General features: G+C 39.7%; 2 protein-coding genes across 2 annotated transcripts in view; both read right to left on the minus strand.

The window, feature by feature from the left end:
* Positions 1 to 62,054: 62,054 nt before the first annotated feature.
* On the minus strand, positions 62,055 to 116,396 carry LOC104668605 (calcium-binding mitochondrial carrier protein SCaMC-1). The gene is made up of 10 exons (XM_010371356.2): positions 116,006 to 116,396; positions 101,108 to 101,234; positions 97,240 to 97,327; positions 84,227 to 84,338; positions 81,796 to 81,954; positions 79,299 to 79,451; positions 75,317 to 75,424; positions 70,601 to 70,768; positions 66,396 to 66,546; positions 62,055 to 64,189 (listed from the first exon to the last, which is right to left on the minus strand). Exons 1-10 carry the CDS (start codon positions 116,186 to 116,188, stop codon positions 64,005 to 64,007), a joined length of 1,434 nt encoding a protein of 477 aa, XP_010369658.1. The 5' UTR covers positions 116,189 to 116,396; the 3' UTR covers positions 62,055 to 64,004.
* Positions 116,397 to 138,607: 22,211 nt separating this feature from the next.
* Positions 138,608 to 141,141, minus strand: part of LOC104668607 (neuroblastoma breakpoint family member 4-like) — a 21,246-nt gene continuing 18,712 nt past the window's right edge. Inside the window, exon 15 of the mRNA XM_030936377.1 lies at positions 138,608 to 139,594. The gene's annotated coding sequence lies outside the window, so the exon portion shown is untranslated. The remainder of the gene's footprint in view (positions 139,595 to 141,141) is intronic.

A 141,141-nucleotide genomic window follows, 5' to 3' on the forward strand; every position in this document is an offset into this window, starting at 1 on the left:
CTGACTGGAATGCAGTGGCACAATCTCGGCTCACTGCAACCTTCGCCACCTGGTTTCAAGCAATTCTCCTGCCTCAACCTCCTGAGTAGCTGGGATTGCAGGTGGCTGCCACCACACCCAGCTAATTTTTGTATTTTTAGTAGACACAGGTTTCATCACATTGGCCAGGCTGGTCTTGAAGTCCTGACCTCAGGTGATCCACCTGCCTAGGCCTCTCAAAGTGCTGGAAGTGAGGGCATTTTATGCATTTATCACACAATTAGATTATCTTGTCATAGTCTGCATTTTTTCCTGGGATCTCTGACCTCCTGTTTTTTAAATTTGCATACATTAAGGCTTATTTTTTATGTTGTAAAGTCATATGGGTTTTGACAAATGCATAATATCATGTATACATTGTCACAGTATCATACAAGATAGTTTTACTGCCTTAAAACATCCCTATATTTCATGTGTTCATGCTTTCTCTCACCCCAAGTCCCTGACAAACCACTGATCTTTTTATTGTCTATATAGATTTGTCGTTTCCAGAACGTCATACAGTTGGAATGAGAAAGTAGTCTTTTTAGACTGGCATCTTTCACTTACCTATATGCATTTAAGATTCCTCCACGTCCTTTTATAGTTTGATAGCTAATTTATTTTTATTGCTAAATGATATTCCATTGTATGGATCTACCACAGTTTGGTTATCCATCCATCTATTAAAGGACATCTTGATTATTTCTAGGTTTTTACAACTATAAGTAAAGCTGCTATAAACATCTGCATGCAGGCTTGTGAATATAAAGCTTTCAACTCAATTGAGTAAATACCCAGGAGTATGATTGCTGAATAGTATGATAAGATTATGTTTAGCTTTGTAAGAAACTGCTTGTCTTCCAAAGTGGCTGTACCATTTTGCATTCCCATTAGCAATGAATAAGAGTTTCTGTTGCTCTGTATGCTTGCCAGCATTTAGTGTTATTGGGTTTGTTTTTTAAAAGATATTAGTCACTCTAATATATGTGTAGTGATATACCATTGTTTTAATTTGCAGTTCCCTGCAAATGATGCATGATGTTAGAGCATCTTTTTATGTACTTCTTTGCATATATCCACTTTGGTAGTGTCTGAAAATGTGTATTTTTTAACAATCTTTCTGAATGATTCTGATGAAGACCAAAATTAAAGGGTCATTATTCCAGACTCATCATTTGCCACTCATCTCAACTTAGCCAGTTGTCTCCAATTATTGCATCTTAGATACCAACAGGGACACTTTCCCCTTTACCTCACTTCACAGCTAAGCATTTTGGTCTTTAAATTTTCACCACTTACTCATAATGAGCAATCTATTTGAATAGGAGGGTGATCTATTCCCAAAGGCCTAAGAGGGAGGTAAACATGAAGATGCCTATGTCTGAGGATGGGCTAAAGTTTATACTTGCAGCTTATGGACTCACTAATTTTTACAACTTGATGAATTCTTACTCACCAAAGTTTGATTCTATGGGCCACGGTCATCTGGCCCACCTGTCCAGGGTCTCCCCAGGTGAGGATATAGGGTGCCATAATATTTGACTCATAATTCAGAACACATGATTTCTCTATGAAATTATAGGTATTTAATAAATGAGAATGCTTAAGTCCATTTGTAAACAGCATAGCACACAATTTAGAATAAGGCTTAAAACTCCAGTAGAAAACAAGTGGTTTCACTATAAACATCAATCGTTGGACATTGACCACTGATTCCAATGCTGTTTCTCTTTTTTCTTCTAAGAAGAAACTTTCTACTTTCTTTCATGCTTCAGATGTTTGAAATCTCAGGGCCTGTGCAACCCACAACTTCCTGGAGACATCACTTCCTACACTGTTCTCAGGAGCTTCAGAGCATTTTATTGTTTTAATAAAGAAGGGGTCCTTTACCTTCTTAACTCTCCTGATCACAAAACCAGGTGCTCTTATATGTACCCAGGTCCTTCTGGAGGGGATTAGTAGTTCTCTTTGACTCATATTTCCTGTTTACTCTCTTTGAAAGTTCAGAACAATCTTCATCATCATCACCTGGTTATACTATGTATACCTAAACATCTGCAGGTATCATTAACTGCCTTTTTCCTGCCCCCTAAAAAGACAGGGAGGGTTTGTATCCTTGCCAAGCAAGTTCCAACTCTCTCAGTTACCATCTCCCATGTTTGGCAGCTCTGGGGAGCTGTGATAATTTTCACATTAATTCCCTAAAATCACCTAGTAATTAGCCTTCCTCTAAAACCACCTCTGGGTTGTTGTTTTTATTGCAGATTTTGACCAGTAATTCCTTAAAATCTGTTTCTAACCCCTCCAAACTTTTAAATAGGCTTACAATAGAAACATTCTGTGTGATTATAATGTAGTTTCTTCACAAGGTCTTAAAGAATCCAGCAAAGGAAAGCAAGGTTATACCTACTGCTTTTCCCTAAGGAAGATAACCCATCTTCTTTCTTTTTTGTCATAGGCCTTGGTTTATGTGCAAATCCATTTGAATGGGGACTATATTTATCTATATGCTCCATATTATGTATTCAGTTTGGGCTCACTGTGAGAAACATATATATACCTGTCAATTTATGACAATTGGTTATTCTTGGCTGCAATGCTGATTTAAGTGATGACCTTCCTCAAGTCTCATAGATTGCTCATCTTGTAAAAATACTAGCCTACTTAAATAGAAACACTGTGGGGATTAATCTATAGGTTGCTCTGAAAGTGTCAAGGTCTATAAACATTATTAATGTGTTAAATTATAAATATACATGTTGAAATAAGCAAGTCCTTGATTTTAAACTCCAAAAGAATGCTAGCTTGAATAGTTTAATGTTGTTACCCCAGTGTAACACTAGATTTTTTAAAATCTAAGACTACATTTTGCCCAAGACTATGGCCAATACACACCAAATTGGTTTTTTGTTAGTTTGTTTTAATTACCTTTAATATTCACCTTAAAGAATATTCCAGAATCCAATACTAGGCAATCTTAAAGATCATCATACTTTTACCCAGAGTGGGGTTGTAATTTTATAGCCACTTAAAAATCTCTTCATTCAACCTCCCATTAAACTCTAGAATAGCATTCTACTTCATATGAACACCCTTTCAAGTGTGTAGTGAAAGCTAATTGTTAGAAATGTCTTTCTGTAAACTGAGATGAATTCCATCGAATTCCTAATCTCTGGTCTGTGTTCTAGAGCTAAATCTTATCACTCTTCTCCATGACAGCCTTTTAACTATTTGATGACAGTCGTCAGAGCCACATGAGCATTATTTTTTCTCACAGCCCCCACCTCCTTTTTTCATCCTTAATTTGAGATGGTTTCCTGAACTCAATCTTCATCCTGTTTGCCCTCTCAAGACAGGCTCCAATTTCTCATGGTACCTTTCAAGCATGGTGTGGAGGACTGATGACAGAACTCTAGAAGTAGCCTCCGAGTGGGAACTAACGCTGGGGCCCACCTCCCTTCCTGTCCCCCTCCCACCTGCACAGGCACCCAGCTGTAGGCAATGATAAGATGCTCTGCTTCTGGGTCCTGCTTCATTTCCTGCCTGCCAGTCAAGGGCTTCAGCTGCAGACAATCAGAACTGTTCAGCTCCTGGGGCCCCACTGTACATCCTGCCCCCTAAATCCCTGGGTGCCAAAGGTAGGTGCCAGTCAGCACCCACCCCCTCACCCCCAGCAACTGGAGGCCCATGTCAGCTTCTGTGTAAAAATGTCCTTATGCCCAAGGCATAAGTTCACCAGTAGTTCACCATCCTGACTGCACATTAGAAATCCCTGCGGACCTTTTAAAAATATCAATACTGCTATACTACCCACAGATTCTGATAGAATTGGGCTGCTGTAGGACCCAGGCATGATACTTTCGAAAAGCTCCCAGGGCGTTCTAATGGACAGTCAGGGTTAAAATCCAGTGAGGAAACCAGGATTCTTCCCGAGGCTATGAAAATGTTTTATCTCCCTGCCCAACTTATCACCGAGTCAGTGGTGATTCCTCAGTCATCCAGGTCATTACCGTAGGCACTTAATATCAAACGTTGAATGAATAAGTAGCCTCTTGTTCCTTTGAGACCCACACCCTCTGAGAATGATAACCTCTCTGCTCCTTCAACCTTGTCATTTGACAATTTCTTGTCAATTCTCTCATATTCATCATGAACTTTCGCTTGCCATCTTTCTCCTCCATCTTTTCATCACCTGCTTGGGGACCAGCACCCACACAGACTGTGTTTCCACATCCTGGCCTCCACTTCCTTGATCTCAAGTGACCTTCATCGCCACCCCACCACAGACACCTACACCCAAGACCACACTCATACTTTGTCATCATTCAGAACATCTTCCCCTCTTAAATATTAAATCCCACTGTTCCATTCTAACCATTCTCTGTCAAGTTCTCACTCTTCTTTTTACTCCTATCTCAAATCAGTCTTTTTTACCCCCTGGCCAAGCTTTAAGAAAGAGTGCTTTATCACTCTCCAATACCCATTTTGCTGTCTGCCACCCACTCCCCAACTCACTTTACTCTGTCTTCTCACCTCAACTTGTCACCAAAACTCCTTCTAGGGATACTTCTAAGTCTTCATTTACAGGAATGCTTTACAGCATTTAGTGCTCAATATAGTCACTAGTCACTCTTTCTTTCTTGAAACCATGTCTTCACTCAGTTCCTGGAGCCACACTCTCCTTGCTCACCTATCATCACCAATCTTACTGATCATTACCTTTCAGTGTCCTCTGTAGGCTTCTCTTCTTCCACCAGACTCCTAAATGTTGCTGGTCCCTAAGGCTCCAGTGTGGTCCCTTAATGACATTTAAATTTTTAAAAACCATGCCCATAGCTTCAAATACTGCTTTTAACAGACAACTCCCCCAAATAAATATAGCCCAGACCTCTCTCCTGATGTACGAATTGAATTTCAGTTCACCAACTATCTCCAAAAGAATATCCCACAGTTCTTCTCAAATCTAGTATATTCAAAACTGAACTCATCATCTTCTCTGATAGGAATTCTAAATTCAAAAGGGTCTGCAAAGTCTATCTGGTTCAATTTTTATCCTACAGCTTCAAGAAGTCTCTAAGAACACAAGCATTGCTACATAAGAGCTATTGTGGTTCATTTAACTCAATATATTCCTGATGAGACTTTTTGGATTAATCTTCCTCCTGAATTCCCTATCTCAGCATACGACACCAACTTTACCCACTTGCCAAAGCAAAGATTTTGAGAGTCCTACTAATTTCATCTTTCTTTTAAGTCTACATCCAATCACCAAGTCCTATTACTTGTACCTCCTAAAAATCTCCTATTGTTCAAAAATATTTATTGAGCATATACTATCTTCCAGGTACTGTTCTAGACTCTGGACAGAGTGGTAAATAAGAAAGTCAAACCTTGCCCTCAAGATCTTCATATTCAATGTCAATCAGGGTTTGATCAAAAAAGCAGAACCACTCAGAGTGATAAGAGGTTTGGCATATGGATTTGACCTTATACAATTGTAGGAGCTGGTTAACAGGTTTATGTACAGCTGTTGCTTCTTCATTTGGTGCTGGCCTGAAGTCATCAGGGTAGGCAGTCAGGAAGGAAAGATGCACAGGAAGTAGGGGGGAGCAAGGACAAGCTGGAACCCAAGAGGACAAACTGGAATGAGTGTCAGTCTCTCATCACCTCCAAGCTTTCAATTTCAATGATGTGGGTGACCTGCCAAAGATGCTGGCACCCTTTGTCAGGAATCTAAACCCACGGCTGGCCCAGGAGTTGGACACACTGAAAGAGGAAAGCTGGCAGCAGTCACAGTAGCTGCAAGCCCAGCTGCTGCCTCATGCCAAGAAGGTGAGCCAGCAGATCCTGGACTACGCATGTGAGCGGCAGTAGCTCCTGACCCTAAGCTGACTTCCTGTGACAATGTGGCTGCTGCCTCACTTCCCCTTTCCCAATGCTAACCATAGCCATCCAGGGAAAGGAATTCTGGGATATCTGTTTTCAGTTAGCTAAGCTGACCCAGTGCAAAGCCACTCCTTGCATCGTCTGTCCCCTGAACCATGTGGCTCTACCTGCTGGTAATTGGTCCCACTCTAATCAATCTTTCCCAGTGTCTTCAGGAGTTGGTTCTAACATGCAACTCTGATCATGGTGCCGCCCATGATCAAATTCTCCACCATCTGTCCATCAACAACAGCATGAAATCTGAACTTCTTTGCTCAATGCATTAAAATTAGGTATATCTGTAAGAGACAGAAAACTCAAAATTAACAGTTGTTTAAACAAAACAGAAATTTTTCTCTCTTGGGTAGAAATCTGGGTAATGATTTATGGCTATAAAGTTTTTCATGGCTTCAGGAACCCAGGATCTTTCTATCCTGTTTTGTATAGCCAACACTAATTGCTTTCCAGAATTTAGATGGAAATGGGGACAAAGACAAAGATGAAAGAGAAAGAGAAAGAGAGAGAGAGCGATGCTGTCTTGCAGTCTGTCTTTAAGGGCAGACTCCCTGGAGCTGCTATGTGACACTTCCCTTTAAAGAATTTAGTCAGCTGGTCATGCCTACATTCAAGGGAGCTTGGGATATGTAGTGTTTAATCCAGGTAGCTTTGTGCCCAGCTAACATGTCTATCACCAATTGAAGAGGGGAGAAAACAAATAATGGGGACAATTAACTGTCTCTCCCACACATGACATATAAGATTCCTCATCTCCTCTTCCTGCCAACACCTCTAACCTCATTTCCTGCCCATCTATCTTTCGTGTTTTAATAGCAAAACTAGAATACTTGATGTTTCACCCTCCATAAACTAGTATAGTTTCCTGACTTTACACATGCTGTTTCCTTGTCTGGAATCCCCTCCTTCACTCACGTGCTGGGCAAACACCTACTTACCCTCCAAGAGCTCACTGGCTATTTGCCTCAGATGTTCCATCCCCCTACACACCTCCTGTCCTTGAACAAATACCTATTAAAATCATTACGTCATCCTGTGACAATTGTTTGTTGCCATGTCTCTCTCTGTTCTGTCTGAGCTTCTAGAGTGTAGGGACTGTCTTTTTAGCCCTGAATCTTAACATGTGGCCCAGTGTCCACTGCATAATACACAGGAAATGTTTGCAGAATGAAGATATACAGAGTACAACAGGATTGTACTTTAATCAGTCCATATGTTGTATTTCTATGAACGAAGTCTGAAGCCAGCCACAGGCTACTATGGCTGTGGAATTGCTACATATCCTTTTCTGTTTACTGAGACAGGATCAAGACAGAGGCTTCCTGACAGACAGAAGAGCTTGGAGAAGTAATTGCTTATTTATCTCTTAAACACAGTATTGAGGGCAAGCACAGATGGCTCCCTAATTCTCCCTATGCCTTCAGGGAAGAAGACAAAATGTCACAAGTCTAGAGCCAAAATACCATAGGATGCTTTAAGAAGGTTAAAAAAAATGGTCCCAGGTAATAACCTAAAAATCAAAATGACAAACATCTTTCATGGGTAAGACACAGAATTCTTCTTCAGGGTGCAATAATGGTGGGAAAATGACCCTATGTCCCCCGGTAAATCATTTCTAACCTCTCTATAGCATCTCCTCTGAAATAGGAGGGCCTTTGAGATACCACTCTGTCCCCACCCTCACCCCACCATATTTACTGTCCTTTGGAAAGGATATAAAATCTCTTCCTTTAGCCTACAAACACTCAGAGGATTAGGGAAAACCTTTCCTGGCAATTATTAGTATTAGAGCTGTCATTATGTTTTGCTGAAAAGGAAATATGAAAAATACATTTAATAAAAGACATTTTAAGAGAAAACAAAATCATGGTTTAGAAAACTGAACTGTCCTATCTAATGTGACATTCAGGGACTCAAAAGTAGAGTGTTCAAAGAATCCTAAGCCTTGATTGTGTTCTCTTATAGACCATTTAAGAGAACAGCCACAGGAGAACATCTTCTGACTTATTTTAGGTAACTATTGACAACCCTTTGCAAAGCCGCAGAGGCTGCTGGTGTTGGTGTAAACCAGAGTGCCCTTTTAACCAGTAAATTCCACTTGTAGGAAATTACCCTACAGAAATCATCACTGTACACAAAGCTGCTTACAATAAGATATTCACCTCATCATTATTCATGACAGTGGCAAAACTGGAAATAAATATCTCATAATAGAGAATCAGCAACATATACCATGCAGCTATGAAATGATGCCATAAAATATTTATTGTTACAAAAACATGTTCACGATGTTAAGGAAAAACATGAAAGTTTTAAAAGAGATGATTTAGTATGATCCAATTTTTATTTTTAAATGAATTATTACTATAGAATACAAAATGCTTTCCTGGACAAGTGCTGGCCCTGACTCAGGAGGCTGGTGGATTTGCAGGCCACTCACCATATGCCTATTTGCGTTTCATCTTGAGAATTACAGAGTCTCTAGCCACAGTGTTTATGTGCCCTAAATTAAGAAAGAGAGAAAGGACTTTTAGAAAATCCCAAATACTTGTGAGATTCAAAGTTTTGGTAAATTGTCTGAAGGATTGGGGTGAGAGAGTTGACCAAAAGGGTAGTGAGAATTCTGAAAGGAATTCCCCCTGTGGGGAGGAGGAATCAGGAGTAGTAGGTGGGTGTTGGCCTCAGGGTTAAGGATCAAAGGGAGCCTGGTTCTAGGTCAGGATGGGGGCCTCTCTCAGAACTCTCCCCAGCTCAGCTGTCCTGGAGACAGATTTGTATCAGAAGAGCTTTGGCCCTCGGGGGCCAGGGCCTATTTCTGCTAAGTTCAGAAAGTAAGTCAGAGAAGTACTGCCCCAGCAATGGTGGATGATGGAGCAAGTAATAGGGCCAGCAGGAGGTGGGGTCCAGCTGTCCAGATCCCTGAGGGGATGCCAGGGCCTCCGCAAAGCTGGCAGTGATACCAGCTTGTCCCAGTGGTCAGGACAAGGGCCACTTCGCCACTGTCACCAGACTCACTGGAGCACAAACAACCTTGCTTTCGAGAAAGAGCCATTCTCACCCTGTGAGAATGACATTTGAATCTCGGAATTAATAGGCAATCCCAACATTATTGTTCTGCAGCTTCAGAGCCAGCTATTCCCAGCTAGTGATAACCTCTCTGGGGAACTGGCTCCGTGACCAGTAGTGGCCTGAAGAAGGTGTCTGAGTTCCAACACTGCCTACAGATATAAAGATCAGGACAACTGTTAGGAATAAATGAGTGGCCTCTGTAATTCTCAGAAACACCAGTGGAAGAAGGAGGCTGGGAAAAGCTGGCCTTCCTGCTAATTTGGCTAAAGAGGTCTGGAAGTCATAAGTGTCAATGTAAGCATGGCCAAGTCTGAGGAAACCTGCCGATCTACACTAGTTATACTTGCATAGGGGATGGTGCAGGCGGAGGGGGAGAAACAGCAGGCAGCCTGTCCAGAATGATGATGAATCTTTGTCCAATACACACTTACCCCACAGACTACATACTATATCTAGAACAAGAATTATCTGATGTTTGGCCTGCACTGTTATTGTACAGAAAAAAGTATGGATGCTCTCAGAAATGGGTGCCAGTGAAAATGAAATTAAAGGGACATTACAAACTGCTTTGAAATTTTTACTTATAAGAGTTTCAAAAGAAACCAAAAGGCAAATTTAGCCTGGTATTCTGGAGGGCTTAGTTGTGACAAGCCACCATAATTCTGAAATCATCTTATGATAGTCCCCTGAGTCCGTTCCCTTGTAAGCATTGTGTGGACTGGGATTCCATGCCCAAGTCCAAATGCTTCCATCTACTTGGGGTATGGGAAGGCGGAATCTCCTGAAGGAGGGGTAGGGATAAGGAAGAGGTGGTTATGGCAGCAACTGCATGCCGGGATTGGGGACGGATGTGTAAGAGGTGGCTGCCAATGGAGTACATCCTCAGCCCATCTAAAGTACTTGCCCAATACTGCAGGTGAGAGGCTAGGGATTTCTGGATTTTTTTTTCTTATCCTTGTCCTGAGTGCAGATCCTGCCAAAAGACAGAAACTGCTTCCTCTCCTAAAGCTGTCACAACTGGAACACTTGGTTTAAATTGTGAAAACTTTCTATTTTGAAGTGTGGGAAAAGAAACTGAGGAAGAAGATCAAAGCAAGGAGTAACATTATGTTCTTCCTAAGTGTAATACAATCTGGGTCAGGGAAAAGGCATAAAATAGAGAGACAGGAAACTTCACCCTGAAAATAACACCATAGAAAGAGTACTCTGCTTAACGTTAACAGCTGATTAGAGCTGATGATTAAGTGTATCACCTCTGGGGTTGACCATGTGCTTTATTGTTCAAACCAGGATAACTTAGGCATGAAATGGAGTCCTACTAATTAATATTTACACCTGAATAATAGGCATAAAGCCAGGACTGTCCCAGACCAACCTAAAGGCATAGTCACCTAATCATCTCTAAATCCTATAGTTCATATGCTTCTTCTATCGGTTATGGCAGAAAAACAAGGCAAAATTTAGATGTAACATGAACTATGGCATTCTGAATAGATGCACCAAAATAGATCTGTGGAAAAAAAAGCCAGAAGGCCAGGATATTCCAGACTAAATGCTAGGAGGCCAGTTGTTTTCAGCGACTGTTTAAAGACATGGGTATTATCAAATGCATATAGGACCAACCAAGATAAAGAAAAGATGGCATTCTTCTGTCTTGTATGGGTCCAATTTAAAAGTATAGCCCCAGGGATCTTGGGGCCACTGTTTTATTTTAGAAATCAATGGTAAAATGATTAATGGCATAAATTGTATGAAAGTGCTAGTTTGTCTATATGACCTAATTTTATTTGGCAAGACCGTGGAGGATCATGAACATAAAATTGCTCTCCATTTGGGAGATACAGGCTTCCTGATACACCTTGACAAACACCAACCCTATTAGATCCTTAGTTCAAAAATGCGTAGGACAGGCAGAATTGCAGCAGGGGCAAAAATATCTCTGCCATTGTTGTCAGCCCTGTTCCATCAATGGCATCAATGGCATCAATATCCATCAATGGCAGAGGATCTAAAACCTTCTTCAAATTCAGGAGTCTGAACTGAAGTATTCAGGTGAGAACCATGGCACTATTGCAGAAAGGAAGACAAAAGGGACAACCTGAGGACGGAAAATCCTACAGGAACCCTGTCGCCCCAGCCCTCCTGGAAGCTCTGTGGGGAATATTTCTGAACATTCATTCACGTCCTTGGCAAACTCCTAAATCTGAGTTCACGAGCAGGCATCTGCTGACACATCTCCTTCAAGCTCTTTATTTTACACCCTAACCTAGCTCCAAAGGTTAGGAGTCATGCTCTGCCTTTGCCAACTATTCTATCCAAGATTGAAACTCAATACATTCATCAGAATTAAACTTCCTGCTGCCAAAGTACAAGTACACACAGCTGAGAGTCAACAATGTGTTTATGGAGTTCGTCTCTGGGTATGGACTGATAACAGGCCCTTAGGGTACAAACATATTATCAGCTTCGATGTAATATTTCTGGGAGATAGCAGAACACACCATAGGCAAAAGGTGAAAAAGCTGCTTTCACAAACACAAAGGGAAAATAGAGTCCTAAAATTGCTTTAGGACTCATCCAAGAGCATATTACACCAGTCAGTGAAGCAATTCTGTCTACTTCATCTTAGACAAGATGAACAGATGCCTTATCGAAGACAATGGCGCATGAGGGGCTTTGGCCCAACAAAGCATGGTCAGGAGTAGACCACCATCAGTGGGAGAGAGCTCCACAGCAGAGGGAAATACCTTCCCAGGACTTGCTGGTCAGCTGCAGCCTTTGCAGCACACAGCGCCTGTGAAGTTAGCTCCAGAGCAGCAGAAGAAAATGGCATATGGGATGAGATAGCTGAAGCTGCTGGGTTCCCAAGCACCTAGGAGAAATCCCAAGGGTTCCTGCAAACACATGTAAGCTTCTTTCAAATAAGCTGGCATTTCAGAAAGTGCTAGAAGGGTAGAATATTCTGCTGATGAGATTAGAAAAAACAGGTTCCACAAATAAGACACTGTTTTCTTTGTTTTTCCTCCAACTTGTGTGATTTTATGAATGATGTTTTTAGTTACAATTATATTCAACAAAAGAATTATTTTTGATTATAGTACTTGTTCTTTTATCTCCTATTGCCAAAACAAAGGCAGAATACCAAACAGTATGTGCACTGTTATTAAAATGATCTAAAAATATGCAAGCAGAAGGACAAAGAACACAACATAAAAGATATTATTTTTTTAAAACTTAGAGACAGCTGATATTTAAAACCAGTATTTATTGTCTTCATACATTTCTAGTCGTGATAATTCTTAGTCACTGATATTTCAGAATGTTTTATTCTGAAATATTTTTTCTTATATTTTAAAAAATTATTTTTGGTAGAGACAGGGTCTCACTATGTTGCCCAAGTTGGTCTCAAACTCCTGGACTCAAGCAATCCTCCTGCCTCAGTCTCCCAAAATACTGGGGTTACAGGCATGAGCCACTGTGGTCGGCTAATTCAGAAATACTTTATCAAAAGAATTTAGAAAGAAATAAGGTTATTTTTCTACCTAAAACAATGTCAGATTTGGCAAGTAATAATATGCTAATATCTCAGTGAGTCTCGCCTATTCTCCAAATGTTGCTAGTTTCAAATGTGTTAGGAAATAGGTTGTATATCTGAGTGGCAAAGTAACATTTCTTAGAGGAAGAGACACTTTTCTCTTTGAATGTCATCTGTTCAATATTGGCAGTTACAAAAGTATTATCCAGAAGTGGGTTGAAAAATGTGGCTCAGAGTCAGTCGGTTATTAAATGAAAAGGAAAAGCTACCGCTCTGGTCTCCTATCTCCTAGCCCAGCATCCTTACAAACCCTTCCACTGCCTTGAAGCACAGCTAAACCCTATGCTCTATGTATAATCTGAGAGCAGAAAGATGGTTATTGCAAAAGATGTATACATTCTTCATTGGACCATACCCAAACAATATTTAACGGTCAAATATTACAGAGGAAGTCTGGTACCTTTCACAATAAGAGATGTATAGAAATGAAACACATTCATTCACTCTTAGTAGACCAACTCAAATGAGAATTAATGGACAATTACGGATATCGGCCTACTGGGATATATGGGAAATCCTCCAGAGATGATGCAGTGGCAGGAAGATGTTCACAGAAAACACAGCTGTTTTCAATATTAGAAACCCAGTGCACTGACCTCATGAGAAACAACTTGCACCACTTCTTTTTTTTTTTTTTTTTCTGTAACAAATAGCAAGGCCCAAAGGTTGGGTCAACACATGGGATTCCAAGGAACTGTTTTACATCAGTGTAGGGTCTGGGCCTGATGACAAGAAGTCATTAAATGGATGTTGCACTTGGAAGTCTAGGATGTAAGCCAGCATGAGTCCCAATTCCCTTGCCAAATAGTACCACATGCTCCTTCCCTGATAGTATAGGTTGCTCTCTATCCTTTTGAATATGGGATTCAAGAGATTCCAAAAATTCAAGAACTTAGGACAAAATGTATTACCTGATCAATGAACTATATTTCATTGTATTCAACTCCTGTTACAAACATGTGACTTTAAGGAAATGAGAGAATATTCCTTAGGAAGAGAATACAAGACTGGAGTGAAAATCAAAGCTATTTTCAGAACAGTGGGTGGCAAAGCACCCCTCCTTTCATCAGGTAGATACGCAGTGATCCAAGGAAGCGGGCTGAGAGGATGGGAAAACCAAAATATTTTTACATTTATGTATAAATTAATCCCAAACCAAGTCTCCATCTAACTCCTCCTTCCCTTCCCATCCTTGCATCATATACCTACCGACAGAAAAAGAAACAGTGGAAGGAAGTTAAAATTAATCTTCACTGAACTCATACCAAGTACCAGAAATCCTAATAAGTGCTCATTCATGCATTCATTTACTAAAAATAAATTATGTTAAGCATATTCCAAATGTGAGGCTCTGTGTTAGATGCTAGGGATACAACCCTGAATAACTTATAATCACTGGCCTCTTCCCAAGACCCTTGGGAATGCTAACAGGCAAACACACAATTACAATACAGTTAAGGCTTACTTTCTTGGAGGTATACACAAAATATGGTGGGGACTTAGTGGACATAGTGCCTGAAGCTGCCCATGAGTAGTCAGGGAAGACTTCTCAAAGAAGGTAGAAATTGAGCTGATATTTAAAGAGTGACTATAAGTTTTACAGGAGTTGACAGTATTTATCAATATTTCTAAACTTAATCCTTATAATTCTGTGAAATACATGTTTATTGTCCCCATTCTTCAAGTGAGAGAACTGAGACTCAGAGATATTATCTAAGCTCACCCAAGAAGGTAGCAGAGCTGGGATTTGAAGCCATATTCATATGACTTCAAAGTCCACGTTACTTCTACCAGGGAAACTACCTCTTCTTGTTCAAAAATATGTTTTCAGGCCAAGCTTGGTGGCACACACCTGTAATCCCAGCTCCTTGGGAAGCTGAGGCAGGAGGATAACTTGAACCCAGGAAGTGGAGATTGCAGCGTGAGCCAAGATCACGCCACTGCACTCCAGCCTGGGCGACAAGGCAAAACTCTGTCTTAAAAAAAAAAAAAGAAAGAAAGAAAGAAAGAAAAAAGAAAAAAAAAATATATATATGTTTTCAATCATATGCCCTTGTTTTTTGTTTTTGTTTTTTCCTCTACAACTGCTATTAATGTTCATTGTAATCTAATTTTACTTTATACAGAATAGAGGAGTAGATGATCATGAGAAAATGTATTGTATGGTTTATCCACACTGTATATCCTAAAGATGACCCAGGACTCTCTATCAACCAAAGTAAGAAGGTCTTGAATGAAATATCCTATCTCACATAACAAAAAAATATCTGACGGTGTCAAGGAAAATTTTATTTGCTCCATTTCTCTACGTGGATACCCCATGTCTAGAAGTTGACTTCATATAACTATTGCCTAAAATCAACAAAAATGTAGGACATAAACTATAGCCAATTTCCCCACTTCCCAAAAAAGCAACTATTTAAATTTCCTCTTATATCGTAAGGTCAATAACATAAGATATTTAATATAACAAGTTAAAAAAAAAAAGAGGTAGTGGTGATATGCCTTCAGTTATCCCAACAATTGCTCACATAACTTCTACTTTGAGGTTTATGTTGCCTTCATATTATTTTCAAGTAACTTTTTCTAACCCCACATGTCTAAGATTTTTGTCAACTGATCAGGATCTTCTGTTTGTCACATGGATCAAGAACTACTCTAGTGACCTCTTAATTTGGAAAATGAAACTAACCAAACATGCTAGAGACAGGCATGGTCCTAAATTATCACACAACTCTTAGAATAATGAATATCAGGTCTTGATCACATGGGTGTTACTAAAATGCCTACCCAAGGATTACTTTAAAATGTTTTGGGCCGGGCGCGGTGGCTCAAGCCTGTAATCCCAGCACTTTGGGAGGCCGAGACGGGCGGATCACGAGGTCAGGAGATCGAGACCATCCTGGCTAACACAGTGAAACCCCGTCTCTACTAAAAAATACAAAAAACTAGCCGGGCGAGGTGGCGGGCGCCTGTAGTCCCAGCTACTCGGGAGGCTGAGGCAGGAGAATGGCGTAAACCCGGGAGGCGGAGCTTGCAGTGAGCTGAGATCCAGCCACTGCACTCCAGCCTGGGCGACAGAGCGAGACTCCGTCTCAGAAAAAAAAAAAAAAAAAAAAAAAAGTTTTACATTGATATGCATTTTCTTTGTGCTTAGTGTGAAAATTCAGTATGTAGAAAGTAAAAACAACCCTTTTCTATTCCTTTATCCAGGACAGCTAGCTACACGTTAAAGTGGGCAGCTAGAGGCAGGCATAGAGTGAGAAAGAAGAAACAGGTAGACTAATACTGGAATTTCCCCCATCTTCCTCCTCCTCCTCCTTCTCCTGCTCCTTTTTCTCCTCTTTTTTCTTCCTCTTCCTCCTTTTCCTCTTCCTCTTCCTCCTGCTCCTTCCTCCTCATCTATTAATCCCAGCAGTCGCATAAGTCAATATTGATGTCAACTTGTAGGGAGGTTTCCTGTAGTATGGTTTAGTATGTATGCCCACAAAACTTATCCCTCTTTAGGCTAATTTTAAGAATAATTTCTGACCTGAAAATACCTGCAGATACTCTGACTCCTCTTCCATGCCTGTCTCCACACAAATAAGAATCCTGGATTCCAAGCCCTTCCCCAAATACATGGAGAGAATACTGGCAAATGGTTACTTCCTCCAATTCACTCCATGCCTCTTGGCTACCTCAGGGGCCCATGATTCCATTTGAAATAGTGTTGCAATGACCAGCTAATCCTTCCCTTTAACAATCTGGGATACCAAAAGACATCTCATCGACAAAGACTGCTCTTTGCTAACATGAAGCCTGTATTACCCTTTCAATCTCAGCTGCTCATGCCAAACCCCTAGTCTAGTCTAGTCCAGTATAGATATAGTACAGTATCTATTGTATGGATATGCCTAGGATAGGATAGATAACCCACGACTCCCATCTCATTCTTAGGCATCCTCCACCAGCGATCAGTTCTCATACTCTAAGAGCACCTATACTCCATTGAGTCTTCTCCACATCCACCTACACACTTACGCTTTTCTCATTACCTTGTCATTTAATTCCCATACCTCATATTCCACAGAACATTTTTCTGTCTCTCAGCTGCAACGTCCCTACATTTCCCTTTCTACTATCTTCCCCAAACTTTTTCTTCCAGGATACATATGCCAGCTGTACTGCATTCTATCCTTCCCACTACTTGCTGCCTTTTACCATTGCCAGGGTCACCAACCCACCTTTTCATACTGAGAACTTTGGACTTTTGTCATCCTCGTGAATAAGGCTAACCTCCATGTGATCATATATTAGATTCAAAATTTATTAAGATTCTAGATGGTAAGAGCCTTCATTCACACTCTACTTCAACAACTCATTCATAAGAATAAGGATATTCTAAATGCACATTTGATTCAGAAGCTTTAGCAAAATAAAGTTCTTGGTCCTAGCCTACCTCTGTCCTATCTTTTCCAAGAACCACATGGGAGTACAAGATGACAGATCAATCAAGGAGTCAGGGCCTTGGCCCTAACAAAATCTTCCTTCTGTTAAACCATATAAATAAGTCCTTCAAGAAGAGGCTTTCCTCATACCAACATGATTTAAATAGTCATCAAAGTCCTGCTGGCTTTACTGCCCAATATTTCTTTAAAATTTTTCTTGTTCACTATCCCTACTTCCATACAGTCAATTTAAGACTTCATTATCTGTTTACCTACACTACTATAATAATCTCTTAATTTATGTCCTGCCTGCATTATGTCCCCTTAAATCTATTCTGCAGTTAGCTAGAATGGTGTATCTAAATTGTAAATCTGATCGTGTCACTTCCTTGCTTCAATGTTGGTATGGAAAACCTAACCCTCTCAAGATGAAAAAAGAATAATTGTAAAGATTAGCAGGAAAAAGTTACCATGACTTTCAAAGTATCACAATTGTCTATCAAGAAAATAGAATCAACTGATGAATTATTATAACTAATAAGAATAGTGACAATTTGGCCAGTTAAAAGCATAATATATAGAAATTGATAATTTTCTTATATACAAGTAGTAGCCAGATATAAAAAATAATGAAAGGGAGGTACTATTCACACTAGCAAAATAAATTACACAATATCAAGAAATAAATTTTAAAACAAATGTGCCTAACGTGCATGAGAAAATAAAAACACAAAACTTAGCTTAAAAAAAAAAAAAAAAGACCCAAAGAAATGAAGATTCAAGCCATACTCCTGGCTAGAGAGATCTGATACATAACAATATTAACTGTCCTCAAATTCATCTATAAACTTAATGTAGTTCCATCAAAACCCCAGTAGGATGGAAGGAGAAGGAATAGACAAAAGCTCAGTAGAACAAAATTTAGAGCCTACACACAGAGCTACAGATACATGGGGATTTAGTATATGAAAAAGTAAACATTCCAAGACAGTGGGACAGGAAAAAATAATCCAATGGGAAAGCAAGTAAATAAATATCACAAAATCCCCATCTCACATCACATACAAGAATTTATTCCAGATTGATTAAAAAAACAAACCTAAAAATAAATGACTACAAGAAAATATATAACATTTTATATGTGAGATGTGGAAGGGCCCTTTCAACAAAACATAAAACCCAAAAGTCATTAAATATATATATATAGAGAGAGAGATTTCACTATTTAACTAGAATTCTATATGGCAAAAGACACTATAAGCAAAGTTAAAAGGTAAAAGTACAAATTGGAAATAAAGATTTTCAACAAGTTTAACAAGCAAATAATTAATATCCCTAATATATAGGAGCTCTTGTAAATAATACGAAAAAATTTAAATTGAAAAAGGTACACAGTACATAAATAGGAAATTTATAAATAATTACGGTGAATAAATATTTGAAAAAACAATCATTCTCACTATATTAAGCAACATTATAATTGAATGTGAGTTTTGCCTTTATATTGGTAAATATTCTTAAAATATTGATAGTATCCTGGAGAAATTAGTAATCACACACTGTTGATAGGAAGACAAATTGATAATCTTTTTGAAGAGCAATTTGATTTTTCCTTTTAAAAAGTTCATATTTTACTTATATAAATTTATTTGTACTCCCACAACTACCCCCCAAAACACACATTTTAAAATCTTCTTTACAATATTATTTGTAACGGCAAAACTTGGAAGCCAGACCAATATTCATCAGTATGGAAGTGGTTAAATACACTTCAGGACACCCACATCATGGAACACCAGGCAGTTTTTCAAAAAGTAGAGCCATGTATTGTAATGCAGAAAGATACTCAAGAATTATTACTTAATTCAAAAAGAAAGCTGAAGAACAATGTATATGTAACATAACCCCATTGTGATAAAATTATAGTATGTACAGAAAGTAATTGGAGGAATGGGACCTGAAGTGTTGACAATAGTTATTCTGGAGTTGGATTTGGTGGAACTTATTTTGATATTATATTTTGCTAATATTTGGATATCACCTACCTATGTATTATATTTATAATCAGTGAAAAAACAATTGGCATCATGGCTTAGGAAATTCTTCATAATCTAGAAACTCTCTAGCTTCCTAATCATCTTCACTTCTACCTGCCTACCAATTTATTCTCTCGCCACATGGAATTATACGTTGATTCTCGTTTACAACTTGCATAGATTGCTTTGGCGATGCAGTGATGACCATCTCCCAGGTCATGAAGCCTCAGACACAAAAACACACCCAACTGTTATTCATCACTCCACACTCAGCTGAGCTATCTCCATCTCCAGAAAGCCTCCCTTACTCCCCAACTCCCCACTCTGGCTGGTTTAGATGCTCCTCATCAAAGCAATCCCAGCATATTTCTTTTCTTACATTCAATGCTGTATTGTAACTACCATTGAGTGTGTAAATCTCTCCCACTAGACTGGAGCCCCATGAAGGTTTATCTACACAGTGCTTGGGGCTCTGAGTTATAAACTTCATGAAGGCATAGGCCATGGCACCATTATTCACTGCTGCATCCCTGGTAACTCCCCAGTTATCTAGTAGACAGTAGGAAAACTGATGAATGAATGATAGATTATGAATCATCTTCCCACCTCGCTGCAACTTTGCAGTCATTTCTTTGGTGGACCTAATTCAATGCCCAACCCATATTTAAGAATTTGAGTTTCAAGAATTTATATCCTAGGCTTCATTCAGCAGAGACAAAAAAAACCAGATGCACAAAGATGTTCATAGCAATATTTTAAACAATAAGGAAGAAAAATATAGGTAATCCTACAACCAAAATGTCTGACTTTAGACATGGACCTCAATTAAATACACATTTATTAAATATCTACACTGTAGTAAGAGTAAACGAGATCTAATTTCAGTAACTGGCTGAATTGTGTCCTCCAAAAAGAGATGTTAAAGTCCTAACTCCCAGTACCTCAGAATGTGGCTTTACTCAGAACTAGGGAGGTTGCAGATGCAATTGGTTAAGATGAGATCACGCCGGAGTAGGGTGAACCCCTAATCTAATCTGACTGATGTTCTGATGAGAAGATAAGAGAGACACACAGGAAGAACACCATGGGATGATAGAGGAGATACTGGAGAGATGCAGGCACAAACCAAAGGACACCAAGAATTGACAGCCACAACCAGAAGCTAGGAAGAAGCAAGGAAGGATTCCCCTACACATTCCAGAGGGAGCGTGATTGCAGACTGATAGACTCCAGAGCTGCAGGACAATAATTTCTATTACTTTCAAGCCACCCAGTTTGTGGTACTTTTGATAGGACAGTCCTAGGAAATTAATACAGTCCCTAACTTCAGAAATTCATAGTCCAGTAAGAGACAAACATACAAACATGGAGTAATAAGACCAAAAAATAAAATCATGCATAACATTCAAGGGTAATACAGAGTAGTGGTTAACTCTACTGGGGATCCAGGTGCCGAGAATTTGGGTAAAACTTCACAGATAGAGCGATGATTTTGAGCATCCAGGATGGCTGCATGAAGACCATTGAACAAGGTGGGGGTGGAGGATGAGAAGATATTCTTCCAGCACAGGAACCAGCCTCTGAAAAGCCTGGAAGTTGTGAAAGGTACTTTGGGTCCAAGAACTGCAAATAAGTAATTCATTATTGCTGTAGGCAAGTGCAAGTGAGATGGGGTGAAAAAATTTTAACAATCCCACACCCCCACAAAGAAAATGCAAGAAGAAAGGACAAGATCCTATAGCACCTTATATACTGTGCCAAGGAAGCTGGGATTTATCCATTCCATCATAGGGAGCACTGACATTTTGAGGGGGGCAGCTTGCTCAGATTAGAAAGGTCACTCTATCGGTAGAGTGAAGAAGGAATCAGGACAAAATAGCAGGTGTTACAAGCCTGAGAGAAAGACAAACTGAGAGGCTGACTTCTTTTCTTCTATCCCTCATGACTCCCTTTCTTTCTACCCACACCCTCTATCTCTCCCCCACACCCAGTCCAGACTTCAAGTTTTAAGAAAAATGGAGATTAGTCATTCTTCTCTGTGACACCAGGTTATAATTAATACTAATTGGTATAAATGTGAGGAAAGACACAAAAGCAACATTTCACTCTGTTAAGAGTTTTATAATTATTGCAGCATTTCCCCAAATATATCCTCAGAGCACTTCTGTGGAGGGGAAAAAATGTTCCTTAACCAAATGCTTGGAAAACTCTGAGTTAAACAAAATAGAAAAATTCTGCCCCCAACCTGTGCTTTTTCAGAGCTCTTATTATGCTTATTTACACAGTGGCTCTTCAAGAGGATACAATTTTGTAAAACATTTCCCTAATGCATTTGACCTCAGAAACTTTTTCTGCAAACGGTCACTTTCCAAACTGGAGCACACTTTGGAAAACGTTGAGTTGAATTAGAATTTTCTAATGAAGCAGTGATGTCTCTCAACCCCTTTTCTGGAATGTTTAGTGAGAGATCAGCCCTCTCAAGAGTGATATGAGATTTCTCTATTGAGTGGGATAGATTAAACTACCTCTGAGGTCACTTTCAACTCAATATGCCATTACTCTGTGGCTATTGATGATTTCCTCATGCCTGCAATCTGATTGTTCTATCTTCAGTATTTCATTTTATTATTGATTTTTTAAAAGGGGGAGGAAGTTTTCCCATTAATTAAATGGTAAACATAACTGGGCAATAAGGATTGGATTTTTTTTTTCCCTCAACCTACATAAGGTCATTCACTCCCAGGATCAGACTACAAAGAGTTTTCTTAGTCTAGAAATGCAATCTTTGGCCCCACAGGGAGCTGCCCGCTCCAACACCACACTTAATTGTGTGGCTCCCTTTCAGACATGCACCTATGGGACTCACAGTACTTTATGCTATTCCTGATTTCTTCCAGAAATGAGAATCAAATATTTTCAAAGGAATGCTGTCACCGATGATGCTTGAAGGAATGGGGGGATGGTGACAAAGACAGTCATTGTGTAAGTTCATGCTGGGGGGCACACCTGTTGCCACTAGAGTAGCCAAGCAGATCTTTTATGGAGTGGACTCATTCAGAACTGAGGATGAGGGGCAGGAGGATGCAGAGGAAGAAAAATAATTCACGCCTGCTCTATGGCAAAAGAGGGGGAAAATACATAACATTTTCTGATCACTTGACAGTTTGTAAAGGATGTTTATGGAGATTGTGCCACTGCACTCCAGCCTGGGCGAAAGAGCAAGACTCTGTCTCAAGAAAAAAAAAGAATGTTTATTAATTTCTCATTTAATTTTTAAAGCAATCCTATTTGGTAGATAATATTCATCTCATTTTACAGATGGAGAGGTAAGTGGCTTACCCAAGGTCCTACAAATCAGTGTGAGAGTTGTCATTTGGACTGAAATCTTTTCATTACAATTCCAGTGCTCTTTCTACTATATTTTAATATCCCGATAAGACTTCTTGTATCAGGTTAAAGTTCACTGTATACAACAGGACACACTCTAGCTAATTTAAACTGAAAGATAGCCATTTCCAAGTATTAGGGTGTCTTACAAAATCCGGAATATGGGTGGATTGAAGACCTGAGTCACCAGAAACAACTCCCAACTCCAGAAGCATGCTGCCTCTGCAACAATCTCCAAAAACTTTCCCCTTCCAATGGAAGAAACTTGCCAAAGGAGTAGACCGCTGACCAAAGACCCCTGGTACTCCACCACAGTCCCTTTCTGCCCCAGAGATGCTGGGCAGAGTTCTACATCACTCAACTGCACCTGATGGGAAAAACCTACATTACAACCAGAACCCTTAGCCATAAGGGAGTGATAGAAATGTGGTTTTCAGCTTTCTACCCTCTGCTGTACAGGAAGGCATATTAAAAGGACATTAGGGTGGATGTGGAGGGGTATCTGCCATGCCATGCATAGATACAATACTTAGAGAAACATGTATTTTTTAAAAACAAACAAAATACAAAATAAAAGAGCTAACTGGGGTTCAACGACAAGTTATAAGCAACTTTGGAAAGCTCCTGGTGGTCCACTGACCCTACCAGTCATTAATACCCAGTTACATGTAGGATAAGTCTAAGTGAGGTTGGAAGACATAGAGTGTGCATCCTTCTACCTTCCCTTCCCAGTCCTGTGGCAGGCATTAGTAATCAATCACATCACTTTTGTGCTATACCTAGATCTGACCTCAGATTCCTTTTCAGGACAATGTACCCTGCAGGTAGGAACAGCAATCAGAATTGTGGTAAAATTGAAGTTGAAGTTGAAAATCATTCATTTAGAGACTTCATAACATCTGCCAGTCTCAGTTAGTTATTACCACAAAAATTATATTTAAAAAAACACAAAATTCAGTGGCTTAAAGCAACCCTCATTTGTTATTGTTAACACATCTACAAGTGGGCTGATCTAGACTAGGCGTGGCTGGGCAGCTGTGCTCCACATGTCTCTCATCCTCCTTGGACCAATAGGCTAATCCAGGCATGTCCTTCTCATGGTGATGGCAGAGGCACAAGAGGGCCTGTGGAAATGTACAAGGCCTCTTATGGCCTAGGTTTGGAATCAGTACACTGTCACTTCTACACACATGACGTTAACAAGAATAGATCACAAAGCTGAGCCCAAAGTCATGGAGTAGGGAAATATATTTCAGCCACAATGAAGCCATGGCAAGAGTATAGAAGCAGGGAGCAGCAAAGAACTGGATAATGCAATCCATTAATGCAATCTACCATAAGGCCCTCATGAAGGATCATTGTCAGCTCGTAATAAAATCTCTAATTTTCAGTGCTAACAACCTTGAAAAATTCTCCCTTATTTCGTAAGGCATTTACCCATGTCAGCTAAGAATATAGATCCACATAGAAGTGAACAATTGACCCTAGGAGCATTGAGGTGAGCATGAAATCCACTGGTTGTGGAACTGTTACCCTTGGGACTCTAAGCCAATACATAGAACTGTAGAAAGAGTGGTGGTTATATTAAAGTGGCTAAGATCATCATCCTAACTGAATTAATACAGGAACAGAAAACCAATACCACATGTTCTCACTTATAAGTGGGAGTTAAACATTGGGTACATATGGATATAAAGATAAGAACAATAGACACTGGGAACTACTTAAAGTGGGAGGGGGAGGGGAGCAAGGGCTGAAAAACTACCCATTGGTACTATGCTCACTACCTGGGTGATGAGATCATTTGTAGTCCAAACCTCAGTGTCATACAATATAGCCATGTAACAAACCTATATGTGTACCCTCTGAAATCTAAAATAAAACTTGAAATTATTTTTAAAAATTACTATCCAAAGGGAAGTACTGGTGCTATGCATCTGAAACCTAAGAACAACGTTTTATTAAAATTATAATGACAAAAATAACTAACTAAATAAATAATAAGGTGGCCAAGATAAAGGCCATATGTATTAGGAGCAGCTCTATTTGCTCCCTGAGAGGCACTTACTATAATCTTACAGGCATTCAGTGACAGTCACTTTCATTTAAAGGCTCCAATTTGCTTCTGTTACTCAGTTCTATTTATGAGAGAGATTACTATGCTTACTATGTGAGTCTGATGGTCTTAAAAACACAAATATAACTTAATGGTAATCATAAGTACTGAAATATTTATGGTGCTATACGTTTTTGATTTATTGATGCAATAAATAAAAGAATTGCTAAGAAAGAATGTTTCAGCCATATAATACTGTGAAAACATGCCATTTTAACTATAAATCTTCACCATGTGAACAGCAGTTGTGTAATTTGATGGTATATATTGTATTCATAAGCAACATCTCAACACCAGTTAGAAGAAAACTATGAATACATTTGCTGGCTTCACCAATCCTATAAATGCCTTTGAATAATTTTTCTACCAAGAAAGCCAAATTTCTTGGACTGTTGTTAAACACCATTAGCATATACAATTTGTATTTGTCCATTTAAAAATAAAATTTAAAAAAGATAGCTAAATTTCAAAATACTTGTATTCCTGGTTCCTTCCAATACAGCTTAGTCTCAGAACTTCCAATAAAGATTTTTGTCCCTTACTCTTTCTTCATGCTCTCATCTACAATCATTAAAGACCACATGGGGAGGAGTGGAGGGAGAAGAAATATCGTTTTAAAAACCAGGTGGCAGAATCCTTTTAAAACAGAAGGTTCATTTGTTTGTAACACATTGGCTTTTGATTGTAAAAAGATCCCCCTTAAGATGGGTTCACCATAGGCCAGGGATGAAGTAGAGAGAACTAAATTGTTCTACATAATAAATAAGTTTTTGTGGAAGAGGTAGAAGGAGTCTGAGAACAGTGCAGAAACTAAGGGAGAAGATAAGATAGAGAGACAAGGCGAGTACAGTGGCAGGAGGCTAATACCAGAGAAGAGATCGCTATGGAGAAATTCAAAGTTGTGGACATGGTGGTCCATCTTGACGAATAGGGACAGCTAATATTCTATTTCATATTACTCTCTGGGCTCTGCTGCAGTGTCACACAAACCTGACATCAACCTCCAAACCATTATCATCTTATTTCACAGAAATAAGAAAAAGAAACTGTTCCCTTTAGGTTGACCAAAAGCAAAGCAAGAAAAATATCCATGAAAGATGAAATAGCTCAAGGAAGAACTTGGTGGAAGCAGAAAATGTGAGCAAGAGATGACTAGGGGAAATGCAAATAGGATTGCCAGATAAAGGATCATTAGTCAAGTTTTAATTTTAGATAATTTTTTAATAAAAATAAAGTATATCCCAAATATTACCTAATAAATTTTTATGCTAAATACAATTATATTTTTATTTGCTAAATCTGGAACCCTAAATGCCAGCCTCCTCCACCCAAGAACCTTCTGCTCTACTGAAGGGAGTGTATATTTCTCTTTTTAATTTGAAGTGGGGCTTCAAGTCAGTTTTATTTAAATTCAGTAAACATACCTTCTTACCTTTCAGTAGACTGGGGGACCTGAGAAATTTTAGATAACTGAAAAATAGGTAAGTGTATCAAATTACCTTGTTATTAGTTAGTAATCTGTACTAATCCAGTCATCCACAACTAAGCACATTTTCTATTGCTCTTGTCTCTTTGGTGTTGTTGCAGTACTTTAAAATGAGAACTATTGTCCCAGTGAGTTTTGCTCCTGTGCTACAGAAAGAACAAAAAGTAGACTAGAAATAGTCTTCCTTTTGACATTATGGACAAATTAGATACCCTGAACAACTCTCTCAACTGAATCAACTAGAATTCAGAAAAAAAATGTGGTTTAAAAAATATTTTAAATGCATCACTGAGCAGTTATAAAAGAATCTACAGAATCCAAAAGCGAGATGAAAGCAGGAACCCTGAGTGATAAGCAAGTATCAAACCCTGCAGTGAGGGTTTGTGCTGAAACCTGGAGACCTGGAGACACATTTAGAAAAACTGCACAGTACATAGGCAGGAAAGGTAAAATCACAGGTACTATGCAAAGCAGAGAATCAAATGGGAGACCCCTTTATAGAACTGCATTTGCAAAGGGCTATACTCTGAGAATAAAAGTAATGAAATATAAATGCCTCCATGCATGCAGAAAGAGACAATCTGCCTCCACCTTAACGATGCATGGAAGGGAAAAACAGTATTTTTATTGAGATCTCATAATCACACAGGGCTCTCAGGGGGTTCATAGACTAAATTCGTATCAACTCTGGGGCCCAGAAATTCAAGCAGAAAATTTTAAGTAGCCCCAGGGGATTCTCTGGAAAAGAATGATGGCAGCAACCAGGTGGACATGGGCAGTTTCAACTACTTTGGAGGTTGAAGCATGAAGATTACTTGAGGCCGGGAGTTTGAGGCTGCAGTGAGCTATGACTCTGCCTATAAATAGCCACTGCACTCCAGCCTGGGCAACTTAGTGAGACCCTATCTCTTTAAGAAAAAAAAAGGGGGGGTGCCAAAAGAGAAATAATGGCAGCAATCTGAAGTTATTGAAGCTTCCCAAAACTTATCCTGAAAACCAAACATAACAACCTAAAAATGCTGGCAAATGCTTGCCACCAAAAGAAGAACCCATCCATGTGGCAACCCAGGAAGCACACCTGAGAACAACTGGTGAAACTGAGAGAAGTCTTCATAGGCACCAAGTCGTAGAGCAAAAACTACACGTGGGAATGAGAGAACATCCACAGCATGACAGTCATCCCAGCCGTGTCAAATCTCAGAAATTGTCAATAATTTCCAACAAGTACCTCCCATTAGCAAACCCACCAAAAGCCAGCTGACATGGAAACCTGTGAAACAAGGTGCCACCTTCCTACATTACAAAACAAGGCAAGGGAGAAACAAAAAATAGATCCATGAGCAAAAAGGCAAATGACCAGCACAGCCATCCTTTTCCTTACTGCTATGCTTAGAAGCACTTGTCAAGCAGTAAGAATTAGCAGAGCCTCTGCAGACCTAAAGTGGACTTGTATTGTGTTAAGCCACGGGGATTTTGAAGTCATTTGGTTCTGCAGCACAACGTAGACTTACCTTCACAGGAACAAAAATTGGTATCAAAAGTGGGATTCTGCTATAACAAAAAAACCTTCAATATGTAACATTGCCTTAGTGGTCCATTGGTCAGGAGCAGATAAACTGTAATTAGAGGCCAGAGTGGCCAGTCATTTTATGCTTTGTGGGAAGCATTTCATAAAGCTGTCATTATAGCAATCTGGAAGGCAGATCATAAGTCTAGTGAATTTATAACCCTAGGGGAGGAGTTCAGAAAACAAAACATTATTTACATGTTTTGGTTACAATTGTCTACATTCAACAAGGAGCCATAGGGATGGTGTGAGTTCACAGCAGATTTGGCTGGTTTGCAGGAAGGAGGAAAAGAGAATTCTGGGACTTATACAGTACAGAAGGCAACTACTTCTCAATCTTTAACAGTAAAAGATAACATTGAAGAAGTCTGGGCACAATACGGGCCAATTAAAACTCAGTTTGGGGGCAAAAATCCAGACGAAGGTATGGACTGCTGAATTCAGGGATAAATACCTTCAAATTGATTAGAAGCTGGGAGTAAAGGTTGAATTAGCAGTGTGGTAACCAAGAAATCCTTCACTGGAATAATGGCTCAGGGGAAAAGATATTGTATCTGTCTAGGATTTGGGGCTGTTTTTTTAAATGAAAGTTATATATATTTGCTCATGTTTGCAAAAAGAAGGATAAACCAAAAATTTTTTTTAAGTAGTTAATTATTGGAAGGAGAAGGGGACAGCATTGGAAGCAAGATTTATCTCAACATACTGTATTATTGGTTTTATTTTTGAATCATATAGTTGTTTTACATATTCTAAAATATATAATTAAGTTAAAGAGCAATACGTAGAAATTGAATAGAAACAGAAATGAACTTAATTTCTGTATGTCAGTTGGTTACATAACATAGAGAAAAGTATTTCAAGTGACTTTAGAATACACTGGTTTGATTGTAATTATTTAGTAGAATATTTTCTAAGAATAAATAAGGATGCAAAGAAATATTTAACCTCATCTAATAGTCTTATGGTTAATATAATATTTGCTATTGTTATTTTGAAACTAATTAATATCTTCTATGGGATAAATCAAATAAACACTTACATTAATATTATTAGAAAACAGAATTTTCACTGTGAGATTTTAAAAATACAATTTAAAAAGTCAAAGAAGTAAAAATACTGGGTGTTAAGTTGGAATTAAAACCATCAGTTTCAACTCAGAATTTTTGCTGTGTTTTCAAAAAACACATTTTTCTTAGCTATGTCCCTGAAATTACTTAAAGGCAATAATATTTTAGTACCAATAAACACTGCTTGCACCTTGATTATGGTCTGTAAATACTATTCCTCACCAAAGGAAATTGGGTTCCCTGGAAGAACAGTTGATTTCAGGGCTGAGACAGGAAACATAAAGATACTAGAGGATATTATGAACACTTTTTTTTGTAAATTTGAAAGTCATTTGAAACATATCAACCCCCAGGGGGAAAAGTCCTTGCCAGCAATAACCAAAGAAATAGAAAATCTGAATATTTTGATAACCATTAAACAAACTTAATCAACATTGTAAAACCTCCCCACAAAGAAAACTAGACCCAGAGAGCTTTATAGGCAAATTCTAGCAAACATTTAAGTAAATAATTATTCTCATCTTACATAAACCCTTCCAGAGAACATTTAAAAAAAAATTCAACTCAAATTATGGACTACTGTTACAATTGCACACCCAAACCAAATGAACACAGCACAAAAGTCAGGCTCTACTCAGGAACACAACTGTAAACAGCTTAAGGAAAATATTAGCACCCTGAATCTCAAAGCATGTAAAATGATAACACAACAGAATCATGTTATTTTTCATTCTTAGGAATGAAAGTTTGATTTAAAATTAAGCACCAATTAATATAAATTAATCTGATTTTTTATCTCATTTGACATAAGAAAAGCATTTAATAAAATTCAATATTCATTCATGATTAAAGAGAATAAAACTCAGCATACTAAAAATAGAAAGTCTCTAACTTACTAAAGGACATCTGAAAACAACTAATAGCAAACTTCATTCTTAAAACAAGTACCTTCAGCATTGTACTATCAGGCACCTTTAGACACGAAACATGAATGCCCATTTGCCACTCCTTCTATTTAACATTGTACTAGAGATCCTAGCCTATACAATAAGATAAGAAAAACATGAAATAAAATGAGATAAAATGAAGATTTGAAAGGGAGACACATCAATATTTGCATGTTATATGATAGTTTACATACAAATCTAAAACCAGTATAAAAAATTAGAATAAATAACAAATTTTAGCATTGCTATTTACCAAATCCATATAAAAATGTCAATTATATTGCTCTATACTCTCAGCAGTCAGAAACCAAAATTTAAAAGATATATTTAATATATATTTTTATGAAAAGATACATTTATCTAGGAGGAAAAGCTAACAAGAGATGTAAAAACCTTTTACAGAAAAAAATATATAAACCTTTATTTCAAGACTTTGTGAAAGACCTAAACAAAGGAGAGCTCTGTCGTATTCTTGGACAGAAAGAGTTAATATTATAATAAAGTTAATAAAATGATCTTTAGATTCACTTATGTACTTTAAGATTTCCAAAATATTGTGCAGAGAAACATACAAAAGGAAAACAGTCATAGGAAGAGAATAGCTAACTGAAATTTCAGGGGAGTTACATTTGGGTGGGGGCTGGGAAATGAATTAAACTGGGATTGGGGTCCCAGGAGATTTCTAAAGTTTAGTAATATTCTGTTTCTAAGCTGAGACATAGCTATTCAGGTATTTATGATTTTTATTAAACTGTATGCTTGAGTTTTAGACACCTTTGACTGCATATTTCAAAAATAGTGATTTTATAAAATAAAAATATTAGAAATTTAATTTGCCCAAACTGTCAACTAGCTACAGTTGTCTACAAAATATCAATAATGTTAGCCCACTAGACTTGGAAGTACCAAAAGGGTAGGCAGTAGGTCTTGTTCTTCATCCCAGTTTCCATTGTTTAGTACAGTACCTGGATGGAGAAATAGCTCCATAAATATTTTGCAATGAGTGTATAAACAAAGCCTCATTAACTCTCTATAATGGCATACATCCAAGCCAAAGCCAATTATTCTCATCCTCAGAACTCTGCTTTTCTTGTTCATGTATCTCTAAGCCCTGCTGGTGCTCCTATTATTTCCTGCCCACTGTCTCCTGGATTTCCTTTCTGCTGAAATGCTTAACTCACTTCCTTATATATATTTAATGAAGTTGTCAGGAAAGCCCTTTTTCATCAGTCAGCCTGGTTTATTTGACTTAAGGTCTTATTAGCATGCCTAATTCCATTTCCAGAAAACACAGTTAATTAAGCTACCAAATCTGTGAGTATGGCCCAGCATCACTCTTGGCATTTAATTTGTATTTATACACCAAGGGAAAATAGTGAACCCAATCCTCTTCCTAGGACTTGAGTAATATGGCAAGAGAACCAGGACTTTCTTGGGAGTCCATGAAAAAGAAATGGAGGTGGTAATCAGAGCACAAAGGAAGATTAGGCTCTGGCATGAGTAGCAAGAGTGCTAGGAGCCACTTCACTGCAGCCCCCAGCAAAAAACTCATGAGCCCATCCTGAGACTCAGGGCCCTCAGCTCAGTCCCCCTGAAAAGCTTCCATAGCACAAATTATTATAGCTCAGGAGGTGACTACTTTTTAAAATATATTTATATATATAATTTTTAAAAATTTTTGTGGGTATATAGTAGGTGTATACATTTATGTGGTATATGATGTGTTTCCAGAATATATAAGGGACTCAAACAACTCTATAGGAAAAAATCCAATACTCCAATCAAAAAATGGGCAAAAGATTTGAATAGACTTTTCTCAAAAGAAGAGATACAAATGGCAAACAAGTTATTGCATTTTTAAAAAGAGCCTTAGAGTGTCATCCAGCCTCCCAGAGGCTCATACTCATGAATGACTTTGGGCTGAGGTGTCTTCTGGTGACTTTGAGAGTAGCACTAAGCAACTTGGGGATTTCCATGCTGTTCTGAGAGGAATCAAAGGTCTGGAGAAAATGACACAGAACTGATGCACAGCCAGGCTAGGCCACTCTCAGGAAGCCCAGGGACCACCAGACTCCATCTGAGGCACCTCCTGCAGCTCCTCCCTACCTTAAGGGTTCCTCCAGGGTTCAGGGCTACCTATGGAAGTTGAATTTCTGCAACAGGCCCAAAATTCCCCAGGGAAGACATACAAATTAAACTCTACATGGGGCTCTGGGTTAATTCGATATATTAATGTAACAAATTCAAAGTAGGATAATAAGCTAATAGAATTCTAGTTCTGGAGTCTCAATTGCTTCCCAAGGCAGTTTTTGACAGAATTACAATGCTGAAGCAATTTCTGGTTCTAAGAGCATGTCCCTCTCTAAACAGCACCAGCAATTTGTGGCCCTGGTAAGAAGGAAGTCAGGTGATCTTACTTTGCCTGGCAATCAGGCTGCTTTCTGGACTTTGGAGATGTGTGGCTAAGAGAATTCCACATAACTTCTCTCAGTCTTGCCTTTTCCATCTGTAAAATGGGATCACACAGCCCTCCTAGAGTTGTTGAGAGGGTTAATAATATGATATATATAAGATGGGCTTGTAGGAGATCAAAATATGCCTCTTCAAAAATATGTCACTTTGGCATAAGAATTATTTTGAGCCAAAGGCAACTGAGAAGAAACAGACACAAGAAAAACTCTCTGCCCTCTTCCTATTTGCCACAAAGCAGGACATAAATTTACAAAGGTATCCCTCCTCCCCTCCCTCCCAGGGAGGGCAGATTTAAACTTTTATCAGCCTAGAGATGGCACCAGAGGAATCTATACAACAAACTTTAGTAACAAGCCTTCAAATGCTATTAGTTTACCATATATTTGCCATCCCACAATTTGCTTCCCCTAGAGACTCAAGATCCTTTTCCTTTGTCTATCACTAAAAATTTGTTGTCCCTTTGCTAAGATTTTGTAAAAATTCAAGTTCTAACCAAACCTTTGAGTTACTCATCTCTGGGTACTCCTATGTGTTACATATGTGATATACATGTTAATAACTGCTGTTTTTCTCTTACCAATCTGTCCTTTGTTACAGGGGCCCAGCTGAGAATTTAGAAAGGTAGAGGGAAAATTACTTTTCTTCCCCTATAGGTTGCAAAGAGTAGGTACCCAATATACTATAGCTATCTGTATACTAATAATAATTTATAACATTAATTTATCCTTATTATTCCATCCCACTCTCACCAGATTCTGGGTCTTCCCTCCCCGCCCCACACCACCACCCCTAATTTTCCAGATGTGCTCCACAAAACTAAAGCATCAACTCTAGAATGAGAACATCCTGGGTTCCAACTCCAACTCTGCCAACTAATAGGGGTACAACTTTAAGCAGTCATGTCCTTCCTCTAAATACCATGGAATAATAATAGGACCCACCTTAAGAGATCCTGATCAGATAATTCAAGGAAATTGACCAGTTCAGTGCTCAGTAAATAATAGTCATTTATTATTACTTCCTCAATTCCTCAACTCAAATTCCTGGTATCCCAATGCTGATTATCTTCTCTAGGACTTGGAAAGAGATTACCTTTCAAAACCTGCAATTTACACTAAACAAATAAATTGCTAACAGCTTTAACCCTAATAATAGGTTGTTAACAAGACAAATCTCTAATTACTAGAGATATTGTAAAAATACTCTCGAACACGGGGTTCTCCCTGGCTCTTGCGTCCCTCTTTCCACACTCTCGTGTTGTTGAGTTGCTCAGTAACTGCTCCAGACTTCTGAGAGGAGTCCAACACCCACTCTGAACTCTCAAAGACCAAAAACAGTGTTTTTGTTTATATTCTTAAAAGAATAGGACAGTGTGGGGTTATTCAGCAATTATTTCCTTGATGTAATTTCTTTTTAAATTTTTATTTGGCAGTTGTTCCCTCCTCTCTTAATTTTGACAATTTAACATATCTCATTAAAGATATTTCCGTAACCCAGAATCACTATTAGCATATCTCCATTGTGACACCTAAGGATATTGCTCAGACTCACTTTGCATGGGTACCCTTGGCCTTGTGGGAAATGGGGTGTTACTTTCATTTGCGGTTACTTTCATTTGCAATTTTCTTTTTCTTTTCTTTTCTTTTCTTTTTTCTTTTTCTTTTTCTTTTTTTTTACTTGCAGCCAAAATCATCCCCAGGGTGAAAAAAGCCATGGTCAATTCAATTTAAAAAAAAGGGGGGGAAACTAGTTATCCATGTGAGATAAATGTTAAAGTGAGAGTCTGACTTTAGAACAGGCCCAAGGAAGAGCCTATGGGCTAACACTTCATTGTGGCAAGGAGGAAGAGCAAATTACTGAGCTGGCCACAGCTTTGCCACCAACACAGCTCATTGCTGTTCTCACAGCACATCTTCCAGAAGGCCATAGGAAACCACGGCATCTTAGAACACCATGGGAAAAGGAAGCAATCTAAATGCTGTCTTTTCCCTTCCCCTCCTCACTATCATTAGCAGAAGCCCACCTGCTGAGGCTTTAACTCCCTGGCACTTCCTGGTTATATTCCCCGGCCCCTTGGAGAGCTGCTGAGGAAGTTAGAGGCTTCACAGGTCCCATGTGGCCTGTGTGGCAAACTCTGCTTGTCAGTCAATGCTGAAGAGGGGATTTTTCGGTCTGTGGCATTGGGGGCCATAACTTTATGATCATGAATGAACAATTGCCAGGGTTGCTCTGGCCAGGAAACAAGGCGGGTAGCCAGGATCCAGGGCAGTCGGCAGACCCAGGCATATCTGGTGCATAAACTGGGTCTGCTACAGATCCCTACCTCCTACTTTATACAAAAAAAAAAAAAATTCTGGAGCATTAATGACCTAATGTTTTAAAGAAAAATAAACAATTAAAATCTAGAAAAACTAAGATACCTTATTTGTGGGTGGGAAAGGCTTTCCTAAACAAGACACAAAAAGCAAAATCATAAGGAAATGCCTTATCAATTTGATTGCTCTAAAAATTACACTTTGTGTAAGTCAGTTGTTCTCAGCTAGGGCAATTTTGCACCTCAGAGGATATTTCACAATACCTGGAGACATTTGGGTTGCCAAACTCAGAAGGGGAGGCAGGGTCTGACTGGCATCTAATGGATAGAGGCCAAGGATGCTTCCAAAAATCCTACAACGCACAGGGCAGTCCCCCACCCCACCCAGTCAAAGAATTATTCAGCCCCAAAGTCAGTAGTGCCAAGGTTAAGAAACCCAATCATAACAGTTAAGAGAGAAGTTAGAGACCGAGAGAAGTTGTTTGGCATGTATATCCCAGATAAAAGATCAGACTCTAATAGAAAGAAATTTACAAATCAATAAGAAAAAGGCTCAACAGAAAAATGAGACATCATTTTTCATCTTTTCAACTGGTAGAAAAAAATTAAATCCATTACTATCAAGTAATAAGGAGAACATAGAAGATTCTCATATTCTGCTTGAAACGGTGTAAACAGGTACAGTTGCCCAGTATGGAAAGCTATTTGACAGCATCTATTAAGATATGAAATGTTCGTGTCCCCCCAACAGCATATCAGGAAAAGTGCTGTGTGCCTCTTTGGGGTCTGCTTCTTAGAACAACACCAACATGAGCTCCTCTATGCATTCCCCTTTTCTTAGGATGGAATTTGGAACTACCTTCCATCTAGCTTCAACCCTGCAGACATGGCTAAATCATGGTCTATGGCCATGTGAATGGAGTCAATGCTCCACTTCGACTGCTCACATTGGGACTATTCCATTAGAGAACATAAACTTCTACTTTGTTTAATCAGCTATATTTGGGGGCCTCTTTGCTGAAATAGCTTGCTCTTTCCCTGTTAGTATTAGTACACAATTGTGTTAGTACACAATTCAGTGACAAGTATACCTTGTGGTTAGAGGATTAGAACATTCCCCTCTGTGGAGGGCAGCGAAGCTGAAGGTTGAGTTCATCATCAATGGCCAGTGAATTAATCAGTCATACCTATGTGCTGATTCAAAACTTCCACAAAGACCCAAAAGGTCAGGGTTTGGAGATCTTCTAGGTTGCTGACTGTCGGGCCTCTGAACCTAAGCCAAGCCATCATATCCCCTGTGACTTGCACATATACACCCAGATAGCCTGAAGTAACTGAAGAATCACAAAAGAAGTGAAAATGCCCTGCCCCTGCCTTAAGTGATGACATTCCACCACAAAAGAAGTGAAAATGGCCTGCCCCTGCCTTAACTGATGACATTCCACCACAAAAGAAGTGAAAATGGCCTGCCCCTGCCTTAACTGATGACATTCCACCACAAAAGAAGTGAAAATGGCCAGTCCTTGCCTTAACTGATGACATTCCACCACAAAAGAAGTGAAAATGGCCAGTCCTTGCCTTAACTGATGACATTCCACCACAAAAGAAGTGAAAATGGCCAGTCCTTGCCTTAACTGATGACATTCCACCACAAAAGAAGTGAAAATGGCCAGTCCTTGCCATAACTGATGACATTCCACCACAAAAGAAGTGAAAATGGCCAGTCCTTGCCTTAAGTGATGACATTATCTTGTGAAATTCCTTTTCCTGGCTCATCTTGTTTCAAAAAACTTCAACACTGAGCACCTTGTGACCCCCACTCCTGCCTGCCAGAGAACAACCCCACTTTGACTGTAATTTTCCTTTACCTACCCAAATCCTATAAAACGACCCCATCCTTATCTCCCTTCACTGACTCTCTTTTCGGACTCAGCCCGCCTGCATCCAGGTGATTAAAAAGCTTTATTGCTCACACAAAGCCTATTTGGTGGTCTCCTCACATGGACGCGCATGACACTGACCTCACGGAGGTGCCTGGAAGCTGGCACTCCCTAAAAGGGCATGGAAGCACCATACCCTTCCCACATACCATGCCCCGTGCTTCTCTTCCAACTGGCTGCTCATATGTATGGTTATCATATGCTTTATTAATATAACATCTGGTTAAACATAAGTGTTTCCCTGAGTTCCATGAGCCACACTAGGAAGTGAACAAACCTGAAGAGAGGGTTGTGGAAACCCCCAGTTTATAGTCAGTCAGTCAGGTGTTCTAGAGGCTAGGAATTGCAGTTGGCATTTTCAAGTGGCAGGTGGTCTCATAGGACTGAGCCCTTCACCTGTGGGATCTGACTCTGACTACAGGTAGACAGTGTCAGAATTAAACTGAATGACAGAACACTCCCTTGGTGTCCAGTGTAGAACTGCTTGGTGTGTGGGGAAACTTCATGCACATCTGGAGTGAGAAGTGAAGCAGGATGTGCCGTGTTGAGTAGAATGTGTTGTGAGAGTAGTAAAAACAGTCTTTTATCCATCCCTTGCAGTGGTCAAAGAACTCTTTCTGTGATGTTTTTCTTTTAAATAAGAGAAAGTATTAACACCATGTGCAGTTTTTTTTATTTTACTTTAAGTTCTGGGATACATGTGCAGAACATTCAGGTTTGTTATATAGGTATACATGAGCCATGGTGGTTTGCTGCACCTATCAACCCATCATCTAGGTTTTAAGCCCCACATGCATTGGGTATTTGTCCTAATGCTCTACCTCCCCTTGCCCCCCATCCCCCAACAGGCCCTGGTGTGTGATATTCCCCTCCCTGTGCCCATGTGTTCTCATTGTTCAACCCCCAGTTATGAGTGAGAACATGTGGTGTTTGGTTTTCTGTTCCTGTGATAGTTTGCTGAGAATGATGGCTTCCAGCTTCATCCATGTCCGTGCAAAGCACATGAACCCATTTGTTTTTATGGCTGCATGGTATTCCATGGTGTATGTGTGCCACATTTTCTTTGTCTAGTCTATCATTGATGGGCATTTGGGTTGGTTCCAAGTCTTTGCTACTGTAAATAGTGCTGTAATAAACATACGTATTCATGTGTCTTTAGAGTAGAATTATTTATATTCCTTTGGGTATATACCCAGTAATGGGATTGCTGGGTCAAATGGTTTTTCTCGTTCTAGATCCTTGAGGAATCGCCACACTGTCTTCCACAATGGTTGAACTAATTTACATTCCCACCAACTGTGTAAAAGCGTTCCTGTTTCTCCACAGCCTTGCCAGCATCTGTTGTTTCCTGACTTCTTAATAATCGCCATTCTGAGTGGTGTGAGATGGTATCTCATTGTGGTTTTGTCCAATTTTTTTTTTTTTTTTTTTTTTTTTTGAGACGGAGTCTCGCTTTGTCGCCCAGGCTGGAGTGCAGTGGCATGATCTCGGCTCACTGCAAGCTCTGCCTCCTGGGTTTACGCCATTCTCCTGCCTCAGCCTCCCGAGTAGCTGGGACTACAGGCGCCCGCCATCTGTCCCGGCTAGTTTTTTGTATTTTTTTTAGTAGAGACGGGGTTTCACCGTGTAGGCCAGGATGGTCTCGATCTCCTGACCTCGTGATCCACCCGTCTCGGCCTCCCAAAGTGCTGGGATTACAGGCTTGAGCCACCGCGCCCGGCCAGGTTTTGTCGAATTTTTAAAACTTCTTTAAAACAATTGATAAACATTTTGTTGCTAAAGTACAGTCAAGAAATGGTAAGTACAATTAGTAAGAGTCCCGTGCAAGACAACTAAGGGTACATGCTCCTGGTGGGCCCAGGTCTGCAGGCCTGTTCCAATGTGTTTGCTATGGGACTTTAGTCCAATTGCATCATCTCCGAGGTTAAGTTTCTTCAGGTAGATAAAATAAGGGCAATCATGCCTTATTCACCTGACTGTTGTGAGGAATAAAAGAAATAATGTATGTCAAATTCTTAGAATGGTGCCTGCATTTTGGAAGCACACAATACATAAAAGTAATTATTATTAGTAGTAATATTAGTGTTAGTATTATTAGAATATGTGTAAAAAACTCTCTCTTCTAATAAACATATTTGTGAAAATATAAATGAAAAAGTTAGATAGCCAATGAAGGAAAGAATAAAACAAAATTCAGCTCCATTTAGTATGTATGTATTGAGTGTGTATTGTATACTAGACATTAAAGATACAAAGATGAGTAGGACCTAGTCCCCTGCCTTTAAAAAGCTCAGAGTCTAATTGTGATGATAGATTAAACTAAACCTCTAAATACAATGTAGAACTTCTAATCTGTGCAACAAGAGGAGTAGAACAAAGAAACTAGCAATTCCTTCTTCAGCTGGTTGGAGAAACTGGACTAGGAAGCTGACATTAGTCATGAAGTTCCGGCAGCAGGAAAAGCCACATACCAAGGGCAGTTTAGGCAAAAACGGAGCCACCACATTTGTGGGAATCTATTAATAGATGTGAAAGTAAAAGGGATGACAGACCAGACTCTAGAAGCATCCGAGGCCAAAACAGGAGGAACTTTGAAAGCCAAGTACCAGAACTTCACCCTGGCAGTAGTGTGTGGATATGAAGGGAGTAGGCTGAGAAACAGAAAGAGGAGGAGGCAGCTCCTGAACACAACAAGAGCAAGGGGATACAGAAGAAAGGCTGTGGAGGAGGCAAAATCCACAGTCATTGATGATACATGGGACATGGGAGAAGAAAGAAAAGGAGGATTGAAGATGGCTGTCAGGCTTCCAGCTGGTGCAACTGGTTGTGCCTCTGAAATACAGGAGAGAGCTGTGCAGTGGGTGGGTTCATAAGGCTGATATTATAACAAGCCAGCCAAGTCTTGTGCTGCCAGGCCTGAGAGTGTAAACTGTTGGTGGCGTTGCCAGATCCTGCAGGATGATCTGATGGGCAGGATTAGGAAGAAGCCAGAGGTAGGGAAAGGCAACTGCTAGCCTTCTGCTCTCCACAGAACCCCAGAAAATGGCATCCACCGGCCAGTGATCACGTGCTTAAATATGTCCTAGAATGGCCCAGCCCCACATCTGACTCATCATCTTTCGCAAGCATTTCTATTTAAATCTTCCAGGCCACAAGTGCTGCAGACACAACAGATGGAAATACGTAATCCGGTATTAGAATCCCTGGTATCTGTGTGCTTAATCTTTAATATTTTCAATTAAATCATGAGGAAATAATTATGCAAACCATAAATTCACCATCCACAGGGAAGTGATTAGTTTATTATCCTTGAGAGGTTTATAGCAGGGCATCGAAAAGCTTTAGATAAGGAGCTAATTTAATTTTGGTTCTCCTTTTGCTAAGATTTCTTACTCTGGGGTAATATATACAAAATAGGAAAAACATGTGAGGTCTGTAGGTCAAGAATATTAGCATGATTATTAATAACCAGAAATGTGACTTTCATACTGTTCTACTTCTTCAGTCTCCAAAGTTCTTTCTTACCTACTATCTCAATTCTTCTTAAAGATAATATAAATAAAGCAAAAATTCCAAAAATGAAGTAGCTAATTTATGATGGAAGCAAACTGTACTATGGGAAGAGTCTTATCTTCAGTGTAGATATTGCCAAGCTTACAATACTTTGAATCACAGAATTCTGTTGCTGAAGGAAATCATTCCAGAGAACTTTGCTTGTCTGAGAGGTGAAACAGCAAAGGCACAGAGCAGACTGATAGTTTGGGGACACTCCCAGTTGGTCAGGAAAGGTGCAGGGACCAGAACCCAGGTTTCCTACCCTCAATCCAGCATTCTCCCCTCCACCCCTTACTGCTTCCCTAGCTGTCACTTACTCATTCTTTCAAAAATCAGATTTCAAACTTCAAACTAAAAGTATCTGAATTGTAATTATCTATATTTGAGCCCATCTCTCTTATTCCATCTCTCCCTAGTGACTTTAACCTCTTCCCTCCCTCACTGTTTTTTCTCAAATTCATAAGCCTACCACCCTTGAAAAAAAGCATCCCCTTGATCATGCCTCCCTCTCAGGTTTCCTCCTCCCCTTCTTCCCTTCAAGCCCAGCTTTTGGAAAGAATGTCTACCCGCCTGAACCCCTCTTCTTTCCCTCCCATTCACTCCTCAGTTCACTGCCATCTGGAATCTGTAGCTGCAACTCCACCAAACCGTTCTCACTGAAGCCTCAGACTTGGCACAACTCAAGGACCTTGTTCTTTTTGGACATCTGTACTACATGGGATGGTGTTGATCACTCCTTTCTTTTGGAAATACTCATCACCTAACTACTGTGATAGCAGCTCTCTGGTATTTCTTTCCTTCTCATTCTCCCTAATTGACACTTCACTTTTGTGAGCCAGTGGGCCCATGAGGCCTGGGTTGACAAATCTGGCAGGGGCAGGAGAGAGACATGACTCTCTCAGATGCAGCACCTCCTAAAACTTCACATCCACCACCCCAAATCAGAAATCTCATTTTCCTTCTTTCAGTTATTCAACCAACAAATATTTATCAAGTATCAACCATATGCCAAATAATGTGCACAACACATGGGGATACAGACATGAGAAGTAAGGGCTTAGCCTCTGCCTTCCGTCCATACCTGCCTCCCATCCACTCCTCTCCAACCCATCCACCTTTCGGAAAGATGCAACTAAGCATGCATTCCCCTTTGATGAAATCCTCCAGTGTTTCTCTCATCAAACCCAGTGCCTCAGCATGGCATATAACTGGTACTAACCTATCTTTTTTTTGTTTTGTTTTGGGACGGAGTCTCGCTCTGTCGCCCAGGCTGGAGTGCAGTGGCGCGATCTCAGCTCACTGCAAGCTCCGCCTCCCGGGTTTACGCCATTCTCCTGCCTCAGCCTCCCGAGTAGCTGGGACTACAGGCGCCCGCCACCACGCCCGGCTAATTTTTTGTATTTTTCAGTAGAGATGGGGTTTCACAGTGTTAGCCAGGATGGTCTCAATCTCCTGACCTCGTGATCCGCCCGCCTCGGCCTCCCAAAGTGCTGGGATTACAGGCGTGAGCCACCGCGCCTGGCTAACCTATCTTTCTAACCAAAGCTCTCACCACTCTCCCCAGGGAGCACTCCAACCTCACAGAACATCTTAGCAATTTCCCCAAATGTACCTATGCTGCCCGCCTCTATGCCTTTACATATGCCGTCTCCTTTCTCCAGAACATGCTTCACTTACCTTCTTTGTGTAGAAATATTATCCTCATCCTCCAAAGACAGCAAACATTTCATCTCCCCTCTCACAACTTGTCAAATGCCCTGCCCATTGTTCTCATAAATCATTGAACAAGCTTTTGCTACAGCACTTAGCACTTGTATTGAGTTATTTTCTCATGTCAGCCTTTCCAGCAGACTGTGAGCTCTAAGAACAAAACAGCATGTTGTTTACCTTTGTACAAGCCTCCTACCTAGAAAAGGCTCTGCTAGATGGTTAGCAGGCATCCACAAGAACTTTGTGAATTAATTACTCTGTTCTCAGTCGTACCATGAACACTTGGTGCTTGTGTATCCCCATCAACATTTCATATTTTCTGGGCTGATTTCATGTTCTTTACCATTAACTACACGTCATTACTTCTTTCTATTCTGTTTACGTACTTCAAGTGGAAAAGACAAAATCTGACCTCTTTTCTTATCCCTCAGGCTCCTCTTTATTAAGTTGAAACCGAAAATATTAAACCACAAAAAAGACTTGGTTCAAGGCCTTCCTCCCGGAGACAGCAAAGAGGTCAGATTTCCTTTCACTGGATTTGATTTATTCCTTCATAATGGAATAAAAATTAACGTCAGGGAAACAGTACATGCAGCCAGAGGTAATTCAATGACTAATGAATGAGATATTACATAACACAATAGGCTAATTGGCTATTCTTGATTTAAAAGGCACAGCCTCTATATTTTACAATGTTTAGTTTCCTCCTTTTCTTTACAATCTTGTCACTGTTGTAGTAATTATTGCATAGCCCTCTTTGGAAACCGTGCCTTCCACCCATCCTATTCCTGCCCTTTTAGATGTGCCACGCCCATCCACCCCGGACTTCACCGGGACTGAATTGAAAAAATCACCGCACAAAAATGCAGGTCGATGCCCCACCTCCTGGATACTCCCAGTCCCGCCGAGCCGGCCCTTCCAGCTACCTCTCTTACTCGGCTCGGCTTTCCAGATTCTCCTCGCTCCCGCTTGGGGTTTGTGCCGCAGGCCCCATACTTTCTTAGTAACACGGGTGATGACTCCATTGGACTTAGTGACCAGCTGACCTTGGCATCCCGCCGGCATGGGGCCTCCATATCTGCCTTGCGCTCGCCCAGTGCAGCCAGAGGCTGGACTTGCCCCTAGGAGAACCGCCTGGAACAGGAGCCTCAGGAAAGGGAGGGGACTGGTAGGGCACCGGCACTGTCTCACACTGGCTTTTATTGTGTTTTAGAGACGGGGTCTCATTGTGTTACTAACGGTGGATTCTAACTCCTGGGCTCAAGCGGCCTTCCTGCCTCAGCCTACCGAGAGCTGCTGGGGCTACAGGCGTGGCACTTGTCTTCACTAGGCCCTCCTTCCTCAGCCCTCAAATCTCTGCATCATAAAGCTCTGCCCAGCCCTCGCGAGGTGCCTCCTCCCAGCCTCCCTTCCTACTGAACCAAGGCCTCCAAGGAGGTCGCCCCTCGCCCTCCGCAGAGTGACAGGCAGGCTATGTGTTCCCCTCACTACCCCCTCCTCTCCCTCACAGTTCCCCCACCCACCACCACAGACCTTCCTGTGAAAACCCTGCTCGGTCGACGGTCCCGTGTCCTGTATCTGATCGCTTACCCACCCCTTGTTGCCACATTCTTACCTGCTGCTCACCCCTCATCCCTTAAAGACTTTAAAGTAGCTGGGTCACTAGAAATTGTCATCACCCCAAACTGTTTCCTGTCAGCTTTATGATTCAAAATCTTTCTGGCCGGAGGTTTCCCTTCCAATTTATTTGACAATCATTCCCAGCCCTTTGTTCGAATTCCTTGGGACCCCCTGTCCCTCGACCCCCACACTTCTCTATGCCTCCACCTCCTCCTTTCCCTTAACTCAGAGTCACTGGTCCTAACCAGAGTCCCTCCCCAGCACTCTCAGTCTCCCTCCCCTCTGCTCTCAGCACTTACCCAGTTCTACTCTGGGCCAATCAGGCGCCCGGCTTTGTGCTCACACCTCGGATAGTATCAGTGCTGCTGGAGAAAAACAGTGTGGTAGAGCAGGACTCTCCTTCCTACCACCCGCTTCTTTGCCTCCTCTCCTTCTGTTCCGGGTCCTCATCTTACCTGATGTGACCCGAGCCCATCCTATTCCCCACGTTTTCCTCCCACTTTGCTGGCTTCTGCTTCTCAGCACCTCCACAGCTTCCTTCTCATTTCTCTGGCCATTTCCTAGAGGGGCCAGCCTTCATCCCCTCCTTATCTATCCTCACTCCTTAGAGAGTCATCTGACCGCAAGGCTTTCAACACCATCTAAATGCTGATGACTGTCAAATGTGTGTGTCTACTAGCCTGAACCCCTCCCTAGATTCCAGAACTTCCTACTTGAACTTTCAACCTGGATATTTCATGAGCATCTTAACTTCCATGTGTCCAAACTCAATTCTCCATTTCCCACTCTGCCCACCTTGTTATTCATGCTACCTTCCCATCTCAAAAGCAACTTCATTATTCTGTCTTTCTTGGGTCAAACACTTACAGTCATCCTTGACTCAACAGCTTTTTTTGTTTTGTTTTGTTTTGTTTTTTAAGACAGCATCATGCTCTGTTGCCCAGGCTGGAGTGCAGTGGCACTATCTCGTCTCACTGCAACACCTGCCTCCCAGGTTCAAGCGATTCTCCTGCCTCAGCCTCCAGAGTAGCTGGGATTTAGACACCCACCACCATGCGTGGCTGATTTTTGTATTTTTAGTAGAGATGGTGGGGGGAGGGTGTCACCATGTTGGTCAGGCTGGCCTCGAACTCCTGACCTCAAGTGATCTATCTGCCTCGGCCTAACAGCTTCTCTTAAACCTCTATCTAATTGGTCAGCAAATCCCGTGATCTCTCCCTCCTGGCCTCCTCCACCTGGGAGGGCACTGGGAAACACTGTCCTTTTATTTATAGTACTTTAATCCCAACCATTAATAACACCATGTGTAGGCAGTGGTCAGAATTAAGTCAGATTGCAGTGGTTCTCAACCTTGGCAGCAGTTGGAATCACCTGGGGGACTTTTAAAACTACTGGTACCTGTGTCCCACCCCAGAGATTCTGCTTTAATTGGTCTGGGATATGACCTGAGAGTTTTAAAAGCTAACCCCAGCTCCCACCCCAGGTGGTTCTAATGTGCAGCCAAGTTTTCAAGCAGCTGTGCTAGGGCTTAAAAAAAGACCGGGTGAAAATCATTAGCATTAATCAGTGTTTAAATGTCAAGTAGATTTTGGTATCACACACTCAAAACAATATTCCAAAATATGAAAGTAAACAATACAGACAGTCTCCAACTTAGTGATGGTTTGATTTATGATTTTACAGCTTTATGATTGGTTTATTGGGGTATTAAATGCATTTTTGGCTTATGGAATTTTCGACTTACAATGGGTTGATCGGGATGTCACATGACCCCATCATAAGTCACGAAACATCTTGCAATTAAAACTCAGAGATTATATAAGTACACCCTCATCTCTTTGAATAAGCCTTATAATCTTCACTTTTATAATTTTTATTTCTAATTTTAATAAAATATTTTAGTTTTAAATATTGATCATTTAGTGAGAAAATCCCAGCACTGCCTAAAATATTGGGCAGAATATCCCTATCTCAGCTCCGTTTTCCAACCTCTGTGTTTTTCTTTTCTTTTTGGGGGGAGTGGATGGGGTCTCACTGTGTTGCCCAGGCTGCAGTGCAGTGATGCACTCTTGGCTCACTGTAACCTCCACCTCCTGGGCTCAAGTGATCCTCCTGCCTCTGCCTCCCAAGTAGCTGGGATTACAGGCATGCACCACCACACCTGGTTAATTTTTGTTCATTTTTTGTAGAGATGAGTTCTCACTATGTTCCCCAGGCTGGTCTCGAACTCCTAGGTTCAAGCAGCTCTCTCGCCATGGCCTTCTAAAGTGCTAAGGTTATAGGCATGAGCCGCTGTGCCTGGCCTTCTGTGTTTTCAAGTACAGTAATTTTTTCTGTGAATTTTGGGGAAACTGAGCTGAAAAGCTCATCTCTGTTTTTGGCAGTGTTGAAGGAGTTTAACAGATTAACGAGGCCAGTTTTATCACCTTAATTTTCTTTTTAAATTTTCTAGCACTTTTCCTCCAGAGGCATTTATGGGGGGTGATCATGTCACAGTTTTTTCATGGTAAGTTAACAAGCAGGGGAGAAAGAGACAATTGGTAAGTAAAGAATGATATCTAAAAGCAACTCACAGAGTGTGTGGTGAAAGCACAGGGGAGAGGAGAGGCACCCATGGGCCGGCAGCGAGGGGCGCCTCTTCTCAGTTCCTGCCGCCGGGAGAGAGCTGGGAGAACAGACAGCCTGGCGCATCATGGAGGGTCGCCCACATCACCGCAGCAGAACCCAGCTTTTCCCTTCCACGTCCTGATTCCTACTTTTCTCAGCTCAAAATTTCTATTTCCACCTGTTTAGTAGAATTGGAGGAAATTCCTGATTAATCCAAAAACACAGATTGGGTTGCCTGATTTTCCTATTAATTTCTTCCTCTGATGTGTATTGTTCCAGAGAGATAGCCATGCAAACTGTATTCATCTGAAACCCAAAGTTTATTTATTTTAAAACGTGTCAGCCAGGGTGTCACACAAATCAATAAAAATAACTTGTAAAAAAAGAAATCCCTAAAAAGGAATGGAGTCAGAAATTTTGTGGTGCGTTTTATTACTTGTTTATTTTTGCTCTTATTTTACCATTCTTGTATTTCAAGCTTGAATTATGATTACACTTCTGAAATTACTTTAAGCAAACAAAAATATTCATCACACTATGAAAACAAATATCCAAAAATACGTCCTATGGTCACAATTTTGGTATCTGAACATGTACCTACGACTCTGTATATGAACAGTGATACTTGTTTTTCAATCGTTTCTTATTTGACTTGTAAAACAGAATTTTTCTATTTTTGGAAAATGTTTTAAAAAATAAGAACAAGCCCTTCTCCTCAGTGCTATATGCATAAAGGACCTTCTTTGTCACCTTCTGTCCTGGAATGACAGGACAGGTCGACCCTAATTTCACTTCTCTAAACAAGGTAATGATGGCTTGTGCAGGAAATCTAAATTTGGCCTCAGAGGCAGACCAGTGATTTTCCAGGTCAAGGGTAAGGGAGAAAGCAAAGATCTGAAGTTCTGCACTCCTCTCCTGGATACCTGCCGTCCACAGAGCTGGGGGAAGTCTGCCATCTAGTGGAAAGTAGAGGGCACTGCGATTTACTTGCAATAGTGGTTTCCCAGGACTGCTTGAGCATAGAGCGTTTCTGATTCCGGGGGCATCATGGGGACAGGGTGGACTTCCATTGGGACAGGGTGGACTAGCAGGAGAATATTCAACAACATCCAAAGTAACATTCAAACCCAATACACAAAATGTTTCTTTATATATATAAACTACACATAGTGCCCTATACAAAGTGCTTCTTCATATAGTGCCAGGTGAAGTGTTAAGTGTTTTAGTTAATAAATCTCATCTCATTTCTACAGTGATTATCAATGTATTCTGCATGATTTTTCCTATACAATGGCAAAAACACAGAGTGGGAAGTATACTTAATCCCTAACACAGTGATTAACGTTATACTTTTAAAATTGCTGTACAGAGGATATTTTCCATCTGTTGAGATCCATACAATAATCGATTTCAGTTTATGCTTGTCTTTTCACAATGATTGACATACTCAGGTAACAACATTAAGGGGGACTGGGGGGTAGACCTCAGGCCAGGTCGCTCAGATATATTCGTGCTCTCTGCTTTTGATTTCATTGTTACACTGTTCCAGTTTGCTTTATGTTTTAAGTGATTGTTTTTAATTATATTAAAGTAGTACATGCCATGCATATATTTAAAAGCATGGTCTCTTTTTCCGCCCCTTCCTGTAGTTCTGTTAGTTGCTTCTTTTGGTGTTTTCCTCCATAATCTCTAAATAAAATGCTCCGCTGCTATTTCCATGTCTGTCTGTGGTGGACTGACTGCCTTAGTTTGGGTTCTTTCAGAGGCAGACCCTGAAATGGACGATTCGAGGAAGGATGCGAAAGTAAGATGAGGGGAAGGCCACCAGTAAAGGGCACATCATCAAACCAGCTGCCAAAATAGGCACCTGTGCCAGACCCAGCGTAGAAATGGGAGCCAGTGCAAAACAGAGCTCACAACCACTAGTTTAGAGCTGCTCCTGTCACATGGGCAGCAACAGACTCCAGCATCAAGAGGAACCCCAAAGCAGATGCTGGCAATGGCACACAGAGCTGCCTTGTGCAGCCGTGGTCAGAGACAGGTGTGTTGGCAGGGAACTGCCAGTGTCTGCTACAGCCATCTCACCTGTCGGGTACCCAGGTAAGCGAGAAGCTTGCACACCCCCACCTTCCTCACCCTTCCCCTCTCCTACTGCTCAACTTGTGATTACATTTGTTGCTTCCTCGTTTACATTCTTCTATAGCTATATTTAGGCCTACAGTTTGATTTTGAAAGCACATTGATGATGTGACTTTGCAGTATTTTTCACTGCCAAGCTAGTGTTCACTATAATTATATTTCTTTTTTCTTTCTTTCTTTTCTTTTTTTTTTTTTATTTTTGACAGGGTCTTCTCAGTCTGTTGCCCAGGCTGGAGTGCAGCGGCACAATCACAGCTCGCTGCAGCCTGACCTCCCAGGCTTAAGCAGTCCTCCCACCTTAGCTGCCCTCCACTCAATAGCTGGGACTACAAGCACAGGCCACCATGCCCAGCTAATTTTTGCATTTTTTGTACAGATGGGGTTTCACCATGTTGCCCAGGCTGGTCTCAAACTCCTAACCTCAAGCGATCTGCCCACTTCAGCTTCTCAAAGTGCTGGGATTATATAGGCGTGAGCTACCATGCCCTGCCGCATTTCTTTTATATTAGAGCTTTTTAATTTTTCCTGAAGTTATTAACTGCCTTTTAAATTTCTTTCACCTTTTGCCCTTGTTTCACATTGGTGTTTTTCCTTGACCTCTTCTGCCAATGAGGGATCAAGTGTTCCATGGAGACCCTTTCTTTTTTTATTTTATTTTATTTTTTATTTTTGAAATGGAGTCTCGCTGTGTCACCCAAGCTGGAGTGCAGTGGCGTGATCTCAGCTCACTGCAGCCTCCACCTCCTGGGTTCAAGCGACTCTCATGCTTCAGCCTCCCAGTAGCTGGGATTATAGGCGTGCGCCACCATGTCCAGCTAATTTTTGTATTTTTAGTAGAAATGGGGTTTCACCATGTTGGCCAGGATGGTCTCCATCTCCTGACCTTGTAATCCGCCCACCTCGGCTTCCCAAAGTGCTGGGATTACAGGTGTGAGCCACCGCGCCCAGCCCCATGGAGACCCTTTCTATATAGAGTTTCTCTGTAGGGCCTTGCCTCATACTGTGGAATATTCCTACAAGAGAATTCTACTCTGCAAAACAAAGAATGAATTATTGAGACATGCAACAACACAGATAACTCTGATTAACTTTGCAGAGTGAAAAGCTAGACATTTATATAAAATTCTACAAAATACAAATGAATCTACAGTGATAGAAAGAAAGCAATCAGGCAGGGCACAGTGGCTCACACCTGTAATCCCAGCACTTTGGGAGGCTGAGGCAGGCGGATCACGGAGTCAGGAGTTCAAGACCAGCCTGGCCAATATGGTGAAACCATGTCTCTACTAAAAATACAAAAATTAGCCGGGCATGGTGGCACGCTCCTGTAGTCCCAGCTACTCAGGAGGCTGAGACAGAAGAATCACTTGAACCCAGGAGGCCGAAGTTGCAGTGAGCCAAGATCGCACCACCACACTCCAGCCTGGGAGACAGGGCGAGATTCCGTATCCCCTGCCCAAAAAAAAAACAAAAAAAAGCAATCGGTGGTTTCCTAATGTACTCAGAAACTGGTATGTTTACCATCTTGTGTTCATGGGTATATACATATGTCAAAACTTATGAAATTATATAATTTAAACATGTGCAGTTTATTGTGATCAATTATAATAAATCCAATTACACTCAATAAAGTGTTGATGATGTTAATGGCACCATGAATAAAATAGAAAGATTATTAGTTAATGCTATGTGAATAAAATAGAAAGAATATTGTCAAACAACCCGTCTGACCAATGAATGTCTCTCACTGCCTTATGAAAAGAGTAAGTGAATGACTAAGGCCTGGCAAAGTAAGGAAAGTCTCCCACAATCTCTGCTGGAATTCCCTAAAACAACAGTCATACATTTTTACTAGTCAAAGAAAACATACACATAAAATAGCTAACTTTTCAAACTCCAGCAAAAGTCTTCATTCATTTACTTTTTGTTCACCTTAATATAGCTTTATTACCTTATAGAACATTTCCCCATACATCTTAAGGGGGAACATCTTTACAAAGAGTAAAGCAGGAAGGGAATAAAATCAGGACAAAAACAAAGATCACTAAAGGATGGGCTTTAAACCATGTTCCTCATCTTCTGGTAGAAGAATTCCACCAGATTCTTCTACTTAGAAACTCAAGCACCCGACTCATCAGTTTCACCTCTAATTCTACACTTGCAACTTTATCAGCCTTGTCTTCTGAGAGCTTGCACTCATATTCACTAACACATCCAAAAACAAAAGAGATTTAGAAACAGCTCTAGACTCTCTGCAGAGAGGGAGTCTCACCTTATCATTCTTTTCGCATTCCAACTAATTGTACCCTCTCCCATACTTCTCATCTCCTGCCCAGGCCATTGAAAAGTGTTGAATTTTAATTACATAGTTGACCCTTTCAACCTGGACACCATTTATTGAACTGTCTGGTTGTCAAACTGCATTGCCACATATCAATATAGTGTGGGAACTTGGAGATTCAATAGGTATAATAATCTGTTTATGTTAAAACAAACAAAACAATCATCTTCTTTTATGTGCAGAGCATACTGCTGTAAGGCACAAAGCTTACTCCTGAGACAGAGTACCAGGAGACAGGAGGCAATTTGACAGCCTGTAGCAAGACAACAGAGTAAAATACTAATTTGTATTTATTTCCCTATATTTTCCCTTTTGTCTCATTTCAGGGCAGGAGTCAGGCCTTTAGCATTTCCTCCCCTTGGTGATTTTTTAAAGTAGAAATCAGAAGTCACTTTTGATCAAAGGCTCTTCTGTCTTTTGCAAACACTGAAGCTACCTGCAGAGAGGATGACAGGGGTCTCAGAGGGAAGAGGAGAGGGATAATTTTAAGAGCAGAGAGAAAAAGAGGTGGGTCAGAGGTTTGGAAGAAGACAAAGGTTAGTGGGTCCCAAGGCTAAGGGAGATCCACATTCTACTCATCACCCTTTCAGAATGAAAAGGCCAGACCCCAGACACAGATGCTCCATGTCTTCCCAACTGCTCCCATCCCAAGCATGGCACAACTGCTGGAACCAAGGGACCATGCAGGCTAGAACAAAGGGAGCCTCAGCCGTGAGCGGTGTAGACCATGGTCAGTGTCCAAAGGGGCCAACATCCTAGATCATTGGCACAACACTGAGTGGTTAAGGAGCTGGACTTCAGTTGATTTAAATAAAATAAAGAAATACTACATTTTTACCATCCCATTTGCTGCACTAAGATTAATGTGGGGACCCCTAGCAGTACGGCAAAGACTGGCTGGGTGACACATAGCTACAGAAGGCACTGATTACAGGTGCTGGGATTTAGGCCACTTCCTCCTGAGCCCGTGGCTGAGATTGTGCGGTGGAACCAGTGTAATGAGATGAGTGTAAACTCACGCTGACTAGGGAAAACAGGGAGTCTGTGATAAGCTTAGGTTCGAAGGGTAACCTAGAAAGCTTTAAAATCCCTGGACAAGAGAGGCGGAGCAAGATGGCCGAATAGGAACAGCTCCAGTCTCCAACTCCCAGCGCGAGCGACACAGAAGACCGGTGATTTCTGCATTTTCAACTGAGGTACTGGGGTCATCTCACTAGGGAGTGCCGGACAATCGGTGCTGGTCAGCTGCTGCAGCCCGACCAGCGAGAGCTGAAGCAGGGCGAGGCATCGCCTCACCTGGGAAGCGCAAAGGGGAAGGGAATCCCTTTTCCTAGCCAGGGGAACTGAGACACACAACACCTGGAAAATCAGGTGACTCCCGCCCCAATACTGCGCTTTAAGCAAACGGGCACACCAGGAGAATATATCCCGCACTTGGCCGGGAGGGTCCCACGCCCACGGAGCCTCCCTCATTGCTAACACAGCAGTCTGCAATCTAACCGCAAGGCAGCAGCGAGGCTGGGGGAGGGGCGCCCACCATTGCTGAGGCTTAAGTAGGTAAACAAAGCCGCTGGGAAGCTCGAACTGGGTGGAGCTCACAGCAGCTCAGGGAAACCTGCCTGTCTCTGTAGACGCCACCTCTGGGGACAGGGCACAGTTAACAACAACAACAACAAAAGCAGCAGAAACCTCTGCAGACGCAAATGATTCTGTCTGACAGCGTTGAAGAGAGCAGTGGATCTCCCAACACGGAGGTTGAGATCTGAGAAGGGACAGATTGCCTGCTCAAGTGGGTCCCTGACCCCTGAGTAGCCTAGCTGGGAGAAATCCCCCACTAGGGGCAGTCTGACACCCCACACCTCACAGGGTGGAGTACACCCCTGAGAGGAAGCTTCCAAAGTAAGAATCAGACAGGTACACTCGCTGTTCAGCAATATTCTATCTTCTGCAACCTCTGCTGCTGATACCCAGGCAAAGAGGGTCTGGAGTGGACCTCAAGCAATCTCCAACAGACCTACAGCTGAGGGCCCTGACTGTTAGAAGGAAAACTATCAAACAGGAAGGACACCTATACCAAAACCCCATCAGTATGTCACCATCATCAAAGACCAGAGGCAGATAAAACCACAAAGATGGGGAAAAAGCAGGGCAGAAAAGCTGGAAATTCAAAAAATAAGAGCGCATCTCCTCCTGCAAAGGAGCGCAGCCCATCGCCAGCAGCGGATCAAAGCTGGTCAGAGAATGACTTTGACGAGATGAGAGAAGAAGGCTTCAGTCCATCAAACTTCTCAGAGCTAAAGGAGGAATTACATACCCAGCGCAAAGAAACTAAAAATCTTGAAAAAAGAGTGGAAGAAATGACAGCTAAACTAATTAATGCAGAGAAGGTCATAAACAAAATGACAGAGATGAAAACCATGACACGAGAAATACGTGACAAATGCACAAGCTTCAGTAACCGACTCGATCAACTGGAAGAAAGAGTATCAGCAATTGAAGATCAAATGAATGAAATGAAGTGAGAAGAGAAACCAAAAGAAAAAAGAACAAAAAGAAATGAACAAAGCCTGCAAGAAGTATGGGATTATGTAAAAAGACCAAATCTACGTCTGATTGGGGTGCCTGAAAGTGAGGGGGAAAATGGAACCAAGTTGGAAAACACTCTTCAGGATATCATCCAGGAGAACTTCCCCAACCTAGTAGGGCAGGCCAACATTCAAATTCAGGAAATACAGAGAACGCCACAAAGATACTCCTCCAGAAGAGCAACTCCAAGACACATAATTGCCAGATTCACCAAAGTTGAAATGAAGGAAAGAATCTTAAGGGCAGCCAGAGAGAAAGGTCGGGTTACCCACAAAGGGAAGCCCATCAGACTAACAGCAGAACTCTCGGCAGAAACTCTACAAGCCAGAAGAGAGTGGGGGCCAATATTCAACATTCTTAAAGAAAAGAATTTTAAACCCAGAATTTCATATCCAGCCAAACTAAGTTTCATAAGTGAAAGAGAAATAAAATCCTTTAAAGATAAGCAAATGCTTAGAGATTTTGTCACTACCAGGCCTGCCTTACAAGAGACCCTGAAGGCAGCCCTAAACATGGAAAGGAATGACCAGTACCAGCCATTGCAAAAACATGCCAAAATGTAAAGACCATCGAGGCTAGGAAGAAACTGCATCAACTAACCAGCAAAATAACCAGTTAATATCATAATGGCAGGATCAAGTTCACACATAACAATATTAACCTTAAATGTAAATGGACTAAATGCTCCAATTAAAAGACACAGACTGGCAAACTGGATAAAGAGTCAAGACCCATCAGTCTGCTGTATTCAGGAGACCCATCTCACATGCAGAGACATACATAGGCTCAAAATAAAGGGATGGAGGAAGATCTACCAAGCAAATGGAGAACAAAAAAAAGCAGGGGTTGCAATACTAGTCTCTGATAAAACAGACTTTAAACCATCAAAGATCAAAAGAGACAAAGAAGGCCATTACATAATGGTAAAGGGATCAATTCCACAGGAAGAGCTAACTCTCCTAAATATATATGCACCCAATACAGGAGCACCCAGATTCATAAAGCAAGTCCTTAGAGACTTACAAAGAGACTTAGACTCCCATACAATAATAATGGGAGACTTCAACACTCCACTGTCAACATTAGACAGATCAACGAGACAGAAAGTTAACAAGGATATCCAGGAATTGAACTCATCTCTGCACCAAGCGGACCTAATAGACATCTATAGAACTCTCCACCCCAAATCAACAGAATATACATTCTTCTCAGCACCACATCGCACTTATTCCAAAATTGACCACATAATTGGAAGTAAAGCACTCCTCAGCAAATGTAAAAGAACAGAAATTATAACAAACTGTCTCTCAGACCACAGTGCAATCAAACTAGAACTCAGGACTAAGAAACGCAATCAAAACCACTCAACTACATGGAAACTGAACAACCTGCTCCTGAATGACTACTGGGTACATAACGAAATGAAGGCAGAAATAAAGATGTTCTTTGAAACCAATGAGAACAAAGATACAACATACCAGAATCTCTGGGACACATTTAAAGCAGTGTGTAGAGGGAAATTTATAGCACTAAATGTCCACAAGAGAAAGCAGGAAAGATCTAAAATTGACACTCTAACATCACAATTAAAAGAACTAGAGAGGCAAGAGCAAACACATTCAAAAGCTAGCAGAAGGCAAGAAATAACTAAGATCAGAGCAGAACTGAAGGAGATAGAGACACAAAAAACCCTCCAAAAAATCAATGAATCCAGGAGTTGGTTTCTTGAAAAGATCAACAAAATTGACAGACCGCTAGCAAGACTAATAAAGAAGAAAAGAGAGAGGAATCAAATAGACGCGATAAAAATTGATAAAGGGGATATCAGCACCGACCCCACAGAAATACAAACTACCATCAGAGAATACTATAAACACCTCTAGAAAAATCAACTAGAAAAGCTAGAAGAAATGGATAATTTCCTGGACACTTACACTCTCCCAAGACTAAACCAGGAAGAAGTTGAATCCCTGAATAGACCAATAGCAGGCTCTGAAATTGAGGCAATAATTAACAGCCTACCAACCAAAAAAAGTCCAGGACCAGATGGATTCACAGCTGAATTCTACCAGAGGTACAAGGAGGAGCTGGTACCATTCCTTCTGAAATTATTCCAATCAATAGAAAAAGAGGGAATCCTCCCTAACTCATTTTATGAGGCCAACATCATCCTGATACCAAAGCCTGGCAGAGACACAACAAAAAAAGAGAATTTTAGACCAATATCCCTGATGAACATCGATGCAAAAATCCTCAATAAAATTCTGGCAAACCGGATTCAGCAGCACATCAAAAAGCTTATCCACCATGATCAAGTGGGCTTCATCCCTGGGATGCAAGGCTGGTTCAACATTCGCAAATCAATAAACGTAATCCAGCATATAAACAGAACCAAAGACAAGAACCACATGATTATCTCAATAGATGCAGAAAAGGCTTTTGACAAAATTCAACAGCCCTTCATGCTAAAAACGCTCAATAAATTCGGTATTGATGGAACGTACCTCAAAATAATTAGAGCTATTTATGACAAACCCACAGCTAATATCATACTGAATGGGCAAAAACTGGAAGCATTCCCTTTGAAAACTGGCACAAGACAGGGATGCCCTCTCTCACCACTCCTATTCAACATAGTGTTGGAAGTTCTGGCTAGGGCAATCAGGCAAGAGAAAGAAATAAAGGGTATTCAGTTAGGAAAAGAAGAAGTCAAATTGTCCCTGTTTGCAGATGACATGATTGTATATTTAGAAAACCCCAATGTCTCAGCCCAAAATCTCCTTAAGCTCATAAGCAACTTCAGCAAAGTCTCAGGATACAAAATTAATGTGCAAAAATCACAAGCATTCTTATACACCAGTAACAGACAAGCAGAGAGCCAAATCAGGAATGAACTTCCATTCACAATTGCTTCCAAGAGAATAAAATACCTAGGAATCCAACTTACAAGGGATGTAAAGGACCTCTTCAAGGAGAACTACAAACCACTGCTCAGTGAAATCAAAGAGGACACAAACAAATGGAAGAACATACCATGCTCATGGATAGGAAGAATCAATATCGTGAAAATGGCCATACTGCCCAAGGTTGTTTATAGATTCAATGCCATCCCCATCAAGCTACCAATGAGTTTCTTCACAGAATTGGAAAAAACTGCTTTAAAGTTCATATGGAACCAAAAAAGAGCCCGCATTGCCAAGACAATCCTAAGTCAAAAGGACAAAGCTGGCGGCGTCACGCTACCTGACTTCAAACTATACTACAAGGCTACAGTAACCAAAACAGCATGGTACTGGTACCAAAACAGAGATATAGACCAATGGAACAGAACAGAGGCCTCAGAAAGAATACCACACATCTACAGCCATCTGATCTTTGACAAACCTGAGAGAAACAAGAAATGGGGAAAGGATTCCCTATTTAATAAATGGTGCTGGGAAAATTGGCTAGCCATAACTAGAAAGCTGAAACTGGATCCTTTCCTTACTCCTTATACGAAGATTAATTCAAGATGCATTAGAGACTTAAATGTTAGACCTAATACCATAAAAACCCTAGAAGAAAACCTAGGTAGTACCATTCAGGACATAGGCATGGGCAAGGACTTCATGTCTAAAACACCAAAAGCAACGGCAGCTAAAGCCAAAATTGACAAATGGGATCTAATTAAACTAAAGAGCTTCTGCACAGCAAAAAAAAACTACCATCAGAGTGAACAGGCAACCTACAGAATGGGAGAACATTTTTGCAATCTACTCATCTGACAAAAGGCTAATATCCAGAATCTACAAAGAACTCAAACAAATATACGAGAAAAAAACAAACAACCCCATCAAAAAGTGGGCAAAGGATATGAACAGACATTTCTCAAAAGAAGACATTCATACAGCCAACAGACACATGAAAAAAATGCTCATCATCACTCACCATCAGAGAAATGCAAATCAAAACCACAATGAGATACCATCTCACACCAGTTAGAATGGCAATCATTAAAAAGTCAGGAAACAACAGGTGCTGGAGAGGATGTGGAGAAATAGGAACACTTTTACACTGTTGGTGGGATTGTAAACTAGTTCAACCATTATGGAAAACAGTATGGCAATTTCTCAAGGATCTAGAACTAGATATACCATATGACCCAGTCATCCCACTACTGGGTATATACCCAAAGGATTATAAATCATGCTGCTATAAAGACACATGCACACGTATGTTTATTGTGGCACTATTCACAATAGCAAAGACTTGGAATCAACCCAAATGTCCATCTGTGACAAACTGGATTAAGAAAATGTGGCACATATACACCATGGAATACTATGTAGCCATAAAAAAGGATGAGTTTGCGTCCTTTGTAGGGACATGGATGCAGCTGGAAACCATCATTCTTAGCAAACTATCACAAGAACAGAAAACCAAACATCGCATGTTCTCACTCATAGGTGGGAACTGAACAATGAGATCACTTGGACTCGGGAAGGGGAACATCACACATCGGGGCCTATCATGGGGAGGGGGGAGGGGGGAGGGATTGCATTGGGAGTTATAAATGATGAATTGATGGGTGCTGACAAGTTGATGGGTGCAGCACACCAACATGGCACAAGTATACATATGTAACAAACCTGCACGTTATGCACATGTACCCTAGAACTTAAAGTATAATAAAAAAATAAATAAATAAATTTAAAAAAAATCCCTGGACAAACCAGCCTGTCTTTCCAGGGTAACAAAATACAAATCACTTGTTTGTTATGGTTATCTTAACTTTGTGGAAGTTAATTTAAAGCAGGACAGTATCAATGAACACAAAACAAAAAATCCAATAAAAGGATTGTTTCCAACATTGTCAAACTTGTGTAAATTAAAAACAAATAAACCAACCAACCCTGGGCAGGTACAAGGCGATCAGAGAAGAAAGTGAGGATAGTGGTAGCCTTGTTAGTTTGCTAAGATTAAAATCCTCTGTAATTCTTGGAAAATATCTAGAAAGATTTTAAGGTTTCTAAGTTAATTCTCTTTTAAAAAATTACAATTCTCCCTAGAGGAGGAGAGGCACACAGAAGCCAATAGACATTCTACCCAGGGAATGGGCCCACGTGTCCGGGTAGCAGTAAGCTATTCTGCCTGTGATGGACATGAATCTTCCCAGAAACTGAGGCATTTTCCATCATTTCCAATGATACTACCCCAAGTGTCCTCCACCCCCTGAGGAGAGACATTTGAATCTTATTTAGGGAGCACCCTCAAGAAACTGCTGCTATTGCAGCACTAGAAAGCAAGAAATGGAGAAATGCATGATGATGTGGCTCCCTCAGAGTCCCCTCTGCTTCCTGGATTGCTGCCTGCCTGGGCTTCCTCCCCTGCAGCCACACGGGCCTCCTGCAGTTTCCTCCCTCCTGCGGCCACTGCACCTGCTTCCCTCTGCTGCCTGCATGCTCTTCCCAGACTCAGTATAGCACATTCCTGCACCACCTTCAAACAGCACCTCCTCAATAAGGCCTTCTCTATCTATCTCTGTAAAACTGCAGCCCTGGCCACAGCCCCAGTTCTCCCTTCTGCACTTAGCACCATCTGACACACTACATATTTTACTTATTAAGAGTTTATCATCTGTCTCTCCCCACTAGACAAGAAGTACTGAGTCTTCTGTTCCATGTTGTGACCTCAGTCCACATTGGGTGCCGTATTAGTCCATTTTTGCGCTGATAGACATACCTGAGACAGAGAAGAAAAAGAGGTTTCATTGGACTTACAGTTCCACATAGCAGAGGAGGCCTCAAAATCATGGCGGGAGGTGAAAGGTACTTCTTATATGGCAGTGGCAAGAGAAAATGAGGAAGAATCAAAAGTGGAAACCCTTGATAAACCCATCAGATCTCGTGAGACTTATTCACTATCACGAGAATAGCATAAGAAAGACCAGCTCCCATGATTCAATTACCTCCTCCTGAGTACCTCCCACAACATGTGAGAATTCTGGGAGATAAAATTCAAGTTGAGATTTTGGTGGGGACACAGCCAAACCATGTCATTCCACCCTGGCACTCCAAATCTCATGTCCTCACATTTCAAAACCAATCATGCCTCCAACAGTACCCCAAAGTCTTAACTCATTTCATCATTAACCCAGAAGTCCACAGTCCAAAGTCTCATATGAGACAAAGCAAGTCCCTTCCACCTATAAGCCTGTAAAATCAAAATCAAGCAGTTACTTCCTAGATACAATGGGGGTACAGGTATTGGGTAAATACAGTCATTCCAAATGGGAGAAATTGGCCAAAAACAAGGAGGTACAGAGCCCATGCAAGTCTGAAATCCAGCAGGGCAGTCAAATTTTAAAGCTCCAAAATGATCTCCTTTGACTCCAGGTCTCACATCCAGGTTACACTGATGCAAGAGGTGGGTTCCCTTGATGTTGGGCAGTTTTGCCCCTGTGGCTTTGCAGGGTACAGCCTTTCTCCCAGTTGCTTTCATAGGCTGGTGTTGAGTGTCTGCAGCTTTTGCAGGTACACAGGGCCAGTTGTCTGTGGATCTACCATTCTGGGGTCTGGAGGATGGTGGCCCTCTTCTCACAGCTCCACTGGGCAGTGCCCTAGTAGGGACTCTGTGCGGGGGCTCCAACCCCACGTTTCCCTTCTACACCACCCTAGCAGAGGTTCTCCATGAGGGTCCAGCCCCTCCAGTAAATTCTTGCCTGGGCATCCAGGTGTTTCCATACATCTTCTGAAATCTAAGTGAAGGTTCTCAAACCTCAGTGCTTGACATCTTTGCACCCACAGGCTCGACACCACATGGAAGCTGCCAAGGCTTGGGATTCCACCCTCTGAAGCCACAGCCCAAGCATTGACTCTTTTCAGCCACAGCTAGGACACAGGGCACAAAGTCCCTAGGCTGCACAAAGCACAGGGACCCCAGACCTGACCCACAAAACCACTTTTTGCTCCTGGGCCTCCGGGGCTGTGATGGGAGGGCTACCATGAAAGTCTCTGACATGGCCTGGAGACATTTTCTCCATGGTCTTGGGGATTAACATTAACTGCTCCTTGCTACCTATGCAAATTTCTACAGCCAGTTTGAATTTCTCCCCAGAAAATGCGTTTTTCTTTTCTGTCTCATAGTCAGACTATAAATTTTCCAAACTTTTATGCTCTGCTTCCCTTATAAAACTGAATGCCTTTAACAGTACCCAAGTCACCTCTTACAAGCTTTGCTGCTTAGAAATTTCTTTGCCAGATACCCTAAATTCTCTCTCTGAAGTTTAAAGTTCCACAAATCTCTAGGGCAGGGGCATAATGTCCCCACATCTGTTTGCTAAAACATAACAAGAGTCACCTTTGCTCCAGTTCCCAAGAAGTTCCTCATCTCCATCCTAAATCACCTCAGCCTGGATTTTATTGTTCATATTGCTATCAGTATTTTAGGCAAAGCCATTCAACAAGTGTCTAGGAAGTTCAAAACTTTCCCACATTTTCTTGCCTTCTTCTGAGCCCTCCAATCTGTTCCAATCTCTGCCTGTTACCCAGTTTCAAAGTTACTTCCACAGTTTCAGGTAGCTTTTCAGCAATGCGGTAAACTTTTCAGTAATACGGTTACCAATTTAGTGTATTAGTCCATTTTCACATTGCTGATAAAGACATACCCAAGACTGAGCAATTTACAAAAAAAGGTGTAATTGGACTTACAGTTCCATGTAGCTGGGGAAGCCTCATAATCATGGTGGAAGGCAAGGAGGAGCAAGTCACATCTTACATGGATGGCAGCAGGAAAAGAGAGAGAGAGTTTGTGCAGGGAAACTCCTGTTTTTAAAACCATCAGATCTCATGAGACTCAATCACTATCATGAGAACAGTGCAGGAAAGACCCACCCCCATAATTCATTCACTTCCCACCAGTTCCTCCCCCGATATTACAATGCAAAATGAGATTTGGATGGGGATAAAGCCAAGCCATAACAGGTGCCTAATAAATGCTCACTGCAAGAACAAATGAGTGAGTGAATGCTGGTAAATAAATGCTGAAGTGGCCTGGGGTTAGTGGCTGTGGCTGAGTGTCTGGGTATAGGGCTCTGGGGCCCACTGACAATCATCTTCATTTACACTGTGATCAGAGAGCTGGTCAGCTTGAACTTGAGCACAGTGGAAGGGGCTGGGCTGGGAGAACATCATAGGACATGCTCTCCCAGAGAGTGGCCTAAATGACTTCAGACTGCTCCACGTGTCTCCCAGTGAGAGGATATGGCAAAGGAGGGTTGCTCCCTCCGTAATATTGTTACTCCTTTGGTGCTCTTCTCAAAAAAGGACATTCCACAAGAAGAAAAGGGCTGGCAAAGTTCCTATTGGGGGATGAGGAAGCCATGCCACACTTTTACAAATGCAACCTAATGACAAGCTCAAAGTCAAAACACTGTAAAGTACAATCTCTGCTTGCATAAATTTATTCTCTTGACTGGGAGACAAGACTAATAGGCAAGAAACAAATATGGCAGCATTTTTCTAACAAAGGTTCCCTGAGAACAGAGAAGCAGATGCTGGCAATTGCACACAGAGCTGCCCTGTGCAGCTGTGGATAGGGACAGGTATGTGGGCAGGGAACTGCCAGTGTCTGCTACAGCCATCTTACCTGTCAGGTAGTCAGGTAAGCGAGAAGCTTACAGAAATAACTGATAAGTTATTTCTGAAGCCTGGGTAGTATTGGAGTTGAAATGCAGAATTTCTCTGCAGTCTTATATTTTAATTTTTAAGTCAAATTTTGCATTTGTAATCTGCATTATAAAATTTTAAAAAATTACTTATCAGTGAATTCAACTTAGAATTTTTTCCCCACCATTTCAAGACAAACTGATATTCCACGGCAAGATGACCCAGGCCAGTCCTGTAGCTCTGGGTCCCCCTTGCTACTGTGAACCCCAGGGCTGTAACTCTAGTTGGTAAATGTGGAATTTTGATATCACAAAAAATATCATCTTGTGTCAAAATGCATCACACAGACAATATCTACAAAGACTGCTTAGGAAGGGCCACAATGTTTGGAAAGACTACATGGAGCCAGATGTAAAAAGCATGATTCAAACTGGTGCCAAACATCTAAGCTGGCTAAGCTGTAGGACACACTTTTTGCTTTATTTATAATTTTTTTTTTTTTTTGATTAGGAAACTGAGACTTAAGAATTTTCTCTAAAAAAATAAAAACTGGAAAACAAGTAATTTTAGAAACAAATATATATTTTTGATAGAAACTGTAAGTAAATATTCAGTACTGCCAGAAATATACTATCTTCAACTCTCGGCTTTTATCCAAAAGATACAGAATCATTTTTTGGAAAAGATACAAGATGTACAGACAAATCACATTCATACCTTACAAATGTTAAATAGGGAACAATTTAAATTCATAATGAACAATGAATATTTTCATATTTTCCAGAAGTTTGAAATTTCAAAAGTTAGCAAAATTATTCATTTCCATAATTTTTATGAGTAAAATTAGAAAGAGCTGATCATGTACCTTAATATTGTCACTTTATATATTACTCAAAAGTACAAATAACCCTTAAAGTAGAATCCCAGGCTTATCATATTATAAAAATACTAAGATATTTATCAAACATAACTAATATAAATGAAATTACATTTTTAAAAATGTTTCACAAACACCAGTCCATCTTTCTCTTTGGTTCAGAAAATAAAAGAGGTAGGTTCAAATAAAGAAAATGCTTATTACATCATTAGATTTTCATTAAAATGCTGGCAATTTAGAACAAATTATTAGAAGTCAAATGAGTTTAAGAACTAAATTAAAAACTGATAATAACTTCAACTAGTAAATATTTTTCTATGTTCTAATCACATAAATAAGAAAAGATAGTTGACTACAAAAATGGTTTTAGTAAAATAAAAAAAAATGCTCTCATTATTATAATTTAAGTCTCCTATATCATAACATGTTCCTAAAACTTGGGGCAAGAGAAAATATGAATGCATATGTTTACAAATTGGGCCTTTCATTTAAATACAGGTATCTAATGTATAAGAGTAACACATACTACTATTAATATGTATCTCTCACCTTTGTGTTGCCCAAATTGAGAACAGCAAGTTCAACGATATTCAACAGTGAGGGAGAAATAAGCATGTCATTTGCTCACGATCAACCCACTTCATGCAATTAAAAAAGAAATTTCAGGTTACTAAGAATGGTCCCAAGAAGTCTTCCTGACTAAAATGGAATCTGATTCAAAATGTAGGAAACAAAGGACAAAGGAAAACAAAGATGCTCTTCAGAAGCTGATACAAGTCAAAGGATTTCATTTCTTGCTGCTTTTCAAAGCAATGGCAGAATAAACAGAATCTTTCAAATAAGTTGTCTTGTGTTGATAATTTAACAGTAATACACTGAAAATTAGTGTATAACTCCAGGAACCAAATAATGGTACATGTAAAATGGAAAAGTGCCCACTGAACTAAATATAATTTCATCACTTCTCTTTAGAAATTCTACCACTGTGTTCACTCCTATTCACCTGAGAGAAAAATAAGGACATAAACCCTACACTTCTTTGGATGCTTTTGCTGTAAGGCATATTTTAAATGTAATGATTTTCTATTAATGGTTCTTCTACAAGAAAATTTAAAGAAATCTATAAAGACATTCAAAATATATAAAACAAGACATTTAAGTATAAAGGAACTGGCATAAACATGAACCACCCAAAATAAAGATTAATGATTTATAACTCTACCACACAAAACAAATTTTGTTCAAGCAAGTACATTTTCAGATTTCGGATTCAGGGCAGAGATTTGCAGGATTATTAAGAAAAGACAAAGTATAATTGTGTGGCCTTTTCAAAACACATTGAAACTATGATTTTTAACATTTCTGTGCACATATAATTGAGCCCGGAAGTTTGAAGTGACCACTGTTATCGTCTTCCCTATTGTGAAAAAAATGCAGCTGCTTTTGCCATAGACTTGTTTCAATTCGAGGAGAAAAAGTCACTCCAGGGATTGTTGAAAGTTCCAATTATCACCCTAAAGCAAAAAATGCAACATCATTTCTGGGTTACTCCTAAAGTTTGCTTCATATTTTCATAAACCACATAACTGATGCCTACAGCAGGGAGCACCTTCATGAAGTTTGGGGTGATGCCTCTGTAAAGTCCTGGTATTCCTTCTTTGGAAATGATGCGTCGAAAGAGGCCAACCATGTTCAGCTGTGGGGAGCCTTCTAACATAGCTAAAAAAAAATAAAAGAAGAGAGTAGTTTAATATTCAAGCATGTTTCATTATTATTACAACAAACAATTATGATTCAGAATGATATTCTAGAATACGGTAAAAGGATAACATTTATTCCAAGGAGCCCAAGACGATATCCCTTTTATGATCCTCTTTGTGTAGCACCTAACAGTGTGTGTCCTAACTATAAAAATGATGGTAATAATAGCTATTTATTAATTACTATGTTGTAAATACTGGGTTAATTACCTTCCATACCAATCCTGCAAGATAAATATTATACGAATTTTATAAGTGAGCAACTGGAGGCTTAGAAAGATGGAGAAATTTGTCCTAAAAATCCTAAGTAGAAAACGTTAGGGCTGAGATCCAATGGTCTGACTCCAAAGCTGGTATACTTTCCACCACCCCACACTGCTGCTGTCTCCTTCTTACCAGACAAGCGCTGAAGAGAGAATAGTTAAATCTCAGGATGTTAAGGGGAGTATGGAAGAAGCTCTGGGAAGCTTGGGGAAAGCACAAGGACCTGGGCCTTGGAAATGACCTCAACAAGCAACAAGAGAAAGCGAAATCCAGTGTTGCTGGCACAACCCAGACAACGGGAGGAGCACCATGTGCTATGGAGATGCAGCTGATTGTCGTATGTGGTTATTACACAGATGGTGAATAAAGTGGGGCCAGATTATTAAAGGCTTTGAAATTCCCACTAAGAACTTTGGAACTGATACTGAAAGGTTGCAAAGATGTCTAAACAGATGTAAAATGATCAGACTTTGAGGTCAGAAATGACAATCTATCAGCCACAGACAAACTATCAGCCATATCAGCCATGCAAAGGTCTGGATTGGAGCTGGCAGACAGGAGGGTTGGAATCAGACTGCATGTGTCTGATTTCCAATCCCACTATTTACCACAGGTATAATCTTGTGGGAGTTACTTAATTTCTCTCTGCCCCAGCTGCTCATCTGAAAAATGGGGATAATATTAGCATTCCCATCCCCAAGATGGTTATGATGGTGAAATGAGAGAATACACAAGAAAAGTGTAGTTCACTACTTTGTGTTTTTCTCTACAGCCATGACTGTCTCTCAGCTCCTCCAATACGCCATGTTGGTGCCTGCCTCAGTGTCTTCACACATGCTTTCCCTCAGCTGGAATGTTTTCTGCTCCCACTCCACTGGCCTATGCCCACTCATCTTTCTAGTCTCAGCTTCAGTGACAGCATTCTGCAGCTCCCAAGTTACGTTATAGCTCCTTGCTCTGTGCTCCCCTAACAAAAGGGGAGTTGGTTTAACCAGGTTGTTTACTTGCTGGACATACGTCTTCTCTACTCTACACTGGCGGGGCCACATCTGCTTGTTGACTGCTCTACCCCTAGCATCTGGCAGTGTCTAGAATGGGACAATGGCTCAGGGAGTATTTGCCAATTAATGACTGACTGCTTGGCTGGGGTTGCTGTGGCTGGCACTTGGAAGGGAGGTTGGGAATGGAGCTGTAGATGCCCAAGGTATACTACTTAAGAAAACAATGGATAAGACTGACCAGGGAAAACATCAAAGAGAAAAGAAAGGCATTTGAATGCATACTTTAATACAGTTGGGATAGCAATAAAAGCGAGCAAATGGTAACAGTTATCAATGGGCTGGCAGAACAACCAGGACGGTACAGTGTAATCAAAGCCAGCCATGGAGACAGTGTGACAGTGAGGAGGAATCACAGATCAAAACTTGTAGGGTCCACACAACACTAAAAACTGACTTCAGCCACCGTTTACCAAGAATTTAACAAATCCAAGATGCTTTATTTATATTGTTGGTAATTCTTACAACACTGCACAATTTTCATTCCCATTAAAAACCCCAAGAAGTCTGAGGCAAGGATATGAACCCAAATCCATCAGATACCAAAGCTTATAATCTTAAAATGTGCATGTAACACAGTCAAAAAAATCTTACTCTGTTTATGTATAAGGCATATGTATGCACACAGTACATATGCAATGCTTCAGTCACATAAAAATTTCATGACGAGGGAGCATTCAGAAAAAGAATTTCTGAAAAGATTCCTTAAGGAGGCAATAATGAAAAAAGGTTGAGAAATACCATCTTAAAACTACACTCTGCATCTTGGTAGAACTTGGAGTTCGAAAAGCATATTACTGGTGCAGCACTTTTATCGGTGTGGTTCTGTAATCAAAAATTCACCTTGAGCCTGCATGCGAGTTCTCACCAAAGCCAATGGGTAGCTGGCCAGCTGACCACAGGTGCTGGATAAGGCACCACATCCCAGCAACACCATGACTCCAGGGTTTACAGAGTCTTTTGCAAAATTATCCAGCCAATAGGACTTCAAGAGCTGCCAGAGAAATAAAGAAGAAAAATAATTAACGAACTCTACAACTTCACTCAATGAAAACATTTTCACAGCTATTCTCAGCCTCATGACAAGCCCCATTTCTGCAGGACGGGGCCACGCATTTGTAGAAGCTGCAGGCACTGTAGGAGGCAGTGGCTGTGTGGAGAGGTGGGAGGCCACCAGGGATGCAGAACACATGAGCTTTGCACTGGTTACTCACATTCTTCTAAACAAACGTGAACTGCATACCAAACGCTGCAGGATCTAAAGAACACCTCTTATGGTGAGTATTAATAAAATAATATAATTCTACTAATTGTATCTCATTTTACACTTTACATATATTTCATTTGGGCCTTACAAAAACTCTGACATAAATCTATTATTCTGATCTTATTCTGATTTATTCTGAAATGAGGAAAATTCATCTCAGCGGAGTTTCTGTTTGTTTGTTTTTCTGAGATGGAGTCTCACTCTTGTCACCCAGCCTGTAGTGCAGTGGCCCAATCTCAGCTCACTGCAACCTCTGCCTCCCAGGTTCAAGCGACTCTTCTGCCTCAGCCTCCTGAGTAGCTTGGATTACAGGCGTCCACCACCACACCCAGCTAGTTTTGGTACTATTAGTAGAGACGGGGTTTCACAATGTTGGCCAGGCTGATCTCAAACTCCTGACCTCAGGTGATCCGCCCACCTCGGCCTCCCAAAGTGCTGAGACTATAGGCGTGAGCCACCACACCAGGCCCAGAGTTTTTAAAGAAGGACTCAGAACCAGGCGTGCTGATCAAAAGGCCATACCTTATCCCCTATTACTCTAGATCTCTGTATTTCATTAGAAGGCAATAATTAGGAGAAACTGCATAAAATATATATGATAATCAACTTTTTAAACATAAGCTATTTTAAATATAAAATACATGTTAATTGTTATATAACTAGTTTGATTTTTTTAATCCTGTAAGACTAAAAATTTTAAATCCTACAGGATTAAAAAATTATCTCAATGGATTAAAAAATCCATTGAGTGCATTTCTCAATGGAAATCTTGCAGGTTAGAAGGAAATGGAAAGTTATATTCTATGTTTTGAAACTTAAAAAAACTGCCAGACAAAAATATTGTATGGGCAAAACTGTCCTTCAAAAAAGGAGAAATTAAGACTGTCCCTGACAAACAAAAGCTGATATAGCTTATCACAACTAGACTGGCCCTAAAAGAAAGGCTAAAAGGAGAAACAAAAGGATGATAAATAACAAGACAAAACCATATGAAAACATGAAACTCTATGGTAAAGGTCAATATTTAGAATATTATAAAATCCTATAGTGTTGTAATGAAGGTATATAAATAACTTTAAAATATATTTCAAAAACAAAATTTAAACAGAATTTAAAGAAGAAAAGCATAAAAAGTAACTATAAATCTATGTTAAGGATGTACAATATCAAAAGACAAAGTTGGTGGGGAGGAGATGAACGATGTAAAGAAACAGAGTTTTCTATACCACTGAAGTTAGGTTGTAAACAGTTTAAAATAAGTTGCTATAACTTTAGTACGTTTTATGTAGCTGCAATGGTAACCACAAAAATAGCATCTATAGAATGCACACAAAGGGAAATGAGAAGGGAATCAAAACATATCACTACAAAAAAAAAAAAAAAATCAACAAAACACAAAAGAAGCCAGGAAGAGAGGAAAGGAAAGGCAAAAAAGCTACAGGACAAAGACAAAAGGCAGCTAGCCAAATGACAACAGTAAATCCTTCCCTATCACTAACTGCTTTAAATGTAAATGGATTAAATCCCCCAATTAAAAGATACAAATTGCTGAGTGAATAACACATAGAGAATCAATTATACCTTATCTATGAGACTCACTTTAGATCTAAGGACACACATAAGCTGAAAGTGAAAGGATGGAAAAAGATATTCCATAAAAACGGGAACCCAAAGAGAGCAGGGTGGCCATAATTACATCTGACAAAATAGACTTTAAGACAAACTGTCACAAGAGACAAAGATGGACATTACATCATGATAAATGGGTCACGTTACCAGGAAGAAATAATAATTATAACTATATATGGACCAAATATTAAATTCTTACATATATGAAGCAAACATTTATAGAACTGAAGGGAGGAATAAACAGCAACACACTAAAAGTAGGAGACTTCACAACCCCACTTAATGGTATTGGGGAGGACGTGGACAAATTGGAATCTTGGTGTACATTGATAGAAATGTTAAAAAACAAAAAGGTCTAGTCACTGTGGAAAATGACATGGAGGTTCCTCAAAAACTTAAAAATAGAATTACCATCTGACCCAGAAATTCCACTTCTGAGTATGTATCAAAAGAACTGAAAACAGTATCTTAAAGAAATATTTGCACAACCATGTTCACTGCAGCACTATTCACAATAGCCAAGATGTAGAAACAACCCAAATGTCCATCAACAAGTAAATAAAGAAAATGTGATATATATACCCAATGAAATATTTTTCAACCTCAAAAACAAAAAAAATCCTGTCATATGCTATTGCTATCACATGGATGAATCTTGAGGAAATTATGTTACGTGAAATAAGCCAGTCACAGAAACAGAAATACCACATGATTTCACTTATACAAGGTATTTAATGTAGTCAAACTCATAAAACGAGAAAGTAGGTTACACAGCGCTGGGGTGAAGGGGAAATTGGGAGCTGTTGTTTAATGACTATAGAGTTTAAGTTTTGCTAGGTGAAAAAATTCTACAGATCTGTTGCACAACAAACCACAAACAGCTAATACTTACTGTACCATATATCTAAAAATGGTTAAAATTGTAAACTTTATTTTATGTGTTTTTAATCATAATTTTTTTAAAAACTCAGCACAAAAAGTAAAGTCCTAAACCATGATACCACTTCACATCTAAGAGGATGGCTATAATAAAAATAAGTTTTTTTAAAATGGAAATTAAGTGTTAGTAAGGACGTGGAAAAACTGGAACCAAGATATATACCCAAAGGAATTGAAGGCATAGATTCGAACAGATACGCAGATGCCAATGTTCACTGCAGCATTATTCACAATATTGAAAAAGTAGAAACAATCCAAATGTTCTTCAACAGATGAAGGACTAAACAAAATGTGGTATATACACATAACAGAATATTACTCAGAACGGTGTGAACCCGGGAGGCGGAGCTTGCAGTGAGCCGAGATCACGCCATTGCACTCCAGCCCGGGCAACAGAGCGAGACTCCGTCTCAAAAAAAAAAAAAAAAATATGTAAGAGGCCAAAAACGATTTGCTTGTATACTTCAAATAAGTGAAATGTAAGGAATATGAAGTAAATCTCAATAAAGCTCTTAAAAAAAAAAGTCCAGTCTTCTTTTCATTACACATTATATTCTTCCTCTATGCTGTAGCTTAGGTCCCATCCTAACATGCACCCTGGCTCATGTCTACCGCAGCACAGCTAACCACACTGGGTTTTAGTTGTTTGTTTTTCTCCCCCACCAGACCTTCAGTTTCTTCAAGGCACACACTGAGTCCTTTGAATCCCCAGATCCAGTGTCTAACCCAGAGGTTTGTATAGTGTGTGCTCAATAAATGTTTGTGAGATTCATAAATTATTAAATGATTTAGATTACAGGGTTGATCCAAGATTTGTATTCTTCAGTACAAGAAATGAAACTGTATTTACTCATGTTAGTCACATTAATCACTTAGCTTAATGTTAGATTTTTGCAAATCCAAAACAAAGGAATTTATTTGCTTTTTTTGTCTTCCCTGAAAACAATCTCTACAACCACCTTTTAAGGCAAACAACTATACCTAACTTTGAGTCTACTCTTCATTAATAAAAGCAATTCCCCAAGAAAATCTAATACAAAAGTGGCCCTATGTACATTCACACTCAAGTTACTTGAAAGTTCAAATAACATATACTTGAATTTACTTCTGGTCACAAACTCTTTTATGGTATATGTCTACTTCACATAAAGTTCAATTCTAACAAGAGCTATTTAACTGCATTTTCAGATTCAAAAGATTTCTATAAACTCACCTCATACACAGCAAGATCTATGCCTGCATAAGGTATGATACCTAATAAATTGGGAACATAACCTTTGTAAAAAGCTCCCAAGCCTTCATGTTTCAAAATCTTCTTGGCACAATCATATATTCCAGAGTATTGCCCAGTTTTGCCTACAGCCAGCCTGGTTTTCATAACCTGGATATAAAAAAAAATAACAGAATATTATTGTTCCTATTAACTCTATCATCACGGAATTCAAATGAAGTAATTTTACACGGATCAAATACCTAGCACATATTGTCACTCAAAAGACTGTACAGTTTGTTGATACATTCTCCTTCACGTATTACCTCTATTGAGGGGCTAAGACCACAGCCAGAGAGACCCGTTTACTGCAAGGAGGATCTGGTGAAGGAAGTGACCAAGGAAATGGAGGCAAGATAATGTGTTGATGCCTTAACAAAACTGACCAGTGACCACCTGCGTCTGGAAGGTGAGGGAAATGGCAGTATAAAGGATAACCCCAGTGTTTCTAGCTTGGAACACAGGATGGGGCAGTGGGGAGTTGGGAAGGTGATACTATTAATTGATATGGAGGATATAAGGGGAAAAATAGGTATTAAGATTTTTTTTGAGAGGTGTGTGGAGTAATATAAACAATCATATTAAGGTGCTTGAAAAAAAGCTATATTAGCATGCATACCACATATCTGTGAAAATTGTATTTATCTTGCTTAAGTCTTATCAGTTACTAAAAAACCCCCTGCTATATCAATAAATTCCACATCTACAATATTATTTCTTGCTATAAAGCAGTAGTTGGAAAACTTTTCCTGTAAAGACTAAATAGTAAAATATGTGTCATTGCAAGCCGAAAATATTAGGTCTCAGTTGTATATTCTTTTTCTTTTGTTTTTACCTGCTTTCTAAAAATTATACTTTAAGTTCTGGGATACATGTGCAGAACGTGCAGGTTTGTTACATAGGTATACATGTGCCATGGTGGTTTGCTGCACCCATCAACCCATCATCTACATTCGGTATTTCTCCTAATACTATCCCTTCCCTAGGCCCCCACTCCCAACAGGCCCCAGTGAGTGATGTTCCCTTCCCTGTGTCCAGGTGTTCTCATTGTTCAACTCCCAGTTACAAGTGAGTACATGTGGTGTTTGGATTTCTGTTCCTGTGTTAGTTTGCTGAGAATGATGGCTTCCAGCCTCATCCATGTCCCTACAAAGGCCATGAACTCATCCTTTTTTTACAGCTGCATAGTATTCCATGGTGTATATGTGCCACATTTTCTTTATCTAGCGTATCACTGATGGGCATTTGGGTTGGTTCCAAGTCTTTGCTATCGTGAATAGTGCTGCAATAAACATACGTGTGCACATGTCTTTACAGTAGAATAATTTATGATCCTTTGAATATATAACCAGTAATGGGATTGCTGGGTCAAATGGTATTTCTGGTTCTAGATCCTTGAGGAATCACCAGTCTGTCTTCCACAATGGTTGAACTAATTTATACTCCCACCAACAGTGTAAAAGCATTCCTATTTCTCCCCATCTTTGCCAGCATCTGTTGTTTCCTGACTTTTTAACTAACTGGTGTGAGATGGTATGTCATTGTGGTTTTGATTTGCATTTATCTAACAACCAGGGATGATAAGCCTTTTCTCATATGTTTGTTGGCTGCATAGAGGTCTTCTTATGAGAAGTGTCTGTTCATATCCTTCACCCACTTTCTGATGGGGGTGTTTTTTTCTTGTAAATTTGTTTAAGTTCCTTATAGATTCTGGATATTAGCCCTCTGTCAGATGGATAGATTGCAAAATTTTTCTTCCATTCTGTAGGTTGCTGGTTCACTCTGATGATAGTTTCTTTTGCTGTGCACAAGATCTTTAGTTTAATTAGATCCTATTTGTCAACTTTGGCTTTTGTTGCCATTGCTTTTTGTGATTTAGTCAAAAAGTCTTTATCCATGCCTATGTCCTGAATGGTATTGCCTAGGTTTTCTTCTAGGGTTTTTATAGTTTTAGGTCTTATGTTTAAGACTTTAATCCATCTTGAGTTAATTTTTGTGTAAGGTATAAGGAAGGGGTCCAGTTTCAGTTTTCTGCATATAGCTAGCCAGTTTTCCCAACACCATTTATTAAATAAGGAATCCTTTCCCTATTGTTTTTGTCAAAGATCAGATGGTTGTAGATGTGTGACATTATTTCTGAGGCCTCTGTTCTGTTCCATTGGTCTATATATCTGTTTTGGTCCCAGTACCATGTTGTTTTGGTTACTGTAGCCTTGTAGTATGCCTGAAGTCAGGTAGTGTGATGCCTCCAGCTTCGTTCTTTCTGCTTATGATTGCCTTGGCTATATGGGCTCTTTTTTGGTTTCATATAAAATTTAAAGTAGTTTTTTCTAATTCTGTGAAGAAAGTCAATGTTAGCTTGATGGGGATATCATTGAATCTATAAACAACTTTGGGCAGTATGGCCATTTTCATGATATTGATTCTTCCTATCCATGAACCTGGAATGTTTTTCCATTTGTTTGTGTCCTATTTATTTCACTGAGCAGTGGTTTGTAGTTCTCCTTGAACAGGTGCTTCACATCCCTTGTAAGTTGTATTACGAGGTATTTTATTCTCTTTGTAGCAATTGTGAATGGTAGTTCACTCGTGATTTGGCTGTTTGTCTATCATTGGTGTATAGGAATGCTTGTTATTTTTGCACATTGATTCTGTACCCTGAGACTTTGCTTGAAGTTGCTTATCGGCTTAAGGAGATTTGGGGCTGAGATGAGGAAGTTTTCTAAATATACAATTACGTCATCTGCAAAGAGAGACAATTTGACTTTCTCTCTTCCTATTTCTTTCTCTTGCCTGATTGCCCTGGCCAGAACTTCCAATACTATGTTGAATAGGAGTAGTGAGAGAGGGCATCCTTGCCTTGTGCCGGTTTTCAAAGGGAATGCTTCCAGCTTTTGCCCATTCAGTATGATATTGGCTGTGGGTTTGTCATAAATAGCTCTCATTATTTTGTTATACATTCCATCAACACCTAGTTTATTGAGAGTTTTTAGCATGAAGGGGCGTTGAATTTTATTGAAGGCCCTTCTGCATCTATTGAGATAATCAATGTCACTGGTTCTGTTTATTGTGAATTCTGTTATATTGATTTGCATGTTGAACCATCCTTGCATCCCAGGGATGAAGCTGACTTGATAGTGGTGAATAAGCTTTTCGATGTGTTGCTGAATTCAGTTTGCTGGTATTTTATTGAGGATTTTCACATTGATGTTCATCAGGGATATTGGCCTGAAAATTTCTTTTTTGGTCGTGTCTCTGCCAGGTTTTGGTATCAGAATGATGCTGCCCTCATAAAATGAGTTAGAGAGGAGTCCCTCTTTTTCTATTGTTTGGAATAATTTCAGAAGGAATGGTATCAGCTCTTCTTTGTACCTCTGGTAGAATTCGGCTGTGAATGTGTCTGGTCCTGGGCTCTTTTTGGTTGGTAGGCTATTAATTACTGCCTCAATTTCAGAACATGTTATTGGTCTATGCAGGGATTCTGCTTCTTTCTGGTTTAGTCTTGGGAGGGTGTATGTGTCCAGGAATTTATCCATTTCTTCTAGATTTTCTAGTTTATTTGCATAGAGGTGTTTATAGTATCCTCTGACGTTAGTTTGTATTTCCATGGGATCAGTGGTGATGTCCCCTTTATCATTTTTATTGTGTCCATTTGATTCTCCTCTCTTTTCTTCTTTATTATTTTGGCTAGTGGTCTATCTATTTTGTTAATCTTTTCATAAAACCAGCTCCTGGATTGATTGATTTTTTGAAGGGTTTTTCATGTCTCTATCTCCTTCAGTTCTGCTCTGATCTTAGTTATTTCTTGTCTTCTGCTATCTTTTGAATTTGTTTGCTCTTGCTTCTCTAGTTCTTTTAATTGTGATTTTAGCATGTCGATTTTAGATCTTTCTCGCTTTATCCTGTATTGCACATTTTTTAAAAATGTAAAAAAGCATTCTTAGCTCAAGGGCTGTATAAAACAGCCCGTAGGTCTGTGTTTTGCCAACCTATGCAATAATGAAAGGATGTCTAATTAGGATACCACCATATAATCAAATCCTGAGATTCTATTATTAAATTTATCACACAGAAACTCTTTGGACAGGAGTGAGAATTATATTTCTCACCAACACAGTGGCAGCCAGCCTCTAATGTGACCCCCAATGATATTTGTCTCCTGGTATTCACATCATTATATCACCCCCTCCCACACTCTACCAGGGTTAGTCTGTATGATCAATGGAATACAGCAGAAAAGGCAAAAGATAACAGCTTTCGTCTTGGGCACTCTCTTTCTGTTGGACCACTGACCATAGGGAAGCCAGCTACTGTGTTTTGAGGATACTCAGGCAGTCTACAGAAAAGCTCATGTGGTAAGGAACTGATGTTTCCAGCCCATAGCCAGTGAGGCCTGGCAGCAACCACACGAATGAGCTTGGAATTCGCCCCCAGCCAAGCCTCAAGGTGACTGCAGCACTGACTACCATCTTGACTATAGGCTGTGAAAAACCCTGAGCCAGAGGCACCCAGCTAAGCTGCTCCCAGATTCCCGACCCACAGAAACTCCGCGATGATAAATACTTGTTTTAAACTGTTGATTTTGGAATAACTTGTTAGAGAGCAACAGACAAGCAACACGAACACCATCACACAGTCAGACTTCACAATGGTACTCACCTCCATGGGATATATAAAAGTCTGTGCAGTTGCTCCAGCCATGGAACCAGAAATAAATCTCTCAAATGTTCCAATCTTTTGTCCTTCTTCAGTAAGTAACTTCTTGTACTGTATAAATAAGTTTTACAATGCACATTACTACCTGCCGTGGACTGAGCTGCGCCCCCACCAAACTCATATGTTGAAGCCCTAACCTCCCATGTGATGGTATTAGGAGATGAGGCTTCTAGATTAGGGTTATGAAGTCATGAGGATGGGGCCCTTATGAAAGGATCAGTGTTCTTATAAGAGCAGACACCAGAGGGCTCACTCTCTCTCTCTCCCCTCACATGTGCACCAAGAAAAGACCATGTGAGCACACACCAGCTGTCTACAAGCTGGGAAGAGAACCTCACTAGAAATCAAACTGGCTAGGCCCTTGATCTTAGGCATTCTAGCCTCCGAAACTGTGAGAAATGAATTTCCTCTGTTGATTCCACACACTCTGTGGTATTTTATGGCAGCCCAAGCCAACTAGACAATCCTAGAATACAAATCGGCTCCTAGAAATCAATAAATTAACAAATGGGATGATGTGTCTTGAAATGTATATACTGCATTAATAATACGAAGCAGAAGAGCAAGGCCTAAATGCTACTACACACAGTTACTGGACAGTGGTTTTCAAGTCAGATTTCTACAGAACACAGATGTCTCCCAGTTTGGACCAAGTTGTTCCTTTGCTGAAACAGCATAACAGCATTCTTCCCCAGATGTACAGAAAATACAAGATTAATCAAGTTTTCACAGTGTTTGGATAGTTTCCCCACAGTTTTTAAAAGATGAGTTTATTTTCACCAGTGCAAATAAAACGAATAAATAGGTGACAAACAAATATTAACACAACAATTTATAAAAACAGTTTTTGCAGGTAATACATAGAATTATACTAACCTATCAAGCATCTCCCTGGCTATCAGTACTAAAGTGACCCAACATAGCTAACTGGACCAAGGGTGGAAATATGACCCCAATACAGCCAAAATAGTGACTGGCCAGGATATTAATATCATGGGATTGAGAGTCAGGCAGACCTGGGCTGGAACCCAGGCTAGACTGCAATGGTGTGATCTCAGCTCACTGCAACCTCTGTCTCTCGAGCTCAAGTGATCCTCCCACCTCAGCCTCCAGAGCACAGGCACACACCCCCAAGCCCAACTAATTTTTATATTTTTTGTAGAAATGGGGTTTTGCCATGTTGCCCAGGCTAGTCTTGAACTCCTGGGCTCAAGCAAACTACCTCTCAAAGTGCTGGGATTAGAGGCGTGAGCCACCACGCCCAGCTCCCCTTCATCTTAATGGCTTGAGATTGAGGCAAGTTGAGCTCAAATTCCAGTCCGGCAGTTCTGTCTTTTCATTCACTTAGTAAGAGTTTCCTGGCACTAGGCAAGGTGCTAGGAATACAAGTAGCCACTGCCTAAGGAAGCTCACAGTCTCACCAAGAAGATAAGTGCAGAGAACATCAGAATGCAGTGTGAAAGTGCTGTAACAAAAAGAAATTAAAACAGAAGCATTCCTGGAGGAACTAACTCCTGAGTAAGGTACTAAAGGACATTCCCCACCATATGACATATAGAAAGAGGAAGGGTGTGTGTGCGTTGCTGAAGCAGGGTCAGGAGACAGGGAGTAGCAGAAAGATGACGTGCATGGTGGGTATGTTGAGTGTGAGACACTCCTAGGACATGCAAGCAGAGATGCTGAAACACACAGTACACAGGTAGATCTACGGTGTTGAGATAAAGAGAAAGATAATGGAGTGGAACGCAGTCAGTACAGAGATGGCAGCTGAAACCATGAGAACACTATCCCACACTACCACCCTGTCAATGATACAATGACACTACTATGGCAATGACAACCCACAGGGAACACAGCTTTACCCCAAACTGATGATGTGTTTGACAGAGCTACACACCAGGTTGAAAAGATCTTTTTCTTAGTTTCCTAAAGTACTAGCTATTCAATGAACAAAACCTATCTGAAACTAAAAGTGAGCTAGTTACATACTCTGGGAAATTTGAGAATATATACAGTCTATTTATCCTGAAGTAATTTAGAACCCACTGAGAAAACAATGGATTTTCCATCATCCAATGAAAAATGGGATATTCTGCAATTCAGCACTCAAGGGAGGCGAGACAGGGGAGGAATTGGTTTTGGTTAAGATGCTTAGGATATGCTTCTCACAGGAAGGTGGCTTTTAGAGAGCCCCGAGGGATGAATGGACCTTCAGCAGGACAGGAGAAAGCGGCACCATAGGCCCAGAGCCCATAAGAACACTACACCACACTGTGTAGACAGCTTTCTCTTGATGTCTAAGAAAGTTAGTGTGTAGAAATCACAATACTATAAAGAGGTCTTAGGAAGGAGCTTGGGTGGACAGAAGCAGAGGATGCCTGCTGGTGGTATCCAAGGTAAGAATCTGACAAACGACATAAAGTAAAATATGCATATTTGTTTGTAATACCCATGGACTTTCTTTTTCTTTTTTTTTGAGACGGAGTCTTGCTCTGTCGCCCGGGCTGGAGTGCAGTGGCCGGTTCTCAGCTCACTGCAAGCTCCGCCTCCCGGGTTTACGCCATTCTCCTGCCTCAGCCTCCAGAGTAGCTGGGACTACAGGCGCCCGCCACCTCGCCCGGCTAGTTTTTTGCATTTTTAGTAGAGATGGGGTTTCACCGTGTTAGCCAGGATGGTCTCGATCTCCTGACCTCGTGATCCGCCCGTCTCGGCCTCCCAAAGTGCTGGGATTACAGGCTTGAGCCACCGCGCCCGGCAATGGACTTTCAAAAATACTAAACTTCTTGCATACTGAAATAACTGCACTGAGTATTTGTTTATTTTAGGCTCTGGCTTTCCTATCATAAAATCCAAGTATGAAGTCAGAATAACCTATGGGTATCTCGAACATTAGCCCTTAATAATCATGATTTGAATCTTCAAACCTTCACATAAGGAAAATAACCTTCCCAAGGATACGTTCTCATTAATATCCTGGAGACTAGATTCTCTTTAAATTTTTTTTTTTTTTTTTTTTTTTTTTTTTTTTTTTTTTTTTTTTTTTTTGCTTCTCTATTTCCCAGGCAAAGAAAAAGGATACCATAATCTTCTCAAGAGTATTCTGTTGCTCAAGAACAAAACACTCTCCAGAATAATCTAAAATCTACATGCAATAATACAAAAACTATGGGGGTGGGGAGTTGAATTTCAAGGCCCTTACAGTCCTTGATAAACAACAATGGAATAAATAATGGAAAAAGTAATCTGTGGCTGCTCAACTAGACAGTTCTGCCAATGACCACAAAGAGAACCCAAACTCTAAAACTTACCTCTGTACTTCCCCTTTACATTGAGTTAGGCTGAAGCAATAGCTCAAAAAATCCAAGTTAACAAAAGTCAACAGAGAAGTGATTCAGAGGTAAATGCCTTTGTTCAGTCATTCATTCATTCAACACTCACTTGGCACTTATCACATGCCAAGCTCTGTCTAGGTGCTGGAGTACATGGGGAAGAAGCCATGCCCCTGCCTTCATGGAGCTGTCACTCCAAACTCAGCTCAATTTTACAGCAATGTCAAATTACACAAAGGACTTCAACTTGTAAGTTTTCCTTCCACAGGTTAGATTGTGACACTTCCATAAAACTTACGTTAGTGTGCTGCTTCTGCTCAGAATTTAGAATGAATAAACTAAAATTCTACCCTTCCTTTAAGAACTACTTAGGAAAAAAAACTTTCTTTATAAATAATATGATGAATTAAGAATCCCCTAACTTGGTCACGAGAAATCTCTGATTTTATTTAGTCTAATCTATAAATGATATGGAGTATATGTGAAAGATTATTGTGTATTAAAACAAGAATCCCAAAAGCATTATACATTAACCTTTATTGAATCCGTTTACTAACTCCTCTTTGTTAATAAATTCCATAGGTGATAAAAATTACCTGTTCATATGCCCAGAACTTAACAGCTGTCTCAGGAGCAATTTTGATGACGTTTGTACCATTTCCCCTCCAAAGGGAGCGGATCCCTCCCTCTTTTACCATCTGTCGAAAGCCACCAAATATGTTCATTTTGTCTGATTTTGAACCATGAACCTAAAAATAAAAGCAGAATGATATAAAATGCTGGTGGCATATTACTGTTACTTTTTCTAAAGCAACCACACAATCTTTTTCAATACTGTTTCTAAATGTAAGAAGATATATTTGAAAATAAAATATAGAGGGGTTGAAAAAATAAATTATACATAATGATGGGAGGGAGTATTGCCATGATTTTAGATGCCTGTCTCTGACTCTAAAACTAAGAATAATTGGTATCTTCGGTGTGAGAAAGCAGAGAGAGAAGACAAGAAGAATATTAAAATTATGAACAACCTTCAGAAGATAATATTAACTAAATTATGTATCAGGCAATGGAACACCCTTTGAAACATGAACAAGCTCAGTTAAAGAGAAATAAAAAAGTATACTGCAGGTAATAATATTATATTATTATATTATATTATATATACTGCAAGTAATACTGTTTATATTCTTGAGGACAGGGAGTAGTATCTTACTCCCTGTCCTCAAGAAGTAGTACAGACATGAACTGTAAATGGGTCTGAAATGGTTTGGATATTGTGTATATCAGGGTTACAAACACTGGAACGCATACAGCCTGAAACCAAAAATAAAAATTGTACCTTCTTTGGCATTTGAGGCCTCTCTAGCAAATAAATTCATTACAACATGTACCCATCCTGTGAATACTGATAAATGACTTGGTTTATACTACAGATGTGGTAGTCATTTAAAAATACTATACCTTATGACCACCTACAGAAAAAACTGATTAAATCCAATACACCAAAAATAATTAAGCAAATCAGGCATTCTTCTGATTGTTTCAGCTCACATAAAAGGGGTGATTACCACTAAACAGACACACACACACACACACACGCGCACACACGCACTCATAGAAGGGGGTGATTTCTGAAGGCCAGCCATGTGGCCAGTATGAAAACGGGGCCCAATAAGAACTCTGCACACCAAAGGCTCAGGTGAGCTTCCCTGGTTGGTCTGCAATATTCCGTGCCTAGTGTCACACAACAGTGCCAGGAAAGTAAGACATGGAGATTCCACAGGGAGAGGAGAACAGAAGCTCTGCCCTATGAGCTTCTTTACTTGACTGATTTTCATCCGTATCTTTTCCCTGTAATAAACCATAACCAGGGATAATAAGCTTTCAGTAAGTTATGTGAGTATTTCTAGAGAAGTATTGAACCTGAAGGTTGACTTTGGAAACTCCTCACATTTGCAGAAACTAAATTCCAGAGAAATCCATTTTATTTTAAATAAATAAACTTCACAATAAAATAGGACAAAGGAAAAAATAAATGCTTATTCAAGTTCTCTAAAAGTCAAGTTACTACTGTTCCTAAAGAAAAACACACACCAATTCCCTCTCCTTTTCCTTTAAAGCATTAGCTTTGCCCCTAAATAAATTTTAGGATTTGGGTACATTCTGAAGGAATGCTAGCTTAAAATACTGTCAGAAATCTTTTTGTCCAGAAATCTATGGACAAATGTAAAAACTGCTGACCGTAAGTATAACAAAGTTGTAAAAATATTTGGTAAACTACTACTATGTTCCAATAGGTTATTCCAGTGTACCAGACATTTTCACATACCTGATATTGTTTGATTCTCACAACCATTCTTGTTAGATATTCTTATCCCCATCCCAGAATGAAGGAAAATGAGACCTCAGAGGTTTCATGCAGCATGAGAACCAAGAGCACTGGAGGCAAAGATACTCCATTCCCCCTCTCATTTGTGGTAAAGGAAAAGTTAATTCTCTGGGCCTCAGATTCCCCCTGGAAAAATGATAAAATACCTACTTCACTGGGCTGCTGCAAGCATTAACTAGCTTACCACAATAAGCAAATACATATTAATTATTTTCCTTTCCCTCTTTCCACTCTGGCCAGCCCAATGCTACACTGCTAGTAAATAACAAAATCAGTCTATAAAGCCAGATCTTTTTCTGCTAACCTCAGCTTCAGAATAATTTTTAAAATTACATTGCTGGTCTAAGATTCTAGATTTCAGAAATACTTTACTTTTAATAAAGTATATAAAAAGGAAGGAAACTATAAATAAGGAGAATCCTACAAGAATAGCTAGGGATATTATTTAAATTAAACGTTTGAATAGTCATAGAATGCCAAAGATTAAAAGTTCATTACATACACGTACTAACAATCTAAGTTTGGTACACTGCCATACTTACATGGACTGAATTCAGAGTTAACAGCAACAAAACAGATTTATTTTTTAGGGTATAAAAGATTATTACTGAGAAATTTTAAAACTTCTTTTTCAAAGCACCACATTTCTCACTGTTTCAGAATATTTAGGGCAAACCTGGACACACGATAATAAAGCTCACCTGCATCATGATTTTCAGACGGTCCAAAGGGGCAGTGCTTGTTCGAGAGACGGCACCAGCAATGCCTCCTGCCAAAAGCTGCCTCCACCATTGTCCGGATTTTTTTTCATCTTCTGTGAATTCATCTGGAATAGTTAAGCTATCCCCTATGTCAATTCCCTATTAAAATGAAAAAAAGATCCCCTTAGTTAAAAATATATAATCCCAGAAGACGTTTCTGTTTTAGAGAGAATCATACGTTATTTTACTGTTAATATGAACTTCACTCCCTAGAATTTGAGCACAAAGATTATGTCTTCTATTCACAATGAACAATGTACAGTATCAGTTCACAAGAAATGAAAATAAACAGTAATTACAAATATACAAAACCAACAGTTACAACTTTCTTTCATCATAGATTCACAGTATCTTTTCTTCTCTAGGTCTAAGTTAGAATGAAAGGGCAGCATTTTATCAGGTATAGTCCATCTTTTTTACTGCAACCACTTTTCATAAGGCTAGAAAACCAATTGGTGATGACATCTTTTAAGAAATTAGTTCATCAGTTATTAAACAATACTTCCTTTATCTCAAATTTATATCCACATTACACTTTATACCATGATGTTTTAAATATGTAAATAAAAATTAAAACTGTGTATGTGAATACCCCTAAACTCATTTTCTACTGTTTATAAAAATATTTTTATAAATCTGACTTGTCATTTAAAACATGCAATAGATTCCATATAAAATTTAGCTAATGGAGAGGTATTGTTTCAAATCATCACCCCTTCAACCTATTCTACATTACTATAGCTTGAGAGAAACAACTCTACAATAATATTTTTACAATTCTATTATCTAAATTGTTTTGTCATAAAATTTTTTTTACAAGCAAGAGTGCAAGGGGAAGGAGCTATCCTACTATCCTATGGTAGTAACCCTCTCTTCCTTCATTTTACCATCAATAAAATGGAGATACGATTGTAGTCTCAACTGTTACCAACTACCTTAAAAAATACAGTAAGAATTATGTAAATAAAACTTCACATAGTGTAAAATTTATCTAGGCAACTGAACTACTAGTATATTATTTTATACTCATAGCTGAGAAGGCACTAATCGCCAACAATTTTAAAATGCTTTATGTAAGCTTAGGCATTGTTACTAGTGGCAATGTGAACTCCTGACTTCATTTAATGCATATTTAATTTAGTAAAATCTTAAGTGCATAGAAGACAATCCCATTAAGAAAAAAGAAAAAGGCTGGGCGCGGTGGCTCCGCCTGTAATCCCAACCCTTTGGGAGGCCGAGGCGGGCGGATTACGAGGTCAGGCAATAGAGACCATCCTGGCTAACATGCTGAAACTCCATCTGTACTAAAAATACAAAAAATTACCTGGGCGTGGTGGTGGGCACCTGTAGTCCCAGCTACTTGGGAGGCTGAGGCAGTAGAATGGCGTGAACCCAAGAGGCGGAGGTTGCAGTGAGCCGAGATCGCACCACTGCACTCCAGCCTGGGCAGCAGAGTGAGACTAAGTCTCAAAAAAAAAACAAAAACAAAAACCTCCAGAGAGTTCCCAATGGTTTCAGGAGCAGATTACATAATAATAGAACTTGGTTTACATCAGTATGCATAATATTAATGAAACAATCAAAATTTGAAAGTTTTGTGGAAAACAAACTGGTATGAAATGCTAAGCAGATGAAGCAAAAAGATTCTATAACCTTTAATGAATATTGTAAGTGCCTTAAGCCAGAGATAAATCTAGGCAATCTGACCAAACAAGGACACAGACCCTTAGCAACCATGAGGTGCTGAGATTATTTGGCCAATACGCCTGTAATCCCAGCACTTTGGGAGGCCGAGACAGGCAGATCACGAGGTCAGGAGATCGAGACCATCCTGGCTAACACGGTGAAACCCCGTCTCTACTAAAAAATACAAAAACTAGCCGGGAGAGGTGGCGGGCGCCTGTAATCCCAGCTACTCGGGAGGCTGAGGCAGGAGAATGGCATGAACCCGGGAGGCAGAGCTTGCAGTGAACTGAGTTGGCTCCACTGCACCAACCCGGGCCACAGAGCAAGACTCCGTCTCAAAAAAAAAAAAAAAGTAAAAGGCTACAACTTTTACACTTCCCTATGGCAGAATACTTAAATGCCGATAAAAGCTAGACAGCTTATTCATCAAGGTGGTACTTCTTCCAAGTTTTCAGAATGGACATTTATGCAGTCTTAGTTGTTTTTTTTTTTTTGTTTTTTGTTTTTTGGTTTTTTTTAAATAACTCTATAAATCTATGCCTAATAGAATAAATAGAACTCTACAGGTTAAGAAGCTACTGGACTCAGGTATCCTGGCCCTTAAGTATTACAGAGTGTTCTTGGTTGATAACTGTACCTATGGTTTATAGCTCCAAATAAGTATAAATACATAAAGTATACTTACTGTAGAATGTTTCCAGAAACGGATAATTTCCTCAATGTCTGTAACAGGATTAAATAAGAAGTAGTCTCTCCATTCATTCCAGTCCACTGTCATTGTCCCATCAGCATCAATGCTGAAATTTTAAAAAAAAGATCAAAGAACAAAACTAAATTGATAAATAAAACTAACAATACTGGCCACTTTACAGAACGACAGTTCCTTTTCTAACATAATATTCTTATTAAGTTAAAAAACCCCATCCACAAATATAGGTTGTTGGAAATGGCAGCAAGCATTTTATGGTCCTGTTAGATAGTTTTAATTATCTAGATAAAAATGGGTCCCAAAATTACAGCCAGCTCACCAAAGACTACTTTCAGCACTCTGTCAAACTCTGCCAATGAGCTACAAAACACAAAAACTGAAAGATAAAATATTGAAAGGTGGTAATGAATAGATTCACTATCCATTTTTTCATGCACTTAGTGGATCATGAAGATAATTCTTAATGTTCTATTGCAACATTTGAATGTAGTTTTGAAATATACTCAAAACATGTTATCAATTTCCTCCAAGTTAGGAAAATTAAAAAATTAACAGTGATTGTAAAAAATCAAACTCTCAGTGACTGTGCCTTTGAGTCTTAAGAAATCCTGGCACCTCATTTTCAATCTTAAAATCAACATATTGTAGTCTTAAATATTTATCATTAATATTTGGCTTGTTTTACAAGTTTCTTGGTAATTAATGCCATTTGTATCTGTTTTCTCCTAAGAGAAATTCCAAATGTGCCAGGATTTTGACCGTTTTATTCCCTTCTTTCGGCCACCTCTTACAGCGGCTGGCACAAAGAAGGTGCTCATTTATTTACTGAATTAATGGATGTTAAAAAAACAAGAAAAAGCTTTGGTGCATCCTACAAATTTTATTCCTTAATTAGTATGAAAATGATGCAAAAGGATAGCAGTCAAATAAAATGCAATTTTCAGATATTCATTATTGTGTTTTCTAGTGTCATTTTTTTATTTTGACCTGCACATGGGAAATTACACTTAAACTTTCACTTGTCCCAGCACAGAGGTATATCTGCATGAGAGTCCTAGTCACTACTTATGTTTATAGTATTACTCTGGGTTGCAATATTTATAGCTTTATTTATATCACTATTTTCTACTTTAATGTAATTGTTTGTTGCCTGACCCCACCACCCAACCTCCCACACATAAGCAGCCTGCACAAGGCAAGGATTTTTTTTTTTTTTTATTTCATTCAAAGTTATAACCAAGGTTTCTAAAACAGTGCCTGCCACCGAGTATTTACTGAATAAATAAATAAATTACAAACTCTGTAGCTTAAAACCACAGAACATTTAGTGTACTGACAAACTTCTTAGATAAGATAGCCTTGCTGTGGGTATAACTTGCATTTCCCTTCAAATTACCAAAGATGTTGAGCATCTCTTACCATGTTCATTTGCTATTGCTGTTTCTTCCATGTAAAATATGCTGTTCAAGTCTTTGCCCATTTTTCTAACAGGTTGTATATCTTTTTCTTATTTATGTAATTCTTTATATTGTTCATTCTAATCCTTCAAGTTATAAGTTGGCAAATACCTTCTCTTTGTCTTTCCACTCTAAGCTGTCCAAGTACAGACGCTCTTGATTTTAATGCCACTGAATTTAATCTTTTTAATGCAGTTGAATTCAGTCTTTTCATTTCTGTGTATGGCTTTTTGTATCTTGTTTTTAAAATAAATTCTTCCCTACACTGAGATAAAGATATTTCTTCCCCACCACCTCAAGCTGTTATAGTTTAACTTTCATGTTTAGGTTGATGTTTGTGTATGGTAAGAGGCAGGTATCCCAATTTCCTGTTTGTCTGCACAAGCATGAGCATGAGCATCATCTATTGCATACACTCTCCTTTTCCCAAAGTTTTGCGAAGCTACTTCTTTCATGTAACAAATCCAAAATATGGATGGGTCTGTTTCTGGGCTCTCTATTATGTTCCACTTGTTAACTTGTCTGTTTCTATAGAAATAGCACTGACTTGGTTATGGCTTAGTAACAACCCTTGGTATCCGATAGGGCAGGCCCCTGGCTCCTTACAGTTCTTCAGGAATATCCTGGATATTCTTAGGTCTTTGCTCTTTGATATAAATTTGAGACTCAGCTTGACAAGTTCCTCAAAAAAAAAACCAGGTGGGTTTTTTTCAATGGCATTGAATCTCTATTACCAATTTGGAGAGAAGATACATCTTTTCTATACTGAGTCTTCTTTAATGTCTTCTAATAAATTTCGTTAAGTTGCTCTTATAAATACATTGATTGTGGTATATTTTTTAATACAGCTGATTCAGTTTGCTAATATTTTCTTTAAATTTTACATATAAGTCATAGGTATCTTGGTCTATACTTTCGCTGTTTCATATACTGTCTGCTTGTGGTGTTATAGTTATAATGATCTAGAAAGGATACGATAGTGTACTTCTACACCCTGGAAATGTTTGTACATCTGTTCTTTAATCATTTGCAAGAACCATCTGGGGCTAACGTTTTGTTTATGAGAACATTTTAAATTACTGATCCAATCTCTTCAATTGCTTAGGTACTATCAGCTATTTCTTCTTGATTCAGTCCCAGTAAGTTCCATTTTTCTAGAAATTCATCTACTTTGTCTGTTTTCAAATTTATTAGCATTAATAATTCATAATATTTTACTAGTTTTTTAAAAGTTCTTAGGTGTCTCTTTGTAACTGAACATGATTTACTTACATCTCATTTGTCTTTTTTCTTCATCAATCTTTCCAGAGGCTTGCCTTTTCCAACAAACAGCTTCTGGCTTTGTTGATCCTGTTACTGCATCTTTGCTATATATTCTTTATTACCTCCTTCCTCCTGCCTTCTTTGAGATTATTCCAGTTTCTCTCCCCTAACTTAGCACATTAGTTTTCAGACTTAATTATTTTCCAATAAAAGTTTTCAGACTATAAAATTCCTACAAGTGCCATCTTGGAAATATTCCATAAGTTTTAATGTTTTCAAGTCAACGTGTCCTTGAATTTCCACTTATGCTTTCCTTTGACCCACAAGTTGAGAAGTGTATATCACATTTTAAAATATTGGCATTTTTATAATTTATGTCTGTAATTGACTTCTACTTTAACACACAGTGGTCAGAGAAAGTAGTTCTTGTGATACCAGTTCTTTGAAATGTGTTGAACCTGGCTTTACCGCCTACTATGAAATCAATTTTTATACATGTGCCATATGCACTTAAGAAAAAATATTTTTTCTAATTTTTTGATGCAAGGTCCTATTACATGCCCATTAAATCAAGCTTATGTATTTAAAATTTTTTGTCTTCATTAAAGTTTTTCTCTGCTTGACCTATCAAATACAGGAAGAACTGTGTTAAACTCTCTCACCACTGTGATGGATTTGCCAATTTATCCCCAGAATTTTATCAACCAGCTTAAAAATTTTATATCCTCATACTGAATTTTAAAACGTGGTGACACTCTATTTTTACTAATGTTTTTACTATATAATCTATTATGAATAGCTTATTAATAATAATTATTAAAATAGTTGATATTAACATAGCTATCCCATAGCTGATATTAACATAGCTACCCCAGCTTTTTTTTGGTTAGTAGGACTTTATTTTGCTTGTTCTTTCATCTGACAATCTCTGCCTTCTGACAAAATTTACATTAATTTTTATTAATTGAAGACTAAACTGAGAAAGTTCTAACTGATCAAAAGGTGATTATCTCCTAACTTACTCATCACTCACCTCAAACCCCCACGGAAACAGGGTAAGAACTTTATTTAGCCTGCCCCATTTGAGAATGGAAATGAAGGGAAATCATGCCCCAGCATTATTGCAGGGCACATTTTAGTGGAGTTTTACTGCGCTTGAATTTATTTCTCACATCTTACCTATTGCTTTCTAATTATCTCTTTCTATGTTTTTCCCTCTCCTCTCGTCGTTGGATTGTTTGAATCTTATGTTTTTGCATTTATTTTCTTATTCCATTTCTTTCCTCCCTGGTTTTGACGTTATATACTCAATTACTATAGTTTCAATCGTTTACCTTGAAATTTTACCACATACATATAACAAAGTCTAAAGTGAATGTTTGACCCCACCATCCTAAATAAGGTAACAATTTTAGAACAGTTTAAAACAAAGCATCCCCTCCCCTCTTACACACTATTATTGTCTAGTATTGTAGTTGTCCTTTTTCTTAAAACCCACAAATGGGTCATTATTATCACATCCATGGCTGTTTCCAACAGACTACTGAAATAATCCATAGACCACTAGCTAAGAGGTGGCCCACTATGGTCTAGAGAGTACCAAGAAACATTGTGTGACCCATTCTCCATATATGCTGCTTCCAGGATGTATGTGCCCTTTCCCATACCTATCTTCAACTCACCCTTTTCAGTAGCATAATTCTACTCATTCTTTAACATATTCTTTAGTATTTTCTGAGAGTCCATTATCGTAACGTGGTAGACATAGAACTGTTAACCAGATACACATGGTCTGTGCCCTCAGTGGGAACAACAAGCACTAAACAAAAGCAAGCAATACCCAATATTCATTGAGCATTTGCCCGGCATTGTTCTAAGTACTTCCCATGTTAACTCATTTAATCCTTAAAACAAGCCCATGTATTTACTACACTCTCCATTTTACAGACAAAGAGAGGTTAAGGATTTTGTTATAGTCACAGGCTAGTAAGTAGAGTACAATTAAGAGTTTCAACCCAGGCGTTTTAATTCCAAACTGTACTCCTAACCACTGAGATACACAAATAAGTCAATGATTACAAACCATAAGAGCCATGAAGCAGAGAAACAAGTTGCATAGACAAAGAATAACTGGAGTGAAGGGTTCCCAGGTTCTGAATAATTGTGGAGAAAGAAACCTAAAGATATGAAAATGAGAGGAAATGGGAAATGAGATGGAGATGAAAGCCTAAAAGAAAAATGAGAGCAGAAGATAATTATGATGTACGTGAAACCCGTTTCAGAGGGAATGCCTGCTTCAGCTACTTCATATCTACAGCTTCTACTGAAGAGGTGTAAGTAGGAAGCTATATTTCAACCCAGTGACTCCTCTCTCACTGTGATGACCCAGTCACAGCTGTTTCAATCAGCACTGTGTTAGTCTGTTCTGCGTTGTTTTAAATGAACGCCTGAGACTCAGTAATTTATAAAGAAAAGAGGCTTATGTGGCTCACAGTTCTACAGACTGTACAAGCATGGCACCAACATCTGCTCAGTTTCTGGTGAGACCCCAGGAAGCTTTTACTCATGACTGAAGGAAAAAGGTGAGCAAGTGTGTCAGATGGTGAGAGAAGGACAAGATAAATGAGGTGCCAGGCTCTTATAAACAAGCAGCTCTCATGAACTAATAGAGTTCACTTGTCACCAAGCCATTAATGAAGGATCCACTCTCGTGACCAAATTAGTCCCTACTTCCAACACTGGAGGTCACATTTCAACATGAGATTTGGAGGGGACAAATACCCAAACCATATTAAGCACTATTCAGATGTTTTTCCCATGAATTCAGGTTTGGGACACAAAGAGACAGTGAAATGGAAGAAAACAAGCAGACATTTGGAGTGACATGAGTAACACTAATGGCTAAGCACTTGAGGGAAGGTCCATGATGGTTATATAACTACAGGAAACTCTGGTCACACACTGCCTTTAAAAAGTGTTTCTAACATTTTTACTGAAGAAGTATAAACATTAGTAATAATAATGATATCCCAAAAGTACAAAAAAAGTCACTAGCCATGAAAGAAATATAAATCAAAGCCACAATGAGATATCACTTCATACCAATTATATATTAGTCAGGGTTATCTAGAGAAGCAGAACCAATGGATTGTTAAAATCAAAAGAAATCAAAAGACAGTTCAGATATGGTGGCTCATGCCTGTAATCCCAGCACTTTGGTAGGGCAAGGTGGGTGGATTGCTTGAGCCCAGGATTTCAATACCAGCCTAGATGATATAGTTTGGCTGTGTCCCCACCCAAATCTCATCTTGAATTGCAGTTCCCATAATTTCTATGTGTCATGAGAGAGAGCTGGTAGGAGGTAATTGAATTATGGGGAGTGGTTAACCCCATGCTGCTGTTCTCATGCTAGTGAGTGAGTTCTCACGAGATATGATGGTTTTATAGGGGCTTTTCCCTCCTTGCTCAGCACTTCTTCTTCCTGCCACTATGAGAAGGACATGTTTGCTTCCCTTTCTGCTATGACTGTAAGTTACCTGAGGCCTCCCCAGCCATGCGAAACTGTGAGTCAATTAAACATCTTTCCTTTATAAATTACCCATTCTCAGGCAGTTCTTTATAGCAGCATGAGAAAGAACTAATACAGTAAATTGGTACCAGGAGTGGGGTGCTGCTAAAAGGGTACCCAAAAATGTGGAAGTGACTTTGGAACTGGGTAACAGGCAGAAGTTGGAACAGTTAGGAGGGTTCAGAAGAAGACTGGGAAAGTTTGGAACTTCTTAAGAGATTTGGAGGGCTCAGAAGGCAGAAAGATGTTGGAAAGTTTGTAACTTCCCAGAGACGTGTTGAATTGCTTTGACCAAAATGCTGATAGTAATATGGACAATGAAGTCCAAGCTGAGGTGATCTCAAAGGGAGATGAGGAACTTGTTGGGAACTGGAGCAAAGGTGACCCTTGCTATGCTTTAGCAAAGAGACTGGTGGCTTTTTGTCCCTGCCCTAGAGATCTGTGGAACTTTGAACCTAACAGAGATGATTTGGGGTATCAGGCAGAAGAAATTTCTAAGTGGCAAAGCATTCAACAGGAAGCAGAGGATAAAAGTTTGGCAAATTTGCACCCTGATGATGTGACAGAAAATAAAAATCTATTTTCTGAGGAAAAAATTCAAGCCAGCTGCAGAAATCTGCATAAGTAACAAAGAGTGAAATGTTAATCACTAAGACAATGGGGAAAATGCCTCCAGGGCACTTCAGAGGTCTTTAGGGAAGGCCCTCCCATCATAGGCCCAGAGGCCCAGGAGGAAAAAATGGTTTCATGGGCCAGGTCCAGGGCCTTGCTGATTTGTGCAGTCTCAGGACTTGGTGCCCTGCATCCCAGCCATGGCTAAAAGAAGCCAACATACAGCTCAGGCAATGGCTTCGGAAGCTGCAAGCCCCAAGCCTTGGCAGCTTCCACAAGGTGTTGAGTCTGCAGGTACACAGAAGCCAAGAACTAAGGTTTGAGATCCTCTGCCTAGATTTCAGAGGATGTATGGAAAGGCCTGGATGTCCAGAAAGATGTTTGCTGCAGGGGTAGAGCCCTCAAGGAGAATCTCTGCTAGAGCAGTGCAGAAGGGAAATGTGGGGTTGGAGCCTTCACACAGAGTCCCCACTGGAGCACAGCCTAGTGGAGCTGTGAAAAGAGGACCACCATCCTCCAGAACCCAGAATAGTAGATCCACCGACAGCTTGCACCATTCACCTGGAAAAGCCACAGACACTCAACACCAGCTTGTGAAGAGAGCCAGAAGGGGGTCTGTACCCTGCAAAGCCACAGGAGTAGAGATGCCCAAGGCCATGGGAGCCCACTTCTTGCATTAGTGTGAGCTGAATGTGTGACATGGAGTCAAAGGAGATCATTTTGGAGATTTAAGATTTGACTACCCCACTAGATTTCAGACTTACTTGGGGCCTGTAGCCCCTTCATTTTGGCCAATTCCTCCCATTTGGAACAAGTGTATTTAATCAATGCCTGTACCCCCATTGTATCTAGGAAGTATAATAACTACCTTGCTTTTGATTTTACAGGCTCATAGGCAGAAGGGACCTGCCTTGTCTCTAATGAGACCTGTGGACTTTTAGGTTAATGCTGGAATGAGTTAAGATACTGGGGGACTGTAGGGAGGCATGACTGTGTTTTGTAATATGAGAACATGAGATTTGGCAGGGACTAGGGGCAAAATGATATGGTTTGGCTGTGCCCTCACCCAAGTCTCATCTTGAATTATAGTTCCAATAATCCCCATATGTCATGGGAGGGACCCAGTGAGAGGTAATTGAATCATGGGGGAGGTTATCTTCATTCTGAGGTTCTCATGATAGTGAGTAAGTTCTCATGAGATTTGATTATTTCATAAGGGTTTTTTTCCCTCTTTGCTAGGCACTGCTCTTCCCGCCATCATGTGAAGAAGGACGTGTTTGGTTCCCCTTCCACCAATGCTTGCAAGTCTCCTGAGAGCTCCCCAGTCAAGCAAAAGTGTGAGTCAATTAAACCTCTTTCCTTTATAAATTACCCAGTCTCAGGCAGTTCTTTATAGCAGCATGAGAATGGACTAATACACTAGGCAACATGGCAAAACCACATCTCTACCAAAAATATAAAAATTAGCCAGGCATTGTGGTACATGCCTGTGTTCCCAGGTACTCAGGAAGTGAGAGGATTAATTGAGCCAGGGAAGTTGAGGTTGCAGTGAGCCATGACTGTACCATTGCATTCCAGATGGGATGATGGGATGATAGAGCAAGACCCTGCTTCACAAAAAATTAAAATCAAAAAATCAAATGACAGACAGTAATGAGTATTGATATGGCTGTGGAGAAACTGAAACCTTCATTCATTGCTGCTGAGATTATAAAATGGTGCAGACACTTTAGAAACAGTTTGAAAGTTCTTCAAAATATTAAAGATATTTAATTAAATATTAAAGAATCTCTAGACAGGCTAACTGTTGAAGGGCATTCTCAGACAAAGCCAGTCTGCAAAGACTGAAATAAGCGCCTACTTCTTCTAATGCACAGACATAAACACGTGGCCACAATCATTGACAACAATCAGGAACAAATGACATCACTAAAGAAACAAAATAAAGTACCAATGACCATCCCTAAAGAAAGAGAGATGTATGAACTGACAAAGAATTCAAAATAACTGTTTTAAGAAAGCTCAGCAAACTTCAAGAAAACACAAAGAAACAATTCAATGAAATTAGGAAAATAACCAGTGACAACAATTAGAAAGGTAATAAAGAGATTGAAATAATAAAAGAAAAAAAACCAAACAGAAATCATGGAGCTGAAAAATACAATGAACAAAATTAAAATGCAATACGGGAGCATCAACTGCAGAAGTAGTCAAGAAAAAGAAAGAAATTATGAACTCAAAGGTTATTTAAAAATACACAGAGGAGAAAAAAGAATGAAAATGAATGAAGAAAGCTTACAAGATTTACGGAACAGCATCAAAAGAGCAAAGTTTTGAGTCACAGGAGTTAAAAAAGGAGAAAAGGAAGCTAAAGGGGGTAAAAAGCTTAATTAAAGAAACAGTAACAGAAAATTTTCCAAACCTGAAGAAGGATGTAAATCTCTACATACAGAAAAAGTCAAAGGTCTCTAATCAGATTCAGTTCAAACAAGACTACCTCAAGACATATTACAATCAAACTATCAAAAATTAAAAACAATGAGAGGATCCTGAAAACAGCAAGAGATAAAAAGCAAATAACATACAAGAGAGTCCCAATATGGTTGGCAACAGACTTGTCAGCAGAGACCTACCAAGTCAGGAGAGAAAGGGATGATATATTCAAAGTGTTCAAGGAGAAAAATACCAACCAAGACTAATGTACCCAGCAAAGTGTCCTTCAGAAATGAAGGAGAGATACTTTCCCAGACAAACAATAGCTGAGGGAGTTAATCATGACCACACCTATTTTATAAGAAATGTAAAAGGAGTTCCTCAAGCTGAAAGAAAAACATGCTAATGAGTAACAGGAAAACATCTGAAAGTATAAAACTGACTGATAAAAGAAAGTACACAGGTAAATTAAAAATAATACTATAATGATGGTATGCAAATCACTTATATTTGTAGTAGGAAAGATAAAAGAGAAAACTATTAAAACTAATACTAGCTACAATAATTTGTTAAGGGATACACAATATGAAAAAATGTGAACTGTGACATCAAAAATTCAAAATGTCAAGGGATTAAGTAAAAGTGTAGATTTTTTTTTTTTTGGAGGGTTTTTGCAATAAAAATGAAGTTATCAAGTTAAAATAAACTATTATAACTCTTAAGATGTTTTTTGGTAACCACAAATCAAAAACCAATAGGAGATACACAAAAAATAAAAAGCAAGAAATCAAAACATACCACTAGAGAAAATCACTTCACCACAAAAAAAAGACAGCAAGAAAAGAATAAAAGATCTACAAAAGAACCATGAAACAATAAGCAAAATGGCAGTACAAAGTCCTTACTTACCAATAATTACCTTGAACATGAATGGATTAAATTATCCAATCAAAAAACATAGTGTCTGAGTGGATAAATAAAACTAGATCCAACTATATGCTGCCCATGACAGACTCATTTCATCGGTAAATATACACACAGACTGATGGTGAAGGAATGGAAAAAGATATTCCATGGAAACAGAAACCAAAAGAGAGCAGGAGTATACTTACATCATATTAAACAAACTTTAAGTCAGAAAGTGTAAAGGAGAAACAAAGATCCTATATAATGATACAAGGGTCAATTCAATAAGAGGATATAACAATAAGTTATATGAAGGCACTTTGACTCCAGTTCTTCCATTTTGAATTTTCAATGTCACAATTTATATATTTTACATTGCATATCCCTTAATAAATTACGTAGCTATTGTTTTGTATAAATATATATGAACCCAACATCAGTGCACCTAAAGATAAATACCAAACATTGGCCAGGTACGGTGGCTCATGTCTGTAATCCCAGCACTTTGGGAGGCCAAGGTGGGTGGATCATGAAGTCAAGAGATCAAGACCACCCTGGCCAACATGGTGAAACCCTGTTTTTACTAAAAATACAAAAATTAGCTAGGAATGGTGGCAGGTGCCTGTAGCCCCAGCTACTCAGGAGGCTGAGGCAGGAGAATCGCTTGAACCAGGAGGTGGAGGCTGCAGTGAGCCGAGACCCTGCCACTGCACTCCAGTCTGGCAACAGAGGAGACTCCGTCTCAAAAACAACAACAACAACAACAAAGATAGACTGCAATACAGCAATAGTAGGGGACTTCAACACACTACCTTCAGCAATGGACAAATCATCTCAACAGAAAATCAGTAAGAAACATCAGATTTAAACTATACTCTAGACCAAATGGACAGATCAGACATAAAACATTTCACCTAATGGCAAGAGAACACACATTCTTCTCAACTGCACATGGAACATGCACCAGGGCGCACCAGGGCATATCATATGTTAGGCCACTAAACAAGTCTTAACAAATTTAAGCAGAAGGAAATCATATCAGGTTTCTTTTCTGACCACAATAATAAAAAATTGGAAATCAGTAAGAGAGGTGCTTCAGCAAATTCACAAATACATGGAAATTGAACAACATGCTCCTGAATGATCAGTGGGTCAATGAAGAAACTGAAAGCAAAATTCAAAAATTTCCTGAGATGAAAAAAAATGGAAACACAGTCTACCAAAACCCATGGAACACAGCAAAAGCAGTTTTAAGAGCAAAGTTTATGGCAGTAAATGCCTACATAAAAACAAAAAACCTCAAATAAACAACCAAAAAACCCCAATAGACATCTTTCAAAGACATACAAATGGCCAAAAAGTACAAGAAAAAAAAAAAAAGCTCAATATCACTAATTACCATAGAAATGCAAATAAAAACCACAATGAGATATCACCTCATATTACACTTAGAATGACAATTACCAAAGAGACAAAAGATAACAAGTGTTGGCAAGTATGTAGAGAAAAGGGAACTTTTGCACCCTGTTGGTGAGGAGGTAAATTAATACAGCCATTATGAAAAGCAGTATGGAGTTCCTTTAAAAATTAAATACAGAACTACCATATGATACTACAATACCACCACTGTATGTGTGTGTGTGTACACATATATATACATATATAAAATGAAATCAATATATCAAAGAGCCATGTGCGTTCCCATGTTCATTACAGCACTATTCATAATAGCCAAGATACGGAATCAACCTAAGTGTCCACCAATGCATGAACAGAGAAAATGTGCTACACATACACAAGAGAAAACTGTTCAGCCATAAAAAGGAAGGAAATCCTGTTATTTGTAACAATATGAATGAAATAAGCCAGGTAAAGACAAATACTGCATGATCTCACTCATGTGGAATCAGAAAAAGTTAATCTCATAGAAGCAGAGAGCAGAATACTTTGGGAGTAGGGTATGGTTTGTGTTAGAGGACACACAATTTCAGCTTGACACGAGGAATAAGCTCAAGAGCTCCACTGTACAACATGAAGACTATAATTAATAATAATATATTATATTCTTGAAAAATACTAACAGAATGGATGTAAAGTGTTCTCACCATAGAAATCATTACGTATGAGATGTATCACGTTAATTAGCTAGACTTAGTCACTCCACAACATATATATACTTCAAAACATCATGTTGTACATGATAAACACATATAATTGTCAATTTAAAAATAAAAAATGTTTTAAATCACTGGAATTGTATACTTTAGAAAAGTGAATTTATGGTATGTGAATTACAACTCAGTAAAGCTGCTGGCTGGGCGCAGTGGCTCACTCCTGTAATCCCAGCACTTTGGGAGTCCAAGGCAGGTAGATCACCTGATGTCAGGAGTTCGAGATGAGCCTGGCCAATATGGTGAAACTGTCTCTACTAAAAATAAAAAAAAAATAGCCAGGTGTGGTGGCACGTGCCTGTAGTCCCAACTACTCGGGAGGCTGAGGCAGGAAAATTACTTGAACCTGGGAGGCGGAGGTTGCAGTGAGCTGAGATCACGCTATTGCACTCCAGCTGGGCAACAGAGTGAGACTCCATCTCAAAAAAGTTACCATAAATGGGAGGAAAAAAGACAAAAAGATCTTGGATATACGTACTGAAGACTAGGGAGGTGTTTTAAAGCCACACTTACAAACACAGAGTTCTAATGCAGGATATTAAAGTGAAAGTCAATTGTTGACCAACATGAAGAGCTTACCTTTGAAGAATCAACTCTGCTTGTTGTTCAGAAATAGTCAGACCCAGTGTCTGGAGAGACTGGACAATTTCTGAAGCCTCAATTTTTCCTTTAAAAAAATAAAAAGGGCAAAAAATAAAACTCGGAACTGACAAGAGCCATAGAAATCATGAATTTCAAATCTCTCATTTAAGAGAAAGCTTTAAACTGATTAAGGCAAAATTATGCATGTAGGTGAGTTACAGATTTGCTTAAATGCCTATCCCAATATCAATACTAAAAATGTAACAAATACATTAAACAAATAAACACACATTTTTTAAAAATTCAGTAATTATAACAGCCTTAAAGATAAATAATATTCCTCCAAAGAGACCAACTTCTCAAGTGGCCTTACCAAGTAATGTAATTAAGAAGTAGCAGAACTAAGAACCAAATCAAGATATTCTAACTCTAAGATAAATTCAATTAAAGTAGGATCTAGTCATTTAAAAAGTATCTATTTCTACATTTTTAATAAATTACTAGACATTTACTATACAAAACATCATATATCACTGAGTTAAAGAGTAGTAGTAAATGAGGAAATAGAGCTAAAGCACAGACTATTCTTTTAAAAATCTGGCAGTAAAAGGCCAGGCATGGTGGCTCACACCTGTAATCCCAGCACTTTGGGAGGCTGAGGTAGGTGGATCACCTAAGGTCAGCAGTTCGAGACCAGTGTGGCCAACATGGTGAAACCCCATCTCTACTAAAAATACAAAAATTAGCCGGGCATAGTGGCAGGCACCTATAATCCCACCTACTCGGGAGGCTAAGAGAGGAAAATTGCTTGAAGCCGGGAGGCAGAGGTTGCAGTGAGCTGAGATTGCGCCATTGCACTCCAGCCTTGGTGACAGAGTGAGATTCCGTCTCAAAAATAAATAAATAAAAATAAAAATCTGGCAGTAAAAATAAGGGGAGCAAGGAAAAAAGAACAATAATAGACAGAAATTTTTTAATACTAGGGAAATTAGAGCATGTTTGTAGACAGAAGGAGAACAATCAGAAGACAGGAAGAGAATATAGAAAATAAAATAGAAGCAATAAATGTAAGCAGTGCTATATTTCCTTGAGCAATTCACAGGCTCATGAGAATCCTAAGACTACTGTACACAAAAAAGAATGAAACAAAACAAAGAGAGGGTCTGGTGCTGAAGTAGCACAAGCAGCTGACTTCTCCAGAAAAAAAGGAAGACAAAAATTACTGTTAGTGATGAAAGGATAGACTTTCTTGGAGAAAGGACCCAGGAGAGATGATAGGATTCTGAGAGAATCCTCCTGGGGAGAGGGAAGGAGCAGCATGAGAATCTGGACCATGTAAGGACAGTGAGGGGCAGCATCTGTTAGCAAAGAAATTATGCAAATACCCTTCTGAATATTCTCCTTTAGAACTGCACTCTTAAAGAGATATGCTCAATTCTCATTATTCACAGTAATCATGCTCCATAAAGTTCTATATTCATTGCAAACACTGAATTAGCAAATACCGAACCATTATTCCTACAGGAAAAACAGGGTTAGGTTCCTGTGAGCCTCTGATCACAACACTTTCATGACTGATTAATACATAACCTTGTTTTATGTCTGTTTCTGTTTGAAGGCACCTCATTTAATGTGTGTTATTGATTCACTAACATTGAATTTGGAGCAAAGCTTATCTAACGCATATATTTTCTCCATAAGGTATGCCATGGCTTTCTTGCATTTAGGAACACTAGACAGCATTTCAGCACTACATTTGGGGAACACTTTAAAAAGGAAATTACCAATAAAAATACAAAAATGCAAAAATTGGCACAAAATAGACTTTGAAAGGGATACTTGCTAATTAATAGTATGAGAGCTGAAACAAGAAGGTAGAGTGTTGCCTTATTCTACTAGCTAGGAATGTACATGCTGAGCAGCTCAAGTTTTTCACTGCTCTGTGCATGTCCAGGAATGCCTGGGAAAGTACTGTGAGTATATATTTTGGGGTTACTTTTGGGATAAATTTTATTGAGTAGGCAAATTCACAAATACAGAATCCCCAAATAATGAGGATCAACTGTATATGTTTGGCATTAAAGAAGTCTGAAAAATAAAAATATGAACCTATAATGCCACATTGTTTTAAAATATACAAACATGGTAAATTAAGGAAACATTGTGTGGATTTCCTACAAATATACCATCAAAATTTCATCTTTAGTTCCTCTGGTTCATTCAGAATTTTATAAAATGAACAACTGATATGTACACAACTTATGTACTGGGATGATTGACCTCTGATTACCTGGCAATGGATCTTAAGGTAGCTCCATCTCTCAGCTACTGCCTGCTATAACAGCACATAGACAATCTGACCCGCAAGACAATCCGAACTGCAGAGGGTCCATGTCGGAAAGAAAGTTTGCAGAGAAGCAAGCAAGCTGAATTTGGCTAGAAGACTGGACTAAGGCTAGACTTGGGGGCATATATTGTCAGGCTGATGGGCAACAAATGTTTCAACAGTACTACTTCCAACCCAAACTCAGCTCTTCCTGGCTGAGAGTCACAGATGTGAATAATCTTCAAAACCATTTAAAGACTTTCGTTTGTTTGTTTGAAGGAAATTGCTTTGAATTAAACTTTAATATTCAGTGTAAATAAGGTATGGCAAACCATAACCCTCAAGCCAAATAAGGTGTATTAACTATCTTTGGAAATAAAGTTTTATTGGAAATCAGCCATCCCCATTCATTTACATATTGTCCATGGCTGCTTTTGAGGTACAACAGCAGAGATAAGTAGCTACAACTGAGACCACATGACCCACAAAGCTATAATATTTATTATCTGGACTTCTGGACAAAAAGTTTGCTTATCTCAGACATGAACCACATTTCCTGTCAATCTATTTGTTTAACACAAGTCTGTAAATGAAATGACCCTGACTATTCACAAGTAGGGAGGGGTTTGGTACAGCATTACAATTTTTATAAATTCTCTCTTCCTGTTAAAGGTTGCCTCTGGTGATGAGAGCTTCAAGACTCTATTTCTAATTAGAATTAGATAAGGTCTTCAGAGTAGGGTCCCCATGATGGGACTAGTGGCTTTATAAAAGGAAGAGAGATCTGAGGTAGCGCATTTGCTCTGTGATGCCTGCTAGCATGTTATGACCCAGTAAGAGGCCCTCACCAGATTCAGCTCCTCAACTTTGAACTTCCCAGCCTCCAGAACTATAAGAAATAAATTTCATTTCTTCACAAATTACCCAGTCTATGGTATTCTGTTATAGCAACAGAAAACAGATTAAGAGAAACTCCAACCTATTAATCGAAATGGAGAAGTCACACTCTTAACTAGAAGGTACATACTTAAATGTTTATATGCTATTTTCCCCTAATTTCCAGGATCAGAGAGTATCTTCTCTAAATTAATTTTTCCAAATATACTAACAAATGCAAGATAATCTGAAAGTTTTTTAAATTTTAGACTACACAATTGTCATTCTTGTATACAAATAAAAACAAATCTCACTTACCTAGAGGACAAGAAAATACAATTATTATTTTTAACCTACAGGTTTAAGTCAAATCAGCATAATGTTCCATAGTTAATATTTACAACAGGCCCTGCCCACAGTTTATAATTCAGCAATGTAATTCATTACATTTCAAAGTAATGAAAAAGAAAAGCTATCTATAAGTTTTCTTCACTAAATAATATAAACTCTACATAAAAATCATATTACTAAGAAAAATAAGTATTAACACAAATAATAATTATCATCTAAAACCACAGAGATTAAATAAGCATGCTTTTAGACTCTTGGAAGCACGAGAAATGCTTCTTCATAGCTGGTGATAAATATAAAAGAAAGACACACCATCATTATTTTTGTCTAAACTCTTAAATGCCAACTTCATTTTCTTCTCATGGTCTTTAAGGTACTTCATAAATTCTTCAAAATCCAGCTTCCCATCTTTGTTGACATCTCCAGTAGTAAAAATTTTCTATTAAAAAAACAAAAAACATTAGAAAGAAGTTGTTGCCAATATGGGCTGATGCACTAAATTATTTCTACACATATTTCAAGCAGATTGGCTGTTTTCCTAAAAGACTATAGTACCTATTTTTGGCCAGATGTATCATCATTCATTATGGCAAAGATCTATAATAAAAGTAGTTCTACTGCTGCAAAAAGATTCCGGGTCTTGTGTTAAATTTTCAATCAGAAAAATGATGCACTGATTTTTATAAAACATGACATTTTTAAAGCTAATATAACCACACCCTAAATTTCTTGACATGTACTTTATAAACCCCAAGATAGAAGACAAACACTTGACCTACCACACGATTTAAAATATTGCAGCACTTTGGGAGGCTGATGGGGGAGGATCACTTGAGGTCAGGATTCAAGACCAGACTGGACAACATAGTGAGACCTCATCTCCATAAAAAAATTTTTAAAATTAGCCAGATGTGTTGGCACACGCCTATAAATACTAGCTACATGGAAGCTGAGATAGGAGGATCACTTAAGCCCAGGAATTTGAGGTTACAATGAGCTATATTGCACCACTGCATTCTAACCTGGTGATAGAGAAAGACCCTGTCTCTAAAAAACAAAGAAAGAAGAAAGCCTAAAATGGTGTTTTTCCCTTTGATTTCAAAAATTAAATAATCTTTTACTAAGGATGATCCATATAAAAAGCTGTCATAGCAAACTGTAAGCCCTCTCCTACCACCACCCAAAATATAACCTATCTACCTATTATGACACTCACAATCACCCACTCAAAGATTACAAATTCTACTGTTCTGATAGTCATGCTCTTCCGGGTAAATAATGCCAAGTTGGGCCGGGCTCGGTGGCCGACGCCTGTAATCCCAGCACTTTGGGGGCTGAGGCGGGCGGATCACCTGAGGTCGGGAGTTCAGGACCAGCCTGACCAACATGGAGAACCCCCCCATCTCTACTAAAATACAAAATTAGCTGGGCGTGGTGGTGCATACCTGTAATCCCAGCTACTTGGGAGGCTGAGGCAGAAGAATCGCTTGAACCTGAGAGGTGGAGGTTGCAGTGAGCCGAGATCACACCATTACACTCCAGCCTGGGCAACAAGAGTGAAACTCCATCTCAAAAAAATAAATAAATAAATAAAAAATAATGCCACATTGTGACTGGATAGTTTAATGGTCATGGTCAGATCTCCAACCTCCAGACTTAGAGAGACAGATCTGAAACTTGTGAGCTGCAACTAAAGCTACACTTAGAGAAAGATTTCTGGTTTAAAATGCATAATTAGAAAAGAAGAAAGACTGGAAATCAGTGACCAATCATTGAGGCTTATCTCAATCTCAGGAAATTATTTAAAAATGAAGCAAAAAAGAAGTTGAAGGAAATAAGGAGCAAAAAGTAATGAGAAAGAAAACACATCATTGGGAAGATTAACAAAGCCAAAAGACGGTTCTTTGAAAAGACTCTTAAAATTGACAAACTCCTAAAACTGGCAAATAACTAATGTCAGAAAGTAAAGATGGAAACTACTAGACACTATAGACATTAATGATATTATGAACAGCTTTATATCAAAAATGTGAAAGTGAGATAACAAACACCTATAAAAACTTATTAAAAACTGACAGAAGACAGCAGAAATTCTGAGTAGCCCTATACTCAGATTTTAAAGAAATGTAAAGTATAATTTGAAAACATTCCCATGAAGAAAAATCGAGGCCCACATGGTTTTAACAATAATGTCTACCAAACTTTAAGGAAAAAAACCACCAATTTTCCAGAGAATTGAAAGGGTGGGAGCATTCTCCACCCATTTTATGAGGTGGGTATACACTTGATTCTAAAACCTAACAGGGACATCACACAAAAAAGGAAAATTACAAGCAATGTCAACTAGTGAAAAAGATGCAAAACTCCTACAAAAAATATTAGCAAATCAAATCTAACAATACACAAAATGGATGACATTATATATATGTGTATATATATTCATGCACTGTATACATTTCAGTCAATGACAGACCTCATATATGACAGTGGTTTAGTAAGATAATAGTACCGTATTTTCACCATGGAATACTGCACAGCCATAAAAAATAATAAAACCATGTCCTCTACAGCAACATGGCTGCAGCTGAAGGCCATTATCCTAAGCGAATTAACGCAGAAATAGAAAACGAAAAACCACATGTTCTTACATATACATACGAGCAAAACATGGGGTGCACATGGATATAAAGACGGGAATAGCAGAAACTGGGGACTACAAGAATGGGGAGGGAATGGGTAAGGGTTGAAAAATTATCGATTGGGTACTATGCTCACTACCTGGGTGACAGGGTTCAATTGTACCCCAAACCTCAGTATCACGCAATATACCCTTGTAACAAATGTACACATACCCCCTGAATCTCGATTAAAAGTTGAACAAAATTACCATATTTTTACTGTACCTTTTCTATGTTTGGATACACAAATACTTAGTGTGTTATAACTGCCTACAGTATTCAGTACAGTAACCTGCTAAAATCCAAGAGAAAATGTCACAGCATTCTGTGGTGCCATTTATGTACTGAAGTTTCCTGTAAGAGGTTTATATTTTGGCCAATGGAAATATCAGTGAACAAGAATAGTCACTGACCAAAAGGGGCTTGCTGCCCAATGAACTAGAAGTCAATATTATAACACAAGGTTTTGAGAAAAGAAAAGCTTCTTATTGCAAGATGACCCACAAGAAGACAGGAGTCCAGCTCAAATCTGTCTCCCTGTGCTGGCTTTAAGGTAGTCATTTTATTAGAAAAGGTTTGAGGGCAGATTCTGGATTAGTGGGTGATTGGTGGAAGGAAAGGGGGAGGTCTCCCAAGATCTTAGGCATGCATAGTTATCTCTTCATGCTACCTCACGGATTGTGTGTGAAAATCTGGGGGGAGTTAGTATAAAATACGTGGTGGAAATCTGGGCTGTAACATCAGCAAGTTCGTTCTGTGCAGACTTGATTTGACCATATTCATTCCAACCAGTTTTAACTAGTTTTGTGTTATAAGTGGAGAGATTTTCACTGTTTCAGCAAGTTGCTTATTTTTTAATCTGTCATCCTGAAAACAAGATTTTCTCTTAGTCATTGGTTCCTTTCACTCTTTGGGACCGCAGTTTTCACTACCATTTTGGAAGTAACAAGCTAAAGGTCAGTTTTGTTTTGTTTTTTTCAAAAAAAACTTTGAACAGTTTTTCTTTTGTTTTGTTTTTGTTTTTGTTTTTTTTACTCATATTTCTGCAGCATTTCTTGTGGTAAATCAAGAGTTATGATTGCCTAATGAGTCTGACTTATCAATACAATAGTCCTCCCTTATCCACAGTTTCACTTTCTACAGTTTCAGTTACCTGCGGTCAATCATGGTCTGAACTATTACATGGAAAACTCCAGAAACAAACAACTCATAAGTTTTAAATTGCACACCATTCTGAGTAGCATGATGAAATCTCTCGACATTCTGTGCCATCCAGCCCAGAAGGTGAATGTCCTTTCGTCCAGCATATCCACACTATAGATGCTACTTGCCTGTTAGTCACTTAGTAGCCATACCAGTTATCAGATCAAAAATATATAGTCTATGGCCAGGCGCAGTGGTTCACCAGCACTTTCGGAGGCTAAGGTGGGCGGATCACTTGAAGTCAGAAGTTCGAGACTAATCTGGCCAACTTGGTGAAATCCCATTTCTACTAAAATTTAAAAAAATTAGCCAGGCATGGTGGCATACACCTGCAGTCCTAGCTACTCGGGAGGCTGAGGCACAAGAACTGCTTGAACTCAGTAGACAGAGGTTGCAGTGAGCCGAGATTGCACCCCTGTACTCCAGCCTGGGCAACAGAGTGAGACTCCATCTCAAAAAAAAAAAAATAAATAAAAAAAAAGAGCTAAAGCTAATTAAAGATAAAGTTAAAAAAAAAAAAAAAAAAAAAAAAACTAAAATTACATATGTGTGTATATATATATGGTACATACAGGGTTCAATATTACCCCCCAGTTTCAGGTATTCAGTGGGGATCTTTGAAAATATGCTGTCCTGCAGATAAAAGGGGACTACTATAACATGAAAGACTAGGAATGGATTCCCCTGTAAATTTTCCTGTATGTTCCTTGTAGAAATAAAAGACCAATCAAATGAGAAAAGCAAAATCTACCTGGCCCAAGCTTGCTATAGCAAGGCAGTCACACACCCTCACTTGCCTATTGACAGAGACTCAAAGGCAGGAAGAGGAGTGGGGAAGCTTTACAGTGAGAAAAAGGGAAGGCTTCAGGCATTTCCTGATTGGGGGCTGCTGGCCCAGGGAAGCTGTAGGTGGGCTCAGTAGAAACAGGGCATCCTATTTGATTAGTAGGTGGTGCATATTTAGCTTTCTCTGGTTCGTCCTAAGTTGGAAGTAAAGAAAAAAATTAGGGGGGCTGTCGGTTATTAATCAAATTCTGACCATTTGGGGCTGTTACAGCAGTTATTGCATAGCTTTGTGTATTGTCTCTAGAGATAGTAACCTGCCTTCCTGTAAGTCTGACATAACAGGCTGGTTTCCTGGTCTGTTTATTTTAGATAAAGGGCTGGTTTTCTGGGCCGACTGCTGTAAATTTTGAGTCAAAGTTCTATTTTTATTTATGGTCTGACCATTATCTCTTCATATACTTAGTTTCTCAACTTTCACAGGAAAAAACAAAACAATACATTGTTCAAAAAACAGACCATTTTCACAACAAAAAGTTATTGCTTTTGTATCTTAATACGACAATGTAAGTACCATTTCTTTCTTTTTTTATCAGTTGAGTTTTGTCTATATAAACAGATTTTCCTACTAGGGGAGGTAGAGACGTGTGGGAAGAGACCTCATATCAAAACTTCCTAGTGATGTGACTGCCACCTGAGGAGAAGTCACAACGGTGCTCCTCTGAAACAGAATGTTCTGTGTGGTTGGTGCAGAATTCTCTGGGGATACCCCTCCCTTGGGTTTTGACATGTGAACCCTCGTCAGTCACCACTAGGTACACGAAGCCTCCTTGCCAAAAATGCAAGACAGATCTGCAAACCTTTTGTTTCAATAAGGAAGAAATGTGTTTCAAAAGATTCAACTTGATGGCCTAACCCATAATTTCTTATGAAAGGCTAGTTTGTATCAAATAAACGAATACAAGTCACACTTGCAAATCTAAATATAAGAGTGTCTTGAAACAAATATGAAGAACACTTAACTTTTTTTTTTTTTTTTGAGATGGAGTCACTCTGTCGCCCGGGCTGGAATGCAGTGACGCAATCTCAGCTTGCTGCAACCTCTGCCTCCCAGGCTCAAGTGATTCTCCTGCCTCAGCCTCCTGGGACTACACACACCCACCACCACACCCAGCTAATTTTTATATTTTTAGTAGAGATCCGGTTTTACCATATTGGCCAAGCAGGTCTTCAACTCCTGGCCCCAAGTGATCCACCTGCCTTGGCCTCCCAAAGTGCTGGGATTACAGGCATAAGCCACTGCACCCAAACAAGAACACTTAACTTTAAAAGGAGACTTTTTTTTCTAGAAATTAAAAATCCAGATAAGCTTTGCAGAAATAACATTTTGGACTGAATTGGTCCTCAGAAAGTACACAGTCCAGGCCTCCGATATAACAGATGAGGATACCAGGGTAAGGGGCTTGGAATATAGAATGTGCTCAAACTAGAACTGACCCATGACTGAATGGAGCTTCAATATTCCCAAAGTTCATGTGGCTAATAGAAAGAGTTTTACTAAATTTTAGCATGTCAACTGACAGCTTTTTGGGCACAAAGTACCAATTATTCAAAATAAATTCAATAGGCCGCATGCCCATGGATCTCCCAGTCTACTGGGTCAAACATCCAAAGAGCAAATATACTTATAAAGTAACTATTGGCCAGGTGCGGTGGCTCAAGCCTGTAATCCCAGCACTTTGGGAGGCCGAGACAGGCGGATCATGAGGTCAGGAGATCGAGACCATCCTGTCTAACACGATGAAACCCCGTCTCTACTAAAAAATACAAAAACTAGCCGGCCGAGGTGGCGGGCACCTGTAGTCCCAGCTACTTGGGAGGCTGAGGCAGGAGAATGGCATAAACCCAGGAGGCCGAGCTTGCAGTGAGCTGAGATCCAGCCACTGCACTCCAGCCTGGGTGACAGAGCGAGACTCTGTCTCAAAAAAAAAAAAAAGAAAGAAAGAAAAAAAAGTAATTATTATATACAATAATAAATTCCAAATGGAAAATGACTTGGAAATACTGCAATAGGAGTATCTACCAGGCATTACATGCTGAGAAGAAGACTGTAGGTTAGCCTGTTGGGAAACAGAAGGGTTAGCCTAAGCTCAGTACTGACAACTAGGGTCTATTATTAAGATATATTATGAGGAAACCTCAGCACTAGTGAAACCCAAGAGTACAAGCCACTTATACTGCCACCCTTCCAGGAACAGAAATCAAAACATAACATCAGAAAATTTCCAATCACCACCCCACTCCCAAATACATGTAGAGTGATTATCCCAGTTCTCTGAACTGGGGAGGGCGCATCTTTGGCCTAGACGCCCCTCTGGGTGACTGACAGGTGAGCACATTGAACAAGGTGATTCTTAAGACAAGGCTGTATGTAGCCAACATCTTGACAGCAATCTGAAGTTAGAGATTGTACTACAGTCAGGGAGAAAACGGAGAAAAATACTTGAGAAATGTGTTAGCTGTGTTGTGTTATTCTTAGTAAACAGTAACGTTCGTCAACCACCTGAACACTGCAGTGGGCCCAGGTCAAGCATGAGAACATGTAAATTTTGCCCGCTCTGCCCAGTGCCTCTCCAGGGCTCCCAGCCCCAACGTTTCTCTGATTAACAGCGCCAGTGAGACCCACCTTCGCTTCCTCTAGAGACTGAATGGCCCCTATATCCTCCAGGCCTTCCTGAAGCTCAGAAATGTCCAAGGCCCCATCCTCATTATAGTCCAGGTACCAAAAGAGATCTCCGTAGAGGGAGTCCATGGAGGATGTCTCCCTCGTAGCTCCGAGGCCGGAGTGAGCCCCAGTGGGGTGGAAGTGCGACGGACCAAGGGGATCTCTGCCCACCACACGGCCAGTGGGAAGAGGTCTAAGACAGTATCCTCCTCAGGGGTGCCAAACACAAAGCACCTTCATCAGTTAAAGCGATGAAAGGAGAGGGCTCATCCTAACGGCTCCAGTGCAAAGGCGCGAGCGCGCAGGGCCCAGGACCTGCGTGGGACTGCACTTGGGGCTGCGCTGAGAGACCGCGGAGTTCCTGCCGCACTCACGTCTGATCAGAAGCGCAGGCTCCCACTCCAGGAAGAGTCCAGTTGGGGCAACTCACGCCCCTTTCCCCAGAACCTTCCAGGGAGAACCCAGCACAAGGCCATCTAAAACTATCTAAAAACTTTAGGGCCATCTAAAAACTTCTTTTTGGAGAGAAGTAGGTCGGGAATGTTGGGACATGGGCTATTGCAGCATAAGTGATTGGCGGTGGGGGCCTGCCAACATTTAAAAAAAAATTGTTTGGCTGCACCTGTCTAGGAATCCTTCTTTTTAAAAATTTATTTTTTTAGATAAAATAATTTTATTGTAGATTCAGGGGTTACACCATCAGCTTGCTACAAGGGTATACTATGTGATACTGGGGTTTGAGGTCCTCATGGTTCCATCACCCAGGTTGTGAACAAAGTACCCAGTAGGAAGATTTTCCAGCCCTTGCCCTCCTCTCTCCCTCCCTCCCTCCCTCCTTTTGGAGTCCCTGGTGTCTATCGTTCCCATCTTTATGCCCCATTTACCCAAGGTTTAGCTCCTCCCCTATAAGTAAGAACACAGTATTTGTTTTTCTGTTTCTACATTCATTCATTTACGTTATTGGCTTCCAGCTGCATTCATGTTGCTGTAAAGGACATGATTTTGTTCTTTTTTATGGCTGCATAGTATTCCATGGTGTGTATGTACCACATTTTCTTTATCCAATCTGCTGCTGATGGGTACCTACATTGTGTTGTAGGAATCCTTTTTAAGGTTGCAGCACTGGAGAATTGCTGTAATAAAGACTAGGAATTGAATGAAAATCTGCCCACATGGGCCGTTTCTTCTGTGACACCTCCCCTCACAGTTTTTTATCTTTTATCTTCATCCAACCACTACAATGGCTCCAGGGCAAGCCTATCCTTCAGCTGTTAGTGGCTGGATTGTAAAGATGATCTCAAAATAGGCAAAAGTTCAGTGATCTTGAGTCCCAGAGAGAAGTTAGGAGATACTCATAAACACTATGCAGGGCTTCCTCTTAATCCTCACCCTCTGCAACCACAGAGGGCCTTGGCTTCCCCAGACAAACACCTGTGGTTCCTCATCCTGCACCACAGGGAATGTGGAGGTGCAGTTTCACAATAAAAACTCTCCACTTCTTATGTAATTTATTTTCCTAAATATGGAGATTGGGTACCCTAAAAAGTTGAATATTAAAATTCAAAAAGAAAATTAATTTAGCCATTATCTGTTAGCTCTTGCTGTACGCCACCCATCATGTCAGATACTGGGGACATAAATGGACCATCACACGTCCTTGAAATACTCGTAAGTTTCCCTCTGGGAGGAGGTTGCACCATGGTTAGTCAAAAAAAACCACTGTATGCTTCTCAATCAACATTTTCCCCCAGAGCTGTTGAGCAGTGGCAAATGTCTAATGCTGTTTCACAAGATGTGCTGTGGCCCAATCAAGAATGAATTCTTTCAAAAAGAGAATTTTATGGTCCACAAGGAATGGTCCTTCCCTGTGCATCATAGAGAACGCAGGTAGTGGCAAAGAGCTACAGAAGGCAGATAGCCAGGCAGAGAATAAGCCTTGGGTTAGAGTTTACAAGACCAAGCAGAAAAGACAGAAATCATGGCCAGGGCGATAAGGAAAACAGACTGACGGCATTTAACAGAACTGACAGGAGACGGCAAACCACAGAGTTGAGAGTTTCATCTAATAAAAGGCAGGTGTTTTTGTTGAATAGCTCTTTCTGCTTTTTGAAATTACCCTGTTCATTATTTGCTTATTATTTTTTATTCCCCAAGCACCTACACAACACACGCAGACCTATTTACTATAGGGAGGGTGTTGAGAATACAATGAAGAAGGCTGTCGGTATTTACTACAGGGAGGGTGTTGGGAATACAATGAAGAACACCATCGGTCTTGTTTACCACTATATCCCCAGTTCATTAAACATATCTGGCACTGTTCAAAAATATTAAATGAATGAATTTACTATTTATGCTAAGTTACTGGGTAGTTCTTACCATTTGTAGTTAACATTTGAGGCCTCCAGGCATTAAATAACATGCCCAAGGCCACAGTCTAGCAAGTGGTGAAAACACTTGAACCCTGTTCTGATTCCATAGCCTGTAATAATAACCATTATATCCACTAAACCAGTTCATGTGTAGTAAACACTACGATCCACATTTTAGGGTTAGGCTTCAAACTTTCTCTACAAATCCTTTTGTTTTCATACATCCTGTCAAATATAAATAACTTGGTGGGCTCCATTTGATCCTTAAAAAGATAAGATTTTTGAACTCGGCATGGTCAAAGTAAGTTAAGCAGTGTATTACAGAATGTTGTCTTGTGGAAGCTTCTTTCTAAATGTTTTTTCTGGAATACCGATAAAGAAAGTGGGCTAGGAAAATTATAAAGGTTAGCTGAGCCCTTAAACAATGGGAATCATATACCAGGCAGAGAAGGGGGAATGAGAGAAATCTCAGGCAGAGAGAAGAAAATAAAGGGATCAATGTACACGGTTGTGGTCTAGTCAGGGAATATGGCATGTGGAGAGTTTGGAAAGGTGACTGAAAAGGCTTAGAATGCTACAAAGATTGAAAGGGTATTTTATGCCTTACTAAAGAATTCTTCCATTTTTTTCATTCTTTCAGACACTTTATTTCTGCAGAGAAGGGTAACATCAAATTTGGAATATAAATCAGGAGAAAACACAAAAGATACAGATTTTATATATTTCAGAACATTGGACAGAAATGTAGTTGGAATTTCATTGTTTTTCTTATACCATAATCTTTCTGTTGTGATGCCCTAAAATTCACTCTATCATTTCTATATCATGCCTCCTTAATATTGTGCCAGAAACCATAAAGTGTCTGACAATTAAAATATTAAGTAAATGGGCCAGCCATGGTGGCTCATGCCTGTAATCTCAGCACTTTCAGAGGCAGAGGCAGGCACATCACTAGAGGCCACGAATTCAAGACCAGCCTGGCCAATATGGCAAAACCCCATCTCTACTAGAAAATACAAAAATTAACCAAGTGTGGTGGCACGTGCCTGTAATCTCAGCTGCTTGGGAGGCTGAGGCACAAGAATCACTTGAATCCAGGAAGCAGAGGCTGCAGTGAGCCGAGATCGCACCACTGTACTCCAGCCTGGCTGATAGAGCGAGATTCTGTCTCCAGAAAAAAAAAAAAAAAAAAAAGCAATATTAATGAAATAAAAATGAAATGAACTCTCCTTGTTAACAGAGGAATTACTTAATGGAGTGAATCCTGATTCCATTCAATGCAATAAACATTTGCTAAGCTACTATTCTTCTATGTGACTCTATTTTTTCTGTGATTGTAAATGTAAAAATTTAAAGACAGAATAAAAAAAAAATCATAGAATGTAAGAGTTAGAAGGGCCCTGAAATCAGTCCACCCACTCCTCTAACATTGGGTGATCATTTGGCATATACTTCATACCCATGGGCACAGAGGATCCTCAAGAAGTTCACCAGCTAGTAAATGGGACGCCACATTTTAAAGGGTTTTTTTAACATGAAATTTCATATTCAGCCACATATGACCTTGTTAAAAGCTCTGTTCAGGACGCAGGCAAGATATCTGCATTTTAAGAATAAGAAAGTAAAGCTCCGGTAAGGCTCAAACTTGACAAGGGTTACACAGTCAATTCACACCAAGGATGGAACCTTTTGTAGCTTGCTGCTTCCCTTCTTGCTCTTGGCAATTGTCCTAGTCCATCTGGGCTGCTATGACAAAAATACTATTGGCTTACTTAAATAATAAGCATTGATTTCTTGCAGTTCCAGACACTGGAAGTCCTCGATCAAGGTGCTAGGAGATTTAGTGTCTAGTGAGGACCCACTTTCTGGTTCTATGGACCACTGTTTTCTCACTGTGTCCTCACACGGCGGAAGGGGCAAGGAAGCTCTTCTGGGTCACTTTTATACAAGCACTAATCCCATTCTTGAGGGCTCCACAGAAAGAAAGAAGATGGGGGTAGAAGGAGGAAGAGGAGAGGGAGAAGGAGGTGCATAAAGAGAAGAAAATAACTGAAGATTTTTAAAAGGAAATAGGATTACTAGACAAGTATGAGAAAATTAGTTATGTTAAATACTGTATCTTCTTGCTCTCATACTACATTCTACTCTCAGTCTATACCCTTATACTACTGAGTCCTAGGAGAACTTAATATGAATTTTCTCTAATTTTTAACTTTAATTTTTCACTAATTTCATGACGAGATTTGGAACATATAGAAAAGAAAGGTCGTGAGCCGGGCGCGGTGGCTCAAGCCTGTAATCCCAGCACTTTGGGAGGCCAAGACGGGTGGATCATGAGGTCAGGAGATCGAGACCATCCTGGCTAACACGGTGAAACCCCGTCTCTACTAAAAATACAAAAAACTAGCCGGGCGAGGTGGCAGGTGCCTGTAGCCCAGCTACTTGGGAGGCTGAGGCAGGAGAATGGCGTGAATCCGGGAGGCAGAGCTTGCAGTGAGCTGAGATCCGGCCACTGCACTCCAGCCTGGGCAACAGAGCGAGACTCCGTCTCAAAAAAAAAAAAAAGAAAAAAAAAAAGAAAGGTCGTATCAGAAAAACAAAAACAAAAAAGTAGTGCTTTCACTTCCAATTGGTTCTTAATTTTGTCTCAGGACTTGCCTTGAATTCTTTTCTCTTCCCTGGATAATTCTGGAACATTTAGTAATGGTTAGCTATTACAGTCCTTATGGCTATTTCTACATTCTACTCTTATTTCTACATTCTTTCCATCTAAAATCTAAAGAAACTTAAACAGAAATTTGTTCTCTTCTAAATGCTCAATTCATTACAAATGCTTGGAAACACGGAGATGAGATCAAATCAGATGAAAGTTTATAGAGATTTTGCTTCAAGCTGAGTTTTGGTTTCGATACAAACTACTACCTTGAAACTTTCCACTGAAGAGTCATCCCACAGTTCTCATTTCTATGCCCAACTGGCCAATCTCCTCACTCCTTGACATTACACAAACCCCTGACATGCCTCTGAAATTTTCCCCCATAAATGTAATTCTAATTCTATCCCACGTGTGATGGTTAATTTTATGTATCAACTTGTCTGGACTAAGCGATGCCCAGATAGCTGGTAAAACATGATTTCTGGGTGTGTCTGTGAGGACGTCTCTGGAGGAGGGTAGCATTTGAATCAGTAAACCAATTAAAGAAGACTGCCCTCACCAAATGGGTAGGCATCATGCAATCCTGTGGAGGGTGTGAATAGAACAAAAAGGCAAAGCAAGTACTATGTTTTGTTTGTCCCCACAAAAACTCATGTTGAAGTCTGATCCTTGATGTGGCCATGTTGGGAGGAGGGAACTAGCGGGAGGTGTCAGGGTCACGGAGGCAGATCCCTCATGAATGGCTTGGTGCCATTCTTGCAGTAGTGAGTGAGTTCTCTCTCTCATGAGACTGAATTAGTTGCCTCAGGAATGGATCAGTTCCCTCGAGGCTGGGTCGTTATAAAGCCAGAACAACCCTCAGATTTTGCTTCTTCACACATGGCCACTTCCAATTGACTTTCCACCATGTTGTGACACAGCAGAAAAGCCCTCACCAGGAGCCCAGCAGATGCCAGCACCACACTTCTTAAACTTCCCAGCCTGCAGAACTGTGAGCTAAATAAATGTCTTTTCTTTATAAATTACCCAGTCTCAGGTATTCCATTATAGCAACACTAAATGGACTAAGACAGGAAGTGAAAAGGAATTCCACCTGCAGAATAGGAGACTTTATAAAGACTGATACTCTGAATGAGTGAGGATGTGGAGAAGCAAGCACTGTCAGTCAAATGAGAGTGAAAATGGGTCCAAGGTTTCCCAAAGGCAGTATGTATCCCAATTTAAAATGTGTGTTATCTTCAGACTCAGCCATGTCCACTCCTCAAAATTTATCCTATGAAAGTAACTGGACCAGAATGAGAAAATGAATACAAAGGACATTCATTGCAATTTCACTTACATCGTTTTTAAACTATCAATAAGCTAAATGGTGGTTTAAAAAGAATTGGTAACATATACTATGATACAAATGTATAACAGAATATGATGCAGTTATATAAAAAAGATGGTACAGCAGCGATTCTTAAGCTTTTTGATCTCAGGATCCCTTTACAATCTTAAAAATCACTGAGGACTCCAAAGAGCTTTTGTATATTGTAGGGACTATGGAGTTGTACCACTGAGATCTCCCTTCAAAGGCGTCTACTGTGAGGAACACAGTCGACTTCCACCCTCTAGCCTCCAGCCCTGGCATCTGCTGATGCACTGCAGCAAGGCCGTCCCTTTCCTGGGCTGCTTTCAGCCAATGACTGGACATGGTGGGGAACTCCAACAGGGCCATTTCTGGGACAATCAGCAAAAAGTACCAAAAGTTGGTTCTTTCAAAATATGAATAAAATACACAAAACTTTGGCAAGATTGAAGGGGAGAAAAGGATAGATATCAGGAATGAAATAGAGAACCTACCTACAGATACAGTCAGAAGTTTTATAAAATCATCAGCGAGTATTATGAACCTCGGACAGAACGGGCAGTTTCAAAAAAAAAAAAAAATTGCAACTTACTAAATCTGACTCTAGAGGAAACAGTAAACTGAAGAGGCCTGTAACTACCAAAGACATTAAAAGAGAAGTTAAATATAACAATATAACAGTTGTAGGCCCTCATAGTAACCTAATCACTTTCCCTCTTTGCATAGAGAATGCCAGTGTCAGGGAATGCTTCAACAGGGTTGGAGAAGTGCCACATATCTCCACCCTACTAAAGGGGCAGAAGTTCAGGGGCACAGTTAAGATGACTCAGAGAACACGAAATTGCTCAGACGCAGGTTAACCCTTTAGATCAATTTATGTACCTAGGGCACTAACCTAGGAATGTCTTAAACAATGGAATGTCGCCATTCCTTCCCAACAGGAAGTGGGGGAAACATGCGATTCTTTTTCAAACAGTTTTGAAACAGCAGACAACACACATAGCTGGTGTAACAAAGCAGCTTCGAAGAGATCGAATGTGTGCGCCTTTTTACAGAACTTGGGACACACTTAATTCTGACGGCTAAAAATGATTACATGTTTGCAAGGTATTAAAACAAAACAAAAAAACAGACAAAGAACCTGGGATGGATTCAGGACAAAAGGGTCTTAAAAATTTTACAGTGCCCATGGGCCAGAGTATCCACAACACTCATTTTATCTGGACAAATACCAGTAGCCTTTCGTATTATGACCCACTTCTATTACCGGGGTCGCCGGTCGTGGCCCCACGCCCGAGTTTCTGAAGCCACCGGAACGCTGGGCGCCACAGTTCCTCCTTCCTCCTGGCAACGCCTCGGGCGGCCGCCCTCCTCGGTCCTCGCAGCGTCCCCAGCGCCCGCAGCCCTCCCTGCGCTCAGGCGGCGCCCCGGCAGCGACCCACCTCCTCGGCGTCCTGGCCCAGGGGGATGCCCAGGTTCCTGAGACCCTCCTGCAGCTCGCCGATGTCCACCACTCCGTCCCCATTGCGGTCCAGCGCCTGGAAGAGAGTCTCGTAGCGCGTCGGTGGCTCCGCTTCCTGGCAGGCCGCGGTGGGCAGCACGAAGCCCCGCAGCCAGCGCAACATGGTCCCAGAGGCGCGGGCGGCCTGGCCGAGGAAGTCAAGGGAGATCGAGGGCTGCGGGGCGCGACTGGGACCAGCGCGAGGCCAGGCTGGGCGGGACGCGCGGCGCAGCAGGGTTTGGGGCGCCGTCCAGTGTGCGGCTGCGGCGCGCAGGGCGCAGCAGCGGAGACCGCACCCGAGCCCGCGCGACGCGCAGGGTGTGGCCGTCCCGCTGCTGCGGGGGAGGAGCTCGCCGCGCCGGCCTCCGCGGCACTGGCCGGGCCCGCCTCCGGAGGGCAGGAAGTGAGGGAGCTGCGAGGTGGATCTCGGGAGGGGCTGTGCGGGCCCGGGGTCGATCTCCGCACAGTTGCCAGTCCCGCCGTCAGCAGTGCGGGGCCGAGGAGGAGGACCCCAGAAGGTCCAGGGCTGCAGCGTCAGCGCGTCAGTGGTTTGGGAGCCGGGTCTTGAAGAGCGGGTACTCCACTTAAAGACCCCCTCGGGCCAGAGCCTTGGCGGTCCGCCCAGAGCTGCTTCTCTCTGCCTGGAAAGTGGGCTATGGAGGGCATTGTCTCTCATGGATGTCTGACTTTTTCGTGGTTGCGCACCTGGGATGGCGATTCTGCTTTAAAAAGCGGAGAGTTAAATCTGAAAGCTTCTATTGGAGCAATTATAAAAACAAAAAGGAGAAACTCCTGGATTTGTTGCAGAAAAGACCAACAGCCATCCACGTGGGCAATGGGAAAAAGAGGGACTAGTTTGGTAGACAGCTTAGCTAGGATTTGCCCGTGATTAAGCGTATAGAGTGTCTGCCAGCTGCATTTACCAGAAAAAACCTCAGCGCCCTCCTCCTTCTCAAGATGGGTGCAGTTCCGAGGTTTGGAGCTTATTACTCAGGCAAGACAGAAATTGTTACTGCCTAGCATGGAATAACGGAAGAAACATTGGACTCAACAGAAAAAGTACCCAATCCTTCAGATGTGACATAGCCTCTCCAGGTAGTCTCTCATCAGTAAAATGAGAATATAAATATCTGCCTTCACAACAAGGTTGTATATTATGTGTGAAAGGTCTTAATTATCTAAGACGCCCATCAAATGAGATCTCATAAATTGTAATAATTCTGTTCATTCACAGTTGCTTAAGAGAAACTATTGTTGTACTGCTCTTTGCAGGAAAGAAGACACCTCTGTACTTGTAAATTAGGCTGTCTCACATCTTCTGAATCACCACACAGAAATCAGTTGTTCCAACAGCCAGGAACTCAGACCCTGAGCTTACCTCCCCTTATATCATTTTGTATGTTTAAGACATATATGAATCTAGAATTTGTAAGTTAAGGGCTGCCTGCTTAGTAAAGTCATCTTGAAACTGATTTATCTTTTTATATTACTTCCAACTTCCAGTCTTACTAAGAATCATCGCTTTCCTTTGGAACTGCCTTCAAACTTCAACAAATTTTCTATCTGTCCTTGAAAACCTCTTTTAATCCCCGCTGTGAATACTCTGTACATGAAGAGCGGTTGCTTGAATTAGTCATCTCACACTTACATGCTTTCATTTTACTTTTTTTTTTTTTTTTTTTTTTTTGAGACAGTCTTGCTCTGTCGCCCAGGCTGGAGTGCAGTGGCGCAATCTCGGCTCACTGCAACCTCCGCCTCCTGGGTTCAAGTGATTCTCCTGCCTCAGCCTCCTGAGTACCTGGGGCTACAGGCTATTTTACTTTTTTAAAAAAGTAATACTTAGAAACATTGCCTGTCAACATATTTGCTGAGAAAATTATCTTCACACCGAAGCTTTCACTTGAGAGTTTATAGCAGTTCTATTCATAACTGTCAAGTTCAGAAACAAAATGTTCTTTAATGGGTGAACTGGTAAACAACCTGTGTGCATTTATACAGTGAGATAGTAATTAGCAATAAAAAGGAATGAATTACTGATACCTGTCAACAATGACATTCTGGAAAAGGCAAAACTATAGGGACAAAAAACAAATCAGTAGTTACCAGGGCCCGGACTTGGACTTGGGGGAGGGGAATTGATGACAAAAGAGCATCAGAAGGCTTGTGGGGGTGATGGAACTATTTTACATCTTGCTTGTTATGGTGATAGTGGTTACACAACCATATGTGTGTGCCAGCAGAACTGCACACTACCATGGGTTAATTTATTCTGGGATATCTCAATAAATCTGGCTTAAACATGAGTAAAATGGAATAAGAATTCTCAAAAGATCAGTGTGAAAATCAAAACAGTTTATGAATAGTTATGAAGTATGGGCCACACGCCAGCAGCATTGCTGTCACATCAGTGTTACTGTGAAAATCAAAGAGTTTATGAAGTGTGGGCCACAGATCGGCAGAATCAGTGTCACTTGGGAGCTTGTCAGAAATAATCTCAGGCCTGCCCAAGCCCACTAAATAAGAATTGCACTTATACAAGAACCCTGGATGAGCATTTCATAAAGTTTGAGAAGCACTGCTAGTATGAAACAAACCACTCGAAGTGCAACCTGTTACCTGTCTGCAACGAGTCAGACATTGAGAGGAAGGATATAGGAACTTTAAAGCAATTTGATAAAGTAATTTTGTTTGTTATATCTAATAATAAAACTTGTCTTCTTAATTTCAATTTTCTAGTATTGCATTTTTACTGTATTTTACACAACTATGTCTGCAATGAATTGAGATAATACCATGAAGATAAAAGGTGTAATTAACACTAGCAACTTCCTGCATAAGAGAAGAAATCTTTACATGGATATTTAAACATCTGGACGAAAGAAGGCATCCCTGCTTACTTCTACTGGCAATTCCCAAAGACCAGTGGTTCCTAAAGGCCAGTAGTAGAAACCCAGAATTCACACTTCCTTAATTCATTTCCTTGGTCAGAACAAAAGTCTAGGGTTCAGCCCAATTTAGCTACTTCTATTGTCCCCAACTTCTAGCCTTCTCATGTACTACCGTTTTCCACTGGAATAACCTTCAGACTTGACCAGTTTCAGTCCTTGAAGACCTCTTTCAGCACCTACTTTGGAATCTTTTAATAATCATTCTAGATTCGGCTAGTTTTAGTTGGTAAACACATTTCTCCTTTCTATGCACTGATTCACTTACTTATTGTGTAGTGCTAATAAGACCAAAGAATCTGCCTCTCCACAAGGAGCAATTCTATTTCAAAATCCTTCAAGAATATTCAGAAAGGAAAAAAAGATCCTGGTCATTGCTCCCTCAAATTTGAGTAATCAACAGCATAGGCTGTGTAACAGAATTTGTTTGGTTCAGTGTAAAGCCATAACCATTACTGGAAGGATACTTTTTTTTTTCATTGTACTTTAAGTTCTGGGATACATGTGCAGAATGTGCAGGTTTGTTACATAAGTATAAATGTGCCATGGTGGTTTGCTGCATCCATCAACCCGTCACCTACATTAGGTATTTCTCCTAGTGCTATCCCTCCCCTCCCCAACCCCAACAGGCCCCAGTTTGTGATGTTCTCCTCCCTGTCCATGTGTTCTCATTGGTCAATGCCCTCCTATGAGTGAGAACATGCGGTGTTTGGTTTTCTGTTCTTGTGCTAGTTTGCTGAGAATGATGGTTTCCAACTTCATCCATGTGCCTGCAAAGGACATGAACTCATTCTTTTTTATGGCTCCATAGTATTCCATGGTATATATGTGACACATTTTCTTTATGCAGTCTATCATTGATGGGCATTTGGGTTGGGTCCAAGTCTTTGCTATTGTGAATAGTGGTGCAATAAATGTACATGTCCATGTGAATGATTTATAATCCTTTGGATATATACCCAGTAATGGGATTGGTGGGTCAAATGGTATTTCTGGTTCTGGATCCTTGAGGAATCGCCACACTGCCTTCCACAATGGTGGAACTAATTTACATTCCCACCAACAGTGTAAAAGTATTCCTATTTCCCCACATCCTCTCCAGGATCTGTTGTTTCCTGACTTTTTAAAGTTCACCATTCTGACTGGTGTGAGATGGTATCTCATTGTGGTTTTGATTTGCATTTCTCTAATGACCAGTGATGATGAGATTTTCTTCATATGTTTGTTGGCCACATAAATGTCTTCTTTTGAGAAAGTGTCTGTTCATATCTTTTGCCCACTTTTTGATGGGGTTTTTTTTTCTTGTAAATTTGTTTAAGTTCCTTGTAGATTCTGGATATTGGCCCTTTGTCAGATGGATAGATTGCAAAAATTTTCTCGCATTCTGTAGTTTGCTTGTTCACTCTGATGATACTTTCTTTTGCTGTGCAGAAATTCTTTAGTTTAATTAGATCCCATTTGTCAATTTTGGCTTTTGTTGTTTTTGGTGCTTTTGGTTTTTTAGTCATGAAGCCTTTGTCCATGCCTATGTCCTGAATGGTATTGCCTAGGTTTTCTTCTAGAGTTTTTATGGTTTTAGGTCTTACGTTTAAGTCTTTAATCCATCTTGAGTTAATTTTTATATAAGGTGTAAGGAAGGGGTACTGTTTCAGTTTTCTTCCTATGGCTAACCAATTTTCCCAACACCATCTATTAAATAGGGAATCCTTTCCCCATTGCTTTTGTCAGGTTTGTCGAAGATCAGATGGTTGTAGATGTGTAGCATTATTTCTGTGGCCTCTGTTCTGTTCCATTGTTCTATATATCTGTTTTGGTACCAGTACAATGCTGTTTTGGTTACTGTAGCCTCGTAGTATAGTTAAAAGTCAGTTAGAGTGATGCCTCCAACTTTTCTCTTTTTGCTTAAGATTTTCTTGGCTATACGGGCTCTTTTTTGGTTCAATATCAAATTTAAAATAGTTTTTTTCTAATTCTGTGAAGAAAGTCAATGGTAACTTGATGGGATTAGCATTGAATCTATAAATTACTTTGGGCAATATGGCCATTTTCATGATATTGATTCTTCCTATCCATGAGCATGGAATGTTTTTCCGTTTATTTGTGTCCTCTTATTTCCTTGAGCATTCGTGTAGTTCTCCTTGAAGAGATCTTTCACATCCCTTGTAAGTTGCATTCCTAGGTTTGTTATTCTCTTGGTAGCAATTGTGAATGGGAGTTCACTCATGGTTTGACTCTCTGTTTCTTATTGGTGTATAGAAATGCTAGTGATTTTTGCGCATTGACTTTGTATCCTGAGGCTTTGCTTGAAGTTGCTTATTAGCTTAAGGAGTTTCTGGGCTGAGACAATGGGGTTTTCTAAATATGCAACCATGTCATCTGCAAACAGAGACAATTTGACTTCCTCTCTTCCTATTTGAATACCCTTCGTTTATTTCTCTTGCCTGATTGCCCTGGCCAGAACTTCCAATACTACGTTGAATAGGAGTGGTGAGAGAGGGCATCCTTGTCTTGTGTCAGTTGTCAAAGGGAATGCTTCCAGCTTTTGCCCATTCAGTATGATATTGACTGTGGGTTTGTCATAAATAGGTCTTATTATTTTGAGATACGTTTCATCAATACCTAGTTTATTGAGAGTTTTTAGCATGAATGGGGCATTGAATTTTATCGAAGGCCTTTTCTGCATCTATTGAAATAATCATGTGGTTTTTTGTCATTGGTTCTGTTTATGTGATGAATTACATTTACTGATTTCTGTATGTGGAACCAGCCTTGCATCCCAGGGATGAAGCCAACTTGATCATGGTGAATAAGTTTTTTGATGTGCTGCTGGATTCAGTCTGCCAGTATTTTATTGAGGAGTTTTGCATCAATGTTCATCAGGGATATTGGCCTGAAATTTTCTTTCTGTGTTGTGTCTCTGCCAGGTTTTGGTATCAGTATGATGCTGGCCTCATAAAATGAGTTAGAGAGGAGTCTCTTTTTTTCTATTGTTTGGAATAGTGTCAGAAGGAATGCTACCAGCTCCTCTTTCTACCTCTGGTAGAATTAGGTTGTGAATCCATCTGGTTCTGTGCCTTTTTTTTTAGTTGGTAGGCTATTAATTACTGCCTCAATTTCAGAACTTGTTATTGGTGGTATTCAGGAAATCGACTTCTTCCTGGCTTAGGCTTGGGAGGGTGTATGTGTCCAGGAATTTACCCATTTCTTCTAGATTTTCTAGTTACTTTGCCTGGAAGTGTTTATAGTATTCTCTGATGGTAGTTTGTACTTCTGTGGGATCAGTGGTAATGTCCCCTTTATCATTTTTATTGTGTCTATTTGATTCTTCTTTCTTTTCTTGTTTATTAGTCTGGCTAGCAGTCTATCTATTTTGTTAATCTTCTCAAAAAACCAGCTCCTGGATTCATTGATTTTTTTAAGGGTTTTTCATGTCTCTATCTCCTTCAGTCCTGCTCTGATCTTGGTTATTTCTTGTCTTCTGTCAACTTTTGAATTTGTTTGCTGTTGCTTCTCTAGTTCTTTTAATTGTGAAGTTAGGGTGTCAATTTTAGATCTTTCCCGCTTTCTCATGGGGGCATTTAGTGTTATAAATTTTCCTGTAAACACTGCTGTAGCTGTGTCCCAGAGATTCTGGTACGTTGTGTCTTCGTTCTCACTGGTTTCAAAGATGTTATTTATTTCTGCCTCAATTTCGTTATTTACCCAGGAGTCATTCAGGAGCAGGTTGTTCAGTTTCCATGTAGTTGTAAGATTTTGAGTGAATTTCTTAATCCTGAGTTTCAATTTGCACTGTGGTCTGAGAGACTGTTTTTTATGATTTCCATTCTTTTGCATTTGGCGAGGAGTCTTTTACTTCCATTTATGTGATCAATTTTAGATAAGTGCTATGTGGTGCTGAGAAGAATGTATATTCTGTTGATTTGGGGTGGAGAGTTCCGTAGATGTCTATTAGGTCTGCTTGGTCAGGAGATGAGTTCAAGTCCTGAATATCCTTGTTAATTTTCGGTCTCATTGATTGGTCTAGTATTGACAGTGGGGTGTTAAAGTCTCCCACTATTATTGTGTGGGAGTCTGAGTCTTTTTGTAGGTCTCTAAGAACTTGCTTTATGAATCTGGGTGCTCCTGTATTGGGTGCATATATATTTAGGGTAGTTAGCTCTTCCTGTTGAATTGATCCCTTTACCATTATGTAATGCCCTTCTTTGTCTTTTTTGATCTTTGCTGGTTTAAAGTTTGTTTTATCAGAGACTGGGATTGCAACCCCTGCTTTTTTTTTCTTTCAATTTTCTTGGTAAATATGCCTCCATCCCATTATTTTGAGCCCATGTGTGTCTTTGCACGTGAGAAGGGTCTCCTGAAAACTGCACACCTATGGGTCTTGAATCTTTATCCAATTTGTCACTCTGTGTCTTTTAATTGGGGCATTCAGCCTATTTACATTTAAGGTTAATATTGTTATTTGTGAATTTGATCCTATTTGTTGTTATTTGTGAATTTGGTCGTTATGATGCTAGCTGGTTATTTTGCAAATTATTTGATGCAGTTTCTTCATAGTGTCAATGGTCTTCACATTTTGGTATGTTTTTGCTGTGGCTGGTACCAGTTTTTCCTTTCCATATTTAGTGATTCCTTCAGGAGCTCCTATAAGGCAGGCCTGCTGGTGACAAAATCCCTCTGCATTTGCTTGTCTGTAAAGGATTTTATTTCTCCTTTGCTTATGAAGCTTAGTTTGGCTGGTTATGAAATTCTGGGTTGAAAATTCTTTTCTTTAAGAACGTTGACTATTGGCCCCCATATTCTTCAGGCTTGTGGGGTATCTGCAGAGAGATCCACTGTTAGTCTGATGGGCTTCCCTTTGTGGGTAACCTTACCTTTCTCTTTCGCTGCCCATAACATTTTTTCCTTCATTTCAACCTTGGTGAATCTGACAATTATGTGTCTTGGGGTTGCTCTTCTTGAGGAGTGTCATAGTGGTGTTCTCTTTATTTCCTGAATTTGAATTTTGGCCTCTCTTTCTAGTTTTGGGAAGTTCTTCTGGATAATATCCTCAAGTCTTGTTTTCCAAATGGTTCCATTCTCTTAATCACTTTCAGGTACACCAATCAAATGTAGGTTTGGTCTTTTCACATAGTCCCATATTTTTCGGAGGTTTTGTTCATTTCTTTTCTTTCTTTTTTCTCTAGTCTTGTGTTCACACTTTATTTACTTAAGTTAATCTTCAATCTCTGATATCCTTTCTTCCGCTTGATCAGTTCAGCTATTGTGTATGCTTCATGAAGTTCTCGTGCTGTGTTTTTCAGCTCCATCAGGTCATTTATGTTCTTCTCTAAACTGGTTATTCTAGTTAGCAGTTCCTGTAACCTTTTATCATGGTTCTTAGCTTCTTTGCATTGGGTTAGAACATGCCCCTTCAGCTAGGAGGAGTTTGTTATTATCCACCTTCTGAAGTCTACTTCTGTCAATTTGTTAAACTCATTCTCCATACAGTTTTGTTCCCTTGCTGGAGAGGAGTTGTGATCCTTTTGGGGAGAAGAGGCATTCTGGTTTTTCAAATTTTCAGCATTTTTGTGCTGATTTTTTCCTCATCTTCATGGATTTATCCACCTTTGATCTTTGATGTTGGTGACCTTTGGATGGTGTTTTTGCATAGGCTTCTTTTTTGTTGATGTTGATGTTATTGCTTTCTGTTTGTTAGTTTGCCTTCTAACAGGCCCCTCTTCTGCAGGTCTGGTGGAGTTTGCTGTAGGTCCATTCCAGACCCTGTTTGCCTGGGTATTCCCAGCAGAGGCTGCAGAACAACAAAGATTACTGCCTGCTCCTTCCTCTGGAAGCTTCATCCCAGAGGGGCACCTGCCAGATGATAGCCGGAACTCTTCTCTATGAGGTGTCTGTCGACCCTTAGTGGGAGTTGTCTCCCCATTAGGAGGCATGGGGGTCAGGGACTCACTTGGGGAGGCAGTCTGTTCCTTAGCAGAGCTCCAGTGCTGTGCTGGGAGACCTGCTGCTCTCCTCAGAGCTGGCAGGCAGGGATGTTTAAGTCTGCTGAAGCTGTGCCCGCAGCTGCCCCTTCCCCCAAGTGCTCTGTCCCAGGGAGATGAGAGTTTTATCTATAAGCCCTTGACTGGTGTTATGCCCAGACCCTTTATTCCCCGAAGAAGTCCACCAGAATCCAGAGTCAAAGCCAAGCGGCAAGGATCTTTAATGCAAGTTCGAACTTGGTCCCTCTGTTTTACAACATACAAGAGGGCCCCGAATGATGCATGTGGCCGCTCTTTATAGCCCGATGCATACAGGATATGCAAGGTTACAGAGGTACAAAGGAATTCTTTTGGTTGCAGCATTACAACTGGTAATTGGTTAATACAATTAACAGTTTTCCATTTGTTCCCGCGCTTTTAGTAAAACTACAAACGGTTGTGATCTTATCAGGGGCTCTCTAGGTGGTGTTTCTGAGATGTGTGTGGGGGGGGATGTGTTTGTGTTGGGCTCAGGAAGTTGGGACAAAATAGAGGATTGTGTTTGTACTGGGCCCAGGACTAAGATATGTGGCAGATACCAGTAATTAGAGCAGGACAGAGACTTTCACAACGTTTGTCCTTACAATGTCCGGAGTCTATAGATAACCTAATTAACCTAATCGGTTGGGTACGGGGTCGATCTTTAACTAGGCTGAGGGCGCCGCCCAGGCTGTCAGGGCGCCGCCCGGGCTGCTTGCCTGTGGACTTCATTTCTGCCTTTTAGTTTTTTTCATTTGATCTCTTTCACTGGAGCTCCTGCCTTTCTTTCAGAGATGCCCTGCCCAGAGAGGAGGAATCTAGAAAGGCAGTCTGGCTACAGCTGCTTTGCCGCACTCTGGTGGGCTCTGACCAGTTCAAACTGCCTGGTGGCTTTGTTTACACTGTGAGGAGAAACCGCCTACTCAAGCCTCAGTAATGGTGGACACCCCTGCCCGCACCAAGCTCGAGTTCCAGGTTGACTTCAGAGTATTGTGCTTGCAGTGAGAATTTCAAGCCAGTGGTTCTTAGCTTGCTGGGCTGCTTGGAAGTGGGATCTGTTGAGTAAGACCACTGACTCCGTGACTTCAGCCCCCTTTCCAGGGGAGGAAACGGTTCGGTCTCACTGGTGTTCCAGGTGCCACTGGGTTATGAAAATAAACTCCTGCAGCTAGCTTGGGTGCCTGCCCAAACGATCGCCTAGTTTTGTGCTTCAAACCCAGGCCCTGGTGGTGTAGACACTCCAGGGAATCTCCTGATCTGTAGGTTTTGAAGACCGTGGGAAAAGCATAGTATCTGGGCCGGATAGCACTGTCCCTCAGGGCACAATCCCTCAAGGCTTCCCTTGGCTAGGCAAGGGAGTTCTCCCGCCCCTTGCATTTCCCAGGTGAGGCGACACCCCACCCTGCTTCTGCTAGCCCTCCGTGTGCTGCACCATCTAACCAGTCCCAATGAGATGAGCCGGGTACCTCAGTTGGTAATTCAGAAATCACCCGCCTTCTGTGTTGGTCTCGCTGGGAGCTACAGACCAGAGCTGTTCCTATTCTTGCCCCACGAAAGATCTCTAGAAGGATAATTTTATGGTGCAATAAATTTTGAATTTGAGTGTCCTAGTAGTCTTTAGTGAAACAATCATTTTAAGTTTTGGCTCACTGGCATCACATTAAGCTAATTGGAAGTTTCATCAGATTTTCCAATTCATTTAGGAGATGGAATTCCAGGTAAAGCACATTCCATCTCTTGCTCTGCCTATCTACTAACCCCATTCCATCCTCCAAAATAAATGCAAACAATTCTCAACCACAAAAATATGGCTCTTAGTTACCGGGAAATTGCCATCATCACTAAAATATGTAAATACTTCTCATTTCAACATAGTTGTGTTAAATTCAAACTGCCTTAAAAACCACATACCTCAGCATTTTGAAATGATTAAAAAGACTATATTAAGACTGTTTCTAGATTTTCAGAATTTAAATTATGTCATAAAGATTGATACATCTAAAATTAAAAAATACTTTGTACTTCCAAGAATCAGTAATCATGGAATTTGAATTGATATTTTACACTTACTTTTTATATATAAAGCCCCCACATCCCTACTTTCCTTCCTTCCTTCTTCCTTCCTTCCTCCTTCCTTCCTTACTCCTTCCTTTCTTCCTTTCTTCCTTCCTTCCTTCTTCCTTCCTTCCTCCTTCCTTCCTTACTCCTTCCTTTCTTCCTTTCTTCCTTCCTTCCTTCTTCCTTCTTCCTTCCTTCCTCATCAGATTAAAGTCATTAGGCAGGCTCAAATGAGGAAACCTGCCCAACCAGAGTCAGAACTCAGGGCTGAGAAGGGCAACGGCCTAATAAGGCTGAAGGATTGGTTATACACAAGGGGATTGAGCAAATAAATATGGTGAGGATATTGAGAGCTAAGTCAGAGAAGTGAGTTACAAATATAAAAAGAGTTAAGATAGAATGAATCCTATAGTGTTGGATTATAATTAGTAGTTTTGGTGTGAGATCATGGTTTTAAATATTTGTAGATATAGAAATATAAAGGGATGTGTGTGTATGTGTGTAATGTGTGTGTATGTATGTATGTACACACTTACATACGTATATTTTCTACCTCTCTCCACTGACAGGGCCTAGTAGCAATGAGCACGTCCAGTACCCAGATCTTTCTTTCTAAATATCACTCTCTGAAAGAAACTAGGGTACCTTGGAGAAATAGCTGATTCCAGGATAGGGACAACAAAGTCACAAAATAAGCCCAGAACATCTGTTTCACCAGATAGTAAGTGCTCAAAGAATGGAGTAGTGTCAAAAGGACACAGAGTCAGCTCGAAGGGGCTCTCCCTGGAAAATCCTAAGACAATTTGCACATCAAAATAAATAGTGTTAGCAGATTATATCACGTTAGATGAAACAGGAATCCATCAATCCACATGATGTCACACAAAGAGGATAAAAGAAATTTCTTCTCTAAAGTTGAATGCCAACTAATAAATGTTAGTGGAATGATGGAATTAGGATATCACCATCTGGTGATCATCATGGTAAAAGTAATTAATTCAGGCAAAAAACATCAAAAATTGCTAACATTCAGTGGGTAAGAGTTGGATAAGAAATGTGATATTTACCTTGTTTCAAACTGTCTCAATAAAATATTATACATTACAAATGGAATAATGAATTTATAGTGAAGAAGCTTAGCAAATACTAGCTTACTCCAATGACCAAATTTAACGTCACCAGGAACAAGAAAGAAGATCCTGGGTCATGTGATAGAGAGAACATCATTTCTGTGATAGTCCCAACAAAATGCATAACCTGAATCGAATCATAAGGAAACATCAGAGAAAACAGACTTGAGGATATTTTACAGAATAACCAGCCTGTAACCTTCAGATATGTAAAGTCCCCAAAGATCAGGAATGACTGTATTGTTTTGAGTTGAGGAAACTAAAGAAATCTGACAAGTAAGTGTAATATTGGGTCCAAAGGATGTTGTTGGGACATTTGGTGTGAAACGTGGATGGAATCTCTGGGTGAACATATATAGGCATTCCTTAAAGTGTGCTTGCAACCTTTTTGTCAATTTTTCTTAATGTACAAACTTCTAATGCCCTTTAAAAAGCCTCCCCTAACTTTCTCAGATTGTACCAATCCTCAGGTTTGCCTGTGATATATTTTCCCTTGCAAACTGCCTCTGTGTGATCTAAACAAAACCAACCTATACTACTGTATCAGATCAGCAGTGCAGTACAGCAAAAGTGGTCAAAGTGATGCTAGACTGATGGAATACCTGCTGTTGTTGCCTGGTTTCATGGCCATGAATGAAGTTTATCAGGGGAACCTGCCCCTGATAGTTGATAACATCTTATCAGGAGACAGGGTTTGAGAGCAGACAACCTGTCTGACCAAAATTTATTAGGTGGGAATTTCCTCATCCTAATGAGCCTGGGTGTGCTACAGGAGACCGGGGCTTATTTCATCCCTTCAGCTTTGACCATAAAAGATGGCCGTCTCTAAGAGGGCCATTTATAGACCTACCCTCAGGGCGCACTCTCTTTCTCAGGGATGTTCCTTGCTGAGAAAAAGAATTCAGCGATATTTCTCCTATTTGCTTTTGAAAGAAGAGAAATATGGCTTTGTTCCTTCTGGCTCACCGGCAGTCAGAGTTTAAAGTCTTATCTCCCTTGTTCCCTGAACATTGCTGTTATCCTGTTCTTTTTTCAAGGTGCCCAGATTTCATATTGTGCAAACACACATACTCTACAAATAATTTGTGCAGTTAACGCAATCATCACAGGGTCCTGAGGTGACATACATCCTCCTCAGCTTATGAAGATGATGGGATTAAGAGATTAAAATAAAAACAGGCATAGGAAATCACAAGGGTATTGACTGGGGAAGTGATACGTGTCCATGAAATCTTCACAATTTGTGTTCTTCTGCCATGGCTTCAGCAGGTCCCTATATTCAGCGTGGTGACTTCCTGCAACAAAGTTACAGCAGATAATTTACCTTCCTGCAATCTCTCCACTTGTGATGCTGTCTCTGATGCTGCTAGCATCACGGAGAAGGAGTTAGAAAGCTGGCATGAAGATGGCTGCAAAGGTGAGGGGAAGCAGTGATTATTCCGTACCCACAAAGGTCGCTAAGGAAAAAGGGAATTGCATACTAGGTGCATAGCGTATGATCCATCTTTAACCAGACAGAATCACAAGACAAGATTATGCTGGCATTCATACCAAAAATTCTCTCTGGAATACCTTCCTTCTGCTTATTTTGGGCCCAAATGTCTAAAAGAAAGGGTGAACAAATAATAAACTAAATTCCTGTAATACCCACATTTGTTCCTATTTGTGTAGGAGACATTTCAAATAAGCACTGGCAAGATGCCATGTATGTAATGGACACTGAGCTTATTTGATGTTGTTTCTTATACACTTTGAGAATATATTCTATGGAAAAAGTTCATAAAGACTCCAAACTTTCCCAGCTTTCATTTGAAGATATCATGTGCCAGGAGAAAAATGTGTTCTATTTATTAGGTGATACATGGGGATAAGGGAATTCTCGACTCCACACAGAGGCTGTGCACTGAAACCTTGGTTTTTGGTACTTATTGGACATATTCAATTTTATTTAATATCTGGCTCTTGTCATATTTGCTTAATTGCTTTCCAGCAGAAGAGCAGATTCATAGCAGGAAAACCTAAAGGGTAGCTGGGAAGAGGTCAGGAATGTCCGAGCCAGGCACAATGACAGAAGAGACTAGTGGGTGGAGGAAGAACTAACATCCAAGCTAGAATTTCATTACAACATGAAGTAATCATAAATATTAAAACAAACAGAAAGAAAGCATAACTCCATAAAAGGCTGATTGTTATCTACATTCTTTGCTGAGAGGACAGGGGAATTGCTACTACATTAATTAAAAGTTTACATAGGATTATTTAAAGAGAAGCACAATTACATGAATTCTCTTATATAAACTACCTTCCCCCAATCATCTTAGATGTATAAAGTTTTACAAGAAGAGATCCAAACGCTGAAGAGTTAGGTACCATATTATAACAATGGTGATCAAAGTTCTAAGAAGAAAAGGGCTGTAAGTAAGATGGAAATAAAAGGACAAATCACAAGTGGTTCCATAGTAAACTCTTTTGTGCTTTTCAACGTGCAAAGCAGGTGTGAGTAGACATTTCTTCCCACATACTTTGCTCCTTCAATTATTAAATATTTATTGAGTGTCTACTATGTGCCATATGCAGATCTTCATATAGGGGATGCAGCAGTAAAGAAAACCAACAAAATTCTCAGTCTTCCTACAGCACATAATGTAGTCAAGGCTCACACTTAAGGGTTTTATAGCTAGAAGAAATTTGGGTCATATAAATAACAACCTAAGAATCTATAAAAATTGTTCCCCTAACATTCATTTTAACAGCTAACACACGCTGCAGAGAAGAATTTTAAATGCACATTTCTTATTTTAAAGTGTCTATTACTCATTTTTAAAGTAGAACTTTTTGTTATTTTCTTTCATGCTTTTCTGCTAAATATACTCAAAGGCTGAATGAACTTTACATTAAAGTCTGATTGTATCTTCAAGCTCATGACTACTTGTTTCTTTGCAGTAATGTGGCTGTAAATGTATAATTGTAATAAGTTTCAAATAGTTTGAGAGCAATTGGATTTGCAGAGAGTTCATCTCTGTAGTGCATTTTCAAAATATTATTTTGAAAATTACATTTTACTTCTGAAAGAAAGGTACCCACTAATGGAGAAACGGCCACAATGTAATGTTGCTAACAGCTCAGCAGAGGGTGCTGTAACTTAAAGCTGAAGAATGGCTCTGGACTAGATTATGAAAGGGGAAAGGTGAATGCAGGCTGAGGGGGTAAGAGGAGAGAAAACTAAGTGGATCTTTCCTTTTTTATTCATCGCTACAGTTAAAGAGCCTTAAAATACACCAACAAACGATACAGAGCTAAAATATTATGATTTAAAACCTGAGTGTAACACTTTTTTTTGTTTTAAAAAATATTCTCTGTCCATATTCACTCACTGTGCACTATAGTGTTACTAAAAAAAAAAAAAAAAAAAAAAAAGTAACACATTTATATTTGAAAATTATGTTTTATATTGCAAAAACGATTACATCAGCATCCCACCACCAATAATAAAATTAAAGGTTCATATTGAGTCAGGACTTTTGTAATTCCTGTGAATGATTTATCCATGACTCAGTCATCTATTTAAGCCTGAAGTGTATAATGCAACTTTATGCTGCCAAAATGGCATAAGATGGTTAAAGTTAGTTTTCTTTTCTTTTCTTGTTTTATTTTATTGAGACAGGGTTGCCCAGGTTGAAGTGCAATGGCATAATCATGGCTCACTGCAGCCTCAAACTCCTGGGCTCAAGTGATCCTCCTGCCTCATCCTCCTGAGTAGCCAGGACTACAGATGTGCACCACGATGCTCAGCTAATTTTTAATATTTTTTTGGTAAACACTGGGTCACACTATTTTTCCCCATCTGAGCTCAAACTCCTGGGTTCAAGGACTCCTCCCACCTTGGCTTTCCAAACTGCCTGGATTACAGGCATAAGCCACCAGGCCTGGCCTTATTTCTTAATTGTGGTAAAATGCACATAACATAACATTTACCATCTTAACCATTTTTAAGTGTACAATTCAGTGGCATTAAGTATATTCACACTAGTGCAACCAAACTCTAAATCTCTTCTTCTTACAAATAGGAAACTTTGTACCCATTAACACTAACTCCTTATTCCTCTCTCCTGGAAGCCCCTGGCAACCACCATGCTACTCTATTTATGAATTTCACTACTCTAAGTACTCACATAAGTAAATCATACAGTACTGGTCCTTTTGTGACGGGCATATTTCATTTAGAATAATGTCCTCAAGGTTCATTCATATTGTAACACATCAGAATTCCTTTCTTTTTTCAAGTGGAATAATATTCTATTGCATGTATACACTGCATTTCTTTCCCCTCTTCATGACAGACACAAAGCTTGATGCAATTGTCACAGGTTTTGAGGACACAGCGAAATAATTAAGAAAGGTCAGCTAACAGTTCTCACAATAAAGTGAAAGAGAAGCTGCTGCCTTGGGTGAGTTTTTCATTCAGTTTGTTGAAAGAAAGAATATATGAATTTTTCTCCTGTACCAGATGTGGACTGTGCAAGACAGCCAGGGTAGGGTTGTCTTGGATTTTTTTCTGAAGAGAATCTTCTGGAAGAAATACAGATTTCAGCGGGGGAAAAAATGTTGAGGCACCATCAGATGTCTAGGACCTGAAAAAGGAGACATAAGTGACCAGCCAGGGAGGAGAGAACCTGATCCCCACTAAGAAACTACATGAGAGATCCATAGTAATGGGGTGGGGTAGGGAGTCTCCATGTAACTCACAAAAAAGAGCCATAAGAGAAAGAAAGGGCTTTAAAAGCTCTCAGGGCAGAGACCGTAGTGCAACTCACAACTGTATGAGTCAAGTAGGAACCTGCTGACTGCCCGCTTCTTCTCCTCTCTACCCTGCTGTGACTCTGATGTGGTTAGCAAGCTAGAGAAGGAAGAATCCTAGACAGAGAAAAAGAAAAAGGCAGACACGTCCACTTTCTCCACTGCAGTCTTTTGGTCTGCAGCTGGCCTGAGTGGAGGGAGAAGAAGTTTTAGCTTGAAATTGAGGTTGAAGTTTTGATGACCACTCTGGGTCTAACATATGAATTCCTTTTCAAAGAACCTTTCATTAACTGCAAGTGGTAAGTTGCAGGAGTTGCCCTTCCATCTAGAGCAAGGGAAGAATTTATCCCACAGGAGAAATTCAAGGTGACCTGGGGAATCACAGTTAAAATTGTCTATAATTGCATCCCCCAGTCATGCTTGTTTCCATGCTTAAAATACTCAGCTACAATTGTCTCCTCAACATGAAGATATTTAAGAGAAATGAATGGAGATGGCTGTTAAAGAAACATCCTAAATTCTAGATGCTTAACATATATTATTCTTATTTAAGTCTTATAATATTTCAGTAAAGATGGAATTAATACCTTTTTTTACATATGTGAAAACTGATTATCAGTGAGATTGAGTGACTTTCCCAAATGACAGAATCATGACTCATATCCATGCTTGTCTGGTTCCAACCACCTTGTCCTTCTGTAATATCATCTTAGTTCACATTTCCTTCTCTTAGACATCTTCAACTTCTGGCAAATTAACTGAAAATCTCTAAGTTCCAGTTTCCTTATGTACAAGACCAAATTCATAATGCCGGCTCCGCCATCCTGCAAGGAGTATTGAAAGAATCCTGAGATCCACACACTACACTCTAAAGTACTACATGAACTCAAGAATGTTATTATTGGCGAAAGAGAGCTATACCTTATGTCCTCACTCTTCTGCAGATGGAAGAATTGTACTGGAAGCAATAACATGTGTTTAGGTACCGAAATTCATAATCATAAATTGTTTAGAATATACTATCACACTAGAGGCCATTATGTCTTCTCTTAAGAAAAAATGTTTAAAAATAAGCATAAGTCGGCCAGATTTGGTGGTATATGCCTAGTAGACCCAGCTACTCAGGAGGCAGAGGTGACAGGATCACTTGAGCCCAGGAGTTTGAGGCTGCAGTGAGTCATGATCACACTTCTGCATTCCAGGCTGGGCAACAGAGTGTTATACCCACTCTAAAACAATATAAACAATTTTATATTGGTCTAAAAACAATTAGAGTTCTACCAAAAATAAAAGCAGAGAAATAAAGACCATTACTCTTCATTTCTGTCTCTGAATCTAAAATACTATTTGGATTAGTATTATTATTATTTTTTTGAGACAGAGTCTTGCCCTGTCACCCAGGCTGGAGTGCGATGGCACAGTCTCGGCTCATTGCAACCTCTGCCTCGTGGGCTCGAGTGATTCTCGTGCCTCATCCTCCTGAGTAGTGAGAATTACAGGTATGGGTCACCATACCCAATTAATTTTTGTAGTTTTAGTAGAGACTGAGTTTCACCATGTTGGCCAGGCTGGTCGTGAACTCCTGTCCTCGAGTTATCTGCCCGCCTCAGCTCCCCAAAGTGCTGGGATTACAGGTGTGAGCCACCATCCCGGTCACCTGTTTGGTTTATTAAATAATTACCAACCTAATTATGACTGGGCTGCAGTAATCCAGATTGCACATTCATGAACTGGAGTACTGGCTACTGTGTGCACCTATCAGAATTTTATTTAGCCAAATTTATCCGTTAAACTTCACAACTTCCTGCTACCCACCAAACATCTTTCACAAACTTCCTGGTAGCCTTTTGCGACCCAACAGGATGAATCAATGAACAGCATTATAAACAACATTTTGCTGGCGTTGAAATATTACCGTGCTCCCCCTAGAAGAACAAAGGTTATTTATGAAAGCAGTGGTGACTAAGAAAATCAACTCCTATAAAATTACTAGGTTTTAAAAATAGATTAAAATACACTCGTTTTATTCTGATTATACGCTGTCTAAGCAATTAATCTTAAAAACAAAGAAACTACATTAGCTAACTGGGTTATATTAGAATGATTTTTTTAGCAACCTTAAAATGATCTCCTTCATATCAATTTCTTTTGCTATTTTTAAATGATCTTTGTAATTTCATTTCTGATTATGAAACTGGCACACATTTACCACAGAGAAAATATAGGAGATCACAGAAGAAATATACTCATGATTTCACTGTCCAGAGATTTAAGTGTATAAGTTGAGTATCCCTAATTTGAAAATTTGTAATACAATTTGTTGTTAAGTACTGATCTCATGTCCTGTAACTCTGATGAACTTACTAATTCTAGTAGTATTTTAGTACATTCCTTGAGGTTTTCTATATATAAGAACATATCATCTGCAAGTGAAATTTAACTTTTTCTGTTTATAATAGTTTAACTTTTGAATATTCTGTTTGAATAGTTTAACTTTTTCTGTTTCAATCTGGATACTTTTTTTTTTCATTCTCTTACCTAATTGTCCTGGCTGCTATCTCCAGTACAACATTGAATAGAAGTGGTGAGAGTGGACATCTTTGTATTATTCCTAATCTAAAGGTGAAAGCATTCAGTCTGTCCCACTAAACATGATGTTAGCTGAAGCTTTCTCACAGATGTCCTCTATCAGGTTGAGGAAGTTCCCTTCTATTCCTTGTTTGTTGAAAGAATACTGAATTTTGTCGTATGCCTTTCCCACGTCTATTGAGATGATCACATTAGTTTTGGTTTATTTTCTACTGATACTACATTAATTGGTTTTCAGATGTTAAACTTACCTTCTATCCCTGGAATAAATCCCACTTGGTCATCGTGTATAATTTATGCAGATTCAGTTTGCTAATATTTTGTTGAGGATTTTGTGTCTGTGTTTAAAGACGATATTCATTTGTAGTTATCTTGTGATGTCTTGGAGTGTTGGAGTCCTACTGGCCTCATAGAATAAGCTGGGAAGTGTTCTCTCCTCTATTTTTGGAAGAGTTTGTGAAAAACTGATATCAACTCCTCTTTAGATATTTGTTAGAATTTAGCTGTAAACCCATCTGAGCCCAGGCTTTTCTTGGCCAGTAGTTTTTTTGATTGCTAATTCAATCTCTTTAGTTTTAGAAGTCTATTCAGATGTCAGTTTTGATGGCTTGTTTTTTTTTTTTTTTTTTTTCAGTGTATAAAACTGTTGCAAACTTCTAGTTTGTAATGGTTCTGATAAGAAATCGAATGTCATCGTTATATTTAGTCCTCTGTATGTAATGTGCTTTTTCTCCTTTTATTCTTCTTAGGATTTTCCGTTCATCACTGGTTTTGATCAATGTGAGTATGGTGTTCCTTGGTGTAGGTTTCATCAAGTTCCTTCTGCTTAGGATACACTATGTTTCTGGGATATTTGGGGTTTATGACTTTCATTGACCATCAGTGATAGACTGGATAAATAAAATATGGTACATATACACCATGGAATACTACACAGCCATAGAAATGAATGAGATCGTGTCTTTTGCAGGGACATGGTTGAAGTTAGAACTCATTATCCTCAGCAAACTAATGCAAGAACAGAAAACCAAACACCACACATTCTCACTTATAAGTGGTAGCTGAATGATAAGAACACATGGACACATGGGGGAAACAACACACACTGGGGCCTGTCAGAAGTGAGAGGTGGGGGTTGGGGGTAGGGAGAGCATCAGGAAGAGTAGCTAATAGATGTTGTGTGTAATAGCTAGGTGATGAGATGATCTGTGCAGCAAACCACATGGCACATGTTTACCTATGTGACAAACCTGCACATCCTGCACATGTACCCTGCAACTTAAAAGCTGAAGGAAAAAACTAAATAAAGATTTTTAAAATCCACTTAAACCTCCATACTTGCATCACAATTAAATCAAAATTAATTATGGAACTAAATGTAAACTGCAAAACTAGAGAACTTACAATAGAAAACACAAGAGAAACTCTTCATGATGTGGAGTTAGGCTAAGTATTCTTAGTTATCACATCAACAAAACGATTAAAGAAAACATTGATAAATTCAGCTTTATACAAATTAAAAATTCTTGGTCAGCACAAGACACTATTTATAGAATAAAAAGACATTCTACAGACTGGGAGAAAAATATGAAAATCACTAATATGACAAAGAACTTGTGTGATGGTTAATTCTGTGTGTCACTGTGACCGCGCCCCAGGGTGCCAGTACATTTGTTCCTATGTTGTTCTGTGTGTGTACTGGAGGCAGGATCTGGATGACATTAACACTGGAATAGGCAGTCTATGTGAAGCAGACTACCCTCCCTAAGTGAGTGGGCCTCAGCCAATCAACCAAAGGCCGGAGGAGAAGTAAAAGGCCTAATAAGAAGGAAATACTTTCCTGGGTATCTGCCTTTCCATCTTGGGAATTTCAGCCTCCAGAATCTCATGTCCAAACTGTCTGTATACACACACACACACACACAAACACACACACACGCATGTACATGCCATATACATATACATACATATATATTAATATATACGTATACACACACACACATACTTCCTAGGTAAGTAGGAAGGATTGCACTTTGTAAAGCTCAGCCATTCGATATAATTGTTGAAGCTGGTCAGTGATTATGAGGATGTTCTACTATGGAATTCTGTGTCCTTTTTTATACTGTTGAAGTTCTGCATTTGAAGAAATAGGTTAGAATAATAGCTGAGTTTCTCCACACACACTTCAAAGCCCTAGGGATTAACACAGAGTCAAAAATACCACCCAAAATTCTGCCCCCAAGCGGGCTAGGGAGCACTGGGGACCCAAGGTGATTTTATTTAGCCAGGTCTGGGAGCCACATAACAGCAGAGGGAGAGGAAACACCATGTAAATAGAGGTCAACACAGCAGCGAGGGTCTGTTAATGACAAAACACAGGTAAAACATTCCTCAGAAAGCAAGTATGGAGAAACACAGATCAGGCCTGAGACCTGGTGGATCAGAACCCTGGTACTGGCAATTGAAAACCTTTTCAGTGCAATCTCAAAAGAGAGGTATACAACTCTTCCTAAATAACAAACAAAAAGCACACACACATACAGAAACACAAAAAGAAAACAACATCAACAAAGAAACACAGTTAATACAATCTATGACATGTGGTAAACATAGACTAGAGCACGGAAGTGTTTAGAATATAAACAGGGAACTAAGAGTAGTTTTATTAATCTAAATTCTTATCCACCAAAAGCAATCATAATAATAAAGCTTAAAACATTATACATAAAAAATACAATAGTCCAGAGTGAGAGGCAAAAAGTGTTTTAATTAAACAGATTTAAAACTTAAACATTCTAACTGACAGACTAAAATTAATTTTGGATGCAAGTTAAAATTGGGGCAGAGAATATTATTTTTCACAACAGAATGCCAGCAAAAAGAAATTAAAATTAATATTGGATGAAAGTTAAAATTCAGGCAGGGAATTTTTTTATGAAGAATGCCAGCAAAAGCAAGTATAAAGTAAGATTTTGAGATAAAAAACTTTCAAAGTATAAACATAAATATAATAACTGACACAGGCAGGGGTGATTAATTGATGATAAAATACTCAGAGGAAGATCGTTAGAATATAGGATATTGATACTATTTCAAACCACTTTCCAAATTAATTATAAATACGGTGTCTTTACAAGGCACAGAGCTGCTAGACCCCTACTTAGCCAAGTGACGATCCTAGTATCACAACAATGGGGATGGACACACTGGGCCTTCTCTGCCTGCAGATGGACTGAGGCAGGAAGCTCACAGCATGGACTCTGCAGTGTTCCTGGCAAAATGTTTACGCTAAATTTAATCATGAGGACATTTTCAGATAACTTCAGAATTGAACCAGGCAGCTGAGCTGTCCTCTATAAACAAGTCCATGTCACCACCATCAATGACAACAACAAGAAGATGAGGAGATGTTTTGGGTTCAAAATGACTAAAAAAGCATAAGCTACATAGTCTTTTTAGTCTTTTTGAACCCCAAATGTCTCTTCTCCTTTTTGTTGTGTTCTTGGTGGTGTTTGAAGAACTGTTTGAAGGAGACAGGTCAGTTGTCCTGTTCAATGTTCTACATTCTGCAGTTGTCTGAGGGTTACCTCCTATGAAACTCAGGCTAAGCATTTTCAGCAAGAACATGGCATTGTTCATACTCTGCCCTGGCAGAGTCCCGGCTGACATGCTGTCTCCTGCCAGCAGCTCCTGACTCCTGTTCTCTACACGATGGGAATTGAGAGGAGCAGGGCTAAGGCCTGTCAATGCTGTCTGTCCATCTGGGCATTGCTCTCCCTAGGTATTGATCACAAGTGGAGGGAAATGGACTGTGGCTTCTCAAATCAAAGGAGTGTAGTGGGTTGAAATCATCCAGAGTATTCTGTGTCTAAAATTCAATCCTCAGTGAAGGACCCCTGCAATATTGTCTTAGAACTTGAACTTGCTTTGCTGTTTTAGTTTTTTTCATCAAGTGGAAAAGCAATTTTTTGTGACATCCTTTCATCCTTTGCATTCTTCCAGCAGTATTTGGTATCTGTAGGGGAGAGAGAGAAAAAAATCAAATAAGCATTTTTGTCAGGTCCTCCTGATATCTGAGTCTGAGGAGACTGCTAAGTAGTGATATCTCAGTGGCAAACTGATCTCCTGCTGGGAGGATGAGCTGAAGGTTGAGCGTGGGCTGGCTGAAGGAGGAAGTGCCATCCACAAGTGAGAAGAAAACACTTCTGAACTTCCCTGAACTTCCAGTCAGCCTGGGGTGCAGGATATAAGGACCCCGCCTATGCCCAACCAGCAGCGGGGAACATCAGCCCCTTTCCTCCTGATCCCCTCTGTCTGGGCAGAGTGATGGCTTTTCCTCCCTGTGAGGATGTGCTCATCATCAATCATACATGCCAAGAAACAGAGGGGAGCAGACTGAGAGGACCTTTTGCAGAGAAATCCACCCCGTTACAACTCCATGTCCTAGTCTTCTAGGGAGGAATGGGAAGGCCATGGGAAGAACCATGGATATGAGAAACAGCAGGAACCTCAGACAACATCCACGTCCAGGTCCACCTTTTACAACAGAGGAGTAGTGATGCCACCGGAGTAAGATTGAGCTAAGGCCACATGACTTGCTATTGACAACCCAGGAATTACAATCCACCCACTAAGGTCCTTTCAATAAAGATTGGAGAAAGCGAGAGGAAAGGCTCCAATCTGGAGGTCTCAACAGTCATGAGAGGCAGTTGGGTCACCTTGGCTAGGACAGGAATAAGGTTTTACAAATAAATATGATGTTGCTGCTGCTTCTTTTGTTGGTTAAAAAATAAAAAATATATATAATTATAAGTGTTTGTCCAAAGGGGATCAGGAAAGAAAGGGAATTTAAAAAAAGAGACTCAAACTGGAGTTAGTAAAGAGACAGTGGGCACCGTAACCATGGCCCAACTTATTTTCCCTAATGCCCTGAAGTTTATTCTATATCTTGTTCCACCTTAAGGCATTTCTAGAAATATTCTCAATATCTAGACCAAGAAAACTCTGAAGTACAAAGTGAAACAGATTAGTCTGTGTTTTACTACAGTCTCCCGTCCCACTTACTGTTTTCCCCAAGTACGTTTTGGGCAAGGTCTTTTTTTTTTTTTTTTTTTAATATTTTATGCCAGTGTGAAGAGAGGCATTAATTAAGAAGTATTCATATACAATCGCTTGCAGAATTTCAGTCTTATTTTGTTATTGTATTCTCTTCAGGAAAAGTGAGACCAATGAGTTCTCTCTGGGGATTTTGCAGAAGGACATTCATCGACAAAAAGTGAAATTTTCACATTGCAGTGGTGAGTCCATGAGTGGGCTATAAAATGGGTGTGGGGAAATATAAACTGGAAGTTTTAATTTAAAATGCAAAAGAAAATACTAAATTCCACTATATGAAATATGGGAGGTAGTATTTCTGTACATTAAGTGTTGATATAATGATTATTTCTTACTGATCTTGTATTCAAAACTGAGCAAGTGTGCTTCAAGCAGAGGCTAAAAGTCTAATCTATTAATTTTCTTGTTTTTCTTTCATGATTTTTTCTATGCTATAGAAACAGTACT

Source organism: Rhinopithecus roxellana, chromosome 8 (assembly GCF_007565055.1).
Source record: "Rhinopithecus roxellana isolate Shanxi Qingling chromosome 8, ASM756505v1, whole genome shotgun sequence".
Classification (NCBI taxonomy): domain Eukaryota; kingdom Metazoa; phylum Chordata; class Mammalia; order Primates; family Cercopithecidae; genus Rhinopithecus; species Rhinopithecus roxellana.

Excerpts from the sequence above, each read along its gene's own strand:
- LOC104668605 (XM_010371356.2), bottom strand. The coding sequence starts at position 116,188 with ATGTTGCGCTGGCTGCGGGGCTTCGTGCTGCCCACCGCGGCCTGCCAG. Across the intron at positions 79,452-81,795 it reads GTCTGAAAATCATGATGCAG|GTTCATGGTTCAAAATCAGA; the intron begins GTGAGCTTTATT and ends TTTTATTTTTAG. Across the intron at positions 64,190-66,395 it reads AACTCGCATGCAGGCTCAAG|CTATGTTAGAAGGCTCCCCA; the intron begins GTGAATTTTTGA and ends ATTTTTTTTTAG.